At 34.6% G+C, this 121,896-nt stretch overlaps 3 protein-coding genes across 7 annotated transcripts; 1 reads left to right on the top strand and 2 right to left on the bottom strand.

Moving 5' to 3' along the window:
* Positions 1-20,340: 20,340 nt before the first annotated feature.
* Positions 20,341-60,945, bottom strand: LOC111518065 (uncharacterized). The gene is made up of 2 exons (XM_023174406.2): positions 60,253-60,945; positions 20,341-24,181 (listed from the first exon to the last, which is right to left on the bottom strand). Exons 1-2 carry the CDS (start codon positions 60,680-60,682, stop codon positions 24,069-24,071), a joined length of 543 nt encoding a protein of 180 aa, XP_023030174.1. The 5' UTR covers positions 60,683-60,945; the 3' UTR covers positions 20,341-24,068.
* Positions 60,946-86,484: 25,539 nt separating this feature from the next.
* On the top strand, positions 86,485-102,705 carry LOC111518063 (uncharacterized). 5 transcript variants are annotated; one of them, XM_074182381.1, is made up of 2 exons: positions 86,485-86,632; positions 101,398-102,705. In XM_074182381.1, exon 2 carries the CDS (start codon positions 101,412-101,414, stop codon positions 101,769-101,771), a length of 360 nt encoding a protein of 119 aa, XP_074038482.1. In that variant the 5' UTR covers positions 86,485-86,632; positions 101,398-101,411; the 3' UTR covers positions 101,772-102,705. The 5 variants fall into 5 exon arrangements, with proteins under 5 accessions (XP_074038482.1, XP_074038481.1, XP_023030171.2 ...); XM_074182380.1 differs by lacking the exon at positions 86,485-86,632 and adding an exon at positions 93,293-93,503; XM_023174403.2 differs by lacking the exon at positions 86,485-86,632 and adding an exon at positions 100,252-100,393.
* Positions 102,706-103,897: 1,192 nt separating this feature from the next.
* LOC141485538 (uncharacterized) lies at positions 103,898-105,279 on the bottom strand. The gene has a single exon (XM_074182378.1). It carries the CDS (start codon positions 105,162-105,164, stop codon positions 103,962-103,964), a length of 1,203 nt encoding a protein of 400 aa, XP_074038479.1. The 5' UTR covers positions 105,165-105,279; the 3' UTR covers positions 103,898-103,961.
* Between the last annotated feature and the right edge of the window lie 16,617 nt (positions 105,280-121,896).

Genomic DNA, 121,896 nt, shown 5'->3' with positions numbered 1-121,896 from the left:
GTAGCGTTGCCGGTTTGAAAATTAAGTTATAGAATACACAGAGTCATCTATGAGTCACTAGCTGAACTATCTATTGGTTGAAGAAGGACACTGTAGACACTAGACTCATAAGACTGCATCTGTCAAATGTCAATACATGCCAGCATGGCAGGTTCGGCGTTGCCAGTTGTACAATAAATCAATGTTTATGGAGTAATGTAGCGTTGCCGGTTTGAAAATTAAGTTATAGAACACACAGAGTCACCTATGAGTCACTAGCTGAACTATCTATTGGTTGAAGAAGGACACTGTAGACACTAGACTCATAAGACTGCATCTGTCAAATGTCAATACATGCCAGCATGGCAGGTTCGGCGTTGCCAGTTGTACAATAAATCAATGTTTATGGAGTAATGTAGCGTTGCCGGTTTGAAAATTAAGTTATAGAACACACAGAGTCACCTATGAGTCACTAGCTGAACTATCTATTGGTTGAAGAAGGACACTGTAGACACTAGACTCATAAGACTGCATCTGTCAAATGTCAATACATGCCAGCATGGCAGGTTCGGCGTTGCCAGTTGTACAATAAATCAATGTTTATGGAGTAATGTAGCGTTGCCGGTTTGAAAATTAAGTTATAGAACACACAGATTCATCTATGAGTCACTAGCTGAACTATCTATTGGTTGAAGAAGGACACTGTAAACGCTAGACTCATAAGACTGCATCTGTCAAATGTCAATACATGCCAGCATAGCAGGTTCGGCGTTGCCAGTTGTACAATAAATCATTGTTTATGGGGCAATGTAGCGTTGCCGGTTTTGGAATTAATCGTGAACTACTCGACGAAAATTGGAAGCGCGAAAATGATATATTTTATAATAATGAATCAGATTTAAGAAAAAATATGACAATCTGCGATCCGTCATTGTATACGGGGTGTCTCAAAATACATCATTGAAAACAAACATAACGTCGAAGTGTACAGGGTACGTCAAAATATATTTAAGAAAAAACATGTCGGTTCAACAGAAGTCTAGCATTCCAACATGTCGGAAGTCTCGTATCTTTGTTAACCAAGTTAGCATCATCAGGAGAAAGAGGAGATCCAATAGTGTCGAGAGGTTAAGCTTTGTGGACTCAACGTGAGGGCAATGGGGGAGCGAAGTATTCGACAATGACATTTCAAAATACGTGGTTTTCCGTGCGTTTTCGATCGTTTTTCGTGCGTTCACGATCGTTTTTCGTGCGTTTACGATCGTTTTTCGTGCGTTTTCGATCGTTTTTCGTGCGTTTTCGACCGTTTTCCGTGCGTTCATTCGTTACCGTTTCATCGTTATTGTCGTAACGGTTTTTCGTGTTTCAATATGACAGTCATTTATCATTTAACGCGTTTCGCTAACCAAGTTAGCATCATTAGGAAATGATTATTTTGCGAATTTTCAGACTCTTGAACGGAACCTTGTGGAACACCCAACCTAACTTCTGTTACAGAGTAGTGTCGGTCAGCCAATCAGAATGGAGAAATCAAATATCGCTCGATTGATTGTGCTAGATGAAATTGAACTGGAGAATGAGGGTCGAATAATAATAATAATAGTGATAAAACATTAAAAGCTTGAAAGTCACGTAGTCAGCGTGATAGGTGGTGGCGTGTGTAATAATGAATGGGTTATTACAAAGAATAATAGCGCAACTGTCAGAAGGGCACTGAGTTGTATATTTACTAATAATGATCAGATCGTCGCATACGGCATGTCAAATGAAAGGATAAGAAATGGAGAATTCGTCGACAGAGAAAAAACAAATATGGCGTAATGAATATAATATCCAAGGCCGAATGTGAAATAACATAGGAAGAATTGCAAATTCAACAAACTTGTAATTAAAAAATGTTGGGTTATGAACAACTATAAGTTTATTCCAATTGCAGAAGCTTGATTCAAAACGCAGAATTTATTGACAAAGAAAATGAAAAAAATTATTAGATACTGAAACATATGATATATTTGGATTCCTTAGGGTGAGAAGGATTCGAATCCATCAAAAAACGACCACTTCCGGTTTTCACTTCCGGTCCTCCGATTTCGATGATTTCAACATCAATGGATTCGTTTAGATGTCATGAAACATAATTAATCATTTGTCGAAGCCAAAAGGACCTTATAACCTATTTTCATTATAGTAGCAGCAACAGACCGATGTGGGTACTCATTTCAAATGATGTCATTTGTAGATTATGAAAAGTATAATATCGAGCATCTAATGTGAAATAGCATAGAAAGAATGGCACATTTGAAGAAAATCATTGAACATATTTGAAATTAAAAGTTGTTGGGTTATGAACAACTACGAGTGTAATGTAATTGCAAAAGTTTGATTCAAAACACATAATTTGTTGACAAAAAAAATGAAATAATCATCGTATACTGAAACATATGGTATTTTTGGATTCCTTAGGGTGAGAAGGTTTCGAATCCGTCAAAAACAGGTCACTTCCGGTTTTCACTTCCGGTCGTCCGATTCCGATAATTTTGACATCAATGGATTCGTTTAGATGTCAAAAAACATAGTTAATCATTTTACGAAGCCAAAAGGACCTCATAACCTATTTTCGCTATACTAGTCGCAACAGGTCGATGTGGCTACTCATTTCAAATGATTTAATGTGTAGACTATGAAAAATATAATATCGAGCGCCTAACGTGAAACAGCATAGGAAGAATTGCAAAGAGAATCATTGAAAAAACTTCGGATCGTTACGTACATCATGTCAAATGAAAGAAGAAAAATTGCAGAATTCATCGACAACGAAAAAACAAATATGATGCAACATGTCAGAAGGGCACTAACCCACATCTTTATCAATGATAACTGAATCTCAACGTGCAGCACATCAAATGAAAGGGAAACGAATGCAGAATTCATCCTCAGAGAAAAAGCAAATCTGACGCAACATGTCAGAAGGGCACAAAGCCACATTTTCGTTAATAATTGTCGAATCGTCACGTACAGCACGTCAAATGAAAGGAAAAGAAATGCAAAATTCATCGACGGAGAAAAAACAAAGATGGCGCAGTATGTCAGAGTGACACTAAGCAACATCTTTGTTGATGATAGTTGGATCTCAACGTGCAGCACATCAAATGAAAGGGAAACGAATGCAGAATTCATCAACAGAGAAAAAAAAACGGAGACGATGCCAAGAGGGCCCAAAGTTGTATCTTCACTAATAATAGTCGCATCATCACATGTAGCATTTCAAATAAAATGGGGGAAAAAAAGCAGAATTCATGTGTTTGTTGCGCTATTCAAATCCAAGGTGACATGGATCAATGTCAACGCTGAATATGCATCTAACAAAGACTCTTTGATTTTCTTTTGTTTCATTTCAGAATATGTCATCACTAATTTTTATATTTAAACCCAAAGTGACATTGATCACTGTCAATGTCGAATCTACATCTGGAGATACGCAGTTCTCAAAGCGACGAAACAAAGGCTCTTTGTTTCATTTTGAAATATGTCATCACTTATTTTACTATAAATACGTCATGCATGGCGAAATGAGTTAGTTGCATCCGTTGAAAGTGATACCAGTGACAAGTGCACCGATTCTATTTGAAAGTAAGTGTTTTAGGTTTGACTTTTTCCTCAGATGAATTTATTCAAATGTAATTTATTTGAAAATTGGTGAGAATTGTTGAATCATTTGATTTCCAAAATTTTTCTCGATATATATATATATATATATATGTTGGATGATTTCAGTCAAATGTTTTACATGTCGTGGTTTGTTTGAGATAGTATTCGCATATATTGTCAATCAAAACATAAAGCTTTCATTTTTTATTTTTCACAGATGGATTTACAAAAGTTGAATGCAAGTTCGATCGTGAAGAGAAAGCCAAGTATCAAAGTAGTAGATTTGCCTGTGGAGATGCCGCAGAGGATATTCACTGCCAAAATCGTGGAAGGAAAATTTGGTGAGGCGGTCTTGTTAGATTTGGGAGATAAAGTATCATTTCTGCCCCACCGAGTGACGGAGGCGTATCGTCCTCACTTAGAAGAATTTTCATCAGGAAAATACGCTATTGTGTTCAAAGGGTTGATGGACATTGGGAAACCGAATCTTGTCGTTTCATTTGAGATTGTACAAAATTAAGGTTAGTACTGTTTCCAATTTTTTCTTTGTTTTATAGGCAAAGAGTTTTTGGGTGTATACAATATTTTTCATTCGAGTCAAAAATTCTCACTCACAGATATGATCCGCATAAAGTAGTGTTTCCATACAATATATTTCCTTCACTTAGTACGTGCAGAATATGTGTTTTAAATTCATTATTTTGAATGACACTTGATTTTTTTATTTTCATTATATGTGTAGCAATTACTTCATGGAAGACATTACCCTCTCTGTTGTCAAAAAATTTTGTTTAGTGTATGTTTTTATTAAAAAATCGAATTTATTTCAGTGTATGTTTTTATTGAAAAATCGAATTTATTTCAGAATAATACATCAACGTGTGCAGTATCAGTCAGAGTCATCTCAACAACAACATTCAAAACCGTCATAGCAACCTTTCCAGAACGAGTTTCAAATCTAAGCAGTTTCCATTTTTTTCAATCTATAGAGGCTTGAATTTGTCGATATTCAGTGATTTGTTGGACAAACTGCGTCTATTCAATATATACACAACCGTAATGAATTTGGAAGACTTTGAAGATTCATCGTGGTGTGTTCCAAAATTCAAGAAAAACACGCCGTTCTGTATGGGTCATTTCAAAGGAAATTTGTTCAGCTGCAGTCTCAATAACGTTGATATTTTATATAAATGGCTTTATAATATACTACCAAAATAAATACAATACATATCACACACATCTTTTTTTGAAAATGAAAACTTATCTTATACAGGGAAAGTTGTCAAAAATGTGCAATAACAAAAAATTATATACCATATTTTATAGAGATGAAGAAACATCATATTGAAAGATACTAAGTTGACAAAAACAGGACATTTTAGAAATAAAGGAAATAAGTTTGTCTGTCATTTTAAATTCTGATTCGTTGGGTCGATATAACAAAAAGTGGCATTTTATATCTTGAATTTTATTCAGGACACTATTATAGTTTATTGACATTTGTCATTAAATTTCAAGTATGATATTTGGAAATTCATTTCGTATTGTAGTTTTTTCGAAATTCCCTTTCAAAATAGCATCCTTTGATATAGATACCGGACGAGTTCATTATGTGTAGATAACCTGAGTTTAATTTTTATGACAATGTCGTTTGGTGTGATCACGAGTCCATTATAACAGGGAGTGAAGTGAATTCTCAGACATATGAATATAACAAAGTAACGATACAGACAAATATGAAAAATCGTTATGAAATAATTCAAAGCCATGAATCGAAATACATGAATTGCTTCGATATTCTGAAACAAAAACACTCAGTATTCACAATTCCATTCATTATTCCAACTATCTTCAAAATGCACATCAAGCATTTTGTCGTAGTACGGTGACCGGAGCAAAGTTACAACTTCAGCATATGAATGTTTATAAATAGTAAGGTAGGTCAAGATCTTCAACAGGTATTACGAAATTCATTCGGCGTTCATTGATCACGAAACGGTTCGTAAGCTTTCGGAATACAATGCAAATAATTTTCTTTATGACTATTCGTTAGATATTAAATATTATTACCTCAAAATATATCGAAATCATAACACGTTTGCGATTCATTTTTTCAGTTACACTTGAAAAGTGAGTTTCAGTTTGCAGAAATAATAGCCCACACATGTTGGAAATTTTGCCATAGTGTGGTGAAAATCGTATTGAAAATTCTACGAAATATAAGCGCATACATACAGAGTGAATCAATATTTGAAATACGTCGTTTGGAACCCCCCATAACCCTTCTCTATCGAATTTTGGCAGAAATAATGCTGAGTCGTATTGTAGAGTTAACGTTCGAAATTGGGGAAAGTGAAGTATTCAACAGTTTTGCGTGCGACGGTTATGCGTGCGTTTTCGAACAGTTTACGTGCCTTTATTCGTTATCGTTTCGTCGTTATTGTCGTTTTTTTTCCTATTTCAATATGACAGTCATTTAACACTTAACGCGTTTCGCTTACCAAGTAAGCATCATCAGGAGATGACTAAAGTTCACGCTTTGTCGTATGAAGGTTCGTTTTGCGAATTTTCAGACTCCTGAACCGAAACTTGAGGAACAATCAGCCTAACTTCTGGTACAGAGTGGTGTCGTAAGCCAATAAGACTGGAGAAATCAAATATCAGTAGAATGATGGTTTTAGATGAAATTGAACTGAGGAATGTGGGTCGAATAATAATAATAATAATGATAAAATGTTAAAACTTTGAAAGTGACGTAGTCAGCGTAGGAGGTGGTGGCGTGGTAGAAAATGTGTGAGGATTTGTGGAAATGAATGAGTTATTAGAAAAAAAATGGAGCAACTGTCAGAAGGGCACTAAGTTGTATATTCGCTGATAATAATCGAATCTTCGCTTACAGCACGTCAAATGAAAGAACAAAAAATCCAGAATTCATTGACGAGAGAATACAAAGATGGCGCAACATGTCAGAAAGACATTAAGTCACAATTTCTCTCATGATATTTGGATCTTAACGTGCAGCACATCAAATGAAAGAGAAACGAATGCAGAATGTTATCGACAAAGAAAAAACAAAGATGACGCAACATGTCAGAAAGGAACGAAGCCACATCTCCGTTAATGACAATTGAATCTCAACGTGCAGTACATTGACTGAAAAAGAAAAAAATGCAGAATTCATCGACAGAGAAAAAAACAAAGACAACGTAACATGTCAGAAGGGTAATGAGCCGTATTTTCGTTAATAATGATTTGTTCTCAACGTACAGCACATCAAATGAAATGGAAACGAATGCAGAATTAATCGACAGAGAAAAAACAAAGATGGCGCAACATGTCAGATGTGCACTAACCTGCTTCTTCGTTAATAAAAGTCGCCTCGTCACGTGCAGCATATCAAAGAAAAAATAAAAGAGGCAACCAAAAGGGCACTGAACCATATTTTCGTCAATGATAGTCGGATCGTCGCATTTGACATGATTCATTCACTCAAAACTGAAATATTCAGAAGATACCAAAGGAGATCTCACGGTGACTATAAGTTCTGGTATGCTTTGTTAGGTATCGAATGATGCGTGCAATTTCGTTAATTCCAGCGACATGATTATTCCAAGACATATTGGTGTCCATTTGAACCTCAAAAAACTTATCGAAGCAGAAGGTGGAACCCCAAAAAATAGGAGATATAGTACACCAAGTCAGTGAAGAGCGGCATTTTTCTGCCGAAAATTTTTTGAATTTCTTCAAATTTTTCCAAATATCTGTAACAGAAAGACAAAACTCAGCTGCGGAACGCTTCTATCTACTAAAGTTAAGTATGTGTCGGTAGTGTGTAACGAAGGTTTCCATTAAATTCACTGTTTGCGCCCTCTGGAGGATGTTTGTTGCGATACACCATAGATGACAATATTTATTGTTCATCATTTCGAATCCGTTGAATACAAGGGGTTTGGAAATAGAAAAAAACAACGTTTTAACGCTTTGTTGACGTGTTTGATGCTCTATGACCAACACCCGTTATCCATATTTTCATTATTATCGCGATTGTATGACCACCAAACATTCAATATTATCGGGATTGAAGGGAGCTGATAGGTTAGGTGGAGTACCAAGGTGGCCGATAGGTTAGGTGGAGTACCAAGGGGGCCGAGGGGTGGAGTTCCACGCTTAAATCGCTACGATACTCGTTCCATCCAGCTTGCCCCCTTGGTACTCCACCTAACCTATCGGCCACCTTGGTACTCCACCTAACCTATCAGCTCCCTTCAATCCCGATAATATTGAATGTTTGGTGGTCATACAATCGCGATAATAATGAAAATATGGATAACGGGTGTTGGTCATAGAGCATCAAACACGTCAACAAAGCGTTAAAACGTTGTTTTTTTCTATTTCCAAACCCCTTGTATTCAACGGATTCGAAATGATGAACAATAAATATTGTCATCTATGGTGTATCGCAACAAACATCCTCCAGAGGGCGCAAACAGTGAATTTAATGGAAACCTTCGTTACACACTACCGACACATACTTAACTTTAGTAGATAGAAGCGTTCCGCAGCTGAGTTTTGTCTTTCTGTTACAGATATTTGGAAAAATTTGAAGAAATTCAAAAAATTTTCGGCAGAAAAATGCCGCTCTTCACTGACTTGGTGTACTATATCTCCTATTTTTTGGGGTTCCACCTTCTGCTTCGATAAGTTTTTTGAGGTTCAAATGGACACCAATATGTCTTGGAATAATCATGTCGCTGGAATTAACGAAATTGCACGCATCATTCGATACCTAACAAAGCATACCAGAACTTATAGTCACCGTGAGATCTCCTTTGGTATCTTCTGAATATTTCAGTTTTGAGTGAATGAATCATGTCAAATGCGACGATCCGACTATCATTGACGAAAATATGGTTCAGTGCCCTTTTGGTTGCCTCTTTTATTTTTTCTTTGATATGCTGCACGTGACGAGGCGACTTTTATTAACGAAGAAGCAGGTTAGTGCACATCTGACATGTTGCGCCATCTTTGTTTTTTCTCTGTCGATTAATTCTGCATTCGTTTCCATTTCATTTGATGTGCTGTACGTTGAGAACAAATCATTATTAACGAAAATACGGCTCATTACCCTTCTGACATGTTACGTTGTCTTTGTTTTTTTCTCTGTCGATGAATTCTGCATTTTTTTCTTTTTCAGTCAATGTACTGCACGTTGAGATTCAATTGTCATTAACGGAGATGTGGCTTCGTTCCTTTCTGACATGTTGCGTCATCTTTGTTTTTTCTTTGTCGATAACATTCTGCATTCGTTTCTCTTTCATTTGATGTGCTGCACGTTAAGATCCAAATATCATGAGAGAAATTGTGACTTAATGTCTTTCTGACATGTTGCGCCATCTTTGTATTCTCTCGTCAATGAATTCTGGATTTTTTGTTCTTTCATTTGACGTGCTGTAAGCGAAGATTCGATTATTATCAGCGAATATACAACTTAGTGCCCTTCTGACAGTTGCTCCATTTTTTTTCTAATAACTCATTCATTTCCACAAATCCTCACACATTTTCTACCACGCCACCACCTCCTACGCTGACTACGTCACTTTCAAAGTTTTAACATTTTATCATTATTATTATTATTATTCGACCCACATTCCTCAGTTCAATTTCATCTAAAACCATCATTCTACTGATATTTGATTTCTCCAGTCTTATTGGCTTACGACACCACTCTGTACCAGAAGTTAGGCTGATTGTTCCTCAAGTTTCGGTTCAGGAGTCTGAAAATTCGCAAAACGAACCTTCATACGACAAAGCGTGAACTTTAGTCATCTCCTGATGATGCTTACTTGGTAAGCGAAACGCGTTAAGTGTTAAATGACTGTCATATTGAAATAGGAAAAAAAACGACAATAACGACGAAACGATAACGAATAAAGGCACGTAAACTGTTCGAAAACGCACGCATAACCGTCGCACGCAAAACTGTTGAATACTTCACTTTCCCCAATTTCGAACGTTAACTCTACAATACGACTCAGCATTATTTCTGCCAAAATTCGATAGAGAAGGGTTATGGGGGGTTCCAAACGACGTATTTCAAATATTGATTCACTCTGTATGTATGCGCTTATATTTCGTAGAATTTTCAATACGATTTTCACCACACTATGGCAAAATTTCCAACATGTGTGGGCTATTATTTCTGCAAACTGAAACTCACTTTTCAAGTGTAACTGAAAAAATGAATCGCAAACGTGTTATGATTTCGATATATTTTGAGGTAATAATATTTAATATCTAACGAATAGTCATAAAGAAAATTATTTGCATTGTATTCCGAAAGCTTACGAACCGTTTCGTGATCAATGAACACCGAATGAATTTCGTAATACCTGTTGAAGATCTTGACCTACCTTACTATTTATAAACATTCATATGCTGAAGTTGTAACTTTGCTCCGGTCACCGTACTACGACAAAATGCTTGATGTGCATTTTGAAGATAGTTGGAATAATGAATGGAATTGTGAATACTGAGTGTTTTTGTTTCAGAATATCGAAGCAATTCATGTATTTCGATTCATGGCTTTGAATTATTTCATAACGATTTTTCATATTTGTCTGTATCGTTACTTTGTTATATTCATATGTCTGAGAATTCACTTCACTCCCTGTTATAATGGACTCGTGATCACACCAAACGACATTGTCATAAAAATTAAACTCAGGTTATCTACACATAATGAACTCGTCCGGTATCTATATCAAAGGATGCTATTTTGAAAGGGAATTTCGAAAAAACTACAATACGAAATGAATTTCCAAATATCATACTTGAAATTTAATGACAAATGTCAATAAACTATAATAGTGTCCTGAATAAAATTCAAGATATAAAATGCCACTTTTTGTTATATCGACCCAACGAATCAGAATTTAAAATGACAGACAAACTTATTTCCTTTATTTCTAAAATGTCCTGTTTTTGTCAACTTAGTATCTTTCAATATGATGTTTCTTCATCTCTATAAAATATGGTATATAATTTTTTGTTATTGCACATTTTTGACAACTTTCCCTGTATAAGATAAGTTTTCATTTTCAAAAAAAGATGTGTGTGATATGTATTGTATTTATTTTGGTAGTATATTATAAAGCCATTTATATAAAATATCAACGTTATTGAGACTGCAGCTGAACAAATTTCCTTTGAAATGACCCATACAGAACGGCGTGTTTTTCTTGAATTTTGGAACACACCACGATGAATCTTCAAAGTCTTCCAAATTCATTACGGTTGTGTATATATTGAATAGACGCAGTTTGTCCAACAAATCACTGAATATCGACAAATTCAAGCCTCTATAGATTGAAAAAAATGGAAACTGCTTAGATTTGAAACTCGTTCTGGAAAGGTTGCTATGACGGTTTTGAATGTTGTTGTTGAGATGACTCTGACTGATACTGCACACGTTGATGTATTATTCTGAAATAAATTCGATTTTTCAATAAAAACATACACTGAAATAAATTCGATTTTTTAATAAAAACATACACTAAACAAAATTTTTTGACAACAGAGAGGGTAATGTCTTCCATGAAGTAATTGCTACACATATAATGAAAATAAAAAAATCAAGTGTCATTCAAAATAATGAATTTAAAACACATATTCTGCACGTACTAAGTGAAGGAAATATATTGTATGGAAACACTACTTTATGCGGATCATATCTGTGAGTGAGAATTTTTGACTCGAATGAAAAATATTGTATACACCCAAAAACTCTTTGCCTATAAAACAAAGAAAAAATTGGAAACAGTACTAACCTTAATTTTGTACAATCTCAAATGAAACGACAAGATTCGGTTTCCCAATGTCCATCAACCCTTTGAACACAATAGCGTATTTTCCTGATGAAAATTCTTCTAAGTGAGGACGATACGCCTCCGTCACTCGGTGGGGCAGAAATGATACTTTATCTCCCAAATCTAACAAGACCGCCTCACCAAATTTTCCTTCCACGATTTTGGCAGTGAATATCCTCTGCGGCATCTCCACAGGCAAATCTACTACTTTGATACTTGGCTTTCTCTTCACGATCGAACTTGCATTCAACTTTTGTAAATCCATCTGTGAAAAATAAAAAATGAAAGCTTTATGTTTTGATTGACAATATATGCGAATACTATCTCAAACAAACCACGACATGTAAAACATTTGACTGAAATCATCCAACATATATATATATATATATATATCGAGAAAAATTTTGGAAATCAAATGATTCAACAATTCTCACCAATTTTCAAATAAATTACATTTGAATAAATTCATCTGAGGAAAAAGTCAAACCTAAAACACTTACTTTCAAATAGAATCGGTGCACTTGTCACTGGTATCACTTTCAACGGATGCAACTAACTCATTTCGCCATGCATGACGTATTTATAGTAAAATAAGTGATGACATATTTCAAAATGAAACAAAGAGCCTTTGTTTCGTCGCTTTGAGAACTGCGTATCTCCAGATGTAGATTCGACATTGACAGTGATCAATGTCACTTTGGGTTTAAATATAAAAATTAGTGATGACATATTCTGAAATGAAACAAAAGAAAATCAAAGAGTCTTTGTTAGATGCATATTCAGCGTTGACATTGATCCATGTCACCTTGGATTTGAATAGCGCAACAAACACATGAATTCTGCTTTTTTTCCCCCATTTTATTTGAAATGCTACATGTGATGATGCGACTATTATTAGTGAAGATACAACTTTGGGCCCTCTTGGCATCGTCTCCGTTTTTTTTTCTCTGTTGATGAATTCTGCATTCGTTTCCCTTTCATTTGATGTGCTGCACGTTGAGATCCAACTATCATCAACAAAGATGTTGCTTAGTGTCACTCTGACATACTGCGCCATCTTTGTTTTTTCTCCGTCGATGAATTTTGCATTTCTTTTCCTTTCATTTGACGTGCTGTACGTGACGATTCGACAATTATTAACGAAAATGTGGCTTTGTGCCCTTCTGACATGTTGCGTCAGATTTGCTTTTTCTCTGAGGATGAATTCTGCATTCGTTTCCCTTTCATTTGATGTGCTGCACGTTGAGATTCAGTTATCATTGATAAAGATGTGGGTTAGTGCCCTTCTGACATGTTGCATCATATTTGTTTTTTCGTTGTCGATGAATTCTGCAATTTTTCTTCTTTCATTTGACATGATGTACGTAACGATCCGAAGTTTTTTCAATGATTCTCTTTGCAATTCTTCCTATGCTGTTTCACGTTAGGCGCTCGATATTATATTTTTCATAGTCTACACATTAAATCATTTGAAATGAGTAGCCACATCGACCTGTTGCGACTAGTATAGCGAAAATAGGTTATGAGGTCCTTTTGGCTTCGTAAAATGATTAACTATGTTTTTTGACATCTAAACGAATCCATTGATGTCAAAATTATCGGAATCGGACGACCGGAAGTAAAAACCGGAAGTGACCTGTTTTTGACGGATTCGAAACCTTCTCACCCTAAGGAATCCAAAAATACCATATGTTTCAGTATACGATGATTATTTCATTTTTTTTGTCAACAAATTATGTGTTTTGAATCAAACTTTTGCAATTACATTACACTCGTAGTTGTTCATAACCCAACAACTTTTAATTTCAAATATGTTCAATGATTTTCTTCAAATGTGCCATTCTTTCTATGCTATTTCACATTAGATGCTCGATATTATACTTTTCATAATCTACAAATGACATCATTTGAAATGAGTACCCACATCGGTCTGTTGCTGCTACTATAATGAAAATAGGTTATAAGGTCCTTTTGGCTTCGACAAATGATTAATTATGTTTCATGACATCTAAACGAATCCATTGATGTTGAAATCATCGAAATCGGAGGACCGGAAGTGAAAACCGGAAGTGGTCGTTTTTTGATGGATTCGAATCCTTCTCACCCTAAGGAATCCAAATATATCATATGTTTCAGTATCTAATAATTTTTTTCATTTTCTTTGTCAATAAATTCTGCGTTTTGAATCAAGCTTCTGCAATTGGAATAAACTTATAGTTGTTCATAACCCAACATTTTTTAATTACAAGTTTGTTGAATTTGCAATTCTTCCTATGTTATTTCACATTCGGCCTTGGATATTATATTCATTACGCCATATTTGTTTTTTCTCTGTCGACGAATTCTCCATTTCTTATCCTTTCATTTGACATGCCGTATGCGACGATCTGATCATTATTAGTAAATATACAACTCAGTGCCCTTCTGACAGTTGCGCTATTATTCTTTGTAATAACCCATTCATTATTACACACGCCACCACCTATCACGCTGACTACGTCACTTTCAAGCTTTTAATGTTTTATCACTATTATTATTATTATTCGACCCTCATTCTCCAGTTCAATTTCATCTAGCACAATCAATCGAGCGATATTTGATTTCTCCATTCTGATTGGCTGACCGACACTACTCTGTAACAGAAGTTAGGTTGGGTGTTCCACAAGGTTCCGTTCAAGAGTCTGAAAATTCGCAAAATAATCATTTCCTAATGATGCTAACTTGGTTAGCGAAACGCGTTAAATGATAAATGACTGTCATATTGAAACACGAAAAACCGTTACGACAATAACGATGAAACGGTAACGAATGAACGCACGGAAAACGGTCGAAAACGCACGAAAAACGATCGAAAACGCACGAAAAACGATCGTAAACGCACGAAAAACGATCGTGAACGCACGAAAAACGATCGAAAACGCACGGAAAACCACGTATTTTGAAATGTCATTGTCGAATACTTCGCTCCCCCATTGCCCTCACGTTGAGTCCACAAAGCTTAACCTCTCGACACTATTGGATCTCCTCTTTCTCCTGATGATGCTAACTTGGTTAACAAAGATACGAGACTTCCGACATGTTGGAATGCTAGACTTCTGTTGAACCGACATGTTTTTTCTTAAATATATTTTGACGTACCCTGTACACTTCGACGTTATGTTTGTTTTCAATGATGTATTTTGAGACACCCCGTATACAATGACGGATCGCAGATTGTCATATTTTTTCTTAAATCTGATTCATTATTATAAAATATATCATTTTCGCGCTTCCAATTTTCGTCGAGTAGTTCACGATTAATTCCAAAACCGGCAACGCTACATTGCCCCATAAACAATGATTTATTGTACAACTGGCAACGCCGAACCTGCTATGCTGGCATGTATTGACATTTGACAGATGCAGTCTTATGAGTCTAGCGTTTACAGTGTCCTTCTTCAACCAATAGATAGTTCAGCTAGTGACTCATAGATGAATCTGTGTGTTCTATAACTTAATTTTCAAACCGGCAACGCTACATTACTCCATAAACATTGATTTATTGTACAACTGGCAACGCCGAACCTGCCATGCTGGCATGTATTGACATTTGACAGATGCAGTCTTATGAGTCTAGTGTCTACAGTGTCCTTCTTCAACCAATAGATAGTTCAGCTAGTGACTCATAGGTGACTCTGTGTGTTCTATAACTTAATTTTCAAACCGGCAACGCTACATTACTCCATAAACATTGATTTATTGTACAACTGGCAACGCCGAACCTGCCATGCTGGCATGTATTGACATTTGACAGATGCAGTCTTATGAGTCTAGTGTCTACAGTGTCCTTCTTCAACCAATAGATAGTTCAGCTAGTGACTCATAGGTGACTCTGTGTGTTCTATAACTTAATTTTCAAACCGGCAACGCTACATTACTCCATAAACATTGATTTATTGTACAACTGGCAACGCCGAACCTGCCATGCTGGCATGTATTGACATTTGACAGATGCAGTCTTATGAGTCTAGTGTCTACAGTGTCCTTCTTCAACCAATAGATAGTTCAGCTAGTGACTCATAGATGACTCTGTGTATTCTATAACTTAATTTTCAAACCGGCAACGCTACATTACTCCATAAATATTGATTTATTGTACAACTGGCAACACCTGCTTGCACTAGCAACCGGTAAATCTCGATACCATCTCCATCTCTCTTTGCATCGATTACGTCACACGCGCCTCTCGCTCTTACACACACATACACATCTTTACATGAAATATTAATTATTTCCCAAATCTAAGTATATTTTCCTATCTTCAATATGATAATGATGATTACAATCTACGGAAATAAAAAATAATGTTGTCAAGTATAATGAATGAGTCAATTTCGGTCCTGACAAAACTAACGCTATAAATACCCAACATTCGCAGTTAACTTCAATATCTTACGATGGTGTAGAGGCTAAGGACAATGTCTACGGCGCGGACGACCCAGGTTCGAATCTCATAACTATAAGCTTTTTTTATTTAAAATCACGTGACTGAAGGGGCTGAGGGAGCTGATAGGTTAGGTGGAGTACCAAGGGGGCCGATAGGTTAGGTGGAGTACCAAGGGGGCCGTGAATGCTTGAATCGCTACGAAACTCGTTCCATCCTGCGTCGATTTCGATGACGTTGATAGGTTACCCCCACTCCCGGTTTTGAATTTCCCGCTGTATGCGTGATAGCTGATTGGTTGACTGAATGACGGTAAAAGTGGAGGTGGTCTGAAGTGGGCTTTGAAGGCTAAGGCTAAGTTTACACATAATGGACGTCTGACAGTGACAAGGCGCTGACCTTTGCCCCTTCCGTGTGGAGTGGGCCTTAGGGACCAAAATTGCCAGAATGAACCTCCATAAGAAAATACATGGGGTTTTGATTTGGAAGCCCTGCTGCCTATATACTAGAAACAAAAGCTGCAATTGCAAATTTTACGACCGTGAAAGGCCGTAGTCGACATGAAACAATATAAGCTCATAAGGCTGCGAAGGTAGATCAGATTTGTATGGTAGGATACGATATGGTGTTGAGTGTTCATTTGAGAATATGTCTGCGTTGAAAATATTTGAAGTAAAAAAAAATACTATTACGATGAAAACACGTTCTCCATTAGAAAATTCAAAAGCTTTCATACACATAAAATTTTTATATCTTGTTTTCTAAACACTCGAATGCAACTTTATCAAAACTCGAAGTTTATTTCAGCTTTCTGAAATTATTTTATCATTTGAATACACAAAATACAGGTTCTTTGAAATTTTCTGGATTACTTCACGAAAAATTGACCCTGACAAGAAAGTCTTTCAAAGAATATATACAAAATAGAAGTCAACTGAATTAGAAAGGAGGTTAGTTCTAACAGAAATTAGTTTCTTGGACAAACAGAATTTTGCCTTCCTACTTCTTCATTGAACAAAAAATGTGCGACACTTCCAAAGAAAGAAGATAGGTCCAAATTGGAAGGAAAAGTATGTCCGAAATATTTCAAACAAGAACATTGAATTACATGGAAACCATTCTTTCTTATTCAGTTAGTCCATACATTCGTGATGGAATTGAAACAGAAATCATTCACAGGAACCCTATTCAAAGTATCAAGGTAATACATGAAAAATATTGGTATAACATTTCACTTATATAAAAATCTATCAAATTCTTGGTAGGACTTCGTGGTTTTGGAATAAGGCGTTTCTCATGGCGTTTAAATTCAAATGAAATTCTTTCGGACATTAATAAATTAACTAATCGGGTGAAAGTTCATATGAACTTTCATTGTAACAAGAGCGGAATTCTCTTCCAATACTTGCGTATTATAACCATCACAATTTTTCATATGTAGATCTAAATCTACTTATCTTTCTGTTTTACATTCAATAAACCAAATATAAATTCAGAATGGCAGTAATAATCAAAGTGCATCTTGTTCATATAAAAAATGCATGTGAGGAATTTTAATGAACTAAATGGAACTGGTTTGACTGTAACAAATATACCAACATCTGTGTGTAATAGATCTGCAACTTATTTTTCAAGTTATAAGCTTATATATTTTTTTTAAATTTTTTATTTCGTTTTTTTCTCTCTTTCTGTTGATATCATACTAGATTAACTACTCTTCACCACTACTTCTGTTCATAGAAGAAAAGAGTCAATGTTCGAAGTAATTTTTGAATAATTTTATTCTGGGCAGGACTTTTTCAGCCAATTCAGTCGAGATTTACGGCGATTAAACAGATGGATGAAGGTAGTTTCTAATTCACATTTTCTACTATTGTGTCCGGGTCCAACCTCTACATCAAATTTGAATTCATCTGTATACGACACACCTTACTCAAATGGTTGTCATAACGTAACAATGTATCTAGTGCAATATCTGAGATTTCATATGTCTACATAGATTGCTTGGGTTCAGCAAAGCAGATTTGTGAAGCCATACAATGACTTTTTCGGGCGTTTCTTCTCACGCCCGAATGAGCCATTGTATGGCAAAACACGTGTTACGTTTTTGTAAAAGTGTTTAGTGAAAATCTCACAATAAAGTGTTTTTTGAATACTTTATGGATTTTCGTCTAGTATCTGTCAATTCCATTATATATACACCTATACAGGGGTGCGCAAAAGTCCGGAATAAAATTAATATCTTTTTAACCAGTATTTTAGAAAAAAAACGCTGATACACGTCAGTTGATTTCACGTTGTACGCATTTTTTGGCAATAAAATGCATTTTTTTTTTTCAACCCCTTAGCTGCAACCCTCCCCTACTTTTTTTTTTCAAATGCAAACCTATGTCGTGTTTGGGCTCATTGAAAAGATCGTAAAAATGGAATCTGACCATACCCTTTATTTTTTTTACTCATGCGGTTACCACGAAATGAGAAAAAACTCTTTTAAAAAGTTACAAATACCTAACTTAGTGCTATCTACAGGTGAATTAACGTAACAGATGCTGAAATTGGCCTCCACCCTCTACTTGGCAGGCTCCTAGGCGATGGTAAAACCCGTCTACGGAATTCTGAATGGCCTCAGCCGGTATGTTATGTGATTCCACTCTAATCCGGTTTTTTAGATCTTCAATATTAGCCGGCCTATTTTGATAAACCTTGTCTTTCATATATCCCCAACAAAAATAATCTAGTGGCGTTAAGCCTGGGGATCTTGGCGGCCATTCAATTGTACCACGTCGTCCAATCCAGCGTCCTGCAAATGTCATCGAGATATTCTCTGACATGAATACCAAAAAGTGGGGGAGCGCCGGCCTGTTGGAACCAAACTGTTTCAGTGGGGATATCTCGATCTGCTTCATTGGGAAACATAACAGCTAACGCAGGGACTAATTCAAAGCGTGAAAAGTCTAAGTAGCGTGCAGCTGTAAGGTTTTCCTAAAAAAGTATGGCCCTAATATTCTGTTGTTGATGATGCCTGCCCATACATTTACTTTCTGAGTACGCTGCGTACGAGCTTCGCATATCCAGTGTGGATTTTCCTGACTCCAGAATCGATAGTTGTGCCTGTTAATTAGTCCATGTAAATAAAAAGTAGCTTCGTTCGAAAGAGTAGGTTGAGTGGAAACCCATTATTCTCGTCACATCGCCTCATTATTTCCTCACAAAATTGCAAACGCCTGTCATAGTCATCTTCCAAGAGCTCTTGGACAAGACATACCATATATGGGTGGTATTTTTCTGTTTTCATAAACCTCCCAATCGTACGTCTAGACGCAGGATTGTTTTGGGCTAATGAAACCGTTGACAAATGTGGATCTTCCTGCAGAGATACGGCCATGTCAAATTTTTATTTTCGTCTAATGTGGCCGGCCACTTCTGGGCATGTCCTTCACTATACCATGTTCTTCAAATTTGTGTAAGATCTTACAGTAGCCTGGTAAATGTGATTTTCCGGATATTTTGCATTAAATAAAGTACATACCTCACTTTGACTCCGCATTCTATCTCCACATCCCAACATCAAGACTTCGATACTCTGCCTCTCTGACAATACCAAATTAAAAAGAACACTTTGAAGGTACCCAAATAATAAACTAAACATACATATTTTCAATTTCACCCAGAAATGCCACAATTTTAAAACTGAGTCAAGACAATAGTTCTTATCAGTGCATTCATTTTGGTACAAAAAATGCAACAACCTTTTTCTCTTTTTGAGGTACACTGGTCAACAAATGCTTGGGATGGAACTAATTTCATGTGTAAGTTTTTGGTAAACAAATAAAATCCACAGAATGTTGATGCTACATTACGTTATCAGTTTCACACATAAATCAATAAAATTTGTTGTAGTGCCTGGCCCGGTTGGTCTGTTCTCAAAATTTGTAAACTTTTAGAAAGTAGGTACTGGTGATCCTTAGCACTTGTTGAGCAATGTACAGCATCACCACTTATTTGTTTTTTGCAACGTTAATTCACCCGTATATAGCACTATAGCGTACAACGTGAAATCAACTGACGTGTATCAGCGTTTTTTTTCTAAAATACTGGTTAAAAAGACATTAATTTTATTCCGGACTTTTGCGCACCCCTGTAAATAGATTGCTGCTTCTTTCGTTACAAAGACATATTATGGAATATGAACCGAGGTGCATTTTAGTCATCTCATGAGTAAGTCAGTGACAGATTCATTATCTATATTTGCTAGGACCATCAGATTCATTTTGATTTCTACAGAGTATCTAGGATTCCGATGTAGCTTTGAAAATAATTGGTTTCATCATTCCAAGTGAGTTTTTGGTCAATTATAACTACGATGTGCTCAACCAGTATCGTTGAAATTCAGGTAAAAAAAGGAATTGAAATAAAACACCAGAATACACTAACAAATCGAAGCTATATTTCAATGCTCCGCATATAATTTTATGTTATTTTTTTACAACAAATTTACATTAACTCTACACTACTCGAAGTAGAAAAAGTCTTACCGAAACGGTGCGAACGGCGTTTTCAACCCCAGACATTGTCGCAACGTTTCGGCGAAAGGATTTTTCAACTTATAGAATATATAAAAATTATATTTTGAGATCATATTCTAAACATCACAGATGTTGAAAAATATATTATTCATTTAATATCTCAAAATCCTCAAGCAGAATTGTAGAGATCTCAACTCTGCGATAAGTTCGTCTCGAAATAACCGAACAGCAAACATCTAACCTACAAAAACCAAACGAGTCGAAATTTTTCGAACAGAATGAACAAGTTCTGGAACAAATCAACGATACAATGACAGTCTGTTGTTTTTGATAAAATTGATTTTAGTTTGTAAATTAATGAAAGATTATTTTCCTCAATGCCACTTGTTTCTGGAAATGATCTGAGCATATATTCCTCGTATATTTAAGCTCTATTACCAAATATGCGTGAAATACAATTATGTTTTAAGTTTTGCTCGAGATTTTATCAAATTATTAGACACTCTCTTACACATTTTAACCGAGTAAACTTGATGCACTGGGAATATAATTCTTGAACAATTTTCTCAAAGATTATCTTATGAACAATTTCTGCCACATCTAACTGTAGATTTTGGATTTCCAAAAAAAATGCATGAGAAATAAAATGGAGAATAATTTATATGTTGCATACAATTATATCTTTGTTTTATTTAGTAACGGTTCTGAATAACTTGTGTTGTGATTATTATCTGTGCTGTGCTTCATGTTAATTGTGGTGAAATAACCGTCTTGAAATCGCTTGGCAAAAATTCAAAACGTATTTAGAATTCCAACCAGCTGGTTGTCTACCCACACGCGATTAGTTTTTTGGCACGTCGATAAAGGATATTTTTCCAGCATCATCAATGAGACATTTTTTCTGTTGACACGAACTTGTTCATTCCGCCAGAGTGTACTGGACTGAGCGAATCATTGTCCATTTTCTAAAAAATCTTACAACTCGACTTTCCATCATCGTCCCGAAACAATAGACTGTGAATTCTTAAACCACAAAAGCCCTTTCCATCCAAATATACGTATCGACAGAGCAGCAACAGCTGCCAAAATACGATTTACGTTCCATTTATTTGTTTTCACTGAAGAAAAGAGGAAAAAATTTGTACTCAATTTTTCTTTGGGCTATATATACCATTGAAAATCCGTCAAATCAAATTAGTTCCCAACGTTTGGTGAATAATTTCACGTTGAATATACGAAAAAACTCAAGTTCAAAAATTAGGAAAAGAATATTTTTACCCTTCCTGAGATATCAAAGAAAAAACTGGGGGTAACAACACAAGCAGTTAGTTGGAATAAAATCACAGCGGAATATTTTGCGAAAAGATTCACAAAAACAGCTGTGTGAAGTTCTCAATCTATTTTTTCCTTGATATCAAAACGTTTTTGAACAATTTTCTCATGTTGATCTTTCGAAAACGTGTATAAACAAACAGCATTTTGAGTACTCCAAAATGATAATTGACGAAATATAATTCATCGTAAACGTCACTCTCACACGGACATTTTCGATTATTCCAGAGTATTTCCTATATTCAAAAAGAATTTTGCATCATTGCAAACACTTTTACCTGGCTAGAAGATAATCGAAACGAAAACCCTAACACACTATAATCTAGTTAGAAAAAATATAATATACATTTCCAACTTCCACTGCCTCATATTTATAAAAAAATCTTTAAAAGACCATGATTTGTACCTGAATATATCACATGTTCATTACATACTAACTGGTCGTTTTTTGAAAATTCATTTGCGATTTTAGAAACCAAAAATCTCGATAACCAGATTGTAGTAGCAAAACATGTTTTATGATGTGTCGTCAAAATAACAGTCGAATATTGTGATTTATTGAAAAATGTTTTTGAATATTTTATTTGTCAATTCCGGAACGATACATCGACTTTTTCCATATTTACAAGGGACCTTCAAGTCCAAAATTGCACATCGGTCGACTGTATCGTTCGATGAAATGCCACGAGTTCAGTTTAACGCAAATTTAGAATACAAAAATTTCTGTACAAAACTCTCTCGAATCGACTTAAAACTAACATTAATCCTAAAATAAATAATACATGTTCAAAAATATAGGTTTAAAGTGAAGGCATGGCATTACAATAAATATTAATAATTTTTTCAATTTACATGTGGAATTGGAACCTATGATGTGAAATGAATCTAACGAAAATACTTTTTCAACACAACCCAACTGCGATACATTTTTCAATGCGGGTTTCACCAGATTCGTCTCATTAGGTATCTGGATGTTTTCAGACTTTTCTAAAAAGGTAAACCTTCCGTTTCTCTTTTACATCATCATGCGTAATGATTTCTCAATTACTAATTGAAATTCGTGAGTGGATTTTGATAAAAATAATTATTAAGAAAAATATTCATTTTCGAATGGCCTTGTTACTGTTCATAGTTCTAATGAAGCACTTTTTTATTTCAAAAGTTGCAATGGAAAATGTGCTTTGAAACAAGTTCTGATATCTCGTTTATTTTGACCAACGTGGGTTTTTTTTGGTCTAATGAGTTATGAGATAAGTTGTGACGACTGTGACAAAGAATACGTTGGTCAAACTAAACCAGTTACACAAACTATTTTCGAAGATCGTACGACATTATTATATTTATACAACCAAACTATCTAGGAGAATGGACATGGAATAAAAAACTTTACTTTGAATTGAAATCGGTATATGACACTAATATCACTTTTTCGGCACACCAGAGTTAGGGTGTTCCATCTCGAAGCTCGTTTCGCTCATCAAGTTGGCATCATCAGGAGGTAACAAAAATACGCGTCGAGAAAAAGCGTGCTCTAGTTTTTTCGTGTGGTATGCATGACAGTAAACTTCTAGATTCTTGAGGCGTGAGAACTATGAAAAGTAATAGGGATTTTTTCCAAAATTGAACACAGAATAATAATGGTATTTTCAAATGCAAGCATGATGTATGACTCATCGTGGAAGTTCATCTTAGATTAGATATAAATACACTCAGTAATAGTTTTTATATCATTTGATGATGCATTTACAATGAGTGTCAAGAAAAGTGTTGTCACAGTTTTATTGTGTCCCAATATTTTCTTTAGAGCTTTTTCACCTGTAGTATGTGATAGATAGAGCTGTTTTATGTGATGCAAGAACACTGAATTAGTTACCGATTACCGGGAAAATATTCAAAAACATTTCGATATTCGGTGTAGTTGAATCGAATGTTTTTTTTAAATTCAAATATTCTTTAACCTGCTTCGGCCGTTATTTTGACGACAAAGTCACCGTATTCCCGCCAGAATGCAGATCAAGCGTTGAACTGGGTAACCCACGTGAAAAAACCACCAACAAAATGAAAAGATTTTGGAGATCAAAAGAAAGAAACAAAATTCTACGTTAAAATAAATACATATAAAGACAAAAAACAAAATATAGTACTTAAACTGTACACAAAAAAAAACTTATAATTAATTAAATTTCTTTCAAGAAAAAAAACTTAAATTGTACTTTACATTAATAATAATAGATATTACTTCGAGATCGAGTTTATAACAAAGTGGAAGATGGTTTCAATTTCCGTGCATTCTTCTTAACTACTCAGATCGGAGAGTCGAGGTATTTTTGACGGTCTCTCCATGGTGGATGCCCATTCGGTCTTTTTCGTGCAGTCAGACAGTGATCTTTTTTTAATGGGCATGAAATCTGAAACAAAAAACAAACGTTAGTCATCGGTGAAATTTGCTTCTGGGAGGCAGATTTTCATGAAGTGGTTTCAGAGATGAACATTTTGAACCTCAGTGATAAAACCAGCAGGAAGGTACTCGCCAGAGCTCAAAGTAATCATATTTTTGTATTGACACATTTATAATGTTATATTTTGAATAACGTTTACAAGTAAAAATATTACAAACATAAAATTTATTGAAAATCTCAATATTCTTTTGAAACAAACAAGAACTATTACGAATTAGTCGAAATGACGATTTTTTTCATGAATTTGAAACGAAATATTTGGAGATGTCGATATACTTTTGAACTTTTTTAAAAGTTTTTGTCGAAATGTCCAATGTGCTTTCTATGGTTCATTATCAATTCATTTGTTTGATGAATGTAATTTGTAAGATACATTCGAAATTAAAAAAAAAAACTGAACAAGTTGGGTTGTGTAGAATTCCAAAAATATCGGGAAATGGGAAATTGAATGAGGCCAGAGCATTTTTCAAACAAAAAAAATCAACAATGAAAAATAATTCATACATAAAGTAGCACATTTTTTTTCAACCCTGTTATATTCTCAACACGTCGCAAGAATAATCCCGTCACTTTCCCACGCCCATCGGGAAAAAACAGAAAAAAATTTCTCGAACGTCAACACACGAAAGAACGACCGGGTATCCGATTTCCTCCTGCGTCATTGTAGTAGTAAACAATCGAACGCGCAAGAAAAAGAACAGAGAAGAGGAAAAAAACAGGCACATGTGTCGAGCCCATTTGTTTACTATAAGTACATGTCGTGTAAAGTCAACGTCCCCTGTAGTAGTACCAAGCAGTGTTGCCGCAACCCTTTGAAGAAAATACTAGAGGGAGCGCGAAGAAAAAGTCTATAAACAATGAAACGAACATAAAATACTTAGAAAATGAATCAACAATGAATACATATAATGAAAATGCAACTGATCGATGTGTGCACATGGAAGATATTTGAGAAAAAATGTTATTGCAGGTCTTTATCAACGCAAGGAAACACGAAACAATGATTTTTGGAATTGTTTCTGTCTGTGCATCTGTGCGTATTGGTATCATTAAACGATCAACGGATAAAGCTGAAGTTTTATCTATTGTAGTGTGGTAAGTTTCACTTATTTGGTGTTTGATTCATTTCAATCGATTCGTAAATAAAAAGTTTATTTAAAGAATTAGCTCAAAAATTTGTTGGAGGAAATATATAAAAATACTGTACAGTTATTTTTGCAGAAACTTTGGTTAGGTAAATATATTTTTGAGTTTATAAAACGATTTTCTTATAAATCAAAAGTTAGGTTGGGTTAGGTTGTTAGAAGACTAAGTGACAATTAACCCAACAAATAACAAAGCAATAAGTTTTGTTTCGTAGAAAATTACTCTTATATTATTTTCATCAACAGGTAACAATTTCACGTGACCAGTTTCATAAAATAATGTAAAAAACATGCTAAAAAGGCATACGGAAAAATGTGTCTCAAAGTATAACAACATGTATCTAATTCAGTACCAAAATACCAAAACGGCAACACCGGACTGAGTGGGGCCTTGTCGAAAAAGACCTTACAGGAGAGAGTTGGTTCACCCTACCCGGATATGAAGTAGGTCATCTGGATGACGAATTGTTTGTTGTTAACATAACGTGAGAACTACGATTCGAATTAATAGACTGATTGATCTAGCGTGTAGTTTTATCTCATGGGCTTCTCGGTCTTTTCGATCATTACAGTCCGTTCTCGTTTCCAACTACTCTAATATAGTGTTAATTTGCATTTTGTTTCTCAGGTGTGCGGTAATTTTCGAAACGTCGAGTATACAATTGCACAAGTTCATGAATTTATAATTCAAAGACTGATAATTACGAGATAACTTCATTATAATTTGCAAAAAAACGTGTGCATGGGAAATGCCAATATTTCTAATGTGAAAGTTCATTATTCAAAAAGTCCCATTAAATGTCAAAAAAAAAAGGATTAGTTACGATGAAACTGTACGAGTATAGTAGATATATTTTATTCGATATTTAATGAAACCTTTCCAAATATTGGCCAGCATTGAACGTTTAAAGTTATTTCGAAAACTTTCGCGACTTCAAGAACGGTTTCAGACATAACCTGTTTGGTAACGCAACCCTATCACTATTAAAAATCATAAGGCCTGTCAGATTCATATCATTTACAGTCACTTTCTTTGTCCGGCAAATATTCAAAACTGCAACCGTAGAAACAGTTTCACAGTAAATCTCTCCCATTATTCTAGCCGAACCCTAGTCGTTTCTAGTTCTGTGAAACGAAAGATTAGCAAATTTTTCGAATAAAACAACCCCCGATCGTGATAATAACCCCAAATATGACTCGTAACCGAATTCGCTTCTGCAGAAAACCGGTGCACCGGACAAAGCCTCAATTAATCTTCGGACTTTTTTCCTTTCTTTCACTCGATTGTTCCTCACCCTTTTCCGCAAACTATAACTGTCAGCAAATGACGAGCGACGTCCATCAGCGAGCACCTCTTTCTCCCTCGAAATGGGGATGTCTTTGTGCGTGGAGCGAACGGACAAGTTGAGGTCACGCCGCATAAGTTAAGGAGCCCCGTTCGATCATGAATAATAATAGTAATGAGCGTACACGTGTGTCGTTCGAGGCTCAATTACTCACCCTGGGTCATACTCCGGGTTCTCACGGTATCCGGACGGGCCGTGTCATTATCGGGTTGGCTCGATCCAACAGCGGAAAGGGTGAGAATTGAAAATTTTATGAATTATTCCGACTTCGTATTGGAGTTGGAACATTGAGACACAGCTTATGAAGAGAAGAAATCGTTTACCTTGCCTTTTAAAAAAAATATTATTCGAAAAAGAGCATAAAGTAAGAAAAGAAATTTGTAACGAATTGTTGCAATGTGATAGACGACTTTCCAAAAGTAATGGTTGAATTCGTATCGAAAACTAAATTAAATTTCTATAGCTAGGATTATATTTACTGACTTCAATTGTGACAAAATGGCAGGTGTTTTTTTTTCAGTGACATCTTTCACTAGCTTTGACATTATTTGAATTACTCTCTTCTTTCCACGTTTTTCATAATGATGGAGAAGTTGAAAGCCAAAAGGTTCTTCCTATAGCCTGTTACTATTTAAGATTCAAAAAGGAAGACTATAGACTGAAATCGAAAAATTGGTTCTGGAAAGAAATGTTGGATCCATGGCATTTGGCATTTTGTACAGTTACCGTTGATACAGAAACCAACAACTACTGAAACGGAGGTTACTGATCACCAACAAATGAGTAGAAATTTCTTCATATATCAGTACGTAAAAAAATACAGTTTTCAAGCTTCACAAGCATAAATTGCACCCACAAAAACTGCAGCTGTTACAAAAATTGTCTGAAGTTGATTTTGATCGACGATTGCATTTTTACTCGTATAAGGCAATGACGGAACTCTTGATTAAAATGAAAAGACTTTTCAGATGAAGCAACATTTTATTCGACTGGAACATACATAAAACCCAGTAACTCGATTTAAAAGAATATTATTATACTGGTAAATTTCTCCTCAAACATTGACCCCTCTACGAGAAGATGCCACGATGGAACAATCAAAATGCCGTTACTATCTGTTGTTAAAAAATCTTTTCTATTAACAATGTAGTTAAATAAATAGCTATCACTTCCTGCTAACGGCCGCTCTTTATCAACTAGAAGTTTTATCGGCCACGCGGTTTCCTGTGCTTCGTAGTAAAACGCACTAATTGTAAACGATAACGACAATATTAACAAAAATATAGCACGAAAGTTTCAGCTGCAACGAAAAACAAAAAATATCATCAAGGAGTTGCAACTCAGCGACAGTTTCCCCTCGTAAAATGAATATTATCAGTTTCTGTTAATTTTTTTGCTCAGTTAATAGTGAAAAATATGTCGAAAAATCAATGTGGTCTTAATGAAATTACGTTTATGGTGAGCATCCGATGAAGATAGTTCAAAATTGTATTAGTAGTTTTTGTATTGTATTATTACGTTGTTTCACAAGTTTTGACCGTTTTAATGTCATGTGGTCAAAGGCTGGTCAACGCAATGTACCGAAACAGAAGAGGTCCGATCCTGCTCCACGACATCGTCCGTCCGCACGTTTAACAAATCACCGTCCGAAAATTGAACGAATTGAGTTCTGCCTCAGCCACCATACTCCCCAGACCTTTAGCCAACCAACGACCATCTTTTCAAGTACTTCGATAACTTTCTCACTGGTGGAACCTTCGCCAATCAGACAAAAACGAGGTGGAAGATACTAAATTAGATGGATTGTGGAGATGAAGTCATCTCAAAGGCAAAGCAACACCTGCAAACATCCAAGACTCCAATGCGGACGGTTATACGGTTATGTTTTAAATTGTTAGAAATTTTATTCTAGACTATGTTGTTAAGAAGCAGTGTGTCAAAATAGTTTTTTTTTGTCCGAGCATTTCCAGCTAAAGCATAATATCTCAAACAAAACGTAAACTCATTTTTCTAATTACAATTTTACATGAAGACAATCTGGTAGGGGACAGTACATAGAAAACAAAAAGGGGGGAAACACTGTCCTCCTCCTCAGAATCCCAAATGGAACATCTCACATGAGACAATAGGTATACCAATCGTGTTTCCCCAAGTTATCTCCGACGATGACGAATGTGAAAACATTTACTACATTCAGAGCGTGTGTAGCTTTTTCGAGAAGCGATTCAGCTTGTATACCGTGAAAGGGAAAGGGGGGAAGAGAATTGGCGGGAAGAGCGACAACTATATATATTCAACAGCAATCGTACAAACACAGATAAAAGCGAATGCGTGTCTGTCCCCATTCAGCCCCCCTCCCCCCTCGCGGTAGCGTCTTCTTCAAGGTCCATCGCTACTACCATTGGGGATACGCGTGAATGTTTATAGATAGAATATCGGCCGCCGATGTGATTTCATCGGAACCGGTCGACACATAATGTCCCTGTTGCACAAGATTGGTTTCTGCAGTAGGAATTGCGTTAGTCACACCTGCCGGCGGTCTTCTCAGGATTGATCACGACTTACAATACTTGATAAACTATGTATTGTTGAATGCCAGAAATCAAATAACAAAAATGCAACAACAATTCAATTTCTTAAAGGAAATATGGGAAAAACAACGTAGGGAGCTTGTGTTATAAAAAGTAAACTGAGTCATCAGTGGATTTTCATTCCAGTATCGATAAGAGGAACTTCTTTCAAAAAATGTATAGACCAATATTGTGCTCAAATCGTGTTTCTTCAAAGGGATCTATATAGAGATCTTTCGGCTTGTCACATGCCTTTCCTCTAAGAAGAGCTGCGTAAAATCTCCGCGGTGACTTCGGATGGTATCAAAAGCCACCCTGTGTAACTTCCTGCCTGTAGCTTTCTACAAGAATTTTCAGTTATTATCCAGATTCTCCTCGGTTAGATCATCGTATGTTGAAATTGAGGAAGTCAGTGCGATTAGCTGCAAAATACGAAGTTTTCCAGATAGCAGTAAGATTCATAATGCCTGTTAGACCAAAACTCAAAGTCAAGAATAAATTGAGGATTATGGCTATGCAACAATTTCGTGAAGTTCATCTGAGGTCATCTCTTCACCAGGAAAATGGGAAACTACCAGATGAGTATTCTTGATGGGAATTTACAATAAGCATCTTGAAAAATGAGTGCGTTAGGAAATATCGAAAAGTTGCATTGTAACTGTTTTTTCTTCCATAATAATGTCCACATGCATAGGGCAACCAATAACACACTTGGAAGTTCATCTACTTGAGGGAAGAGTTGAATTACACCTTTTCAGATATATTTAATTCGAATCGATAATTTGAATTCTGAATCATCCATTGTTTGTTTCTTAATTTCAGTAAAACCTTCTACTCATAGTTTTGGAATAATTAAAGTAATCTTATTTCACTTTATTTCAATTAACCATAACTCAAGTTGAGTAAGTGCAGTCTGCATCTACAGATCGAGCATAACTCGAAGTTAAAAATAATGATCGCTTGCTGATTATATCCAGCTGATGGTAAGAATGTTTTCCATAACCTTTTTCAACTCGACTTTAAAGAGCTCATCGGCAATAACAAATTATGAAAGTGTGATTAACAAATTTGTCCTGACCCCAGGCACGCAGTGAGGCCAGTCTAATCATTTATACAGTTAATTTGTTTTGTTGAGGCAGCCTGTAAATACTACAAAAGTCGAGGCATTTGTAATGTCGCCATCGTTTTTATGAAACAATTCAAGATTAGTGTGTAAGATCTACATATTGAAGAGAGAAGGCTCATGAAGAACAGGTACAGAAATGATATTTTTCATAGTAAATGTTTGTGAGATCATTTTAATGACAAAATGTAAACAAAAGGTATCAAAAGGGGAAAAATAATAATCACTAAAAATACGAACCCTAACTTTTATCCTTGCTGAACCGCAAAATACTCACTTATCTATCGTCTAATTATGCCCACTCTTTGTTAAATTTACTGTTTAAAGATTCGATATCGCTTACTACAAAGCACTAACGAGTTTCCAGTATCTGCTACCTGATATCCTAGTATTCATTGCCAACACCGGTGAGTACATAATTGATATTTTATCACTATTCGACACGCGCTTGAACATCTTTTTATCACAGTCAAACGGTTTTTTTGCTTTACTTACCACAAACTCCCAATGACTAACTGCCGTTTAATGCTAGATAACGGAAATATCCCGCAAAACGTACCAAGAATCTGTGAAGCACACAACATGCAATAACAAGCTCAGCGGTTTTCATAATTTTTAATATAACAATGGAATAAATTTACATAACGTCCCAAATTGTCCTGAAAAAAATAGTATAACTCTTAGCGAGTATAAGACAATTTCATTGATCTAGTGGAGCAACAATACGTCTTTATCAATTTTTTTTTAATTATCATTATTTAGATCACCTACTAATAACGAAAGCAAAAAAAAAATTAAAATTTTCAAAGTGGTTTTTTCATGAATTGATTGAACGTAACCATTTTTTTCAAAATAACATTAACATTAGTGTAATTTAAAATTGAACATGGTAATTTTGTAAAAAGACTTTGTTTTCCCAAGCACAAGGAAACTTATACAAATCGAAATTGGAAACATCAAAGCTCTAGAGGTTTGATACATAAAGAGACGTAAGTTTTACGTCTCTTCGGACATATAATAAAGTCTTTATGAAAATAATTATAATTTATCTGCTTATAAAACTACTTGAATATCGAGGTGCATTGAATTCCCCAATATAAAGGGAAAATTTCCTTTGAAAAATATATTCGAAATACAACAATACTACAATGAAATTCCAAAGACTCTCTCATTATGATAGAACAATGAAAATTCTTGAGGCAAAGTATAACAGATTTGTAATATTTTGGCAAAAAGCAGAATTTCGAAATTTTTTGTCTTTCTTCATATATAAAGACTCAAAAGAGCTATATTTGAATTTTTGACATTTTTTTCGTTCTCAGTCGACATATCGTGTTTCACCTCACGACTATCAAGACATCCAATAAACGTAAAAAGTGTGTATATTTGTGCGTTAAGTTCTTTTTAATCAAAGGAAAACAACTTTGTTTGTGGGACAGTAAGTAGCACTTGATAAATGATATCTAGGAATAACTGTAAATTCTCATAGACAATCACGTGAATAGTTTTGCAATATTTGTCGAAAACTTCAGGGATTTCGTGTAGAACAAATAACATTACAAATACACTTATCTTTCCTAAAATAATTAACATACAAAATGAAAAAGAATAAGTTGATACATTTTGTGTGAGATTACATATTCAATTTAGCATGCCGCTTTATTTTTGTAGTGTCATTTCCCCCTCAAATCCACTTTGTCAAATGTGTGAAAAATAATTGCTAATATTTAGGTCTGGTCTGATAATTGTGGGAAAATAGCATTTTTTTCATCTATTCCGAAAGCGCTAATGAATAAACACTGTTATAAATTCATTCGACTCGAATTCCTGAAATTCTTCTTCCTGCCAACTCCAAGATTTTCCCGTCCAAGGTTGAGAACGTCGACGAAGCGACACAGCGATAATGAAGAAAGTTAACACTCTTTCGATGTGTGTGCGTAGAAGTACCGCTACTAAAAAAACGAACGGGAAATTGTTCTTTCGGACTCTCGCATAACAAAACTGTTATGATCAACATACACCGGAAAAAATGTTCCACAGCTTGTTAACTAATGAAATGACAGTGAAAAATACCATCATCATAAATATGAGTACGAAAAAGATTCGTCCTCATTAATGACAACCAAAACAAAAACATGTGCTTGATAAATATTTTTGAATCCCATTCAATCAGAATCAGAAAGCGTGTGATGTTTCTAAGTAGTTATTTTACAGTAAACATTTATATTTGGAAGAAACGAGTGAATATATCACTGCAACGGTATTACAAACATTATTATTATTTCTCATTACATAATAGGTTATCGTCAACAAAAAACATATAATGATCGCCAATGCTTCAAAAAAATATAGATTATTTTTCTCTTGTGATAGACCTAACATGGAGCAATCATTTCATGTGTTGATCAGTGTATAAAAATTAATAATAAATATACCATTTTGCAAAGTGACGCTCTATCGGACACGTGTGCCGCCATATTTTCTCGTTATTTCTTCGGTCACATTTCTGCAGAACCCACTATATAATGTAATCCTAATTACGATTCAAGGCCACTCGCCATACAACTCTCGATTCTCCTACGATACACAATGAACGGTTCTGTTCTCTTTCTGTTCGCTGAATAATAAATAAATGTCCTATGGAGCATGGAATAATTCAATGACGACCGCTAGAATGTTAAAAATGCATTTGAAGGATCTTAATAGCTACGAGCCCGTTAATTTTTTTCAATCTAAAAATGTACAGATGAATTTCGAAGAAGCTCATTGTTTGAAAATGAAATTTGTCACATTCGGAATGTCATTAATACATTAACATATATCATATTGAGGGACGAACATATAGAAATCAAATGACTGGCTTGTCATTCTTAACAAGGTTCAGAAGTAATTTATTTGAGATTATTGTGTAATCAAGTCTTGAATAGAGGCATTCCGTGTCAAAATGCCAAAATCCAGCTTTGAAGCTTTAATTTTTTTTTATATCAACTCTAAAGGATACCTATGTATTCAAAAAAGTATTTACGAATAATTATTACACTAACTAAACAAGATGGACAGAATATCGTCACATATTTGTGAGGACCTATAGACATTATAAGTAACTATCTATCTACTAAAAAGAAATCCATAGAAATGATCAAATACATAAAGTTGGAAGAAGAGAATGTGGTCATGAAATTCAATAAAGTTCAAACCTGAGGAAATTTACAAGGTTTATTACCAAAGTGACCAAATGCAGAACTAGTTAAAAAAAGCATGTATAGAGAGAATATCAATTGGTATGACTATATTATCCATTGAGAAATGAAGAAATCTGGCGTTAGGCAATGGTTGAAGTGCTATGTACAAATCAGAACATGCTTCTGAAAGAAGTAATTAAGGACATTGGGTAGACACCACACACTGGCAGAAGTTCACGTACGTTCAAGTACGAAACGTTTGGTTCGTCAGAACAAAAAAATCTGAACTCAGGTTTGAACGGCAGCATCATCTGAATGCCCCCTTATAACAGTTTAGCGCAGTAACCAAACTTCAATAATGAACTCATTTAGACTACCAAGTTAATGAACAAATTCAAAATAATTCATGGAGAAAGTAATTTTGAAGAAATAATTTATAGTTTGGCATTACAATGAGATGATCATCGAAGTGTCAATGAAAATGAACAGAAACACAGTTACGGGAGAAGGTGTCTTAGAATTGTCCGTTGACGCAAATTCAAGATTGAACAAATTATGAATTGGTTTGACCGTCTTCAAAATGCTCTAAACATATTCGGGCAAGCAGGTGCTTGTCCACAAACATTATACAAGATCAAAGGGACAAGATGCGTTTTCGATTGCCATTTGAACAGTGTTTGTGTATCTGAGAATAGTTGGTGGCTAAATAATCATTATTATTAAGCCACAACAAATTGTTGTAAGCTTCACGTCAACCACTGATGATACAAAATGCCAATTGAGAATATCTAACAGCTCCAGGTGAATCTAAAAAAAATATATAGATCCAACCACAGAAGAATCCAACAACAAATTCGAAAACTGATACATCAACTTCAGTTTCAAGTGCAAGTACACCAACAGAAAATTGTGAATATACAAATGAAAAATTAGAATAAACTTACAAGAATTTGGTGTTCAAACTACCGCACACAATGGCAGATGAAAAAAGTAAACAAACTATTTTTAACCTTGAGTCTGTTTCATGTTTTCTTGCACCGGATACATTAACTTATGTAACATCATTTACGTAATGCCGCTGCAAAATGTTTGGTTAAATAGTATTTTTAACACCGAGACTACTGAAGCTGCTGCAACTAAGAAATAATCTTACTAACACATTCAATTACAGGTAAATATACCCAAATATGATTAGCATGCGTTCGCGATATCAACAGTTGTTAAAGTTCAAAATCAGCATTTTTACAGCCAATAACCTTTTTTGTTGAAAAACATATTTGGCGTCCACATTAACGATGCATGTCTCAAATATAAAAAAAACAATGAACGATTAGTCCACATCACGCAGACCAGATTAAAAACGGACTCGTTTATCTAGCAACTGAAAGCAGAGTTTAATTAATTCATTGAAATTAATTAAAAACGCACAAGTAACTCTATTGCTCCACTTTGTTTAACCCAAATCGAGGGAATAATAATAAGCGATAACGGCTCAACCGGCTCACGACCTTTTGCGAGCAATGGCGATAAGCGATAGTCCGAAGATATTAGGGTTTTGCTGAAAATAGTCCGCTCAAATTAGTAAGAAAGTCAGATTTGAAAATTTGTAAACGCAAGTTTTAATTGAAATTGCTTCACGTAAAGAACGAAACCACCTAGTCAGAGATTTGCCTCCACTCTGTCAATCAGTTAAAGTCAATATTGCTGTGGTTTGAACACATATCAACTCGTTATACTATCGTGATTTCGATTAGCGAAAGTTAAACCAACATTTGCGATTTATTGGTGTTTCACGCTCCTATAGAAATGATATCTCTCGAGTAATGAGTTGAAGGTCAATTAGGAATACATCGCTTGCCTCTACACAGACTGCTCGACTCTACTAATGACTGAAATTCTGTTTTCGTCAATTTATAAATACGGTGGAAATCCATTCGTCAAGAAGTTTTACTTTCAATTTTGAATTATTCAACTCTCTACTGAGAGTGTAATTATTTTTCAGTTCAAAAAAGTTTTAGTATTGCAGATTATGCAGTGATCAGATCCTTAGCAGCAACTCCCAATTCAAAATAATTCAATAAATCAAAGAAAATCCAAGTTTAGCTCGAAAGTAAATATAGTCCACTTGAATCCATTGAAATAAATACAATGTTTATGAACGACTTTCAATGCACCAATGTGGATTTACGTCACCTCAGTATTTGCAGTTGCGCCGGTACACATTTACATTCAATTAAAAAGATTCGCCAAAAAGCACATTTTGTATAGAAAATTATTATCATCAATCAACAGCAACTCATGATTTTACAAAACATCCGCTTTTCCTCCTCTTTCGGAAGATAATTGTCTCAATCTGAGTTATTCGACAAATATCTTGTTATTTTGTTGTTCGAGGAGTACTACATCGCGAAGGCCATTATATTAGTAGAAGTAGTAGAAATACTACTATTAATACTATGATTATTCAAAAACAACAAAGAATAATGTTTGAACTTGTCAAAATTTACAAAAAAAAACTTGAGATACAATCATTTCCAAAAAAAGAAAATACCAAAGCACACACACAAATGGAGATATATCAACAAACTAAAAAGTGATAATTCTATGTACATCTTTTAACGCAACGCAATGAATTGTGATATCTGGTAACCTACTTTTCGCCCACTTCCTCATTCATTTGTTTTTACAAACGAGATCGTCCCACTTACGACTTCGAATCGGCTTAGAGAGATGACGCAATTGAAAGTAATTCATGTTCAAAAACATGAGTACTCGAATAGTACTCGACAAAAAATTAATGGTGTGAATAGAGAATTTGTCGCGGCGTATCTGGCATGCTTTTTGTTTGTTTGTCATTTGATATTAACGTTTTTTTCATTCAGACTTTTTTGTTTTATAAGTTCCGTTTGGGTATTTCTTGGTTGTGGAACAAAAAAAATGTGAACAAAGTATACTTCAATAGAAAAATCTATATTTTGGAATCACTACTCAGAAAAATTCATTTTACAGTCGACTGCATATCTACTTCTGTCTACTAATGATGCCTTAGATAGAAAAATATATAATAATATATAATAATTTGTATGAAACAAACAATATTTTCCCCATCTAGAGATAAGCAGAATTGATGACAAATTTTAGTGCGTTCTAAAATAGAGTGCTATACACAACAACTAGGTTGTCGATGACTTGTCATAGAGGTGCAAAATGGACTCAACAAAATTAAATATGTTAGACTTATTTGCCCTATTAGTAGTTAGGGTAGGTTAGGTCCAAAGTGAATAGGTATATTCGACTCTCCACCGCAACACGCAAGGGTTTATTGTGGCTCAATGTCCCATTAGAGACAATGAAATAATTTAACCTATAAAAAAGTTATATTATTCTATATTCGAAAAAAAACAACACGTATTCATGGTTGATGTACCAAAAGAATTTCATGCACAAAAATTCCTCATTGATTACAAGTGTCTTGATGAATTTGATCCAATTGAAAATGAGAGATGACAAAAAATATTCAATCTACTTTTCAAGGAGATCAAAGCCGTCGACATAACAGTTAATAATTCCAAAACTTCATTGAGGATCGGTATAAGTGGAAACGTCATCCAACGTGTATTGATGAATTACCAGAAGTTAACATTACATGACACAAAAGAATATGGTAATCATTATTATATATGAATTCCGTAAAATATTTTACTTCGCAACAATCTTTATAACATTCTTCTTTGTTCACTACTTTCCTTGGTGTGTCTCATTCAAATACCGGAGACTGTCCTAATAAATCATAATTACAATTACTTCAAATTTCTTTTAAAAAAACTTCCCCACACTTTCAAACGAACTTGCAGATTGCAGATTGCAGCAATAATTTTTTTCAACTACCGACAACCAACCAAAAATCTGAAAAAATGCACACGACTGTACTTCGAACGACGATCGATAAACAGTTATGTAGGCATCAGAGGTCGGTGCAATATTTGTATCGTTTTTTTTTCATTATCCGTTGTTTTTGTTTACCGAAAACCGTAAAATGCAGGCGGGTTTATGGTCTTATCAAGCGGGCCACGGTCCTGTTCGATAGCCTTCATTTGAATTATACATCGAATAGGTGGAAGTATTGGGTTCATATTCTTTATTTATCGTGTTTTAGATGACCTGAGGATCGTGACCAAAATGAAACACGAACGGAACGATAGTATGTTGACCTAGAGTGTATATACAAATTTTCCAAATAACCTCGAGTCCGACTTTCAAATTGCCTGGGTGTTTTGTATATGTCTTATTACAAGAGTTTCAACATTCATTTTGCTTCACAGAACAGCTTCTCAACTTTTTACCACACTTTCAAGTTCATTGGCTTTTTCACTTGTTGCTATTTTACACATAGTTTCGGCATTAGTTATCACTTTCACCACCTTTTTCATATATCTTAACTATTCCAAAATATCGAGAGTCTACATACATTATCGGTCGGTCGGTAGCCAAGCGGTTCGGCGTGGGTGCTTTGTTCACTCACTCGAATTGACTGCCGTGTTGGTCGGTGGTTCAAGCCCTAGTCTGAACGATCGATCTTCACTTGCTATCGTCCAACCCGTGTTAGGAATCACACGTTAAAAGGTAAGACCTCGTTAATCCCTAGCTCGCACAAGTTTCGACTTCTGAGGGTTGTCGTTCGAAGGGGTGCGACAGCTGGTTAACGGAAAAACAGATTTTGAACAGACAGATTATCTATTATCTCTCTAAAACCTTTTAATTGGCGATCTTACTCTCTCCTAGATCAAACAACCTTTTCTCAGTGAAAATGGCGTTTTTAGCAAACAAAATTATTTGTGAAATGCTATTTATCAGATTCATGTTTTGAAATCTGTTTTTCCGTCAATCAGCTGTCGCCCTCATACGAACGACAACTCTCAGAAGTTGAGAAACTTGTGCGAGCTAAGGACTAACGAGGTCTTATCTTTTAACGTGTGATTCCTAACACGGAATGAATTTATTTTGTGTACATTAAAATACACTATTTTGGAAGTACCAAATTTGATACTTTTGAATCGAACAAGTAGCAAAATATAAAAAAAATTTCAAGCATCTCATATTTGCGCATTTTCATTGAATATAACTATAATATCGTTTGTTACTGTAGATATAATCGGTTGAATATTCGTTCAGAAGTACAACAACCGTTATCGCGATTTATTATTTTTAATTTCACGAATATTAATGTTAACATTGACCTTATCACTGCGTACATATACGACTGTAAAGATTAAATATAAACAATCATAGTTTGTTTGACGAAAATATTTCATTGTCACAGCTTTTCACTCCCTCGTTTTTTATTTAGCTCCTATCGATGCTATACATCCAATAAACTATTCAATATCATTTAACCACAATTATCAATTTTATTGGGGTAGAATAAATACAAAACATGCATTTTTTCCTCACAGAAACACGCGTTTCAACAACCAAGTTGGCGTCTTCAGAAGTTGAAAAAAAGTAATTGTTTTGGGGATACATTTGTTTGGAGGACTTGATGGAAAAGGACTCTTCCACAAAAGGCAATGCATATTATTGGCTATTAAAAATTCGCGCTTGTTTTATTTACTTTTCTGAGATGGATCTATATGTTGAAGAAGAATAAGTAAAAATATTTTCCATATCCTACTGACTGCGCCATGACACCAAAATAATACTGTTTTTTCTTATACAACGAAGATAATAATGAATGTATCAAATTATCAAAAAATAATATTGAACTGGTAATTTCCCTACAGCTAACTTGGCTAAATAAGCTCAGTAAAAAGGTTGACAACTTTTTGTGATAGTACAAAAGAGAACAATTACGTGAGAAATTCAAGTTCGTCGATACAATACGAAAGAGAATGACGAGCTATTGATACGGCTTCAATATCATCTACATAATAATTATTTCACCAGGCTTGAGAGTCACTTTCCAGTAGCTCACGCAGGTCTTTCGAATACTTCTGAGCCGGAAATAAAATCCCTTCGAATTCTCGGTTATCCAGTCATATTCCTAATGTTCTGCATTGCACCTCGTTTCTATCCAATTTCCGTGATTCACCAATCTTTCTGCTCATGTCGGCAAAAAATCTTACTCGCCTCCAGTCTTGCGTAAAGAAATAAACAAACAAGAATTCAAATCGAAAACCGAGGCTGTTAAAGCGAAACAAATTACATACATTATTGCTGTCGAGAGAACGGTATCTGATTCAATTAAGAGCGCACAAAGTCGCGGATTTTCTTTCTCTCTCTCTCTCTTTCTTCCTCGATCTCTGACAACCGGTCTTACCCGTTCGTACGCGGGATGCACCTCAAGGTACCCCCCGCGGGCCCCTAAGGTCCCATCCTTTGCAACACGCCTACACAAGACTACTTACTACTAGCTTTGTGTAAGTGTCGCGCGTCTTGGACGATAAACGTACGTGCATGAGAGCGTGCGAAACGACTGGGTCTGTCTTCTTTTTTGTTCGTATCCGTTCGTCATCTTGCGTCGGTGGGATTTCAACGTCTGTGGTTGTTCGATTCGAAATGTAATTACACGAATGAAAATAAAAGTAACAGTTTTTGATGGAAATCATTTACATCCTGTTACTGATGTCATCATTAGTGCGGTCGTAATCTTCCGATAAATTCCATTTTCCCTTTGTGTCTCCTGTGTCTGGTCAAGCTAAGGCTGGCCGCATACAGGTCGAAACATCGTCTCGAACAAGTGTGCGATGCTTCGCATTAATATATATTGCGAGTCAAATTATTTCGATCTGTTGCGGCCGGCCTAAGAAAGTTAATCCGTATATTTCATTGAGGCTGTTTCAAATTAATATTTTTTGTACTTTGTGAGATTGCATGGACAACGGGGAGCTGTAATTTTACTAATATTGTGAATAATAAAACTGAGCATATAGACCAGACAGCAGTTTCAGCGAGACATTATATACAATTTCTAGTAAATTCGTTAGGATTAACAGAACTGAACACTATACAAAAATTGTTATGGAGAATGATCAACATGAAACTCTGTCCATGACTATCAAAGATAAACGAGGCTCCCCAAAGCGGTCAGTTGCAAAGCCAGGCTTCGAAATCGACCGCCTACCAGATTCGTCCTCTGTTTCTCACTGCAGCTTTCACTGCAGTGTTGTTGCAAATCTCCCAAGTCTCACTAGTGGTGATAGGATCAACCACGAATGCATTGTTATATTGCATGCATTAGACTCAAATGAATTTGTAAATTTCTATACTACAGGCAACAGGAGTAGTATTTATCCTAATCTCCTTTAAACTGATACAAATTTTTGTTTATTCAACTATTTGAACCCCACCCTTTTTTCAATCTGAAATATTTTTCCAAAACTTCATTTTTCTTAAAGGAGAGTGCTGTAGATATTGAAAATTTACCTAATAATGACATTTATTTATCTTCACAAGTAGTACAAAATAATTGTCCAATATTTTCTTACGAAATCAGATATTTCCGGGATTAACAGAAAATTCGATAATATAATTTTTTTTCAGAGTGAACGTGACAAGTATTCAAAAAATACTAGATTTCTTTTTACTGAGCCGGTTACCTTGTATAAATAAAATGTTCCTATGTTTTTTCATAATTCGATAGTTCAAAGACATAAGAAAAATCGATAACTTGACCTAAAGTTGGAGCTGGGATGATTCTGCAACCGTGTTCGGAATCACACGTTAAAAGGTAAGACCTCGTTAGTCCTTAGCTCGCAACAAGTTTTTCGTTGTCGTTCGTATAGTATTCTCAGAATTCATAATCTTTAAAAAAAGTTATAAAATTATATTATTGCATAGGTATTATTCATAGCAACCCATCTTTCTCATATTTATTTTTATTTCTTTACACTTTACATCATTATTTGCACCACATTTCAAACTTCAATAGGCTACGAAGTTTTTAATTAATCATGAAGTGGACAAAAAGAATCTGCACAGTTATTTATTCAAATACGTACTGACATTGAATTTTCAAACGAATTGTGAATCGACTACAATAAAAAATTCATTACCAAGTCAGTAATACAAAGCTGCGCAATCTATTTATATCAAAAAACTGCATTGTCGATGAGAAGGTGAGTCACATTACCTTACTCCATCAGAATTTATGATTTATTTTGTTACCAAGCTGTCGCAAGGATTCTATTGTTAATAAATTTAATGCGATAGGAATGTTATAGAAAAATTATGACTTGTCATACAGGACAGAGAATTACAAAAAAAACTTGAACTCAAATTAATAATAAAAACGTCATAATAAAATAATTGAAGAAACTATTTTTAAAACGAGATTCCAATTTGTATCGAAATAATTGAGTTCGTATTGAGATTTCTGGCATTCAAATTTCCCGAATATTCGAGAAGTATAACGGGTTAATAGTAATGCCGATGAAGAGATTTGATAACTAATATTTCCAACGGAATATCTGGATAAAGTTTTGCCTTTCAATTACCTTTTTGAATGGCTGATACACAAAAGAATTGAGATACAATAAATCAGATTTTCTTGTTACTCAAATACATGTTATTGGTTCAGATGGTATCATTTTCCCAGTAGTTCATTCAAAAATGACCCTCAACCTTCTCAAAACCGTCGCAGGAATGATGTCGACGGTTCCTCCATATGTGTGTCAGAGCTTCGGGTAAAGGGCCTGGCTGGCAAATCCCTTTTAAGCAAAAAATGAGCAACATGTAGTGCAAGTTTTCCAAATTCCGAGCTTCAAATGAAACATTGTCGATTTCGAGTTTGACTAATGTGGCTGAAGTGAAAATTCAAATGAATCGCATCTGCTGAAGCTCCAACGCCCTTCCGTCAATCCAACTCGGTTGCTATCTGCGCCTCCGCAAAGAAACACCTAGCAACGCTTGCCTCGTCCTACGTCAAGTCCAATTTTTATAGACTCTGTAAAACACACAACAATAACAACACGCAAGCCGGAGCCGTAAAACACGCGGACCGGTTCAAGGCTCAAAATACATACAAATTTACAAAACCAGCTCGGCTACAAATCAATCTCGCGACCGAGAATTCGCCAAAGTGGGCGAGCCCTCGTAATGTAACGATGTTTTTTTTATTAGAAACCTTCCTCGGTGTTTGTTTTTTGTTCCAAACGAGTTTCGAATTACGGCCGTGTAATGAGTGTATTTTTTCTCAGAGGTTCCGTGATCGCAGTTTTCTATGAATTTGGTCTCAATGAAAAAAAGTCTAAAGTAATTTTGTCTATGTGGATTTGAAAAAAATATAGCTGAGACACAAAATTCGAATTTGCGATCTTTTTTCAGGTTTAGCAAACAAAAATTGCTAGTAAATGTTCACTTATAAAAACAGAGTTTGCAAGCACCAAGTACATCTATTTAAAATTTTGTTAGGGTAAAAATTAAGATCATTTGTTTGAATTTGTGAAAAATTCATTCATAACTTTTTTATGGTTATTACTTGAATATAATAATTCATGAAGTTCAAAAGTTAATTTTAATTATTTTTTAACGAAAAATAATAAAAAATAGAAAACATTTTCACTTCATATAGGGAACATGAAAAAAACATTCATGACCCCTTTTAACAAAATTATTTTTGAGTATTATATACTTTTTCAAATTGAAAGGGGAACAGGGGAATATTTTTAAATTAAATCTGTATACAAAAATGTGGGAATCTTCCAAAGAAATGAATGAAGCAATCAATTTCAAAAAGATGTGTAGCAAAGAAATAACATTATGGAATTGAATCAGATATCACTCACAGAATTGCTACACAATATAGTAAATGAAAGGTAAAATCTCACATGAAACACAGTCATCCTTACTGGTAGACATCCTATATTTCGCCGTAAGACACTTGCCTTACTAGCTCTTTAGTACCAAATCTGGACAACATTGTAAAAAAAACACTCAATTAATTCATAAAATTAGGACTTAATGTCACGAATGAATTAAATTTACTCATGCCATTGATGACAGTACGTAATGACATTCATTCGCTTATTTGATCAAATCGCAGCCATAGGAATTTTGTTTAAAGTGAAAGGGGTATAAAGTTCCTCACAAATCGAGAAAAATAATTTGTTTTCTATTACATTTTTAATGGCAGACGACTCTTAATAGGATGACGATATTAAAATTTTAATAACTTTTAATTATTCGGTAGTAGTAGAGTACCGTAACACCAAGGTAGATATTAATGTTCATTTAATAATAATCTAGGTAATAATACAACTTGTTCTATCTTTGATGATGACGACGTCGATGAATACGCAAAACAGTTGAGTATTAGGAAATGTTTCAACTATGGAAAATGAGAGAAAGTAAGGTAAGTTTAAGTGCCTTAAAAATTATTAAATTCAGCTTATAAACGATATCTAGAATTAAAAAACAATTCAAGACAAAATGGACAGATATCATTTATATGAACACATGAATCAAGTGGCTTATCAAAATCCATATTTGACGGTTAGGACCTGAAAAACATTCACACTGAAAAAGTAAATCTTTCTCGAAAGCACCGTAGTACAAAGGAATCAGCCAAGCAGATCTTTTACAGATACGCTGTGTAAAACAATGCCATTAACTCAGCCATAAATAACAGCTGTATAAATATTTCCTCTCTAACTTCGTTAAAAACCGCCACTTTCACCAGATACGTCCACTAATTTGATAAAATGTGATAAAGAATATGTTTGCTATATCTTCGACAGGTATACATACAAGCTCTTTTTGTTTTGTTCACTCGGCGTTTCATTGCAAACATTGATATGAAACAGGAAGAATACAACAAGTACTCGTAAATTCAGTTCTAGTTTATCTACGAGTAGCTACAATTTCCCAACAGGTTTATAATGATGTGCGAGCTAGTTTGCAACCGCGTAAGACACCTGACACATATGTTGTTTAATCACTTTCCTTGTAACATATGGTTATCGACAACTCTGTGATTCAAAACGTTTCGCTAGACGTTTATGGTCATAAGAGCTGTCACTTATAAAATGAAATATATAACGTTAGTAGCATGTCTGGTATTTTTCTCAGACTGCATTATGAATGCGTAGAGGTATCATTAATATGTTTGTTCGCAACTGTATATAATGGCTGCATTTAATCATCATCACTATAAGCACATATAACTATAGGGCTGTAATATGAAATTCTACATGTGTACCTATTGTGAATTATTTTCCTATAATAGTTCTGAACGGATGACTCAAAATGCAATTAAAATTGATCGATCTCAATTGGATCGATCATCCATGATATAGAGTTTCGCCCACAAGTATAATCCAAGTGATTTCAAGCCATGATTTTGGGCTAATTTTGCACTCTCTTCCAGAATGTTTTGGTAGCATAACTTATCTCCAGAACCTAGCGATAGAAATAAACCTGTTTCGAATCAGATTACGCCATTATTTCAGGTTCAATTTAGGCTCATAATCTCCCATAACGTCGACTTTTTATAATTTTTCAAAATGTTTCATTTTTTGAGAAGTTTTAATAATTTTTTAAGCTCGTTTTAGGCTTCTTAATTACTGTATCGAAATAGTTTTCCTTCCGTTTGAATTGAATATTCATGTGCCAGGTATACTTTACATAGTCAATTCCATTCCATAGACTTTAGTTCATTAAGATTAGTTAGACAAGTTAACAACAACAGACAACTAGATGCCTATGAGAGTGTAGAAATAAGTAAACATGAATATCGATGGTGGACCAATACCTAATCTATATAGCTTGTTGAAATCATTTTAATTATCAGCTTTACCTAACTATTAATTTAAGACTAGTAGATAAGGTAATATTGTAAAATTAATTCAAGACAATTAAGACGCAGGTACTCAGCAGAGGTATCTATGGTATAAATAAGGACACCATTGTATGTAGATTTTGTTCAAACCTTCCTCTTGAAGATGATCACTTGTTAATCGAAACACGTGTCGAGGTGTTGAAAATAACGGTTTGGTGTTGGGAATAAATTCCAATAATATTAATTACCACACCAAAGGTTCCAAACAGTCCGCAAGTCAAATATTTTTCAATAGAATAATGAATGACTCTAGCATGAGGAGTCCTGCCAGGAGAACTCAATGATCCAAAAAAACAACATAAGAAAAATCGATGATCGGAGTCAACATTTTTTTCTGTGTTTGGGTTCTCCTAGCAGAACCCAAGATACTCTCTTTGAATGAAGAACAAAAAATTCGAGAATATAATTCAAAATAATGCTAAAATTATGTCTTGAAATTGAATATAAAAAACCAAAGAGGCTCTGCTAGCCTTACAGGAGTCCAAATATATAAAAAGGTTGAAACTAACTTCTGAATTTACTAAAACTCAGATAGTAATCAGTACTAGTGAATCATATAGTCAAGTATATTTCCTTTCAACAAAAGTCATGAACCCTATAATAGTTCAGGATTGATTTTCGAAATTCTGGAACATGTAGCAGATGAAGTTAGGATACACTGATATTGTGAACGGGTGATTTCAGTATTCACATTATTTGGATCCAGTAAAAGTTAAACGGCATAATTTCTATATTGAAATTGGTTTGCAATGACGGTTTCTAGAAGTATAAAATTGAAATCATTCTCATTCAGTTTACGTTTGTTCGTGGTAAACTTACAAGTCAAAAATTGCCTGTTTCGGCTTTTACAAGCTTTCTAACTTCTGTGAGCCGTTCTTCTCCACGAAGTAGCTTATTTTCAAAAATTGTTCACTGTATCTCGTTTTACTAACGCTAATTTGTCAACTTCCAATTTATTTTATTTTTTTGTTGCCAGAACTTTCCCAAACATAAAGTGGTATACACGAATCCTGCTTGAATTTTGAATGAAGCATTGAATATCTATCTCCCCAAATATCAAATAGAAACCCTTCCCATCTAACAGCATCCTGCAACCAGTTCCAGGTATACCCCGAGGAGGGTGCAGCAGCATCATCGAAGAGTTCATTACGAACCAAGGACGAGGGGACTTAGGGGGAAACGGTGGTGAGGTTAAACGGCACCACCAAGGCGAACAGCTTCTGTGTTACAACAAATCTCTGCGATGGTGTTCCTTCCCCCCTCCCACCTCGTCGAGTTATCTTCGGCTGCCTCTATACCGTATGCTTGGTGTGTGCAAGCGTAGATTTAAAAACAGAAGCTGAAAGATCGGGCACGAGCTCAAACAACTGGTCTCGGTGCGGCGAAGGGGTGTGGGGGAGACGAGGGGCGGATGGTAGGCGAAGAAACAAGAAAAATCGTGGGAGTGGCTTCAGCACCGAATGACGTGCGCATACAGGCAAGGTGTGGATCTTGAATAGTCATCGGATAAAGTCCATTTGACGTAAAGCTCTTTCAAACATTAACGAATTGTTTCTCGAAGTTGGAATCGCATATTAAAAGGCAAGTTCTCGTTGATCCTTAGCTCCTATGGGTACGAAAAACCCCATTTTATTTTAAACAATTTTCCCATTCTATGAATTGTAAAGGTTTAAAACTAAAAAGGTTGTAGAGTATCATAATGCCACAATCTTGAAAATCTTGACAACTTCAAAATAGTTGTAAAATAAATTTTTATTTGTGAAATTATAAAACAACGATAAAAATTAAAACAGCAATAAAAATTAATTGGCGCACCGGGACGACTTCACTGATTTCGGCTGCAGGAAAACCCGGAGAAACCTGCAGCACCACATCATTTGAAGATCTTGATCTACCAATGCTCTCTCTCTCATAAAACAGAATGTAGGGTGTCTCCAGAGGCTCCAATAGATTCAATACATACCCAGAACACTTCGTGACACGACTACCGTCAAACTTAAACCAGTACGTTTCATCTTTGACCAAGGCGTAATAATGACCAGATTCAACGACAGAACGACAAAAAACAATGACTGCATGAATATTATAATTATTAAAAAAAAAGTAATGTATCCAACGTTAACGAGTTTACCTGGATATTCTGTAGTACACCAAAGCTACACCTCTTGATTAACAATTTTTAAAATGCATGTAGGTCTACATCCGTATTTTGTCAATAAAGCAAATGTTTGTTCTGTTCTGAGATGATGGTTGAAGGATCCAACAAACACTCTTCTCGATTTCAAACAATTAAAGTGATTCGTCTCACGGATTGCCCCTCACTAAAAAAGACTTCGCTGACTTGTAGAGTATCGCATATATGACGGTAATTTTCACAGAGCAGGTACACTAACAAGCAGTAAAAAATGTACTTTGACATTGTTTCACAAACACCAAGACTGATTCTAACAAAAATATTTCTCATGAATTTTCACAATCACCAACAATCCTCATTAATTGGATGTGAGAGAAACTTGTGAAGTAGCTGAAAATGACCCCCGTATTGATAGTTCCTTAGATAACTTCTGACAAGTATATGAACATATAATAATATCAAGATTTGAAAATGTTTCAACTCTGTAATAGTATGATGATGTGTTCCAAAAACCAGAGATAATAATTATTGTCCTACATAAATAACGTTCCAAAATTTTGGAGTATATATGTCTCCAATAGCAACATACATTTTTCATTGATGTTTAGGTTTTTACGTAAGCATTTGTTTTTTTTTTTGGTATTTTGCTCATTAAATTTTGGGTTCCCAAAATTTTTGGACAGTAATTTAAAAAGCAATGATTATTATCTCAGATTCAATAATGTTGAATCACTACAATTTAAATTTCATCTTTTGAAAAATATTTTTTTGTAAGTGAAACACAGTTATAATAATAATAATAAACGACCATGTTTCGACTTAACGACTGATGCGTAATTCACCGTAAGATGGTCGAATAGCCACTCCAAGCAAAAATATCAAATGAGAAGATGCGGGAGCTGCTGCACATGGCAACGATTGCCACTGCAGAGACTTACGGCGATGTTGGGGTGCGTGTCTTGTGTGTGTGTTTATCAAAATATGTGTATCTGTGCTATTTTCGAACGCGTGCATGGGTACAAGCCGTTTATTACGAATGACGTATGGAACGACGCTGACAAAGGAAGGTACCTACTATAAATCAAGAATGCTTTCATCAATAATGCAATAAACAGAATCAGAATTCATCCCTACAGAATCGCGTTCTACCAATCGTTTATTTTAAGACCACAACTTTCTTTCGCATTTTGGAAAATTTGGACAATAATTTTATGCTTTTTTAACGTCACATTGAAAAATATTTTGCTCTCCTGTGAACTCACCAGTTTGGTTGTTAGTTCAGCCACAATCATAATACACTTAATTATGAAAACTTTTTGGACATAGACAGTATATGAACACATGTAAAAAATAGGTAGAAACAAGTAAAAAAACGTGAATTTTTCTGTGGGCGAAAAGTCGCTATTTTGTTAAGTTACTTTTTGAACTGAGGGCAAAGTCTTTTCAACCAGTGTTTTCACAATGACAATAAACTAATATTTCGTTCTAAAATGTGTTTGCTTCACTTCCGACAAAATTGGAATTGCGATAATTTTAAGCTTAATTACTTTATTGTCACATCGAACGAATGTTTCCTATCATCTGAATTGTACAGTTACCTAGTTGTTGTTAGTTCAACCACAAACCGTAAAATATGCAAAAAAAAATTCAAATACATAGTATCTTTGTCTATGTGAACCTCATTTCAGGTTCTGCTTTACTCCTATGCTGAATTTCTGATTTTCAAATAAAAATACAAGTAAAATAGGCGGGTATGGAAGCCCATAAAACCTTTTTTTACGTAAATTTTGTTCACTCGCTTCTTTTCAATCAAAATCAAACGCATTCGTCTCGGTTTCCTTCTATCTCTCCGGAGGCGGTTAACAAAATTTCAACTTCTGAAAAAACACTCCCTACTAATAACAACGAATAAATTTAAATAACTTGAAAACTATGTGGAATATTTCCATGCGCCTACGGTTATATGTAGAAAGTAACCTATAATCAAGCCTCACCCATCTGAAAATTTCCTCGGGGTTTTTACGAAATGACTACCTTGATCTAGCTAGAAACAGAAAGAACACGCTCGTCGAGTCGGTGTTGCCAAATCTGAATCGATACCGAAATTTCGCGAAAAAACAATTCGTTTCTTAAACTTTTTTTTTCAACATACGTTTGATTTGATTCTTTATATAAAAATCCCCAATAATAGCTCAAATATCTTCCATGTACAGACAGTGATACTTTCATTATGTATTGCTATAGGGAAAAAATCTAAGTGATATTCGATTGAGGATATAAATTAAAATGAAGCTTGACTTTGGTCAAAAAACCACAATGTATACACGCAGCAACGATTAAAAAAGATGTTTCATTATATGAATACCTTCTATCTCTTATAATTTCGTTAACACGCTATTATGAAATGATGACACGGATATGTTTCTTGAGTTCCTATGGAGAAATTATTACTTTTCCATTCTACATGATTTTCCAAACATGATTTTTGAATTATCTGCAAAATCACTTAAATAAGTACTTTGTTGGCAAAAGCACCGTCTCAGATGATTACATATTCATTATTTATTAAAAGTTATTCAACCGGTAATTCATGACTAATGACTAAAATAATGATTGTCAAATATGGCATCATTTTCAAAGTGGATCTGTTGGTTGCTAAACCAAATGTCCCTGATGCCTTTCATTATAGATCAGAAGATTGATGAAAAAATGTCCAAATAAAATTATTCAGATCTATTTGAATCCAAATGAATAAATAATCAGTTAGACCTTGGACATGTTCAATATCCTTGAAAGAATACTAAATGACGTGATGCCGTTTTTCTTGTTAATCATGCTTCGTATGATAACTGCATTCAGACCCCTCTCAATCCTTAAGGCTATCAGGACATTCCTGTAGTGAAGAATACGCAACTTCGGATTGCTTCTTTCCTACGAGAGTGTATATGGAATTTGAAGGTTCGTGCATTAGTAATTTAAATGAGACATCCGAAAATCCAACAAAAACAGTAGGAAAATAACAATGGCAACGCCGGTAACTGTACCTCAACCATTAATTTTATCCACGGATCGATTCAGGCAGAGTGCAGCTGTTGCAAGTAGGCGATGAACAGGTGCGATATACCGAGAGCAACACTATTAACGACCCTATGGATTTATCTAGTACACGAAATGTCTCGTTTGAAACATACCTACTACTCCAATCAATATATAAATCGATAAACGTTAGTCTAGGACATTTTTCTTGAGTAACTTTTAAAACACTACTTCGAAGAGACATTATCCTTTGGAACAATCTTCGAAAACTACTCAAACCTGGCACGAATATTGAAACGTGGTTAGAAATGATGATATTGTAGATGTATTTTTCAAATGTGATTTTTTAGAAAAGCAGTGAATTTATTCGTCTCTATTATATCATCGTGCCTTGAAAAAAATTTCAAAGTAAAAGTCACCACATATCCAGAGATTTCTTGCAAATAGTCATTTATCTAAATTCGAGAATTTTCATTACGTCGAATATTCTGTATTGCCAAACATGCGCCAAACTGACTGACTATTATTTATAAGAAAACAAGTATAGCTGAGGCACCAGTCAATCTAATAATAACACTGATGATCTTCAAACATTACTCAACCTCTGACGGAAGCACCGAACTCTTACGAAGGTTCGAAATAGATGAACATTTCAATCTAGCAGACCACTCATATAATCTTCATGCAGTAATTGTTCACTGTGATTCTGGCGTTGAATCTGGTCATTATTACGCTTTGGTCAAAAACGAAACGGACTGGTTTAAGTTTGACGATAGTCGTGTCACGAAGTGTTCTTGGTGATGAATTGAATTTATTGGAGCCTCTGGAGACACCCTACATTTTGTTTTATAAGAGAGAGGACATTGTTAGATCAAGATTTTCAGATGATGTGGTGCTGCGTTTTTGTGGGTTTTCCTGCAGCTGAGAAAGCAAATGCGCCACTGGGATCAATGAAATCGCCCCGCACCGCCAATTAATTTTTGTTGTTTCATAATTTCATTATTTGTATTACTTTCTTCTTTAATATCTTATCTTATTCATAGGAAAAATTAATATGATTATAATTCATCACGAAACATTGTCAATCACCTTCAAACAAACATTATAATTCTGTTTGTCAATCTGTTCTAGACCATGAATAAATTTACCATTTTCACTTCAAAATTATACTGATTAATTAAAAAAAACATTCGTATTCTCACAGCAAAATTGTCAGCCAAAGTAGTAGTATTTGTATTTGATGCGAAGATGAATGATATTAAATTTCCATACCAGACGCTGAAGTGCCTTATGCAAGACGAAATTTGGTGCAAAAAGAGCTGAATAGACCGGTATGATCATTTCGTTAACAAATGACTCATTCAAGCTTCTTCAGCTGGCATAATCTGCTGGTACAGTCTCAACTCCAAAAATGTTAAGACCGTATATTTGAAAAGAATATCCACCTGAACTTTGAGCTTTCAAACGACTCTATGGATAGAGAAGCCAAAATCCGGGCTAGTTGGCCGTGCTCGAATTGAACGGAACGTTTCGTATGTACTGTGACATACATCTTCAGTGGTATTTGGGTTGGGAGCGAGGACGAAGGTTAGCAATATTCAACACCAGTCATGCTTTCGTAGTAAAAAACAGTGTAATGAATACATCGCACCAGCTACTAGGAGAAATTAAAAAATAAGCTTGTGGTAATAGAGGGCACTGACATGAAAGCTCATTCCGGGAATTTACTAAATAGCCCTCGTATCCAACTTCAACGATAAACTTGTCACTCGGAACAAATCGCCGCTTGAGAAAAACAACCATCCTATGTCACGATTCACCGTTAAAAAAAACAGCTATTGTGTGTCACGCCGTGACTGGGATATCGTCCAAAAACAAAATCGCACCAAACGCGCCATGCATCGTCGACCACGATTGCGTACGCGTCTTGAACTATTGCCGTCCGCACAATCAAAATCGGCACACGACACTCTCTGCGACGAAGACTTCAAGAAAAAGAAGACAAAATACAGCTATGGAGAGCGGTAGGAGGGGGAGGTTAGGCCTAGTAGGCCCGAAACGAAAAAAATACGAGTTTAAACGTGGTCAGTGCCCTCTGCGATGCGCCAAGCGTTGTCTTTCTTCTTCTTCTTACTATGCGCTCGTACGGCCATCAGAGGTCGTTCACTTCTAGCGCTTCTAATAAAGCAAAAACTATCGAGAGGACGATACGACGACGAGGAAGTACACTCGATTTTATTGTATGTGTATTATTATCGCGAGGATCGGATTCAGGAATATGATGCACGAACAGCTGGTGTGCCTGTGTACAGGAGAGGGCTCGGCCCAAAGGTGAAACGTAACTAATCCATTCTAGTCTTTTCGTCGATTTGATATCACTATTCTTGTCAGTTTCTGATAAGCGTAATATTTGTATTTATTCTCTGATTTTTAATGAGATTTAATTATTCTTTAAGAGGTAAATAACCGAATAATATTCGAAACCCTATTTGAATATATCGCTAATATGTTCTTCTTACTTAGTACACAATCTAACGATTACAGTCAGCAGATTTGTATACAAATCCTGCAATGTTTGAAACCCTTCATAATTTTTCAAAATGTTACGCCCACTTCCATTAGTTTTGGATATATGTATTTTCAATATTCAAGTGAAGTGTTATAACTCCATAAACACCGATATCGCTGTAGACACTTGCAATTTTTTAGTCATATAGGGACCAACACATAGACAGGATGGAAAATGCAGAGGTAACCATCGATGTTTATCAGACGCACTTAAAGAAATAGATGGGGGTTGAAAACATATATGATATAATGGCTAAATTCAATAGTGGATGAACACACGATGACATATGAACCAAGTTACTTGTATTTAACATAATAAAGCATGGAACAAACACTTGCTTGTTGGAAAATGTCTGGATAATGAAAGCCGCACCAATGCAACAAAGGCATTGGAGACATTCTTGAATCTGTCTTCTTTACATCTCCTGATAACGGGTGAGGTAAGAGTGGAAACATTCAGAACTTCAAGAGATAGGTCAGAATCTAAATTTGGAAATGTGTGGAGTAGCATTAATTAAACTTTAACTTTGCAGTTGAAATTACAGAACAGAGTGGATGACACAGAGTTATCCCCAGAACGTGCTTGCCAGAAACATAGAGAGATTTGATCATGTTATATGTAAATTACATGACAAGTAAGAGAAACAGATGAGTACAAGGTACGAAGTTGTGTATAAATAAAAAAAATTGTAACAAGTTCACAAGGTACCTTACAACATATGATCAAATTAAGTATGGAAGTTCGGCAAGCATATTCCTTGCGTCAAATATGTGTCTACGAACATGTTATAAATATTCTGTAGTGGAATAAAAACAGTTTGTTTCAAAATATTTTTTATAACTTGTTTGAAACAAAACATATTCATATTTTTAATATTGGCAGGTAGTGCATTATACAATCTGAAATTATGAGAGTTTTTTTGTGATTTCATCAGTCTGAAATGTTGACGTCTAATGAAATTGCTGTTACTGTATATTGATTGCGTAAACTGGATTCCTTGGGAAACAAAGGAACCCTTTTGTGAATATCTAATAGCCTGAGTAAACACCTGGTACTCATACGAATGAAACAAAAGCCCAATCTTGGACGGGAACTGGAATAAAGTATTTCATCCGTATATATTTCAAGAAGTGTATGCACTCGGGCTATTGTGAGTGACATCGAGACTCATCTGGAAATGTCGCCAAAGAATTAAAGGCACCAGAAGACCGGAATGGATTGGACTTTGTACTGGGACATTCAGGAATCACAGGCAGTGATGAAGCTGATGAGTATGCTGGGCATTGATCATCAGCTCAATTTGGCCCTGCATCAGCTGTGGAGCTAACAAAATTTATGAGACCAGATCAGGGTACAACCAGATCACGAAATGAGGCGATAAGAAATATAGTGTTGGAAAAGCCCACAGATTGGCTCAAAATGCCGATGAGTTGCACTGTGTTCCGGATGCTTGGAAATAGGGCATAATAGAAATGAATATAGAAAGTGATTTTTCTCGGTCTACACAAGTAACTTTATGAATGGAACTGTTTACTAAATTAATTGTCATTTTGATGAATAAAAATTCGTGAATTTGAATAAATTAGAAGAAATATCTTGAACAGAAGTAACCGGAGACTTACTTCTATCTGAACTTCGATCAATTTTCGGTGGTCTTATTTTTAACACAATGGAAAAATTTTAATTAATGTTTTTTTTTTAAATAGATGTTTGTATTTTTCTCAATTTTTTCATAGAACATATCCAGAACAATATCAATTATTCCAGTGACTTTTCAGTGTAATGTCAAATACTCTCAAACTATTCGTATATAATTTGTATCTGAAACAATCTTCTGTACAAGATCTACGTATAATTATAAAGAGTTCTTATTTTGGATATTTTCTTTCTTCTTTTTTTTTTGAAGCCATAAAGCTACTATTCCCAAAAGAACTCTGAAACTTTCAGTTCATTAGAATTGAGGATGTCGCAGGTTTTTTCTCTTTCGATCTGATATTTAGCTTAAAATGCCTTCCTTCTCTAATAGTTTGATATTTATGGTAAGCTTGATTTTTAACCTTCCTGTAGCCAGAATCTGTTTTAAAAAAATCTGTTTTTCCGTTAACCAGCTGTCGCACCCCTACGAACGACAACCCTCAGAAGTCGAAACTTGTGCGAGCTACCTGAATACCTGTATACTCTAATAATGCATTCCAACCACATTAAAAAATCGAAACATACACGAGAACCTTATTCATATATACCCCATTCGATCTACGCGCCCAAATAGAACGCCGAGTTGAACGCATAAAAGCCGACTTTCCACTTTTTCATTTCACCAAAACATCCCGCTGCTGCGTTTCAAAAATTCAATAGCTCGCTTCGCCCCCGGGATTGATGGTCGTGATCCGCCCCGCGGGAAAGAGGACTACTTTGTTGTTGTTTGTATGCTCTCTTTGTCTGACAAGCGGTGCGTGAGATGCGTGCACTCCGGTGCGTTAGGCGGATCACCTTGGCCGCGTACATTAACCTATAACCTAAAATGGATGACCGATCGTCTTCTTTTTCTCTAGTTTTTTGTTTTGCGGCCGAATGAGCTACCTCTCTTGATATCGGGCCGGACGGAAGATTGGAGTACGAGGGGGTGTCGAAAAGTAATTTGAAATCCTCCCCGTCTAGGATTGATGCAAAAAAAGGCTACATTTAAAAAAAAACTCTTTTCTTTCTGTATCTGCAATTTAAAAAAATGTGACATCTCCGTAGCAAAGAAGAAAGATTTTAAAAATATTAATAAGAGCCCTTTGGAAAAGTCTATGTATGAAGTCTTTAATGTGACATTTTTCATGTGAAATTTTTATTTGTAAACTTCGAATTAAAAAATGTAATCCAAGTTGTAAAAAACCGCTTTCGGAACGCATATAGAAAAACAACTCTCCTAGAAGAAGTTTCACGAAAATTTGCCAATTATGAATGACCTACGCGTAAACACACATACGCAGACACACGCACAGCTGTTTCATCATCGCTGGGATAGTAGACAGATGCGAAATAATAATCGCACCCTCTCACCCTATGCGACGGGGGTGCCGAACTTATTTAACATGTGACGTGTGTCTAGGGGGTGTCTCGTAACGGTTTTCCTAACCCCAACAGATATCGACAGATTTATGTATCGACGTTAGACCAAGAGTCAACAAATATAAAAACCTAACGGATTATTTCATAACGAACTAATGTTGAATAACAAATTAAAGTTTATTATCATTAATATGGGATATGTTGCTCCTCTCTGTACACTAACAGCATCCTTGATAAAATCCCAAAGTTCATATTTGAATCAAAGACATAGAATTTTGTTTTGTGACACCGGCATCGACTACATTGGTGATTAGCCTCGTGTTCTGGGTAACAATATTAGTAACTCATCGAGCCACCTAAGGGACATCATGGCTGTTCGCAGTCCGTCAGCCGTGTTACGTTGCGGAATCATCCCAGCTTCAACTATTGCAAACGCCAAACGTGATGGCGCAGGTATAGACTATCCCAACTAAATTTCTATTGGATTACGATAAACCCCTTGCCGGCCAGTGTCGTACCTTTAATTAGTTTCAATTAGAGTAGCAAATGGAACATGACTTCTTAGTAATTTATTTTCATATTTTATTTAGTATTTATTATAGGTAGTAGTGCAGTTCATTAAAATGTTATATAATGATACACTTCAGATGACTGGTTTTTTATTAGGCGATGACTTTTTTTCAGAAACAACACAAATTATTCAGACAATGCCAAACGCTCACAGCATTGGAAAACAAATGTCTGCGTATGGGAGCGGGCTAGCCATCAGGTTTGGCGCTTGCTGTAGATAAATTCTCTCGAGAAAAATATCTGGTCGAGGTTGGGATCAAACTCACGACCTTCCGAAGTTAATAATAATTTCAATAAGATTGTATGTACTCATTATGAGAAAGTTTTCCACCATCCACAGGATATCTCTCAATATCTCTCATAACTGCCTCTTGAAGAAATAACGTATGTGTAACGTCACAGTACATTTTGTATAAATGAAACTAAGAATTGTTACAGAAAGAATAAAACATAAATGAAGATAAATGTGTCAGAAACCACTGACATATATAAATTTGAAGTTTACGTGAAGATCGAGTCTGAATGATGATTACCCGTACGTTAAACAAGTTTTCCAGATTAGTGGATTTAGAATTGAACTTGTTCTTGGAATTCCATTACCATATTTAATGATTCAATCTTGTTTTAATGTATTCAGTCATCTAGGTAGTTGAATTTTGGATTGCATTATAATTTTTTGTACAATTCATCACAGAACTGCTCTACTTTATTGATAAAGTAACCCGAAAAGAGTGTATGCGAATATTGAATTCATTTAAGTAAATTGCATTTTAACTTTAGGTATATATGAACAGTTTACTAAGTTAAAGGGTTAATCAAAAGACATTCACTCTTCATTTAGAAACGTGATTGACAGGAAATTTGACGACATTTTTTCCTGTCAGTATTCTTAATTTTACCCTTCACCGAATACGAGATGTCTAGGTCCAATATATTAAGCGGATCCAATATATTAAGCGGATCCAATATATTAATCGGATTATATCAGTTTAGATAGCAGATTCCTAGAAATTCGTTTTTATAAAATTAAAATTAGTAAATGGATCACAAAAATAGGTAAATTTCTTCATCACAAAAATAACGTACAGTAGTTTTATTCCAATTAAAAGAATAAAGAAACTGCAAAGACGGTTTCATCTCAATTAAATTAGAGAGATGCAAATTACATTCAGAATCAATTCTGGATTTTTATAAAAGTATATTTTTGTGTAGTACATATATTTATCTACTTAGGTACTTTTTATGAATTTTAGGTCTGACTCAACCGTTTTCAATACCGTTTGCCTTCTGCAAATAAGTTTAAAAAATCTCTTGATTGTTTTAATTCAATTTTGACGTTGGAAACGGACTTGATTTCCAATACTTACGTAGTTTATTGTAGAAGTTTAAAAAATTACAGAAAGAACAAAGAGAAATACCAAGTTATAAAGTGATATTATAGAAAGCAAAGCAAAAAAATTGGAAAAATTTAAGATGACTAAAACAAAAATGAAGACAAAATTATTGATCGAATCGTTTTAAAAAATCGAATGTGTTGAAAATCAAAATATATATTTAGTAACCGACCAAACAACCAGAAATGTATATCCAGAAAACAAAAATCCACTTCAAACAACAACGAATGAGATAAAAATCACAAATATTTACCCAGCAGCCATAATCAGGAAAACGATGACGCAAAAATGTGTGCTGAAATCTAATCACAGCGTTCAAAGGAAATTACGTATCTTTTTAATGAAAAGTAATATAAAAACCCCTAATCATTGCAATCAGATGAATTAGAAAAGGTACTTAGTAATAACAAAATCGGCACATAATCCTTGGATCACTGACAATATCTAAAATCTTATTTCAGATTGGAATACATTGCATATTTTTTTAAAAACACAAGTACTACAGGGAAATCCTCAAGAGCGGTGAAAATGATAAAACAAGCATGTCACTTCTACTCTTCCAACACGGGAGGTCACCGAGCCAAAAACCACATTATTTGTTCATTGAAAAAAACAACTAGGTAAATTGTCAGCTTCGGGCGATTGGCTATTATCCAAGAATTTGAAATAAATTCATAGTAAACAGGATTCTACAGACTTTAAAATCGTTTTGGATTTTCGAATTGTAACGGTTAACAAAGATATTATTATAGAAAGTAGATGTACAGAAATAGAAAGAAAAATGCGGAAAAATAATAAACTTGTTTTCATAACTTTTTCCAAAATGAAAAAAATGTTTCTTGAAGCCTTTTTATATATGGAACAGGATTTCCTGGTATTATAATGCCGGTTAATCCGATGGTGATTTCTAGAAATGCAGATTTTGCTTCTCAAATTCTTTGACCAGATGTCGAAAAAATAAATTCACACTCGTTTGACCTTGATTTGTTTATCTATTCAATACATTCAATAAAATTATTATTTATATTTACACTGAAATTATATTCCTTCCCTATATATTCACGGAATTCAAGGGAAAATACCCATTGTCTTTGAATTTTTATCTTAAATATTCTGAACTTTATCTTTCTCAAGTATAAGTATACCTAAGTACCTATACAGAAAATTTGGGAAAGACTTCAATGAGTAAATATTACCTTTACAAAAAATAAAAAAACCAATAACAATTCAATTTATTTTTGGGATGTGGAAGATATCTTTTTTATATCTAGACACAACATTTATAAAGAAATGATGAGCTATTTTGTGAATAAAGCATGATAATGCATTTTGAATGAAAAAATACATGGAATTGATTAATAAATGGAAATTTATGTTCCTAGGTTTTGGCTTCCTATTTCTATATCTCTATACAAAATATACCCCTATCAATTGGAATCAGAATAAGAATTTACCTACATTTTATAATACATACTAGGTAAGTACCTATATTGTTATTTGGAATTATTTAGAAAAGAATCTAGGATCATTTGTCCGTTCAATAAGGTTGATTTAATTACATAATTTTAAAGGTAGGTACATAAATTAACATAATATTCCTTATAATATTCACAGACTATGGAGGAGAAATCTGCAGTCACATTTTATTTCAATTATCATCAGCTCTTTCAAAGCTTTCCCTATTCCAAAATCCAAACAAGGAATTTAATTATGGAACAATCATATCTGTAGCAATTCTTAAACTTCAAACAACCGCGACCTGAGGCAGTTGTTGACACATATTCATGATATGAGACAAAAACATTCTTAAATTGCTTATGTTGGTTGTTGCACAATCTAATACTGATGTTCGAAGATAAAAACGCTGAAATAGAAGAGTTTTCCATGAGATAAAGACGAGTTTCTGTAACTTGAAAAATGTAATTGTCACCTTGTCAATGTCAAAATTATGTCAAGACCAGAATTGAACGTCTATGAATACAGTATCACACATTAAATTGACCAATTTCCTGAAACTTTCACCCAAGTCTCCCAGCCAACAAAAGAAATCAAAGTACTCACCAGTAATAAGACGTTGTGGCTGTGCTTTCTGATTCCTAATAGGCGATGACATCTCAACTGTAGCTTTGACGGGAACCGGTCTCACGATCTCCTGAGGGAACCCGTACAATTCCTCCACTTCGAACTCCTCCAAGGCAGGACTCTGGCGCCTCTTGATCGGCCGGATGGCCTTCTGCGGTGTGACAGGCCTCCAGTTGTAAACCCCGTTGGGGTTGAGGGTCCTCTCCTTTTTGAAGTCGAAGTTCCATCTCTCGGACTGCGTTACCGTAATCTTCTGCAGCTCCTCGTCAATGAATTTCTGAGTGGCCGCGTGATCCGTAGGTTCGAAGAGCACCCTCTTGACTTTTCGCACTTCCGGCATGCAGAAAAGCATTTTCACGGGCGTTCTTGACTGAAAAAGGCCGATGGGCTTGTACACGCTCGTGCTCATTTTGTTTTGTTTACGTCTGAGAGTAGGCAACTAAGAATACACCGAAATAGCCACGCGCCAAAAGAGATTTCTCACCAAAACAGTACGGAAATCACTTCCAAATAGTTACTTGATTCTTCTAGAAAGTTATCCAGGTCAGCTCACGAGAAAACGACACAGTTTTAAAGGTGAACTCACTGAAATTATCGCGATCTCACAATCCGGCCCTACACACGACTGACACAAACGACAAACGAAACGCAAGTGACGAAGCAACGCGCAAGTTTGTTCGGACGCGCTGCTCGAGAGGCGAGGGGGCCGTGTGGATTGGTCCATGCGACAGCGCGAAGGGGAGGCCGCCAACTATTTTGAATCCTACGAACGGTTCCTAAAAGTTTGAACTTGAAACATGGAATTGATTCGCGATCGTGGATGATTGTTATCGGGAATCAATTAGCCTTTGAGGTTGGGGGTCGAGGGTTGGTTGTTTGCGATAAGCGGACTGAGTACATTTCAAAATGTGTGAAGTTGGAAGCTAGACTTGCAGGGATTTTGTTTGCGTTTAGCGCGCTTGGAGCACGCGCCGAGACTTTGAAATATGTAATTTGTATTTAGAACTGTTATTTTTACAATTAACGAGTAATTGATACGAATGAAATTTTAAAGAAGCTTCTTACAGGCCATTTCAGTATAACTGGAGTCCCAACAATGCGAATATGCTTAATATAACGATAATGCTTATATAATTACAGTGACACCACTCTAGTCCGCACCGTAGATTACTTTTTTATTGAGAGATATAATTGAAATTTGACGTTACAGTTAGTTTTCGATAGAAAAATTATTGAATACCAGCCCCGCTTTAATTGTCACACGATAGATCTGTCAAATTTGTAATTTTTTAAAGAAATGTTCAATGAAATTTGACGTCTCTGAAAGTTTCTAAAATTTCTTCAGTAGAACGTTGTTCAATTTTGAATATTTTGCCTCTTGACCCAATTTCAGTTCTCGTGTGTCACTTTAAATTTTTATATTTTTTTCAATTTGCTTGAATTGTCTCTCTAACGATTTGAACTAAACATGATTTAAACTTTACATTTCTGATGAATACAAGAATTATATGAGAAAAATGTGGTGGGATGAAGGTTTGTACTCCATTTGTACTCAAAGGTAATTGAAAGGCCAGACAATGAAGCATAAATACAATCACAATAAGGAGGTAGTATGATATAGAGTAATTAATTTATGAATTGAGCGTTCACCATTGACATGACTGTTTTTCAAAAACTGATTCCTCATAGAAAATGGATGTTTCTCCAAATCTGCTATAAAAAAGATATATTTCCTTGTGCTTATCCTAACCCAATGGTATCGCGTGTATGTTTTGTAAAATGTTAGGGAAGGCAAATTTAAGTCAAACAACTGATAATTTCAAAAAATCAATTACAGTTGTATAATTCTGAAACAATTGAAGGAGCCCCAATGAATTGATTTATAAAAACCAGCAACTTCACATGAATCAAACAAACATGTTATAATAATGTAATTAATTAATTTGAAAGATGGCTAATGACCTCAGTAGTAGATGCCAGAATGATAAATAACAGAACACGAAATGTTCTGGCGATGCATTGAATTTATTGGAGCCTCTAGAGACACCCTACATTTTGTTTTATGAGAGAGGGGACATTGGTAAATCAAGATCATCTGATGATGTGGTGCTGCAGGTTTTTCGGGTTTTCCTGCAGCTGAAAAAGCCAATGCGCCACTGGAATCAATGAAGTTGCCCCGGAGCGCCAATTAATTTTTATTGTTGTTTTTATTTTTATCGTTGTTTTAATAAAATATCAAAAATTTGAAAAATATTGCATCTGAAATCGGAGCTATGTGGCATCTCTCTGTTCTGGAATGGAATAATTCCCATACAACACGAAAAATCACTTGTGAATCTTGAACTCCCTGTAATGCCTCTTCATCCACCTCTGCCATTCTGAGTGAATGGAAGCCTTATAGTCTGCTGGAATGTTTGGGAAGAGGGTTCAAAAGGTTAGACATCCGTTTAAGACAGGATACTCTCACCCCCGAATCGGGCTTGTTTCCCTTTTCGTCACAGGACGCAGGAAATATCCATCAGGCAGGCCGAGTACATATGCAAAACAACTGTGAAACGGTGCGAAATTGGTCGCGGCGAAATTAGGGCCGTTTCGGAGGGCTGGATGCTGGAATTTCGGAGAATCGGAAATATATGTTACTTCAAGTTTTTTGCAAAGCAAACAGAATCGTGGGACGGTTTTGGATAGCGTTATTTGTTATCGAATTAATAATAAAAACACATTTTCAAAAAACTACTTTTAATTACGTGTTCCAAAAAGAAGAAAATCAACTTCAACCTGTCAATTTATTTTATCGTACAATTTGTGTTATATGAAAAAGTGTAGTGAGATTTACCTATTTCATAGAAAAACGTTCAATTTTTTCTCAGAAATACTTATAAAAAGATCAAGTTACAAAGGTATATTTCGTGACAAGCTTTCAAATCATATAAATTGTGTAATATAACAAATTGATTAGTTTGGAATCACACGTTAAAAAGTAAGACCTCGTTAATGCCTATGTTATGGGAACAACACCAAACTATTCCTTCGCCATTTTTAATTTCATTTCCTGAACCTGAACCAAATATTTTGTAATATCTGCAGCAAACCCTTTCATTCTATACCCATATATAGGAGTTCATAAACAATAACTAGTCAGCCATATTAGATGTATACAGAATGACGTCACGTAGTTAACTATGCATGCCATTCTAAATAAACTCAATCGGTTGAGAATAACCGCAAGTTGCAAGATTTGACCCGAAATAATATATACCCCCCCCCCCTGCAGCAGGGGAAATCAAAATAACCCTGTCGGGTGGAGATGAGAGTCCTTCCAATAAAGTGAGGACAACTGTCCTCCCTCTAATATGGGTTCAAGACCAAAAACTTCTCAGTTCCTCAATTCATGGTCCCATTGGTGCAGCCAGGAAGCCACATATCGCCTCCTCCAGAGCAAGATAGCTTAGAAATCTTCCTTGTACCAAATTCTTCAACAACAGAAGCAGAATCTGCATCAGAATATAAAACAAATTCCCCCCAGCAAACAAATTCCCCCCAGCAAACGCTGGCCGGCTTAGGGGGAAGGTGAGAATATTCAACAACGTCAATTTCGATAGACCAACTGAAATCTCTCAGTATGTCATTATGGGCATAGAGAATTTTTCAGAAGATGGTCCACATGTTCGCTCCCAGGGCTTCACATTACAACCTGGATGGCTACAGGTTTTTCGAGAGGATCAGGAGGACATCTCCCGGCTGAAGGGTACGCTGTAGCCATGGAAGAGCATCTCACAGAAGAACTACTTTCTAAGCTACAAATTTCTGTTGCTATCCTACCTGACGAAGGTAGTCGCCGATCAGGTTCTCAGTAGATTGTAGAAAATATACCATGGACTTAAACTTCAGAGTGGATTATTTTTCACAAGGAAGTTCAGAATCTGGTAGAAAAGCACATACTCTATGCCTAGTCGAGTTTGAATGAGTCTGAGCCACAGTTTGGACCTACCCTACATACATATAAACATGGCAAGTTGAATGAAAATATGTTAAAAATTAAAACTTCCGGCAGATAACATAGAAGTATTACTAATTAGATTTGGGGGTTAGATCAGGAGCGAGAGCTTCTCAACTCTCCAACACCTGATCCAATAACTGAACCTAAACAAAAGGTTCGGTAGTGCAGCCAGGAAACGACTGAGTCGTCTCCTCAAGGGCGGTGTACCTTATGCCCTTTTCTAAGTAACACACATTATTAACTTTCACTATAAGTTTCCTGTCAGATAGATATGAAATTAACCAGTTCTGAATATTTCCTCGTATTATAAGTTATTCCAACTTTTCTTCCACAAAAGTGATGTTTAAAGTGTCAAATGCACATGTAAGATCAAAAAATATACCTATCACAAAATCTTTACTATTTAATTCATCATATATAAATTGTATCAGTATTGTTTGATCTGTCGAGAATCAATGCAAATTATTCCACAGTGCTCAGACGAAACGTGACACCTTATTCAACAAAATGATACTCTTGTAGCCACCGGAGGGGTGGCTACGACCACCTGATGTAGTCTGTAGCATTCAACTCCAACAATACAAAGTAATCAACCCGAGATTTTTATTTGGGTCCTACATTTCCATAACCATCATTGTCAACAATGGTCCTGTCAATCGATGACAAAGGCCACTGAAAATACATCTCTTGTACAGCGATAAAGAAAGAAAAGTCTATCGGAGATAGAGATTTATGTATAAACCAATCACAAATGAAATACATGAACAGGAAAGTAAGTTAGGGAGTGACTCTCTAACCAAGGGCTCGGTACCTAAGTGTAATTTGGAAGTAGTGCAATAGCGGAAAACTAAAAAAGAACTATTAATATAGTCTCTACTATCAATTTCATCATCAAGTGTACCTCTAGCGCACATTCTGTATCTATATATTGGTTTCTGATGTGGAGCAATCCACAAGTAGTGGTTTTGGATCAATACTCAGTAATTTTGATGTGTTATGGAAGATAAATAATTACTGTTTTAGTGTCTTTGATAAGGTATTGACGATTTAGGTAACGCATTTGCTATTTCAGATGCAGACTTAATTAACCTAACATTGACTATATAATTATATATTTCAAGATTTGCTTGTTAAACTATGTCAGTTTTCTTGAGAATGGTTCATAAACCGAAACCGGTTGTAACAAATGAAAATCTTTGTTGAAATCAGACAAAAATTATTTTTTCCATCCTATTCAAATGGTTTAAAAATTATTTACTTGAAACCCTTTCGAGTCCCTACCTGTTGTTTTCATCTTTCAGATTTGAAATGTCAGTTCGGTATATCTCTTAAAAAGCTGTAGCAATCCATCATATTTTGATACTCACATGTCGGGGTAATTGAAAGTACTATGACCTCGAAATCTCGAGCACTGTAACTATTTATCCAGTTCTCTACAATTTCCACGAATCGTATAATTACGTAAGGTCAGGAGCTCATATTCTTCAGCTATAAAATTCACGTTGAAGACATATTGAGGAGTAACGCGACCCGATAATAACTGATAATAATAGGTTAATAGTTTGATAGTACCGCTTTACGAGACGGTGTCTAGACTATTCATGAATGATATTCGGTAATCATTAACTTTATTGATATAAATGATGCTGCATTTCGTGAAGTGATTTGAAAAATTTTATTTCAACTCGGGATAAGTCGTACGGGGGTACATGTCTGCTACTTTACATTAACGACAAATCTGTGAGAGTTACATCATGAAAGATTATTTTCAGAATAGATAACATGAATTGCCACAACGAGCCATGTTGGGACCGTTACTTTTATCGTTCAGAGAGATGACATAAATCAAGAATGGTATTATGTATTTATAATTGAACTGATTTTAATCGATACCTGAATTCAAAAATAACACCCACTAGTGCATTTGCTGACAGCAAATGCACTAGAGTCTCAGGCGCCTCGCGGCAGGCCCTGCACCTTGTGTCAGGAACCTCTATACCCATCACGACACTGCAGTAGACTTAGGTGTTCATCAGCCGCTCGGGCAGAATTTTGAGATTTCATCTGTTTTTCCTCCTTCTTTTCGAACACATTCGTATCACCAGTAGATGAAACCTTTATGAGGAATATCGTCTTGCTATGATGGCCAAGGAGGACTACTTCAGGCTTATAAGCTTGCAAGAGCCTGCAGGAGGAGGATAAATAGTTCCAATAAATTTGGCACTTGGATTTAATATCCCAGGAACGTAGGGAAACAATGGTGTCTCGGTGCGGTGCGGTAATAAACTATTTTGAAAAAAGTGAAATGAAACTTGTATTTGTAACTGACGTTACTACAGTTTCGTCCTACAAGGACATTTTCAGACTAATACAATAAATCCATACAATTACCATCACAATACATACAGCTACACCCTGTATGAAAAAGTTAAATAATAATATTGACCTTTTGGTGATACTATCTAAAAACATTTTATCAGTTTAACAACATTATTTGAAGAAATCAAATAATCGAAAACTACAGCTTTTGTTTTTGGTTATGAACACTTATGAGATAATACATGATAAAATGTGAGAGATATGATTATCGAATGTAATTCCATTGATTCATGTATTGTAAACGTTGTATGTCTAAGATATATTCGGAAACGTATAAAATTGAATTATTGATATAAACATTTGGGTGGAAAACCAATGAGGAAAAACATGTTTCAGACTGAGATATAGTAAATATAGTGATATAGTAATTATAATAGCCAGGCTTTATTGACTTTCTGTTCACCCTTTCTATAGTATTTTGTACTTGAAACTATAGCATCCAACGTTGAAAAACTTTTCGTTCATAAATTTTCTCTCAACAAAATTATTCTCAAAAATGAATCATTGTGCTTATCTTTATCTTGGTTCAAGCCCCAGGCTGAACTCTTGCAGTGAACGAAAAAAAAATTACTTTTATGTACTGTTATATATCGTGATTCAGTGTTTTGGAAAGTATCTCTAAAGAAGTTGAATTCATCCACAAAGGTGAGTATTGGTTCAGAAGGAACTTCAAAGAAGCTACTTATATTTAGAACAATGACTCAACAGCCAGGTTAGCGTGGGTATCTGCTGCGTATGGAAACAAACCTCTAATTAAGCGAGAAAACAGGCTGAACCAAAGAATCGAAAAGTAAGAAGAAAAAGCTCGCCCAAACGAACTAACTAATCAAGTAGTTTCAAAGTATCAGACTAAGGCCACATGTTATTGTGAACTTCATGTTCAACCCATTCACTGATTCATTTTCATTTCAATTCAAAATAATTTGTTTCATTGAAAAATTTTATTTCTTGTACATTTCATGCAGAATTCTACATACAGGCAGTTTTTTTAACTCATCCTACGATGGCTACTTTGGAAACGGTACGACCTACAAGGTCGGTTGAATTGGACAAAAGTTTCTTATTTTGGAGAACTCAAATAATCTCCCTTCAGATCAAGAACATATCAGTTGCTGTTTTTGAAATATTCACCAAAAACTAGAATTGTCAAATTTCGTTTTTTGGCCCTAGCGCCTCCATTTCAAATGATTTGATATGAAACAATCTGCAATGCGACGTTTCATTAATTTGATTTCATCATTAAATTAATTTTTTAAAATACGAACCTCAATTTTTTTCATCGATTTTTGTAGCCACTTTTATAACTAATTCAACTATGCATCACAATAAAGCTTTAATAATGTGTCGAAAACTTGAAAAGTCTCATTCTTTTATAGAATCATTTTTACTCATCATTTTTACTAACAAAGTTATGGGGTACATTTAAACAAAGCATGATAATTCAAAGAATCAATTAGGTACATTGGACCTGAAAAAATGTAATTCGATATTCTAAGGTATACCTACTTAATGATTCACAACTAATGAAATTTATCTTCGCTGTTCTAGAAATTCTGAGATGATAACTAAAAAAACACCAGGAGCCTCGCACGCAAGAAATGAGAATTTATTTGAACTGAAATTAGTAACGATAGGATTACTATCTCAACAAAAACAAAAACTGACTTTCCTATATAAAACCGAAAACTGGTCCAACCACAAATACGGGACGATCCGTGTCAAAATAGATTTATGAGGTGTACAAATATTTTACTGAGCCACGTAGACAGGCTGTCTGCTTTGAGACGCAATCTGGTTATCTATACTGTTTTATCGTGTTTGGGTACGTACCTTACCTCCTTAGTTCCCGCCATCTTGGACAGGTAGTCGTACCCTTTGGGAGTGTCTCCTAGCCCGATAGAACGGTACCTGTCTTTTTTACTTGTTTCCTCAATGTTTCGTTTATGATTTCTTTTTCGTCATTTTATAGTATGTTGTCAATTGTAACTTCGTTTTAATAAATATGATAATTAATAATGAAATTCTTATTCAATATATTTATTTCAGTCAATCGGCCGATGAATAGTCGATGGTTCAAGCTCCAGGCCGAACGCCCGATTTTGACTTGCTATCATCCAACCCGTGTTAGGAACGTTAAAAGTTAAGATCTCGTTAGTCCTTAGCTCGCACAACTTTTGACTTCTGAGGGTTATCAGATATATTTTTTAAACATATACATATAGTGGTTCACAATAACTACTCCAACTACTTAAAAAACATCAAATTTACAATTCTAACTCAGCAATATTTTTTTGACAGAATAGAGCGTACCAGTCAAAAGAAGGAACAAAATACAAAACGGTGACGAATATTTTTGAAGAATATATACGACAAGAAAAATATGCAAGAAAAGTAAAATTGTTATAGTTAATTGTTATAGTTAACAGAAAAGGTATAGAGCACAGAACAATGAAAAATTTTTTAAAAAAGTAGTTGAAAATTCAACTATTCTCAAAAAAATGACAAACTGATATTGATGAAAAAAATTAAACGAGTTATTTCTATTATTATTATCATCCTAGGCAGTCATTGTTCTGACAGAAAATGAGTAAACCTGACAGGTTTTTTAAATTGCATAGAAACTTCATCAGACCTTTCAGAATACCTACCCATTAATTACATTGTCCAAGTTTCGATGAAGATATAATTTTGTATCTTTTATGTTTTTTCACAGAAATGTTTTCCAAGGCTATATACCTCTTCATCACCAAAATATGATCTTGAAAACGTTCAATAAATTTTCCGGCTTCTGTCGGCTAAATGGAAATCTAAATTTTGGGGTTATGTACTAGGTTTGAGTCATGAGTCCCAAGTTTTAAGTCATGAATATTAAGTCTACAGCAGTTCGATGATTTATTTTCAGTACTTACAACATTCATGCACGAACATAGATTTCATACTATATAAACTTGTACAATTTGAGTGGACGATAGGTGCAAGTTTTCAGTAGTTACTAATGGAAAATATAAATTCTCACTTATAACTTAATGCCGTTCCTTCATTTCAATAGAAAAGTACAACTTTTTCTCTATGCCATGTATGCTAGCCATGTATGGTTGCGAAACGTCAAGAAGAAATTCCACATTACGAGTTCGTCCCAAACCGCCTCAAGATACTGATATAGTAGACTATGGCCGCAAAAATCTAACTTTTTTCATAAACGTATACTGAATTGAGTTTAACTTAGGGATTTCAAGCGATTCATTACAACTGTATGATGAAATGACAAATATTTGAGATTTTTGGTCCAAGTAACTGAACTACCCTAAAGAAAACACCTACACCAAATTAAAAACACTGTGTCGCTAACACGTTAGCGCAATCTCCTGATGATGCTAACTTGAATTGCAAAACGCGCGCCGAGAAACAGTGTTGGTCTGGTGTGGCACAAGTATTTTCTCGCGTCAGAGAGGCTCCAATCCTACCTATCTAACCAAACCTTAACGATATTTTACAAGAATGCTGATTGAATTTTTACATTTTTCTAAAGTTTCACGCTTCTGCGGTCTATCCCCCACAATCTGTTGCACTACAGATTCTCTATTAAAAAATAAACCGAGCAAGAAATTACAGTTTCCTGTTGGATAAATAGAAGCAACCATTTATGAATTATGGAGTATAAATGATTGCATCTATTACACTAGCTGTTTTAATATGTGCAGCCAACTGCATCAATGCGATAGATTCGCGAAATGTTTATTCACTGAACATACACATAACAAAGAGAGCTATTCACCGCAAAGCGTTTCATTGAAAATAATACATCCGATATAAGAGTACATGGCAGTATATTGCATGTCTAGATGTGCCCCTTGCACACATTAACCTTTGAAGATCATCATATTGACCTCATAGTTCGGGAGAAGCAAATCCTAGGATTCATTAAGAGATGAGTCGACGAGTTTGAAGTGTGACATTGGCGTCAAAACAATAAAAGTATTATTCACACAAACGCTTTGCCCGCCTGAGCTCCCACAATATCAAGAATTAGTTGATTTAATACAATAATTTATTGTATATTGAGAAATATTAGAAATTTCAAATAAAAAGTATGAATACGAGTATTGAAAATTTATATTTACTAGGAAAACATCCATAAAATTGTGGAATTGATCATCAAGATCCATGATTTGGGACACTATTCTCATACAGTTTGTGAATATTGTTTTCATTACTTATTGAGCACTCGTGATGCGCCCTGGCTCTGCACGGGTGCAATGCTGTTACTAAATAATAATTCACCCACCAGAAATTTGAGGGCATGGAGGAACAGTTATGAAAAGGTAACTTTATTTTATGAACACACCTTTTCCCACGCGGCTGGCACCCCAGTTGGAGTATTTAAAAATCCTTTCTTTGGATCAAAACTTTGCAACGAACTAGCATGTTTGATGATTCACAGCACTAAATATGTTTCAATTCAAATAAATCGAAATTTATTCGAATTTCTCTATTTCATCTAGTTGTCTCTGTATCGTAACAGTATCGCTGGAAGAAAAGATTTAAGACTCTCCTTAAACGTAAAAGTCTTCTAACACTGATACGAAAGAAGACATTTTGTCACCGACGTTTATTATTAAATAGCTTGTCAGAAAAAGCGTGTGATTTAACAAGCGATTTGCTGAAGCAGTTTCACATTTTAGAAAACAAAATTAGTAATATTGATAAACACCTATTTCATAACGTTTCCTGCATAAAGCATTTTTATAAGATATGTTGTCCAGAGGTCAGTATTTTCATGGGTTGATCATCATGAAACCGCCCGCAAGTATCTCTAATCCCTGCTGAAGTGGACTGCACTGTCCAGCTTCATTCAAGTGCCTATCATCTCTGCAACTTGTATCTCAGTGCTGTCTTGTTAGTTGCCGACATTCAGATTACGAAATGAATGAATACATTTATTGAGAGTGCTTTCTTAACATCAAGAAGAAATAAGAAACTTATTATATAAGTTTCAGCTTGAGATACATACATTTATAATGTGAGTAGATTTAACTCATCCGTGACAAGATGAATGAATGAGTTGAGTGCCTTAGATTTGTAATGTCATCCAGGTGGGCTATGAAGAGACTATAAGACAAGTGTCTTATTCCAAAACATCTATTTTAGGCAATGAGGATGTAAGTGAAATTTTACCTCTTTCGTATACTGTATTGTGTAGCAATCCTGTGAATGATATCTGATTCGATTTCATAAGGAATGTTTGGAGTATAAACTGAATCGGAAAAAGTGTTTTTGTTTGAATTGAAAGGGGTTTATTTTTAGGAGAGATTCATTTTCGAGAAAAAAAGGTTTTGGCGTTTTGCTTCTTCATCTTTATACAAAAAAATTAGCAAACTTCCAAACAAAGGGGAAAGCAATTAATTTCAACATAAACTCTATACAAAGATGTGTAGTCCTCTCGAATCAACTACTTTCATATAAACATTGAATTATACGAAAAAACACTTTTTTCTATTCAGTTTGTACTCATTCCAAAACATCTGTTTCAGAATTGAATCAGATATAATTGACAGGATTGCTATACAATATAGTATATGAAAGGTAAAATTTCACTTACATGGAACACTGTCATCCTCAATGGCCGACATCGATGTATCGAAATACATCCTTATTGCCCCTTCAGGCATTTTGAAACTAATTGTTTTCTTCTTTCCCTTGGAAGTTTCCAACATTTTTGGTGTAAAGAAGGTGAAGTAGAAAGCCAAAACTTCTCCTTCCTATGGCAATGTAGATAACGTGAATTCAATATCCAATGCTACGAGAATAGAGAAAGTATCTTATGTAAAATTCCCGCTTCAGTTATGAAATAATATTTTGGGGAATTTCCACTGATTTTGACAGAGTTTTTCATTTCATTTATGGCGAAAAAATGTACAATATGGTGCATTTAGCACTGAAATCTCTGAAAGCAAAAGTATCGCTAAAAAAATTCTTGTAAATAAAGTATTTTATTCTTCAAACGATTTACGAATCAAAATCAATTTTGATTGTGATTTCCGAAATACTCGTATTGTATATTTATTTCATATTAGTGTTATTTCATATTCAACTGACTGATTCTGAACAAATTCTGTATAGAATCATATTTGTAATAATCACAGTTATTATTACTTAATGAAATGAATAAAAAAAAACACTTGTCCAATTTCCATTAGTTATTTTATTTGTACGACCGGTTCCGGGTTTTACCCCATTATCAAGTTATAAAACTAACATGTCCCGTCCATTCATCCCCACTCTTATGAGTGGACCTCAACCTACTGATGGGCACTTCAGCAAGATTGACATCTGACCTACTGCGGTCTTAAGCCAGCCTTTAGGTGCTTTCACTTTCTAATCTAGTATCTAACTAACAGGGTTATATAGGGGTTTTTTAAGTAAGCTAGAAGGCAAAGTAGTTGAATGAACAAGAGTGCCAACTTTAAAATTCCACACTGAAAATTCTAGGGGTTGTCAAACTTAAAAATTCAGGAGTGTAGACCTACATAAATCGAGTTGCTCGTTTTGGGTCATATATTTCGGGTTTTTAATTAATTTATTTTCAACTATTAGAGATACGAACATACGAGAGATATGAATATTCAGATAATTTTTATAGAAAATAAAATAAAAACAACAATAAAAATTAATTGGCGCTCCGGGGCGACTTCATTGATTCCAGTGGCGAAAAACCTGCAGCACCACATCATCTGAAGATCTTGATCTAACAATGTCCTCTCTCTTATAAAACAAAATGTAGGGTGTCTCTAGAGGCTCCAATAAATTCAATGCATCACCAGAACACTTCGTGACACGACTATCGTCAAACTTAAACCAGTCCGTTTCTTCTTTGACCAAGGCGTAATAATGACCAAATTCAACGCCAGAACCACAGTGAACAATGACTGCATGAATATTATAATAGTGGTCTGCTAGGTTGAAATATTCATCTATTTCGAACCTTCCAAAGAGTTTCTTGCTTCCGTTAGAGGTTGAGTCTTGTTTGAAAATCATCAGTGTTATTATCAGATTGACTGGAGCCTCAGCTATACTTGTTTCCTTATATTTATTTATTAATTTCCATGTCTTCCAACAAATTTAATTTCTTTCCTTTATTACATATGTGTAAGATTTTAAGGTTATCTTTACTTACTTTATTGTGTTTTGATTGTATATGTTCATACATTGTAGATATTTTGTCCAAACAGACGAGTTCACGGAGCCTTACGTCAAAATTTCTACCGATTTGGCCTCAATTTTATAGTTGGCACCCTTGTTCATTTAACTACTATGCCTTCAAGCTTACCTAAAAACTCCCTATATAACCTAGTTTTCAGATTTCCCATATTATTTTTATTCTTGATAATGAGGTGAACCGGTCGTACAAATAAAATAACTACTGGAAATTCGACAAAAGTAATTTTATTCATTTCATTAAAGTGATCATGAATTTTCACAAAATAAACAAGTCATCAATCACACAATTATTATTATTTTTATGCATGACTGAAAGAAAACAGAATCGCTCCACTTACCTGTCGGACCTCGGTGGCTCCGGATTAATTTCGCATCAAGAGCAACAATCACCGGAGGATTAATTTCCCATCATGAGAATGGCGTTAGAAGATGATTCCCACATGCGCTGAAATCGCACCGGGTTGGTAACTGGTAAGTCAAGTAGGCGTGATTTTTCCCTTCGCGTTCTTTATGTTGACTTCCTGCCCGGAAACCACCGGAGTGTCCACAAAGACTTCGGCGGCTTCACGCGCTGCCGCGGGACACTTTTTTCTTCGTTTTTTAGGTACGAATGTCGGGCGATTGTTTTAGCTGTAGGAAGACTTTCGTTGAAGGAATACGTTTCGTTTGGAACCACGTGCAGGAAGTTTGTTTGATTTGGTTTACCTTCCGAAAATCGATGAATTGTGATGTTTCCTTTAATTTTACAGAGGAAAAGACATGCTAAAGTTTCTGTAGGTTGCATATCTTTCGTTGCTGAAGAGACTTCATTGTTGAAAAATAATTTCTTAAGATAATGCTTCGGTAACCCCAACATCGATGAAACATACATTTTAACCTAAAGGTGGCGGAAAATGGATACCGAAATGAAATTTGTTGATTTCCCGACGTTTCCACGTTTTTTATTGATGGCTTTTTCGAGGTTTACTTCTTGCGTCTAAATACCGTCAATTCAACAAATTGAACATTTTATTATGTTATTTTCCTGCTAGCCTTAAATCTAGATTGATTATTGAAGGACAGATGAGAATGGAGAAAAAAATCAATGTTAAATATTCTAAATACAGAATAAATTTCGAGAAAGAACAACACTTTTTTATTGATTCAGTTTCAATATGGACCTGAATTTGCAGTTAGTACCACTTTATGAAAGTTGGATCTATCTTCCAATCAATATACTACTGATGAGACTTTTGACGGAACCAACCAGTGAGGTGTGTTGTTGTAGTTGGATCATGAATGCTCCATCTTTGGGCTCCGTAGTCTATTTCCTTGAGCGGCGATGTAATAAATCATTTTCAAGTCGCTGCACATAATTCAGTCGGTGAAAAAGTGAAAAACGCAGATAGTATTAGTATTCAATGTTGATGTATTATTTGATATAACAGATCTCAAACGACTTTTTATGGTTGTATGTATACTGTGAGTAACAAATGTATGGAACACTTTCATTGATGAATATTATATATTTTTAAATTGAACATCACCCACAATTGTTTTTGTTTTTGACTTTCCTTTAAAATTTTCAGTACTTTCTATGAAAAGCACTTTTTAATTTGTCACATACCTGCCAGCTTACCGATTGAATCATGTATATTACCTGAAGAATATGAATTAATGATACAGCTCTTGCCTCTCAATCAATATAATAGTAAATTATACTTAAGGTGTTATTAAAATGGCTACTTCAGTTTTCTCTCGAGGAAAACAAATGAGCAAATGTGCTTTTTCTGCACGAAAGCGAAAATATTATTATTCCTAATGTATATGACGGTCTCATAACCAAAATCCTTCGTATACCATTGATACTCTGGTGGAAATGTTTTTCGAATGACGGAATGAAAGAAAAAATTAGGCTGTGAAATCATCAAACCATCTTTAGAAAGAAAAACTGTGCCTATTGATGAAAATTCCAAACTTGCAATTGGAAGAACAATAGACATTATTTTTATTATGTGCTAGATAATGATGCTTGAGTCAAAACATTTTGGCGAGTACCATGTTAGACCTCATTTTACCTAAATCTTTAATTGTAATGGATAATGCAAGTTATCGTTCCAGAAAAGTTGAGAGAATACCAACAATACATGGATGAAAGCAGATATCATTAAGTGGCTTCGACAAAAAATATACCTACCATTTGATGAAAGCATGGTTAAAAAAAACTATTATCTATTGAACTCATTTGGACTCAAATATAGGGTTTCGTTGCAAGAAAAAATACTACATTTGAAATAAATAATATAATAATAATATAATAATAATAATGAGTTTATTCACCATAATGATAACAACAAAAATATTATAAAATAGGGGTGAACAAACAAAGGCATCACAAAAGAAACATTTTCGAAAAAATGTTTCTTGTGAGTGATATCGCCTAGTATAATATGAATAAATGAATGAATAAATATACAATACATAGATAAATACACGAGTATCGTAAAAACATGAATAAATACACAATACAAGAATAAATACATAATACATAAATAAATACACAATACATAAATAAATCCACAATGTATAGATAGATAAACGAATAAAATGAATAAATAACTTGACAATATATATATACACTTATATACATATACACATACATATATATATATATATATATATATATATATATATATATATATATATATATATATATATATATATATATATATATATATACATATACACATATATACGCATATACATACATACATCCACATACACATCTATTACACACACACATATGACAATGAACAATATAATATAATATATAATTAACCGGGAGTCGATTATGATGATTTTGATACAAAAAGTAGGAGGCATGATTTAAGTAAACTCGGACCGACTGTGAGCATTATTTATCTAACAATTCGCTTATCACATTTCTCGGGTTGCTATTTATGAAGCATTTCAGTCGTTTTTTAAACATATTAGTGCTCTTCAGAGATTTAATCTCTTCCGGAATGTGATTATAGCATTTTGGTGCAAGGTAAGAAAACGATCTTTATGTTGTTGTTTTAGTCATAGAAGGAAGTTTGTAATAGTTTTTAATTCGTGTGTTATAGTTATGAACAGGGAGTTGGTTGGAGTGTTTTGAAGTATGATATTTGATACTTGTGATGAAGAAGTATAACTGCCTCAGGTCTAAGATCTGTGATTCAGAATAAAGTTTGTCAGAAGGATATCTGAGGTTTTTAGAGTATATCAGCCTTATGAATCTCCTCTGTATCACTTCTAATTGGTTTATGTGCGTCCTCAAAGCTCCACCCCATGCTAGAATTCCGTAGCGTAGATGGCTTTCTACTAATGTCAAAATACTCTTTAAGGAGTCCTTAAAAATGTCGATTCTGAAAAATGGCGAAAATGTATTGGTCTTGGTCAAGTTAAGAGGTCAACATGTGAAAATTAGATAATTTAGTTAAGGAAATTGCAGAAACTTTAATCATGACATTTGACGAAGATTTGTCGGATTTATCTGATGATGATAACACACCAGAACTTCAGCTTACACCTGATATATTCTTGAATAAGCATACTTATTCATTACCCAAACGCACGTCAATGCAGGTAGAAAACGACCCGAAAGCTCATAAAATATTTTGTTTGCGACCCGTTTGCGATACAAAAATAGGGTGGAACGGTGAAGTTTTATAAACGCGCCTATACCAGCTGTGGCAAACCCCAATTTTCAAGTTTTGGCTTCTGGGGATTGTCTTTCATAAGAAGGTGATAGCAGGTTGAAGCAGAAACAGATTGGGAACAGATTTTCATTACTCGTGCAAAATGTTTTCTTATTTTAGGCTGCAACTTAATCATCCACAAGTCGAAACTCCCGAATGCAACTCTTCAGGGTTCTTGAATTTGTTGTGTCGCAATAAAGCAACAATCGAATCTTTATAGCGGAAACAATTAATCCGAAAACTGCATTTTAAGTACAGGCACATTCGCTTTCCTCATTGCTATGCATATTGCATGCACCCTCCGAATGCACCTGTTTCGAATATTCTGAATATTATTATTAATATTATTATTAGTGCCTACTCCAGAAGAACGGTACATCCGCACCTCATGAATTCAAAATGATGAGAATCAGAAATGAGGTTTCATTGTTCTATTTGGCACGACGCATTCCCAAGTTCAGTTAGCAAAAGTTCATTAAGAAAAAAGAAACGACACAGTAACCACGTTGAACTATACAAAGGTGCGTAGATCATGCAAAGAAGTGAATTTCAGAAACAAACTGGAAAAAAAGCCCCCTCGAAACAGCTACTTTCATGTAAACATTTAATTACACGAAAGAAAAATAATTTCAAAACAAATAATTTTATATGAACACTGAATTATACAAAAAACACTATTTTCTATTCAGACAATGATAGTAATGGAAAAGTTTTAGGAAGATAGACCAATCTGTCTAGTAACCTAAAAAAGAAAGAAACTTTCTACATAGGTACGTAGGTCAAAGACAAACACATATCCCATTTCGATTGATTGATATTTTTGTACAGATTAAAAGATTGAAAATTGTCCTACCCATAATGTACGAGTAGTGAAAGCGAATATAAATATCTTTGAAATCCAGAATATGCCACATCAGATACGGAGGTTAATCAATAAAATAGCAATTGAATAATAACCGTAATTGATATCAATAATAGTAAAAAACATGAAAACCTTCTTATTAGTCGAGATCATCTTGGTTGGTAAACCGCTGGTAATTCTGGTGTGGGAGATGTGTTCTATATCAAAATGAAGCTTCTTTCCACTTTTATAAAAACAGAAAATAATGGACTTCAGGTGGTATCCAATTGCAACTGAAGAAGTAGAGACTGATGATGTAATTCAGCATACATGATACTTGCAATCATCTGGCTAAAATGATAATTGAATTAAACCAATTTGAATTGATTTCCTGAACTTCAAATAATCAAAAAACTTCGTCGACTGAAAAATATGAAAAATTCATTACTAAAGAGGTTTCCACTAAAGAAAAAAATTCTAATTATGTCAAAAACTAGGAATACATGAAAAAACGTTTTAGTGATGGAAAGTATTGAGATATTTGCATTGCCACTGTTTTTAATCTGTCAATATGCCACTGTCATCAATGAAATATAATAATAACAAATATATTTTGTTAAGGTTGGATATTGTCAACTACTATTCAGAAAGATCCATAACTATTAGACCTAATCAGCAGTTTTCTTGCAAATATAAACAAATCTGAAGTGATTTTCCTCTCTAGCGTAGAAAAATTAGAAAAGGAAACTTTCATTTTATTATTCCGTCATCGGACTCTTTTATACATTCCTAAATTGATATGTCCAATCAACCAACGAATTACACATTCAACACTAGTTTTCTGAACTTTCATAACAGACGCGAATAAATAATGAAAGAGATAATTGCTAGATGACCTCCGATAAAAATATCCTGCGAGTTGTGGTTTGAATTCGACAAGTCGCAACTTGTTGGTAAACACAAGTGAGTCAGTGCTTGTTAGTTCTACAATTTCCTAACGATTCTTTGTATTGCTATTAATACTCGCGGAATTATTTGGAAGCGTGCCCATAAAATCACATCATGATGTCTCTTGAACATGAAGAGTGATGTATTAAGTTGAGAAACTTTTTTTTTGGCTTTTTGCTTCTCCATTATTGAACAAAAAATGTGAGGAATTTCTAAAGAAAGGAAGAAAGAAAATAATCACAACAAAATAATATCTTCATGAAAATATGTAAAGCATACTAACTAAAAGTTTATCACAGATACAAACTGGAAGAAAAAACCGTTTCGAAACAACTACTTTTGCATGATCATTATAAAAATATCCCTTTTCTTCTCACAGTTGGTACTTCAAACATTCGTTATGGAATTGAAACAGATACAGGTATGCTAAATAATGTGATACATAAACAAATATTTACATGCAATTTCATTTACGTGGAACAACTCAAAGGTGTACTTCGAGGTTTCGGGAAAATATACAGGACTATCATCGTGACAAAAGCAGATTTGTCTCTTCCGGTGACATAAAATCGTAATGTTATGACAAAAAAAATGCTTTGTCTTGTGATGTTATCCAAAACGGCGCTGATGAGAATTCTTGTCGCCAAAAAGTGTTTTGTGTAGGTGACATTTTATATCGATACTGTTTTAAATATCACATTGTGTATCGTTTTAACAAATAACGCCAAAGTTTGAAATATACTATCTGCCAAAGTTGACTATTTACTACATTCGATGTACTACTAGATATATTAATGTATCCTGATTTTTTGATTTATGCCACTTGTCATTGGCGGTTACTATAGTACCAATCAAACGTATCATGACAATTCTGATCCTGTTTAATGACTATTTCTGATGAAAGTTAGATGTTCATTTTCACTCACTTAGAAAATATTTGATGTCTCCTCAATATAAATTTTACCATAAAAATAAAATATTATGTTTTCTCAGTGGGTTTACTACATACGACTACGCTGTACAATTAAACTACAATACAACCAAACGGTTTAACTTAAACTTTACAATAATATTCAAATGTCTATCACTCTATTAGATCGCTTCGTACCGCACTGTCAACTAGACTTCCTGATCTGTCTTAGAAAGCCGATAGAATTATTCTCAAAGCGACGCGACACCTCGTACAATCGCGAAGCTCAAGCCAAGTTGAGAGCGATCTTGGCCAATTCACAATCAATTTACGCCGACCAGCGGAGGCCGGAGTAATTTTTTTCAGGGGATGATTTACAGCAGTTTATTACAGACGCAATTCTTTGTTTTTTCTTCCTGTTATCGAATCAGTATGTGTGAGTATAGATCTGGATGTATTTTCTGTTTTAAATGAATTTCCAACATCATCTCTGTTACCAATTCGTTTTATCTTTCCGTATAGTTCGGGATTATAAGGAATGACGTTAATTGTGAATGATACTAATGGTTGTTGGGTTGATGGTTCAATAATCATGAAGGAATTTGTTGAGGGTTGAAGGTCTGTAAAAATTGCATTTTGGCAGATTAGAAACGCATTGTATAATAGGTAATCATTATTTTGCAACAGCTACATCCCGCATGATTCATGGTTTAAGCCACCCATCCCCACCCCTCCGACATAACTAACAATGATGAATATATATCCAACCCAAATGAGATTCAACATTCGAACAATTAACCTTGTAATTATGGAATGAAAACGGTAGTCATAAATTCCACCATGATGGAAATTATGCATAAAGAACAAAGGAGTAACTGGTGTTTGGTTACTAGGTCAATTGAAAGTCCGTTGTAAAATGGATTGGTAATGTTGAACTAATTCCTTCTGAGATTTTATGCGGGTATGGAGGGACTGTTGACCGATAATGACACTTTGTGATGTATCGGTGCTTTTGGTGGCACTCTACCGAAACGGTTTTTTTTAGGACAAAAGACAAGCACTACAGGAAAATCATTAAGGCGCTCTAAGAGCGGTGCCTGTGCGAAAGTAGCGATTCACATTGGATTTGAATCGCTGGAGATTATATCCATTTGGAATAACGTTTTCGGAAAGTTTATTACACATAAACTCAGTTCTCCAGATGAAAGAGTTCTTAAACAGTGAAGTTCGAGGTGTACTGAGTTGAACCTCTGAACGATAAGCACCGCTCTTGGCGAAATCAATTGTGCCAAGTCACTTGATGTTCGCGTCTCCAATAAGGCAGATTACCTCTTTTCTTGATGGAATCCAGCAGCTTTATGCTTAGGGGCGGAGCTGCATACATGAGAGCAATACTCCAAGGAAGGTCTGATCTGAGCTTTATGAAGCATCAAAAGATCCTGAGGTTGTACAGTTTTCTGGTTCGGAACAGTGTTCTAAGCTTTCGAGAAGCAGCCTTTGCAATTCCAGCGACATGATTGTGCCGAGTCATATTGGTGTTCATTTCATCCCCCCAACAAACTTATCGAAGCTGAAAGCGGAATTGTCTGACCTGACATTATTATATCCGGTTCGGAGACATTTATCTTCTTGGAGAAAACCGATGCCTGGGTTTTTGTGGCATTGAATTGAACCTGGTTACTTTCACCCCCAATCGAAATCACTTCTAGATCCTCATTAAGATATGCAGCCTCCTGCTGTCAGTGAAGATGTGCCTCTGTAGCCGAAGTCCTGAAATCAACTAGAGCTAGGGGGTTGTTGATAGCGAATCTTCACCGAACTTCCCTCTATCAGAAGAGTCACCTATACCTTGGATCCAAATTATATAACAAGCTACATGTTTCTATTGAGGACTCAATGAACATCTGCATATTCAAAAGACAATTGAAAAAATATCTCATTGAAAGAAACTGCTACACCGTTGACGAGTTTTAATAGTTACTCTTGATTAAAAAAAATTGTTAATTGCCTTTATATGTACAGTGTAGTATCTGTCATGTTTTGTTGTTTTATATTTCTATATATATTTGTTTTTAGTTATACATGGACGTCTTCCTTGTTACTGTATGTAAATGTTTATTGTAATGATTTTATACTGTTTAACAAGTGGAATAAATATTATCATTATCCAAATGGAATGACGATACAAGTGTGCTATCGTCAGTAAACAATATATTGGATTCTTGTTTTTTGTTTCCCTAAGTCGTTGATATACAATAAAAAGAGGGTTGAAGACAATATGGATCCCTGAGGAACACCAGCGTTGATGGTGGAAGTATTCGAGAGATATCTATCGACGGTCACTTGCAGGGTGACATACGATAAAAGGTCGCCTGTTGATATCCGTTTCTGAAAGCCACATTGATTACCGCTCAAGATGTTGAAGCCTTTCAAACATTCAAGGAGATGATGGTTTACGACTTTCTCTATGATTTTTGATATCACTGTTAGCAACAGACATAATTTTATGAAATTTTCTGTGTATATTTGGTGGGTACCTACGAGAATATAGGTCGTGAAGTTAATTTCATACAGCTAGGTGATTTTGATGTTCCTATCCAGAAAAAAAATCCATGGAATTTGATACCCAACAGAAATACTTTATTTGTCAAAATAGGGCCTGTCAGCTAGTATATTTTATGCAAATGGATTAATCAAATTATTCAGAAGTATATCTTGGTACGTAAGATGAAAATCCCAATAGCAACTTTCGTAACAAGTTCAGAAAATACTGTTTTTTGGCCGAGTGGACAAAATTCTCGGACGAGTCCAAAAAAACTGTTTTCGGACCTGTTGCGTGCACTATTTTTTCGGCAACCGTATAGAAAAAGAAATTAATGAGAGACAATTCTTTATTATATTCCTTAGTAGAACAGAATTTATAATATTTTATTTCTTTTTTGTATTAAATATTGAAATTCGAACAGAAAATAGGTACTAACAGTCACATTCCGATTCTTGTTTATATTGATTTTCATATGAAAATTCTAGCAATTGATGTTATTGAAGGGAATGCCTGGTAACGTAGGTTACTTCATTTTGGGAAATAAACTGAAGAATGTTGATGTAAATTTCACTCGAAAGAATCACTATGAATCTCAAACTCAACAAAGATTCACTGGTGAAAACAATACCTTTCAACTCCTCATGAGCAGTATTATAATAGTGTGGCACATACGCTCCATCAAAATGACGTTCAAAATACATTCAATATTTGCATGACAAAACTCGGAATTGAATCCAGTTAATTTGTACCAACCATAAGAATCGAATTTATAAAAACAGATATTTTTAAAAATACCCGCCTTTAGTCTTCCTTATCTCCCTGTTGTATATGAAAAATGGAAAATTCATTGTCCGTATATAAAAAAATACTTTGTAGGTACCTAATCTACACATGTTTTTAAAAATAATTCATTATATCTGTTTATAAATTTGCAAATTTTTTTGGAGTTTTCAATGTTTTATGTTCTAACTTCTGCGGGCAATATTTATTATTTGATATAAGAACAAAGGCTTCAACATCCGGAGTCATGATTGAGGAGATTAAAATCCGGGCTGGTAGACCATGGTCCAATGGAACCTGAAGCACCCATCGTACCCATTTGTTATTCCTTCAACAAATCGAGAGCAGTTATTTTAACATGGCGTATAATCATCATTATTATATCATAAAAATTATCATGGGATCGAAATTATCTCACTTCCTATTTGAAACAATATGGTTATGCACCCGTTTTCATCTACTTTTTCCACTTGTTTTACAAATAAATTACAGGCTTTCTTCTTTCTACCTTATTATCAGCAACAATAATGGGTATAATAGACAAGTAAAGTTCTCCCAGACAGCGGGCAGGCAACCCATTTACCAAACAATTGAAACGCTTGCCAACGAGAAATCATGATGAAAATAAATAGGCCTGTGTATTGTGAGGCATGAAGTTGTGTTTGAGAAAGTCACTTTGAACGAAATTTGATATTCTATATTTGCGAAGAGAAGTAATTCAGAGTTCCCTTAGATTTTCAGAAAAATCCTCTTCAGATTTTAGTTTCTTCATAATTAAATAAACAAGATAGCCTCAAATATTTTTTGGTACAAATTGGAAGAGACATCCCTGAAACAACTACCTCTTCTTAAGGACACCAAATTGCATCAAAATCACTTGATTTCGCTCGTAAAGAATGTAATTGATGAAAACGCTGCATAATGTAACAATGATAGTGAGAATTAACAGTAAACGTAGCTCTACAGTTGTACATACTTTTATTCGAGAAACAGTGCTGCACTGGGGTACCGTATTTTAATTCACTATACTTGTAATGTTTTTGACAAATACTATTTCTGATTGGTGATTGATTTAGCTTTAGGTATCTCGATGAGGCACAAAAAGAAATCCTTATAGCGACTAATCTCCGTGGTTTTCAGATTCTACAAATGTTCCCTATTTTAACGTATGGAAAAGTGATTTTGACGTTACATAAACTTTCTAAATATTCCGAAGTTCCCAACGCTATGATTTCTTTATAAAACTACTGGAAATCATGGAAAATTACAGAAGGAAAAAATAGAGTTATTCGAAACCATAATGGAATTCCTAATGGAAGAGGTTATGGGATGTTCACTGTTGGCATGTTCATTGTTTTGTATCTTGAGTCAGACGATCTACTGGTTTTCATATTCGCTTTCTTGTCATGTTCTACAAGTGTGATGAAAATTTCATGTATGGCCTAATTTTTGCTTTTTATAAACATACAAAGTTAATGTGTTGTACATAGCTTCGAATTCAAAATATTGTTCAAAATTTCTGTTGCTATTACCGAATGTTGCAATTTCGGATGTTTGTGCATGTTAATATCCAAATTGATACCTAACAAGCAATTGATGCAACCAGCAAAGTTGTCTGTCCTGGCATTAGTTTGTCATGTTCTAAAAACTGACGGCTGGTGTTCTCAACATTGAATTCAACAGCCAATAAAAACACTTTTCATAAACATTAAAATGGTGATACTTCTCGATGAAGTGCCTTCTTAGAAACATATCTCACCGTTCTGATGTGCGTGAATTCAACTGTTAGTTGTCCATTCTAAATTTTCACAAGGTCATTTGATACCTGTTAATACTTGTTAATACTATATTATTTTCATAGTCCTGAAATAGAAAATTAGTTTCAGTCTTTTGCTATCGGTTCAGGTGGTTTTTGTGGAGAGAGGGGTCCCAAAAGTTTTTGGCCTCCATAAATTTATGACTTGAATCTTTCTTAACCAAATGCGTACAAAAAAATAGTACAGGAAAAAAAGAAAAATTTTCATTTCGGGAAAAGTGACCTCTATATGCAAGGTGATAAATTTCTGTATGACTTTCGTGACATTATTTATATATCAAAAACGGTCATTTTTTTTATATAATAATCAACCGAACACGAATAAATAACTTTGAACCCTTATTCTAGATTAGGGGTTTGATCTACCAAAGTTTGCTGTTCATAAAAGCTAATTTTACGAAAGTCGTATAGGAATTTATCACCTCTTAATAAACAGGTCACTTTTCGAAACCGAAATTTGTTTTTCTGTCCCATTTTTTGTACGGCGTTTTATTAGGACAGATCTCAATTGTAACTGATATCTAAATTTATAAAAAACATGAAACCTATTGGACTTGTGATCTATAGGATACTACTCCTCAAACTAAACATTTCTTGAAAGTCAAGTTCGGCGAAAATGTTCATTAGAAGACAAAATAGATCTGCTGTGGTCTGTGAAACAATATGTTACTTTTGTTTAGCATTTCCAATGTATTGTTATTGTAGAGTTGAAAAATTGTGTATCATATTAAATTTTGCCTACCTCACTACTACCATTCATCTCAACAACATTTGAGTTCGTTACACTGATTTTTTATGATCATGAAATCAGATCAAGCCAAATTTCCTTAAACAATCTTGTAAAATGTGGGTATTAATTTCCAGAGAGGGAGAAGTTATTATTGTATAGTGTCGCTCGTATTATTACTATTATCATTCCCGATATTTTTTCCAATTTGTTCGGCCTAATAGAGGAGATCCAGTAGTTTCGAATTGTCGGAGCGTAAAAACCGGAAACGACTTGCAATTAATCCACATAATAGACGGAACCGTGCGGAGGGGGAGTAGAGTGGTATTCTGGGTATTCTGCATAAGCCCGCTCATTGGTGGAATCGGATGTGCAATTGTTCTCCTAACCGACAGAGAATTACGACAAAATAAAAGAATAGTGTGGATTTTACGCCGCAGATGAGTGTAAGAGTGTAGGTGGACCGGTGAAAAATGGTGAGTTTACGTTTTTTCTGTTTTCAAAAACAAATTCAATAGTATATCGAAAAAACATACATTGAGAATGGGGATACCTCAGGAAAAACCACTCAGAAATTATTATCCGTAAAATAGTTCACTAACGTGACATATTATCATCGTTTCTATTACGTTTGTAATTATAAATAGTGCTGCTTTTATCACACAGACTGGATACAGATTATATAAAGGCAGAAGTAAATATTCGCAATGTTGCCGGCAGAAGATTTTGAAAAATTTTTTGTTCGTACTCACGTGAAATGATGAAAGCAGGACACTATTCTGAAGTCAACACGCGGCGCTTTCTCTCCTTTCTGAAATTATGGCCTCCCAAAGGTCAAAAAAAGGTCATATTCCACCTTTTTCTGCACCAAAAAACGATCGGGATACACATGATTTTATTCATTACGTCACTTTTACACATTTCCACATTGTCTCATACTTTTTTCGCACAAATTTGCTTTTTCCATGTAAACAATTCATTTTTTGTTAGAGCTGTTTTCTGGTGGTTTGTTGTGCAATGAACAAATTTGAGGTTGAAAAGTCCGTAAACAAAGATATCGGTGCGGTGCAAATTGTAACATATACACAGAGAAAGAAAGAATGCGAGCCTCGAGGGTTTATTGTGGTGCACATATATTCAACTCGACCAAATGAATTCAGCTTCTTAACGAAACCCATTGCTTTATTTGGCGAGTGATCTTTCGCGATTTAACATACGATTGAGGAGGCCATCAGAAGAGTCATTTACAACGTTTAGTTCAGACAAAAATATTTTATACTAGTATAATCAACTGAAATTAGAGGTTTCGGGTAAGCTCTTATTTCAACATCGATCTACAAAAACAATCATGCATTTGTATCATAGTTTATTGCACAACTGAAAATGAATGAAATGAAAAAATTTAAACAAATCATAATGTCAGATAACATAAACACAAAGTCCCAGAATACAATATTTATTCTAATCCCATAACGAACATTAATACACAACACGTGTGCACTCCAACAATGCTAGCTGTGATACTGTCCTCATTCAACCGATCCAGGGTTATTCGTCATCTCAACATTGTGATAGAACGTATACGCGTCATATCCTACATTCGGAACGTATTCATTATAAAACATGGGTCTTTCAAAAATAACCTCGACAATAGAAAAATTTCAGGCCTTCATAAAAAAATTTCATTATGAGACAATTCTGAAGTAGGGATTTCATTTAGAAATAAAATCCATAGGAATTATCCTATATATATTGGTCGATCATTAGTTTTAATTTCCAAAATATATTGAACGTTTTCGAACCTAAACCTCCACCATTTTCTAGCAGTAGCATGTTCTCGCTGTCAAGGCTTGAATACTTTAAAATACAAACAAATGTCATCTACTTGAAACATTCAATATAGAATATTTTTAATTTAGTGAAACTGCATGTGAATATAATTCAATCGAAAGTATTTGTACGGACATCGTTTCACAAAAAACTGGTTCTATTCTTCCTAAATAACAAAGAAATCTTACAAATATTTTCTTGATTGAAATAAACGGAAGCAATAGGAACCGTATCAACAGCAGCATTTCAAATTTACCCACTTTATATCTTATAATAACGGATGAAACAGCTTATTTAAACTATGTTCAGAACGTACAACAAAGCATCTATGCAAACCAGTCCATGGAACAAGATTATTGGTATTATCGTCATGAAAAGATTCCTGGATATACGCAATGAAACCATGAAGCTGCTGTAATATTCGGAGATGAGATTTTCTGCCAGTTTTACGATTCTCTGGCACTCTTTGTTCTTAATTTTCTCAAATTATTTCTGCCGTTATCCAAATTTTCCAATACCCATACCATTTATCATCGGTTAGTTGGAAGTTACTCATAAGACTCTGTATAATTTTCTGGGTTTGAAGCTCCGGGTATTCATAAGATTACTCCTAACTCTCTTCTATAATCATTTCCAAAACGTATCATTACAAAATTTTCAACACCATATAATCATTACAATTGTTATCATGAGATTCAAATTCTAAATTTGTAATAATATAAAACATATAAAATATGTGATATCAGGGCTCTTTATCTGAGAAGCAGAAAGTACACAACACATAATAGGAACACACCTTCATTCATAGTAAACCATGTAGGTGGAGCTTCCGGCGGAATTCATTTTTTATGGCGCTCTAGAACGTATCTGAATTTAAAGGAAAAATTATTTGGTTACTGCTTCATATATCATGAAACTCAACAGGAATGCTGAAGGATGAGACGGAAAAAAGCCGCCTACTATTACAGAGGCATTTGGTTTGGTTGGTTTCTTCTATTTTTTTCATGACACCCATTTCAACAATCTTGTTTCTCGTACTAGTTCATTCAGGTTCCTTGCTGGACGTATGTCATATTCTTCTGGGCATAATCTAGATTATTAATGAATTGTTTCTTTAACATTCGCATGAAATATGACGTGCTTCTCTGTTCCTTTGTTGCATTGCCTATAGCTAATTTCTCCATTGTACAACCCCCGTTTCGCTCAGGTGTTCTGTCAATTGATGGTGTGCAGTAATTCTTCTAAGTAGATCGCTGCTTTGTTGAAGCAGATCTTCAATTCTCTTTCCCGACGGTCCCTTTATGCAAGTTTTTCCGGGGTATATTTTCCCAGTGCACTTCAGACCCACATCCCAATCTGATTCTGTACTAGAGATTTTGGTACACTCAAAGTTGGGATTGGTTTATCCATGTCTGGCATACTCATGCGCTTCTTCGATACTTGTGATACTTGAATATCCTGCCACCTAGTCAATTCAACTGTGTTGAATCTGCATTCTTGAATTTTAGTGGACATGAAATGAATATGGCGAGTAAAAAGCTGATGAATAACAAGGCGCGTGGCTCTAAACATTTTCCATGGGAATAGTCAAAGCCGTCGCTATAAATCAACCTGTTCTAGCAGAATATAATAACCTGGGGAGGAGAGAAGAGTTTCCTGCTGATTGGAAACATGCTGAGCTACTTCTACTGAGGAAAGGAGATGAGCCTGTGGTGTTGAGGATTGCAAGAGAGACTGGGGAACAATTCACCAGCACCCATCGATTGTTATGTGCAGTAATAACCCTAAATATCATAAATGCTTTCAACAGCACCAGCTGCAACTAATTCTGAATGAACTGAGACGGACAAAAATAGATGAGAGTCTCATAAAGGTTTTATTATCACACCTGTCAGACAGAGTCATCATACTGCAGGCTGGAACACAGAGGATAATTCGAAAGGTGAACAGTGAAGTACCACAAGGATCGATTCTGAGCCTGACCTTGTGGAATATATTCTACGTTGGAATACATCGTATACAACTCCCTATGGGAACCACGTTGATAGGTTTTACCAATGACCTAGCCATAGTGGTGATCACGAAAGGGCGAATATTTGCTAATGAATACGGATAACATCGCGCTGCAACGAATTTCCAATTGGTTGAGAAAAAAACGAATTTGAACTAATTTCAAAGAACACAGAAGATCGCCCAATAGAGTTTGATGTCGAAGGTGTTAGAGTGGTACCAAAAAAAGCCATCAAGTATTTGGAAGTGTGAGTAGATGTGAAACTGACCATGGCCGAACATATTGAAAGAGTCATGAGCAAAGTGGAGAGAACAGTAACAGCTCTGTCTAGAATAATGCCAAACATAAGAAGACCAAGGGCATCCAGAAAATGATTACTATATTGAGGGTGGCTCAGTCCCAAATTTTGTATGCAGCAGCATGCATTTTATTCACCTGCAGCTTGGTAGAAGCTTAGTAGTACACCATGAATTTTTTTCATTCGTTCCTTGGTGTATAGTAAAAAGAGGGCTGAAGACGATATGGATTCCTGAGGAGTAGCAGCATCATATAGCAAGTATTGGAGAGAGAACCATCTATGGTCAAGACATACGCAGAAACCATATAACAAATGAAAAAACTTCAGTGAGTTTTACTGCTTTCAAATGCATTATAAATATTAGGCACAATATCTAGAAACTCACGATTCTCGAATCCAATATCTAAAAAATTAAGATAAGATAAGTTAAGATTAGTTAAAATTAATTGAAATATTGACCGAATATTCATGAATATTTTCATTTGACGAACTGAAAAAACAAGCAACTTTGTCAGTGCACCTTCTAAGCTCCATCATGAGGACTTCACCAGCACCAAAAACTCCGTTGATATTTACCAACACCTCATACCTTTTGAGCAAATGTAACTTGACAAGAAAACTTGAAAATCGGTACTTTTCCTAATCACCACAACTGCAATACTCTTCTTGAGGCGCGTTTTATCAACCAAATTGGCGTTTTCAGGACATGAAAAAACTGCGAGTCGAGAAGAGTATTACAGTTCTCATGATTGGGAAAAGTATGTGTTTTAGTTTTAATTTATGTCAAGAAACATCACTTACAGGATTATTGAATAACCACACTAATAAGTGACTTTATCGAGTAATTGAATCTTGTTACTTCATTATGGGATTATCCGTTTTGACCTATGAATGAATCATTTTCTTTGTTCGTATTCATACAACTCCTCATTAAACTAATAAAACATATTTGCTTTGAGTAAAACAATTTCTTTGTTCAAAATGATAGAGATTGTTTTACTAATTCACCAGTTTAATTCCATGATATTTAATAAAATTTCCATATCAATATTATTGCAGAAATTATCAATAATTACTTTTCATTGGCTACTTACTGCGTATTTCATTTATATTTCTGGAACTTTGAACATTCCAACCTCATCCGTTTCTTCTCTCCCCCCATCCCGTTTCTTATCGGTGCTGCTACGTCACGAATTCGTCACTTTATCTATGGGGAACACTCCTGGACAACGTTGCCACCTTTCAATGTATTTCAGAAATTGTTTCAAATATGTGGCATGAAGGGTTTTTTTATGAAAATTCGAAATTTCCAGCATGATGTCAAGCTTTCAAAAAATAAAATGCCATAGTTTCATGTATTGAAGTGAGTAGTGGAGTTTTTGTCAAATCGTTCACTCTAATATCTAAACTCAAAACTAAATATCAAAACGAGTATAGTAAAGAAAATATCCCACACGATAAAGCAACAACAGAAAAAAACTGACTTACAGAGACTACTGACGTCACTAAATTTTGGCATGTTTTCTGCCTGAATGTTTACACTTCCTAAAATTGTCTGGAAATATTTTTAATACACGATAATCAAATATAAATGGTTATTTTCCGCACTAAAAAATATCTGTATGCAGTCTAATTTGAGCTGGAAAAAATGCAGAACAACTTCACCACATGTGCGGCTTCAAAAAGAAATACATAGACCCCGAAGTTGTGTCCTTTAGGTAGTTTCATGTCATTCTCTCTAAAAACATAATTTACATCTTTTGAACCATTGCGAAATGTACATCCGCTGAATACTATAAAAGTATTTCAGTATAATATATTGTTCGTCTTATGCAGTTGATACTTCAAAGTCATCAAATGGAACTTATTCATTCTGGATCGTATCGAAAATGGAAGCACGTCCTCAGTAAGTTACTTATTGTTCTCTGTAAATTCTTGCAAAAATTGTCAGTGTCATGTGGTTTGTTCTAATTTCATACAACCGTATTCTAGAAAATATATGGGCTTTTTCAAGAATTTTGGTGCTAATGAGAGATGAAATGAGAGCTTTGGTTTTTCTTCTCCAACCAGTAAAACAATTAAAATTATCCGTATCGAATAAACTTCAACATAAAAGAAAAGAGCAATATTCTTACAACAGCCAGACTTTACTCGTAGCATTAATAAACCCAAAAGGACACTATCCTTTTAGAACATCTGGAGATAATGGAGTTCTGAAAGGGAGACATTACCTGCCCACAGAGGTGCAATGTCAGTAGATTTAAAAGCAGCAAAAACTACTAAACAAATGGCAAGAACAATGTTGACATTGTTGACAGAATCATAAACAATTTAGAAGAGTATATCAAGATTCTTCACTGCTCCATTCAAAATCAAAGAGTGAAAACGATGAGAATAGCTATTTAGACATCAGTTTCGTGAATGTTGTCATCTTGTAAGATTAGGGCAGTTTCGCTCAGAGAGAAAAACATATTTTGCGAAGTAACGATGAAAATATATTTTTAGTTTATCAGGAAGTCAAAAGATTGGTATTTAACTCTTTGTATGGCTTTATTCAGTGGAATATAAAAGACCAAGTATTTCGTGACTAACTGACAGTTTTTCTGAGCTGTGGTCTTGGTCCCCTTTTTCAGGACGTGATACTGAAAGTGTCAAATTGACTAAATGGATTTTAATTTTTTCGCGTATTTTCGAAAGACACTATATAGGGATGACTATATCGGAGTTAACCTTCATATCATGAAAAATCCATGAATGCCTCTTTAACGTATGACAAGTTTTAAAAAAAAGGTGTGATTTCCCTACATGCCATTCTCAACATGATTTGTGTACAGATAGGCACCAGCTCCATTTCAAAACTAGCGAAGAAAATAAAATTGGCTCCTGTCTGTCTGGTGCGGTTTTTTTGTTTGGTATGTCACTTGAAGACTTTTGTGAACACCTGGCAACATCGCGCGCGCTACTGCAGTTTTCGCCATCGCGTTGCACCGCGACACGCGTTATCGATTCGACCTGAGACCGCGCGTCGATTGTTTGTAGAAAACGACGTCCAGAACACTCGCTGCGGCGTCGGCCATTGTGGCCTTAAAATAGACCAAATAAGTTTTTGTTTTCTTCAATTCGAGTCCAGACGGCGTCGCAGAGTTTTTTGAGTGTGTCCGGATCTTGCCAGCTCTGTGTGGGATTATCTAGACAGGAAAATAGCCAAGTGAGTGTCATTCTTGTGTTGCTTTTATTGATTGAGCTAGGTTAGGGCTAGGTTTATTGGACGAGATTCAAATTTATTTGATATACATATTTATTTTATCGGAAATGCTGTACATTTTTTTTCTGCGGTTCATGAATGTAATAGAAACCTATAAATGGTATAAATAAATTAATAGTAAAAATATTTTTTAGAAACAATCTTTCATTAACATGTTCTGAAAAAAATAAACTTTAAATTATTTCAACCCTGTATTCATAACACTACACAATTTATATGATATAAAAGCATGTCGCGAAATTCATCATATAATGTACTATATAATTCAATACCATATACACAATTTTTTTCTTAGAATGATTTATGAACGAGATCAAGTTATATGTTGTATTCTTATTTATCTACATTTACATATTTTTTAGTTTAGTCATAGTTTAGAATTTGACAATATCACGCACAAGGAACATTTTTTCGAAAATGTTGCTTCTGTGATGCCTACGTTTATTTACCCAATCTCTATTATATACATGTGATCCATATGGTGAATAAACATTATTATTATTATTATTACACAGGTAAATCTCGCGACAAGCAAGCTCCTATATAAAATACATTTATTGGTGGGTTCGAATTAATTTAAAACATATTTCCTTTTTTTTTAGAACATGTTAACAGAAGCTTGTTTTTAAAATGCTTTCTACCAATTTTTTTGAATATTTCAGTTAAGAATATTCTCCTTAGTCTGTTCATTTCATTTGATGTGTCATTTTTTTATTGATCGGTCCATTCATCACTTTTTCGAGTACCACCAAACTTTCCCCCCAATCTTTGCTATCTTTGCTGAATTGAAAGTCTTTGAATTAAGCATGGCGGCCATCTTGATTTTCGACATTTTGATTTTTTCTGTTTAATTTTCATTTGATATCCATGTCATGGGGCTGCATGAAAGAACATAATTCCCCATCTTCATGACGCCATGATGTCAAATCAAAGCACTCCCCCAAATTATGTGGGACTGCTTTGATAAACTGATCCGCCATCTTGGGTGGTCCGCCATATCAGTTATAGACGGGCGTTCCTTAGCTAATCATGCATTGTTAAACAAACCAAACGTGTATGCAAAATTTCAGCTCAATCGGAATAGGATACCTTAAGTGCTTCAAAAATTTGTTGCCAGATTTGATTTGAACTGTCACATTTGTACGCTGTCTGTTCAAAGAATAAGGTGAATTTTCATTTTTTACCCAAATGCACGCCACTGCAGGTGATTAAACAAACCGAACAGTCATACAATCTCTTGTTTGCGACTCATTTGCGATACAAAAGTAGGGCGATGTTAGAATATCGTTCATAATATTGAGATTTTTTGGACTTCCAATTTAGATCATCTATAGTTCTAAACTTGTTATCTTCAGTAGGTACTCATTATTCATCTAGAATAGAAATGAGTTTATGATTGGGCAATTTTAATGTATAAGTACCAAATTTTGTTTCATATCAGCAATGCATTCAACATGGCAGATATTGCAACATATTTTCAATGATCATTTATTTCATGTAGAAATGATAAGAAATATTAATTATCGAATATAAATTCACCATTTCGTAATTATTTTGAGTAGGTACCTTTTCTTATCAGTAATGATAAGATTTTTTGCAGGAATATACTTGTTTGGTGAACTTGTTTGAGTGGTATTATAATACCGGATTCACACGTTTGACACTCGTCCCAAACGTCAAACCTCTACAGACGTTCGGCTGAATTTAGGGGTCAAATATTGTCATTCATATGCCTGTAATGGGGAATGTTCCTCCTGACGAAAATCAAGTAGTTTTCATAAAAGAGCTCTAAAACAACGCATTTTAAACTTATTATTTCAACCTTTTTCTTAAAAAATTATTTAAATACTTAAAAAATTATTTAAAAGGATTTGTTTCTATTTCACCATTTGGCAACATCGGTTATAGCTAATAAAGGACAATGAATCTGTTACCTGTATGAGACAAACAAAGATGACATATTTCAGAGGCGTGCTGTTCTGTTCACTTATGTTTCGAGTTCTGAGACATTCTGTGACATATGACATTTTGTGCTCCTAACCTATATAAATAAATAACAAAACAACTGTTGTTTATGTGGCTTGTGGAGGTGGTATTGAACTATAATTTATATTTTGCCTTAATTGTTGATTTATTAAGATAATTTTCCTTTTTTAAAGTAGAATATCTAGGTACGTATGAATTATTTCAACTTGATATAGGCGCTGTTGCCAATATGTGAATTAGAAACAAATCCCTTCAAAAATTAAAACCCAACATTTGAAACATCAATTTGAATACTTTCCGAAGTGAATTTGAAAAACTCATGAATTAAACTCAACTTTATTTTGTTCAAACTTGTATTTGCTGTAATAACCCAAATTGGGGAACACTCCCCATTGCGGCTGCCTTAAAATGTTCTGGACAGGTAAACATAACGGGCATCGAGCTTCTGTCACGTTAACCATTTAACCTATTTTTATTATAGAAATATAAGAAAAATGCAATAAAGGAAAAATAATACCTATTTATTTTGAATGTAACTTCAATAATCTTCATAGTTTTTCATCACAACAAAATTCAGAATAATAGCAGAAATAAATACGAGCAACTAAAATTCCATACGTGCCATATCGAAATGAAAAATGTAAACTGTACGCCACACGTTCTATAAAACTTCAATAACATTCTGCTACCAAAGATACACTGGCATTTACGGTAAAAGAAGACTGCTAGAGAAAAACTGAAAAAGAAAGATGAGGTAGAGGTTTTGGCTGATGCAGTTGAAAACATTGAGATCTGGAAGAACTGGCAATAGAATAAGAGTAAAGGTTCAAATAACATGCAAACAATTTGGAAAGAAAAAAATACTAAAAAGAAAAATCTGACTTCGCTCTAGTCCTAATAGTGATACATAGAAATAGCAGGAACTAAATATTTTTTCGGTGGTACTCACAAATCCCACTCTTACAGTGTTAGTTATGAAACTATCAAGAAAATGGAGCAGAAGGACTAGAGAATGAACGAATACGATTGAAGAAAGTCGTGTGGAACGAAAAACAGAAACACGATTTGATTGTTTTCTCTGGAATTGATACATTTAGCGCAAGCACTAAGGTATTGAAGGCCTGTAACTGCAGAGTGCATGTTTATTGCACAATTGTAAACTGAAATTAGATTTGGAGAGCGGCCAATTCTCAAGTCTCATAGAACTGAAATATCAGACCACCACCATACGTACTGTTCTGAAATTGCAATCGAATGGCATATTAGATTCTACTTGAATAGCCTTGAGTTGATACAATGTTGATTATAAAATAAAGATTTTGAACAAGCACTCTTGCAAGTGTGCCAACCCGCATTCACGAGTTTCTAGCTGATTGCGCGTTATCAGAGTGGTGTAAAACGAAGTGTGAAGGATTTAAAACTTGGAGGCCAGGACTTCGTATGCGGAATCATAAGCAGAATCTGATGACATCTTTGAGGTTTTGGAACCTTGGCTTTCTTTACATTTATACATTTATCCAATTGAGATTGTTTGCTATTTGAATTTGAATCTTGAAAATTCGATGATCAGGAATTCCCAAACACGATCCTTTCTATCTGGTACTTCTTGATCACTTCTCTTGAGGTGAATAGAATAACCTTTCCACTGATACACTTCCAAGTATGTTGCCAAATCGTAGTACATTATATTGAACTTTTTATTAATTCACAAAATTACTTACAAAGAAATTATGGAATAAATATTGAATGAGCATCAAGTTTTTCATAATTTAAATTATGCATTTCTCTGTCTCTTCCTCTCTCTCTAGATGTATTGGACGCCTATCAGAATTGACAGGTCTTGCTCGAAGCAATGCTGCCACCCCTTTTTTATCAAAACTCTTTTATAAAAAACCACTTAATATTTTTTGTTGACTCGCCTCCTGCTCGAGAGACTTTTTGACTTTTTACACATAATTTTTACGGTCCATCCCGGCCTCCAACCGGCGTGAATGAGAGTGCTGTTTCTCTGTATCCTCCGATATCTAACAAGTCTTATAAGACTTGTAAGATATCGGAGGATACTCTGCCACCCTGTAGATATGCACGTGTCCCTCTTCAAGTTTTTTCAATATATAAACATAATATGAACAAACGACACAGCCATGCAGGCATTCAATCGATACATTTTGTAGAGTTAGGACCCTTTATAAATATTTAGAAACTAAGCGTTTTGTTTGAAATATCTGTTTTCTAATAGACTTTTCACAAAGAATGTTTATTTTATTGGTGGCACGTTCTATGACGACGGACAGTCACAACACAAAACTGATGAGTTTTCATCTCCAAAAATGGCGTCCGTGTACCTTCTTTGTGGACGATCGCTAACACGTCCATCCATCACCATATCAAAAAAGAAAACTCCAATTAAACATTTCGATTTTTCGAAAATGATTATGAGTTATTCTTCATTTGTAATGTTTTTCAAAATGACGTAACCAAACGTTCCTTTCAATGTCAATGATTCACTAACTAGTTAGTAAAGAAACAGATATATATACAGCGACTCGTAAAACTTTGAAAACATCAACAGTTGAACGATAAAACGCTAGCAACATGATAACATAAAGTAATACTCATCAGCAGATATGAAAATAAAGTTTCACGTTTGAAATTTATACTCAATTATATGACGAATATTAATTAAACCCATTGAAGTTCTGTTAGTAAATGTCCAATTATAAATCAATCAAGCATCGAAAAAAAAACCATTTCAAGGTGACACTTTCCCGAAGAAATGCCATTAATTGGCATGGATTGTTCAAAATTTGATTCGGTGATGAGTTTTATGACCTCTTGTATTTTTGTGGCAAAAACAAGCTGCTTTTTTTTATTCACAGTGTCAAAGCAGTATTTCAAATTTATGGCTGCGGTCAGCAGCTTTATATGCCTGACGTTTCGTCTACACGTGCAGTAGACATTATGAAAGGCAGTGCACACTAAATTGTTCGGGGTTGGACTATTCTGTTTCATTCAATCGGTGGTAAACACAACTTCTTTCTATTGGTCGAGTTAATTGCCCTGATTCGTGTTGACTGCGGGTAACTTTATTTATGTTGATTTTCTCTTCCTTCTGATTGAAATTGTCTCTGTGTTTTTGAATTTTCATCGCCTTCTTCTTGTCTTGTGGCTAGAGAGCGGAATTCTTATACTGCTTGCCATAGTTCTTATAAAAACCGATACATCTACGGCTTGTAAAATGTAGGAAGAGCTTTCTAAATTCCGTTATGGTCCCACCCACTAGATGTGCGTAGAAGACTATGAGAGCGGGAGAAAGAAAGAGAGAGAGAGAGAATTCTCAAGTCTCTTCCAAGATTTAACAAGCTATACATGATATTCGATATACCTCCGGTGTTACTGAAAGCGCTCTGGATTCGTTAGCTATGACTTAGACTTCTAATGGCTTACCTAGGACTGAATATCGATTTTACGTTGATTTCTCCCGAAATACAGTGATTCTCAGGTTCGCACTTGTGACAACACCTCTTTTTATCATGGCTTTTTCGTTCATATATTCATCTGTATGTCCCCTTTTCACGACGTATGCAATTTCAGGCAAACAAAATTTGAATGGAGCATAAAAAAATTATTACAAGGGAACAATAGTTGGAAAGAATTGGATATAAAATTGAATGAACATATAAATCACTAGAAAATCCGTACTTGGGTGTTAAAATGTTTAGTAACTGATTTGAAGCAGAACAGGATACTGAGGTTATAAATATTTCACCATACACTTTCCACTGTATGAATGAAATATAAACATTGCATGTAATAATAGCGAACATATAGTAAATCCAAAGAAACGATTAATATTCTATTACTGTGTATGTATACACAGCTTAGGAATACATATTTTGCATTTTTAGACATATATATCTTTATATTATCATGTGTACATACATTTGCATTTCGGTTTTCAATACTGATGAGAAATTTCCTTAAATGTACCTTCAATAAATTTATTGTCGGTTCGGAAACATATTTTAAGTAATTGAGAAAATTGTAATGAAAATACAACAAAACTGGAGTTGCATTATACAGGTGAGAGCTTATTTTTATTCCAAGCATTGTTGTTTAAAAGAGAAAGATTTACCGAACAAATATAACAGTCTGTTTGAAGTTATTTAAAAATATTTTTGTTGAATGTGTGACATTTGATCGATGCTCAAAATATATGAGTATATAAATTCGGAGGTGAAATCAATGAAGTTGACAATAATTGAACCATACTTTTTGAAAGAGTTCATTGAAAACAGAGTTTTTACTGTACATCAACGACCTCTTGAAGAAAACTACAGCACACTATTTAGCAACAGAAACGAAGTAAAATAAGAGGTTTTACAACTCAACAAAGACTTAGAGAACTTTTCATCTGGGAATAAGAGTAATCATATGGAATTTTATGTGTTTTACCAAGACAGTAAATGTGGGAAAATCCAACATAATTATGGTTCTGTCTTTAACTGGTTTTATCATGATTTTGAGTAGGATTCGATAGCAATATGTCTTGGCATCGTATTCTAACAACAAATCTCCTGATTTGAGAACATTACAAAAAACTCTTCATAGAAGTATCTCCAAAAGACCCTTTTACCCTGCTTCGGTTCTTATTAAAACCAAAATCATGTCTGTGCTGTACGTACCTTTTTGCTGATTTTTTTTCAAGTCTGTCTGCTCTCAGTGTAATTTAAATCACATTCTTTCCTACCGCCATTTAAAAATAAAATCACTGGTTTTGGAAATAGCCGTAAATTAATTCAGTCAAAATACTTGTCAGTGTCAGATGCTTATCAATTTCAGGAAAAGTAAGTGAAATGATTTTTGAAACATTTCTAAGTCTTGCAGATAAAATAGTGCTTGGTTGTCGCAAAAAAATAGCCGATAATATTCAATAAAAACTTCGATAATCGAAATGAGTGGGAGGAAAAATGAAAGTCCAAGCTTTAGGAGCCTGAGGACAAATAAACTTTACTCCGATACACTTATGTTTGGCAGGCCGACAAGTCAAAAACTCGAAATTCATTTTTGTGAGGCTCTCAACTCTTTGAGTTGACTACAGCAAGGAAGTGAAAAAACAGTTCTGGTAAAGAAACAGCTCTGCATTTTGGTATAGTTGAATTACTCTACAATCTTTGTGAGGTCTTCGCTAAACTGATAAACCAGCCATTATGAGTATACTGTCATTTCCAAACCAGCATGTTGATCATAAAAGTTACATCAGAAAGAGAGGTGTAAAACTAACCCTTGCGTAGTGACCTTGAGTTACAACTGCAAGTTGGCACGAAACCTCAAAGTTTCAACTAGATTGGAATTATGCCATCATGACCTTTTTTATCCTAGCAACACATGTTGTAGCTTGATTATCCCAGCTTTATAGCCCCTGGTGTCCAAGATATCCGCACAGATAATAAATAAAACTTACCCAGGGCAATATAATGAGATTGATATTTTCACAAATTAAAAACCGCGTTGAATAAATCATTGTTGCATACAACATACATACTGATAATAGTTATACAAACAAGATAAGCTTGCATAACAACAAATCAGTTGAGCCGCAAATACGTTTTCTGTAAATGTTCAGAAGTTCAAAGTGCAATTCTGATGAAGGTTGACGTATTAAAACTGCATTGTCTTGGGACATGTGTTCTAGTCCATTCCTTGGTCACCTGAACTAGTGTCCAATCCAGCTTCAGAGCTGTAAATTCCTTTATTTTCATGCATCTTTTTGTCACTACGGTAATAACTCAGTCATGTGTTTTACATAATCTTGTGAATAAGTGAATGAACGATGAATGTTCTTTTACAGATCAAAATTACTTGATGGCTAGCAACCAAGATGAACCCACCAAAAAAGAAGCAGACCCAAACCAGACCCCAGTCACTCCAACCTCAGCCAATGATGACTACGCCGAACATCTGCAGAACTTGAACAGAGTCCGCAGAAGACTTGATTTCGGCTGTGACAACAGCGGCGATGCAGAACAAGAACTCTGTTTACCCCTTGAAGTTTCCCAAAGCGACCGACAGAAGGCGATCGAGAAATGGAACTTCGATTTCGAAAACGAAGTGCCCTTAGAAGGCGACTGGATTTGGGAGAAAGTTCCAGCGGAGGAACCTTGCGAGAATCTGCAGGTCATATCTTCGATGGAGGAGAAACAAGTCGACAATAGGAGTGTTTAGGTTTCTGTGTTCATTTATTAAATCAAGAGTATTTATTCACTAGAATTTAACAAGATTGGTATTTCAACAAGTGCTTCAATTTTTGAACTATAAATTCACATTTCATTTTCTGATCTGTAATATCTTCGATACTTGATAATGTTGTGTCTAAGCAATGTGAATTTGTCGATGGTTCATCAAAATTCATTTCTGTACTATATATCTGATGCACTTGTGGGGTTAAACTTTAGAAATACCAATTTATAAGACTGAAGAAAGGCTGTCTTTTAAGTACCTTCTGAAAATGTAACTATTATACCAGTCCAGAATTTCCATGTCCAACCCATATACACAAACTTATTGTTTCTCAAAATTGAAAAATAACTCCTCAGTTCGAAATATACTTTTAATAAGCTACTCTATATTCTATAATTTCCCTGTACATAAGTTGATTGTAATATCCAAAAGTGTTATAGGTGATTTCATAAATGATGATCACCGTGTGACTGAGGTTTTGTTTCCTGACGTCAGTGATCAGAAAACCGCGTGAAACATCATAGAGTTAGCAAAAGATGAATTGAGTACTAAAATTGAGACAAAATATTAAACATTCATAAATTTTCAGTGATGGAACTTTTATTGATTTCATTACATTCTAATTCGTATAGCACAACCAAAAAATACCGAAATGATTACTACATTTTCAATTTTTCACTGTCGTCAGATCTCAAACTTAGTCGATTGGTTTTCAAATTGTAAATTTCTAGTTTTGGTTATGCAATATTTATCTAGTCGGGATAGTGTAATAGATAGAACTATTATTTATTTATTTTATATTATTATTTTTTATTTTTAGGGGTTGAGTTTCAACCCTAAATACGGCTATCATACCAAAAATTGTACATATTTTTAGGATAATAATAAATTATGAAATTAAAAGTATTTTGTATGTGAATCCTTTGTTTTATTCAAAAAAGTATACATGACCAAAATATTGCTATATATCTGCTACGTATGGTCAAAAGTAACCGTTGCCTGGAGGGGATTTTTTTCAAAATAGGTGTGCATATACAGTACTGAGCAAGAAATGTACTGATGACAATAAACATTTTTCTATACTATTAGCTTATCCAGAAAAGTTATCAATTTTTTTGATAGGACACTTTGATCACTTATGTTTTTATTATTAAATTCACAACAAAAAAGTATATTCAAAAATACCAATAACAAAGTAGGTATTCAATATTAAAAATATAGAAAATCAGTTTTTGAAGGAATCGAAAAATATATCAGAGATTAATTTTTTCGGCACATTGAGAGAAGGCATTACTGTATATACATGCCAAATTTGAAAAATATCGCTTTGCTAACCAGGAAGACATTTGGCCGTTGTAAACATTTTGGCGTTCCCTGTACATACCCACGAAAAGTATACGACAATTTGATAAAAGTAAACTTAAACTGTTCAATAAAATATTTTGTGCAGAAGAAATTCACTGTTCTTTTTTGTTTCACAACATAAACAACGATATCGTATGAAATTGGATTGAGAATTTCAAAAAAATCGTTTTTTATATCTTTTTGTAAGATTATATTATTTAAAAGTAGCATCAAAAGAGAACGAAAAACAGGTACTTAACCACACTTATTAATCATCATGAACTCGTTTTTATCCAAAATTCATTAATCATGTGTTATAATTCAAAAAAAGTAATTTTTGTGAAGATGAAACGTGTTACATCGACTGAGTGTTCAACATATGGAAATGTTTTTGTTTTGTTCTTGATTATAAGAGTTGTCTTCAATTATGTATAGTTGTACGTGTGAGGAACTGTTTGGAACCTTTGGTGTAGTAATGAATATTACTGGAGTTCTATCTTAACACCATACCGTTATTTTTAACACCCCGATGCTTACTTTTATCACCAAGTGATCATCTTCTAGAGGAAGATTAACTGTTCTCTTGAAGGTGATCACTTGGTGATTGAAACACGTGTTGAGGTGTTAAAAATAACGGTTTGGTGTTGGGATAAAACTCCATCAATATTCATTATGTACAGTTGAATATTATTATTATTACATGGAAACCACGAACTAATTTTGAAAAGAAAACTTTTTCAAATTATTACCTACTATATTGAGACAAATAAGTGTAAAAGAGTTCTAATAAACAATAATAAATATGTATTATCACCTACAAAAATAATATTCTCAATTATCATCATATCCCTCCGTAGAAGAAGCAGAAATCTCAACCAGATGGTCATGCTGCAACTTCCTGATATTATTCCTCCTCAAAACATCACTGATGATGGTATGCGCTACTTCCCTATCCTTACAACTCTTGGATCTCCTTTGCATCAGCCAGTTTCCAGAAATGGTCTCCACTCCTTCGCAAATCCTACACTCCCCTATAAATGTGGCCAGCTTCTTCACATGGTTGGATACCGCAGTAAGAGCTATCAGAGAAGCCTGCTTGAATGGCACCCAAGCAGAGACATTCCAGGTGTAAGTAGATAAGAAACCTTCCATGGGAGGTTCCCTGGGCACGACTTTAACTTTTGGCCGGTGTGGTGAGTTCTTTGGGATGATTCGAATCTGCACTCCTCCAGCATAGCTGTCCCAGTCTCCGCTGACGTTACAGAGGGAGGTTTCTGGGGAAGGTCTAGTTTCGCTCTCGAATTGCATCAATTCTTTTATAACGTTGCTGAGTAGCTTATCTGATTTGGTGGTGACTTCTGCATGGGTTCCTTCGAAGAAGTCATCCGTACTATCCTCCTCAGGCTCTGATACCGTGGTTGTTTTTCTTGAGGTCGTTGTCATCAACGTGGTTTCTATCGATGTTGGTTCTGTCGATGTTGGTTCTGTCGATGTTGGTTCTGTTGATGTTGGTTCTGTTGATGTCGGTTCTGTTAATGTCGATTCTGTTAATGTCGTCGGTATCAGTTTTGTCGTTGATAGCAATGTTGTCTCTTCGTCTTTAGTCGCTCTTTTGTTGACAATTCCTTCATCACACTCAGATAAAATATCGTGGAACGGTATAATCAAGGGAATGACAGTGTACTTTCCCCCAACGGTGTCTTGCTCACCATTATCGAAACTCAAGTCAGCATCTCTGGTTTTAATATTGCTCAAGGGAACGATATTTCCATCCTTCACTACGTACAAATGCTTCTTGTCCAGTTCTCTTTTGAATTTGGAACGCTTTTTCATTTTTCTGATGAAGTCTCGAAGATCCTCACTCATCGGCTTGGATTTCAAGTACTCTCGTTCTTTAGCTAGAAGGTTTCTCTTGACGATTTTGAGAAGATCCGTATTTTTGGTGTCAGAGGCTTGGCAAGCTAAGGTTATTGCGGCGAGAAGTATCGTGATTAATATTTTATATTTCACCCATTTTGTAGAACGTATTTTCATCACCTTGATCGGTATTTTTCATTTCATGGATTATAGGAATACTACATAGTTTCTGACAGAAATATTGTTGACAGAAACCTAATTTTTTCAGACAGTTTCGTAGTGTGACAACTCTGTCAGTCGATAGCTCAACGTGGTATTATGAAATTGTGTTATAGCCCGCGAAAAATGACTAAGGCTAATATTATAAAAAAATTGTTACTTCAGGTTTTTTGCTGCTGTTAGTAATTTGACAGCAAATTGAAATTTTTAATTGAATAAAACTTATTTTACTGAATGTAAAGTAAAATTGTATCAAATTATTAGATTTTTCTATAAATTCTATAACTAATTCTAAATACATATTCAGTCTGCTGAATATAATGCAATGGTTTCTCTACCATTCTTACTTCAGAAATAAATCAAATCTTTTTTTTTTCAAGTTCCAACCATCCGATTTTGAAGTCACAATCATTCATATTGGGAAGCTGATATACAATTTTCTTCAAATTGGCAACATAAATCTGAATGGGATAAATCACATAATCGCTCTGCCAAATAAATGAAATGTTCTGAAGCAAACGAAAAATCAGTAGTTTGTCTTCAATTAATAAATACTAATATTAGTAAAAACTTAATTGATTCTATGAGATCGTTTATCAAAATCATTGATCAATATTTACCTTGAGTCAACGCCAAACCTTATACATTACTAATGAATGTCATATTGTTAGCGTTAAGTTAGTTCTTCTATTTGCAGTGGGCGTAAAAAATAATTCACGATTAATTGAATATATATGCCAGTTATGTCTTTGAATGAACCCTCTTCCAATCTACGTCAGAAAATGAGAAACTCCATTCTGTAGCATTTGATATTTGTGAGTTTTCCAGAAAACTCAATATTCAAGTTATATACATTTTGAACCTTTTATTATTTTCTACAAGAAAGATATCCCATGCTAAAGAAATTATGTGTTACACGGCAAACATACCTAAAGTAGTAAAATAATTTAGCAACATTTACTTGTCATGTTATTCCATAAAAAATTAAGAAATCAGAATTGAACAGCTCAAAAGTTTCATGAATAAAGTTAGTAATAATTCAAACAGAATGATTTGATGATTTTAATCTTTATGTGCTTCTATGGATGTGGACGAATCTTGCTCTAAATCGTGTTTCTATACTCTGCTTTTTGTTTAACAAGTAATGTTTTTGAAGCTTACTGTGACATTTTTGCTATCGGAGTGACTAGAACCAATTTACCTATCGAAATAAAATGGCAATAAAAAAGTAATAATATCATTGGAAATACCGTTATTGGATCTTTTTTTCCTTAAAGAAAATTTGACATGCGATTTGTATTGAGTAGAAGGTAATTTGCTTTTGCAAGAGGATCTCTTACATTTTCAGGACAGTGCTACAATAGGCATGGTGTATTTATTAAATGAAACCCTGTAAATGGATAACAAATCATGCATTTATTGCATTATTATGAGCGAGATTAGTAACATTTCGATAAAATAAAACTACATTCGACAAACCGCCGTGATATCTTGAACGTCGATCAGAGCAAATTACGTCACGTTAGAGTAAACAAAACGAATATGACATCTTGTATAATTCAACAGTAATACTGGACGCAAGTTTTTTCTGGTTTACTTTACGACTCAATATTGTTTACAGTGACTTTTGGCTTTATTGCTTTTGCCGTGGAACCAAGATTTACAAAGACAAACGGCGTTAATGAGTCTAGAATTAAGTTGTTGATGCTGAGAGAGATTCTGGCATCAAACAAAGACTTTCGAAAACTAATAATAAAAATAAGTCTAAAGCCTTTGAAAAATACCTGTAATTCAATATTAGGGGTTATGGTTTTCTTGTACGAAATTTAAACTTCTAAATTGAACTGTATGTATTTATTACTAAACTTTTATGTTTTGCGGAAACATGAGGTACATTGTAATATATTGTAATATATTTTTTAACATTATAGAATAGTATTTCAAAATATGTTATCACGCCTTTTATCTGTTGTCTCCCATTCCATGAATCTGTTAATAGTAATGCATTACTCCAAAGTCAGTGAATGGAATTATTCTCAGTTTATCGCAATAAAAAAATTCCAAGTTCAGGTATTTGATTGTAATATAAACGTTCTGTGAATCATTTGCATAATGTTTATGTTGACAATCTTCAGTTCAGAGCAACACAGTAATGTTGGCTATGCCAACAATTGAAACAATTCAAGAGATGTGATATGTCGTAATCATAACTAGTCGTTAATAAAGAAGTTTAGTACATGTAGGTGTCTCCATAGGCGGGACGGCGTTTTTTTTTTAGGGAAAAACCATTTCTCAGAATTTCAAGACGGCATTATCATTATTATGTTGCTGTTCAGGTGATTTTATCTGGAATTAAGATAGTAGTAAGTTTGATAGTTTGGGTAGTAGATTTGAAAGATTCTGAAAAACATAGTATCGTTGATTCCATTCGATTCTGATGGATTTTGTTGATTTTTTTGGCCGATTGATTCTGAAAACTTTCTACTTCAATCTCGTCTTTATCTTGTAACTACTAATAACCGATACCTAGAGTGTCTCAAAATTTTGTTTCTGCAGTTTCCAAGATTTTAATGACAAAGTAGGTAACAATAAAAACCTCATAGAAAACAAAGATATAAGAACCAAAGCCAAATCAAATTCAAGTAGAAATAAAAGTATCGCAGTCTATTTACTACCTCTCCCGCTACACTCTTTTACCTTACTGAGGCATTCATGTACAGCTATTACACATTAAAAATCCCTTAGTTAAGATATATTCTCACTTCGTACATCAATTGGGTTTCCAAATATCCCAAGCTTCAATAGATTAATAAAATTGTCTGAGGTAGATTACTTTTTGGCTATCACTACTTCATCTCTTTACAAAAAATTGTGAAGAGTGTAATATAAGCTTGACTGCTTCCTTCCTACTTTTGAATGTTTCCATAATTTTTTGTATGAAGATGGAGAAGTGGAAACCAAAAAGCTTTTTCCCCAAAACCCTTTCAATTTGCACTGTAGATATTCAGTAGCTGCTGTGATTTAGCTTGCTCCCATATCTTATACGATATTTACTAAAAAAATCACCCTGTTTTGTAGTAATGCTACAGTGAAACACTGAGGGGCTTGTTATGTTATGAATGAAGGTTTGTTATGTAAACTGCATCGTTACCATTCATCTGATTGTATTTCTTTATTGGTCCAGCAAGTTATCATCATCACTAGTATTTGACAAGAATCCATATTGCTTTCAACATTTTTTGTACGACAATTAGCAGATAGTCAAAAACTCAAGGGACTACAGAATACCAGGAGGAATTTATATTCTACAATATATAAAAGTGGAATTGGAAACGTCCAATAGACCAAAATGCTAATCATTGGTATCAAACCATGGGTAGAAAGAAGAGTAGATAGTATATAGGTGATATTTCATTATTATTTTAATCATTGATAGTCACTTTGTGTGAAAACTGCCACTACAGCAGATAAAAAGACATTGTGGAACACACTGTAAAATAGAACAACTAATATTCTAAACCCAGGTTACATAGGTGGAGAGATATTGAAAGTAGGACACCACTATAAATGGAGTTTTTCAGTTTACAGAAATCGATCCCATGCGAAAGAGACTGTCTCTGGATTTTTTTTTATTCCTTCCGATAACATGTGGACATCAAAGACCTATTGGAAAAGATCAAACGTCCAATATATGTTTGTTGACCATTCAAATTAATTGATTGTGCAGACTTGAATCACGGATTGGTATTTGCAGTTCGCTTCATTGCAATAATCTCAGTGATGATGAGTAGTTGAAGGCAAAAGTTTTCAACCCGAGAGTTTTACAAGTACACCAGTAAGAAAGTAAAATTTTATATCAATACTCTTTCATATATTGTAGTATGATTTTCAATTCCATAACGAATGTTTGGAGTACAGAGTGGAAATGAAAAAGAGATTTTCGTGTAATTCAAGTTTGTACGCTCGACCTACACGCACAAAAGTTTATTTAGCAGTTAATTTATTTCTTATTTTCTTCGGAAGTTTCCAACATTTTTGTTTGAAGATAGAGAAGTAAATACCAGAATGTTTTTTTCAGAAACTAATCTCTCCTAAAAAGTGTTTTTCTTTTCAATTCAAATCGAAGTTACCTCAGTAGTATACATTAATGGATCATCGGTTTCGAAGCAAACATCTATCCAGGGAAAGGTAAATGATCGTCCCATTCAATAGATGTGTACTGCCAAAGTTTGCGCGATTTAGGTTGATTCAACAAAAAGATGATGGTACGATCAGAAGTCCCCAAGAGAGGCTTTTCGGTAATTGTGTAGAGTAGGTTTTTATGAAGATCTAGAAGGCTAGCAAGTTGTCTATCTCAGTCATGAATTTCAGCATTGAACGTACCCGGAAAAGATATTCAACAGTGAAACACATTTGGGTCTTTTTTAGCTTAATGATAGTATGAATATTGATTACTAAAATAGAATCATAGACGAAGAGACTCTACAAAGAAGTAGATTACTTTTACTACCTATGCAAACTACTAAATGCAAAAATTAGTTAGTATCAAAGAAATAGGGAGAAAACCACTTTCCATGCAATGAACATGATGAAGTTATCTATAAAATGTGAAGAAGGGTGGAAAATCACATATAAGAAGTAAGAGTAAGAAGCAATGCACAAGTTGAAACAAGTAACTGTCTAGGAAAGCAGTTGTTTTGCAGTGGTATACAAACTGGGCTATCTTGTGAGAGGAGCTCTATGAATTTTCCATTTGGGCCAAATGATCACTTTTTTTTGAATCCGTATTTACCTTGTATCTTTCCATCGCTGGAAGCTACGCTAGTGTCTGCACCCACCGTCACGTCCAACTTTGCAATTGCGATTACATAAGGAAGAGCACACGATCTTAATAAGCGGTAAATTGAGCGCATCGAGGTGGGATTGAGTCAATTTACCGACTAGGGACATGCGGCTGATGCCATAAAATTCGACACAAGGCATATGTCGGTGAGATCGAATTGCATACGACTGGATGACTAGATGCGACTTCCTGTCGCACCGGATCACTTCTTTTAGCGTGTTTGTTTAAAGAGGACGAGAGAAGGGTGATGCTACAGACGGGGGTGATGCGATTGAAAAGGTAAACAAAGGGTTGGCTAGACGGCGATGCTGCTCAATGGTCTCGTAAACAAGTCGCAGACATTTTGGAAAATTACTCATCGAAATAGTGATTACGAACTGATACATCTTCCGTTTTTTTAAGATTCAAAATCATTTTTTCCTCTCGCAAATAGTCAGATGAAACGCCAATATATATTGAAGAAGCTCACAAGAAACATCGAGTCTGGTTGAGATATGTTGACGACACCTTCATAATATGGAACCATGGGAATACTGAGATAGACGCCTTCCTAAACACATCAACAGCATGAGAAATTCCATTACTTTCACAATGGAGAAGGAAATCCACAACGAATTGCCATTCTTAGACGTTTTGGTGAAGAGGACCGACACTAAGTGGGACACATCTGTATACCGAAAACCCACTCACACGGGATAGTATCTGAACCACGAATCCAACCACCATCAATCTACTAAAAGAGGAATCATCAAGACTCTATTAAACCGTGCTTTCGAGCTCTGTAAACATAATTATGTAACGATATAATAACAACTTATTGGAAAAAACGAAGAATCCAAAATATTGCTTTGCTGACGACAGCACTCTTGTCTCGTCATCTCATTTAGATTCCAAGACATCGGCTTCACCGGCACCAGAAAGTTGCATATCCCAATGAGGATCCAGAAGTGATTTCAAATTGGGGTGAAACTGATCAAGGCATCGGTTTTCTTCAAAGAGAGAAATGTCTCCGAACGAGATATAATAATGTCAGGACAGACAATTCCGCTTTCTGCTTCGATAAGTTTTTGGGGATTGAAATGGGCACCAATATGTCTTGGCAAAATCATATCGCTAGAATTGCAAAGCTTGGAACACTGTTCCGAACCAGTAAACTGTGCAAAACTCAGAGACTTTTGATGCTTCATAAAGCTCAGATCAGACCTTCTTTGGAGTATTGTTCTCATGTGTGGAGCTAAGCAATCCATCATAGTAAAATATGAATATAATATAACAAAGATCCACTTTTCTTAAAAATATTTTCAATGTTTTCAAGACATCGTCAATTATATCAATTATCTTCTCAGGTGTCTCCAGACAAAAAATTGATAGTAAATCAACGGTAAAACAATGCATCATCAATTGGAATTCTCTTAGGTTCATGAATATATCCGAAGATGGGGCTAGTATCTTCAATAAAGGTTTTCAGTACTAAGTACCACAACTCATATCTCTTTGGGCAACTATTTCTCTTCGTCGGTACTATGTAAATATTATGCAAATATTTTCATTTGTGAACACGTGGAAGAGAAACTTGAATCTACGAATGATACACCTAGATTAAAGACAAAAAAATCATAATTTCCAAATCAGTTCTCTCCTACTTTTCATTCATGGCGCACTCCCAACTAATGAAAAAGATAATTATCTACCTACAATTACTGTACAAAATACCAATCAAGTCAAAATCCGTCCAACTTCCCGGATGGTTACTTTATTACAACAAAGGGCATGTCAATATTTATTGAGACACACCTCCACTCGTCCTGAATAAGGCAGGAGAGGCCGGAAAACTCTGTTTTGTTTGCCTTTGTTCTACTTAACGAGTTTCGATGAAGGAGAGACCGATAAGGAGAACTAATAAAAGATCGGAATTCACTTGATTCAACACTTCCTACACGGTTATCAGTGATGCAATGACATGAAGACGGAAATGACAATTATTTGTAGTGGAAGAGAAGGAAGACGTCTTTCAGAAACGACGAGACATTCAATACAGATGAATGTTCCAAACTACCAAAAAGGGCATAATATGTTTAACTGCCTATTTAAAACCAATAACAGGTAAACTATTAGACTGGGTGAGAAATTATCAAATAGAAATTGCAGGGTGAGAATCGACGGCGTACTTTCTGAAGTATATTCTAACACCAATCCAGTAGTCCAAGGGTCCATGATAGGGCCATGATAGGGCCATGATAGGGCTATTTAATATCTTCATTAATAATCTGGGGTGTCAATATTTTAACTTTCATTTTGACCCACAGATTTGGCTTTGAACTGTATAGTTTGAAAATGTTTAGGAAGTAGATACTTACTTTTATTTTCTATCAATTCCCTTTTTAAATTCTCATGCTTTATAGTTTTTATATTCTTATATCTACATTTATGTAGATATTTATTATTATTTATTTTAATATGTAGCGTATATACTTTTACTTTCTGATAGCTTTTTCACTCCAACATTCTGAAATTACCAAATGGTCAAGTACTGCAATAACATAACATTTATGATGGGACGATAACCTGGTAGGTTGGCATGGGTGGTTTGTTTCACTCACTCAATCGGCCGCTGTGTTGACCGGTGGTTCTAACCGCAAGGCCGGACGATCGATTTTCACTTCTTATCGTCCGACCCGTGTTAGGAATCACACGTTGAAAGGTAAGACCTCGTTAGACCTTAGCTCGCACAAGTTTCGACTTTTAAGAGTTGTCTTTCGTAGGGGAGCGACAGCTGGTTGACGGAAAAACAAATTTTGACCGAACATATTTTTTAATTTGAAAATCTTCCATTTCTTAGATTAGTAACACTTTGTCAATGAGATTTTACATGAGAATTACGCACATTGTTTCATACCACGTACAGCATGGATAATCATTTCAATACTCAAGTCATTTTTCAACCATTCCGTAATTGCATCTGAGTAGTTCCCAATTCATTCTTTACAACCAATTTGTTTTCATTATCCAGTGACTGATTAATTGCCAAGCAAATCGATGGGCGAGCAGAAGGGCCCATATGTCACTGGATATTTGATATTTAAAATAAAACGTGATCGACATAATTAATGAACGTTTAGAAAAATGACACCCTTTTGTGTCATCTGTCATACGGGATGTTCACTGGTCACACCGAGTCTGTTGTTCGATACGGGCTAATTCAACCGGAAAATGACACATTAGGCCACACATAAGGCACAAGATGACTGTTGGGAGCAGACGATGGTAGATAATATTCCCAAACACAGAATTTTTATTAGATAACTATCGGCTAATTTCGGATGAGAGAAACTTTATTTATTTACTTAACTCCATTTTTCCCAAAACTATCAATTTCAATTAAGTATATATGGATGGCATACCTCCTTCTCCTCCTCTTGTTGATCATCAAGGTTGAATCATGGATAGGGTTTTAATTTTCTTCAAGTAACGGGTCATACTATTTATAATAATATACAGTTGTATCTGTCTCGAAAATGATTTCAAATCAAAACACTTGAAGATGTGTTTTCTTCATATTTTAATTGAAAATAGACTTCCATAAATATGAAATGGAAACATTTCTGCAAGTATATAAACAGATTTGTTTGCCTCGAAGATGACCTCAGAAGAGGTCGACCTACGCTAATCCAGGACGTGGATTTCAGGAGACTGACTGATCACGAACGGTATGTGGGATGCCAAGGATCTGGGGGTCAGCTACCATGCGATTTTTGATGGTTTAAAACGTATTGGAAAGGTCAAAAAGCTAGCCCCACGATTTAAACGATCGACATTAATCGTCACGTCCCAAATTTAACCCACCATACTTCCCAGACCTCTCACCAACCGACTACCATCTTTTCAAGCACTTCGACAACTTTCTCACCAGTAGAACCTTCGCCAATCACGATTCAAATGGCACGCATTCTGATCAAATTGAATGTGTATTCACTGAAATATCACATTTCAAAGTAGACTTATAGAAAGGCGCAAAACTTTTGAAATAACCAATAGTTGTGAGTGACGTTTCGTCTAAAACTGCGGTCTGCCACAGTTGTAAGACGAAAATTCAGCAATATAAACCTATACACCACATTTGTTCGATGTATTTTTTCACTTTCATATGCTATTATTTTCGTCAACATGTCACAAAAGCAATGAGCTTGTTCTGCTGTATTGGAAACAGAACTATATCTGATTGTCGGTTATCCTATACTTCCACGCTCCAATCAGGCTGCAAATCATTTTACATTGGCATGAAAAGGAAAGGAAGAGAAAATTTGGATGTATCAGCCTATCAGCTGACAAATAAGAATGATCGTCTTGGTCATTATCCGGGTTTTGAAGATTGAAAATTGAATATATTCAACATTTAGACGGTATATGTTTCAACAGTACACATCAACTTCATGAAACTTATGAAAACATTACATTTTTACTCACAACACCTTACTGTAGATAATGAGAAAATATGTTCCTCTACATAAGTTCAAAACATGCAAATACCAAATGAGATGATTACTATAAAAAAATATATTCGTTAATTTTAACCTTTCGAGAAACATTCTGTCTTCTTTCTCAAACCCCAAAATTCTTTGTAGAAAACGCATCGATTAGAAATATGTAGATTTCTTTTCAAGATCGTCAAAGAATATCTGATTTTGAGTTTCAATGCTGTCGAGACAAAAATTAAATTATCACAAACGAAAGAACACCACGAAATTACATTATTCTTTAACAAAACTATCCGTGTTAAAAATTTGCATTTCTTTTGTTACGCCCTGTAAATTTTCATAAGAATCTCCATATTCCGATGCAATCGTATCTCTCAGAAGGAAATGAAACACTTTCGTTCACCTGAAATTAGTGTGTAGGTACGGTTCGGTAAATATTAATATATTTACCTGCAGTTATGTAAATTTGTTGATAGTTATTCAAAATATTTGAACTATGTTTTGACTGAACTGACTGAGCTTGTTGTTTTACCTGTTTGATTTAGATAGTTGCGAAATAAATCATATTTTCTTGACTGAAATTAAGAAATCAGACAAAATGATTTATTGTTCTGTATAATAACCTTTGGAAAAAATGTAGATAATAAACGAATCATGGTATTTGATAGTTGTTAACACATTCACTGCCAGCTATATTTTTATGCATATGCATTCACGGGTCAATGTTATTTATACTGTAGCTTTTTGCATATGAAACCTTGCTATTTGGTTATTCAGTGAAAATTATTTTTAATTTTTAAGAAAAACTCAAAAAGTATTCGTTGGCCACAACGCAAGTGTTGTTTTTATGTCTTCAGAATTGTAAAATAATGTAGGTGACAAATATTATTTTGAAGTTATCATTTCGAAAATATGCATATGTTATTAATAATAATAATAATAATAATAATACTTATTTACATTACATTAAAAGAAAAGGTACAATAAAAGAAGACATTCAATGGTAAATAAATACATACTACCCAACAAGGCAAGCCTTGGTAGTGGGAGTAAAACTTTACAGAAGTAATAGCTATACATTCAATTATCCTAATAGGGGATCTGGTCAAAGTAGACGAAATACCAAAAGGTGGACCTTGACTACATAGAAATTGTCTACGTAGATCCAGAATCTCGAAATCATATCAGGAAAAAAAATATGTATGAAATTGAAATATGAATTATAAAGTGTTTAAAATATAAAAATATTGTTGCAAAAATAAAATTCAAAATAGTATTGTGAATATAAAATTTTAAAAATAGTGATGTAAATATAAAATTAGGGATAATGTTGTATATATAAAATATCATGGAAGAAGTTTATTTTACATTTCATCGTAAACGTAAACTGGCAAATAAACAGTTGCAGACAATGTTGGAAAAATGTCAGACGAAGAATCATCAGGGCGCAGAGTCATCATAATCCTAAGATAAAGTAACAAATATACAGACATTCATAAATAAAACAAAACGAGAGAAATAAGGTATTCAGGATATTGGATATTTGTAACCTTCAACAATTTGTTTAGTATCTGATACAGCAACAAATCCAGTGTTGCTGGTAGATTTACAATCAAACGAATTTCCATTCTGGGGGCCACTATTGAAAACTATAAGCCAATAGATCCTTTGGATACACATATAATATGAAAATATATGCAGGCACTCCTGTCACTCCTGAAAAAGTTCTACAACACCTCACTCTTGGTTTGATGAATGAAGGACGAAAACTAATTATTGATAACTGGTAAACAAGAAAGTACTTGGCCAAATAAATGTTGGACGCAAATACATATGTAATTGGAGCTTCAATAAAAAGACTCCGATCATAATATTAGAATCAGATCGACAGAGCAGTTATTGTTTGTCATCTGTTTCAAAAACTCTTAGCTCCTAATATACAAAATGAAAGAAAAAATTTATGTTTGATTATAAACAAGTGAAAAATAGTTCTGAAACACAAAAATTACATTTTCTTTACCAAGTTTGTTACTAAGGAAGAAATCATACTTGAAGTTACACTAGATAATGCAATTCGCATCATGTGAACACCTTATATATTATTGACAATAACTTTTTATCTCGCAGTTTGGGAGTTTTTTTATCCATTTTGAAATTTAGTGTTTTTCTCTTTCTTCCAATGAAATATAATAATTTACGACGTAACATTCTGAGATGCCTCTTGTCATGCTTTCAGAGTCTTCAAGAAGCATTGTAGATTGACACATCTTCATTCACACAATGAAATAGAAATTTTCAACAATCACTTTTCATTATCTCTGTTGGAAATACCAATATCGATTGGAATCCAATCGATTTCAAAAATTAGAAATAATATGTTTTACGTTTATGTATTTTACATGGTTTTTTACATTGAAGCTCAGTGAATCTGAAATTATTGATATTTCTGGATTTTGAACACCTTTGAAAATTATTTTCTATACGAAACAGAGGTACATTAATGGGTTTGTTTTATGCTATTGAAAACGATACCGGTTTGCTTATAGACTGATCGAGTAAGGGGAATATTATACTTATCAAGCGTAATCGGCCCCAAGATCTCTTTATATTTGCAGAAAAATGAACAATTCGAGAAGCAAGAGTTTAAATTGGCCGCGTGTTTGATAACCAATAAAATTTATCGTGTTCACAGCGGTATTGCCAAGTGTATTGATTGATAATATCCAATCACAAAACTAAAATATAGTGATCCAATTTGACAGACGCCATTTTTGTTGTTATTGTTGTCGACTTGGTGTGACTACAACTGTTATAATCCGATTTGTTTGTTATAATTTTCTAATTAAAGAACGTTTCTTTTTGTAAAAGGTAGGTTAGGTCATTTCCAACCATGGTTTTCGTGTAAATTTTATTTCATGTGGCGATTTTTTTCATTATTTTAAATGTTTCTGTGATATCAACATGAAATTGTCTACTGCCGGATATATTTTGAAAATAACGTTTTTATTGCGTTTTGTATTATTTGAATCCCATGTATGATTAATTTTCTCTTCCAATGCATTTCTTGTACTTGTTTCTTAGATTCAATTGTCGAAAGTGACTGTGTTTTCACTTTGAATCACGAATGAATGCGAAACTGTTTATAAACTCCGTGAATTTTACGATTTGGCAATGTTAATTATTTATATTGTTCCTATTGATCAATTGAACAAGAATTTTTCAAAAACTACACCTCACGATTTGATCTCCTCAAACTTTATTTGAAAATATATCACATGTTTCGCTAAGACATTAGCTTTTTCAAGTGATTTATGAATAAAGCACTTGAAATCACTTGAAAAAGCTGATGTCTTAGCGAAACCTGTTAAATAAATCACTCGAAATCACTTGAAAAAGCTAATGTCTTAGCGAAACATGTTGAATAAATTACTTGAAATCACTTTAAAAAGCTAATGTCTTAGCGAAACATGTTGTGATATATTTTCAAATAAAGTTTGTGGAAATCAAATCGTGAGGTGTAGTTTTTGAAATTACTATGGATCTTCATCAAGTAACGGCCGAATCAATCAGAAAATTGAACACGAAGCGGGACTAGGCTCGTGACGTCACGAGCCTAGAAAATACGATTTTTAGTCATTAATTACGGGAGAACAACGGTATTCAGAAAACTGAAACAAAGTGCACTGTTTTTTAATTTGAAATTACTATCAAATGAACTGTAAACCAAAAATCATGAATCAAGCCCATTCTTCAACTTTCTAGCTGAAGAATACAATTGTTACCAAATGTAATGAAGAAATTAGGTGTTTGGAAAGATGAAATTTTGCTTCCTATCTTCAGATTTCAATAAAACAGAGTATGTGTGTGGAATATAACGTCATTCAAATGTCCGCCACAACTTCTCTGGCTGGAGCGCATCCGAAACGTCCAATTTTCCATGACTCTGGCGCATAAATCAGGTTGAATTTGACAAATGGCATGGATTTTAAAACAGATTTTTAAAACAGATTATGTTGGCTTTTAGGACCGCTGTAATTTGTAGCTTATTCGCATACACCTGAGCACAAGAAAAAGTCTAGCGGGATCAAATTTCACGATCTCGGTGGTCAGTCCACATCACCTCTACGTGAGATGACCATACCCTCCAATCGCTCGTGCAGAATATCCAGTGTGTCATGAGCTGTGTGGCACGTAACGCAGTCCTGTTGAAACCACATGTGGTTGGTGTCCAAAAGAAGTTGGTAATCATCGAACTATAGTGCTCGCCGTTGACAGTGATGGTCTGGCCAACGTCGTTATCAAAGATATATGGACCGATGACGATCTTGGATCTTATGTGGATTAGTATCGTCCCAAATTCGACATGTATGTTTGCTCACGTACTCATTCATCCAGAAATAGGCCTCATCGCTGAAGATGAGTTTTCGATAAAATTAGGGTCAGTTGCAAACTGCTCACGTAGACACGTCGTTGTCTATGGTCGTTTACCTTCAGTTCCTGAGCCAGTTGAATTTTGTACGGGTGCAGACCCAAGTTACGACGCAAATTTCGCCAAGTTGTGGTCTGCGAAAGGCCAAGTTCTTGTAAGCGACGCGAAATCAACTGTCTGGGATTCTCCTGCACACTCTCGCAGACAGCGGAGATGTTTTCGGTAGATCTTGCGTTTTGTCGACGTACACGTGTTGGTCAATCGTTTACTGAACCACCGGACTCAAATTCATCCACCACATTGCGAATAGTCGTCCCGGTAGGACGATTGTGGCATATTGTGACAATTTTATTATTTGCACGTGTTGTTGAATGCTATATTTGTCCATGGTGATTTGGTAAAACAGATCGAATAAATGACAACTAATTTGAGAGATGTAGGTTCAACAAGATGGCCGTTATCAATTGTCAAATTTCGGAAGTCCCTGTTGGAAGACCCGTTACAATTTTCTTCAATAGTAGATCAATTGAAGAGGTGGAATATAATTCGGAGAACTATTTTTCTTACAACACCTTTGGAAGACATTCGTTAGATAACACTTCGTTCAAATTAGTTCTCACATCAATCTGCTCTTGAATATCACATAGTGGGCGACATAGACATTCCAACTTCTGGGTCGTTAATTCAATGGCCGTCATACCGCATCACTCATACAGGATTAATCCAACACCTCGAGAAGAAAAATACAACAAAAAAAACAAAATTGAATCCGGCCAAAACTCAATCGCTCATCCCACTCGGCTGCCCGAAAAAATAGCGTTCCTTGTTAACAAAGAGATTCCCGTCAGAAATCACTGATCTGAATAAATGAGACGATTCATTACTGTCAAAGGAAATCATCCATTGTGTTATAAGGGCAAGGGATTGACTTCCTCAGACTTTACGCTTCAAGGTATTTCACGGCCTTTATTTGGCAATCAAGATTCACTGCCATCCTGTCTTCTTTGTTGAGAGTGACACATTACCATAATGTTATAGGTTAGTGCTTATATTTTATGGTCTGAGGACGGGAAAATCGGAATGCATGTGAACAAGGGAACAAAGAAATTATATGTAAGAGCGGATGATGTGTAATTTCACATTATTGAGGATTCATTCATAGTCATTCTTAGTAGTTATCGCTGCCAATGTTCAGTCTCCAAAACAATGGCAATTTTTCCTCAATTTCAAATTGGTTGGTATATGAACTGTCACATCTCAAATTTACCTCTACATTCCAAAAATACATATTTTTTAATTCGTAGGGCTTAGCAACTATGCTGTGTTGTATCTTCTCAAAGTTATAGTGCAGTTGAAGTCAAAAAAATGTTGTTCCAATTACTATTCATATATAACACGAACAACTTTTATTACACTTCACATTTTCCACTTTCCCCATTTCAACACTTATACATTTATCTAAATGTGAGTTTGGACATGTTTTACCAAATTATATTATCGTTTTTTCAAGTGGGATGAAAGAATGGAAAGAATGAAGTCAATAATATCTACCTTGTAACCGTTATTGACAGCAATTTCTTCGAAAGAATTCAATTATCTCTGAAAGTTACTTTCTGGCAGTGGAATATCCTTTGGCGGACCACTAGGTAATAATTTCACTTGCTTTTTTTTTAGGAAAACTTGGACGTGACTTCCAGAACAAATAATAATTAAAGCAAATTCATTAAAAACAATAAACATTTCAGTTTCCGATAGATTAGAAGTATATGGGTTAACTTGTAATTCTTTTCAAAAAATTATATTGGCAAAACGATGAGATCATTTTCCCAAAGAATAAAAGGTCATAGGAGTAGTTGTTTGAATTTGAAGACCAATTCCATCTTCTGGTAGACGAGTACCAGTTGAATTATCACCATGAGGTGCTACCTTCGGAAAAGAAAAGTTTGAAACTCAATTTTTTTTAAACTGTTGGATCTGTTTAGTCTATTAGATGTTCATTTAATGAGTTGGAAGATTTTTCTTATAATATTTAAATTTTTAGTTAGTTTATACTCAAACTCAGGTAAAATTATTGGTCTTTATACTCTGTCCATCTCCCAGACAAGGCTGCTTGTACGGAGTTGCACTAAGGAACTGTTTCTTAATAAAATACGGCTGGGTATAGGAAACTTTTAAGTGGAGTGTAAGATATTTGAGAAAAAGTATTATTGGGTAGCGATAGAACACAATACAAAGGTATTCAAAAAAATATCTCAATGTGAAATTTTCAATTGACAGCTAAGGCCCGTATTGTGATGCCTGAAGATACTATTCTATAGCGAAACACGTGTGGCGATTTTGTGAACTGTCAAGTAGAAATCTCAAATCATAGTGTGTTTTTTGAATACGTTATAATGGATTTTCATCAAATATCGGTCATTATTTTCATAAAACAAAGAATTTTAGAATATTTGCCTGTGCGTTTGTGCGCGTTAATCACATAAACATTTTAACCGATTCGAGTGCGGTCTTCATTATTGAACTGTACTAAGTTCCACTCAATATTTTGTTTGACTCATTTCAATAGGTTCATAAATAAAAAAATTATGTCAGTTCGACGAATCACGTCAAACATTTATTGAAAATAATGAATAATAATATACTGTTCAGGCGATTCGACTCAAAATTTGATTAACTTTTTCTTATGAATTAAAGATGTAAATAAATGAGAATACTTTGTTGTTAGATCATCTACAATTCGACATGTGAAATCTTCAAAAGTTTTAATACGGTACATGAAGTTCAACTGCTCGGGGTCAATCACCTGTATTCCAGAATCTCCCTGTATACACGAATTAAACAGCCATCAACAATATTTCTTAGCGACCTCCAGTTTCTGTGTAGGTGCGTGCGTCTTGAGGGAACGAAATACAAAACCGCGACGGAATTTTTTCGTTATTTTGT

Source organism: Leptinotarsa decemlineata, unplaced genomic scaffold (genome assembly GCF_025532065.1).
Source record: "Leptinotarsa decemlineata unplaced genomic scaffold, Ldec_3_MD MMD2_tig00026328_RagTag_RagTag, whole genome shotgun sequence".
NCBI lineage: Eukaryota > Metazoa > Arthropoda > Insecta > Coleoptera > Chrysomelidae > Leptinotarsa > Leptinotarsa decemlineata.
This window is presented reverse-complemented; position numbering and strand designations above follow the sequence as displayed.

What these genes read in the sequence shown, in the direction of transcription:
- LOC111518065 (XM_023174406.2), bottom strand. Translation starts at nt 60,682, where the DNA reads ATGAGCACGAGCGTGTACAAGCCCATCGGCCTTTTTCAGTCAAGAACG. An exon ending in GCCACAACGTCTTATTACTG is followed by an intron (nt 24,182 to 60,252) that starts GTGAGTACTTTG and finishes TTTTTGTTTCAG; the next exon opens with ATTTCATGCCCATTAAAAAA.
- LOC111518063 (XM_023174403.2), top strand. Translation starts at nt 100,372, where the DNA reads ATGCTTATCAATTTCAGGAAAA. An exon ending in GCTTATCAATTTCAGGAAAA is followed by an intron (nt 100,394 to 101,397) that starts GTAAGTGAAATG and finishes GTTCTTTTACAG; the next exon opens with ATCAAAATTACTTGATGGCT.
- LOC141485538 (XM_074182378.1), bottom strand. Translation starts at nt 105,164, where the DNA reads ATGAAAATACGTTCTACAAAATGGGTGAAATATAAAATATTAATCACG.